This window comes from Panthera tigris, chromosome B1 (assembly GCF_018350195.1).
Source record: "Panthera tigris isolate Pti1 chromosome B1, P.tigris_Pti1_mat1.1, whole genome shotgun sequence".
NCBI classification, from domain to species: domain Eukaryota; kingdom Metazoa; phylum Chordata; class Mammalia; order Carnivora; family Felidae; genus Panthera; species Panthera tigris.
In genome coordinates this window covers 25,816,082-25,960,260 of record NC_056663.1, presented here as the reverse complement: position 1 = coordinate 25,960,260, position 144,179 = coordinate 25,816,082, and the positions used below count along the sequence as shown (strand labels likewise).

The 144,179-nt window shown below is 45.0% G+C and overlaps 1 protein-coding gene, 2 long non-coding RNA genes and 1 pseudogene across 5 annotated transcripts; all 4 read left to right on the top strand.

Annotated features, from left to right (window-relative positions):
* The first annotated feature begins 21,551 nt into the window (after positions 1 to 21,551).
* On the top strand, positions 21,552 to 26,243 carry LOC122237854. Its single transcript, XR_006216547.1, has 2 exons — positions 21,552 to 21,864; positions 25,960 to 26,243. It is a non-coding gene; the product is annotated as an uncharacterized LOC122237854 (long non-coding RNA).
* A 20,383-nt stretch (positions 26,244 to 46,626) lies between these two features.
* LOC102960391 lies at positions 46,627 to 47,439 on the top strand (annotated as a pseudogene).
* A 7,963-nt stretch (positions 47,440 to 55,402) lies between these two features.
* Positions 55,403 to 77,088, top strand: LOC122237855. The gene is made up of 3 exons (XR_006216548.1): positions 55,403 to 55,540; positions 61,210 to 61,377; positions 76,492 to 77,088. It is a non-coding gene; the product is annotated as an uncharacterized LOC122237855 (long non-coding RNA).
* A 2,857-nt stretch (positions 77,089 to 79,945) lies between these two features.
* PRAG1 (PEAK1 related, kinase-activating pseudokinase 1) lies at positions 79,946 to 131,747 on the top strand. 3 transcript variants are annotated; one of them, XM_042983103.1, is made up of 7 exons: positions 79,946 to 80,103; positions 84,938 to 85,422; positions 87,413 to 87,565; positions 87,677 to 89,232; positions 110,255 to 110,412; positions 122,104 to 122,855; positions 130,220 to 131,746. In XM_042983103.1, the coding sequence occupies exons 2-7, from the start codon at positions 85,093 to 85,095 to the stop codon at positions 131,360 to 131,362; spliced, it is 4,092 nt and encodes a 1,363-aa protein (XP_042839037.1). In that variant the 5' UTR covers positions 79,946 to 80,103; positions 84,938 to 85,092; the 3' UTR covers positions 131,363 to 131,746. The 3 variants fall into 3 exon arrangements, with proteins under 3 accessions (XP_042839037.1, XP_042839036.1, XP_042839038.1); XM_042983102.1 differs by having other exon boundaries at positions 87,413 to 89,232; positions 130,220 to 131,747; XM_042983104.1 differs by lacking the exon at positions 87,413 to 87,565.
* The last annotated feature ends 12,432 nt before the right edge of the window (positions 131,748 to 144,179 follow it).

Genomic DNA, 144,179 nt, shown 5'->3' with positions numbered 1-144,179 from the left:
GGATTCCATTTCACTTTTTATAAAAGTGAAAAAGAGATTAGTGGTTACCACAGATCGAACAGGTGATAGGGTAGGAGGAAAGTGGGTCTGGCCATGAGGGAGCCTTATGATGATGGAAATGTTCTGTATCTTGACTATATCAACATCAATATCTGGGCTGTGACATAATACTGCAGTTTGCAAGATGTTACCACTGCAGGAAACTGAGCAAAGGATGTATGGATTTCTCCATATTATTTATTACAACTCCCCATGAATCTGTAAATTAGTCCAAAATAACAAGTTTAATTTAAAAAATGAGTTATAGGGACACATGGGGGCTCAGTCAGTTAAGCGTCCAACTTCAGCTCAGGTCATGATCTCACGGTTCATGGGTTCAAGCCCTGTGTTGGGCTCTGTGCTGACAGCTCAGAGCCTGGAGCCTGTTTCAGATTCTGTGTCTCCTTCTCTCTCTGCTCCTCCATCTCCCCCCGCCCCCAACTCTCTGTCTCTCTCTCACCTGTCTATCTCTCAAAAATAAACATAAAAAATAATAAATAAAATAAAAAATGAGTTGTAAATGTATTTAAAATAACAACATGCAGAATGGAAGTATAGGACCTGATGGCTAGAAGGGACTTTAGTTTTCTTCCAATCCAAAGTACCCTACACCAGACAAAATTCATTAAATCAGTTTGGTTTAAATTAATAGTTTCCCTTATATATATGTTAGGACATGCGATTATATGAAGAAACTTTATTCAGCGGCTGTTTAGTCTGAATTTATTAATGACATGCAAAATATAATCCAGAGTATCTTGTCCTTAAGGAAATGGGTTAAAATAATCCTCTATGGCTATGAAGGAACTGTCAGCGTGAGGTCCAGCTGTATTAAACAAAGAAGTGCTCTGGCCCCTTCTTTCGTGAAGCCTTCTTATATTTCATGAGAAATTTACCTAGAAAAGAATCCTAGTTTACTTCTTTGAGAATGTGGACATAGATCCTTCTAGTTTCTATCACAAGGACTGATACATGGTAGGTCTTTAATAAATGTCTGTTGATTTGGCATGGACATTTCTTGCTTTACTTACTAGGCTTACCTATTGCCTTTTCAAGTGTACATACTTGTGGCAGATCACTGAAGTGAAGAGATTAAGGACAAGATGACCTATCAAAGAAGTATCGGTGACAAAATTCCTCAGTACCCTATTAAGAGGGTAAGAGACACCTTACAACTCCTTCTGGTATTCCTCTGCTGATGGGTGAAAATGTGAAGAAATCCAAAGCGTACCATTACAGTGTTTTATTTTTAAAGGCCTTGGATGCTTACAGATATTTTTCTAACATAATGTGCTAGATTCTGCTACTGGGCATTGTCCTCCTCTGACACAATGGATGGCTCTAATGGCAATGACTGAGCCATCTCATAGAATGTTCTTTGTCTACATTTCTCCTGAATTCTGTTGCCAGCAGAGAAAAATGAGAGGCAATAGAATCGGAGTGCCAGAAGCTGAAAGGGAAATTTAGAGGGCCCGTAATTACCCTCCTCACTCTCTAGGTAGATCATTGACATGTAGGGTTCTCTGGTACCATAACAGTGACAGGATGCAGATTTCCACATTCCAAACCACTGTTTCCCTCACTTACATTTCCCCCCTAAACATATGATGTCTACTCTCAGGAGAATAAAGGCTATACTGTGTTTTCGTCTTTTGCTTGTATGAGAAATATTAAATCCTAAGTCCCTGAAGGGTAAAATGTCTGCTCTTTTTACACATTGTGTATACAATCTAGCTTGGTACTGTGTGTAGGCATGTAATATGCTCAGTTTTTGAATCGATCATTTGGGAAGTTGTCTCTTCTTTCTTAAAGTGAATGCTGCTAACTTTTCTTAAGGCCAAGGGCTTGCGTGGCATTTGCACAGCTCAGAAGGGAGTGGTTCCATGGAGGGAATTCTGTGTCAGGACAGCCAAGCCTTGTCAGACGAGCCCTGGCCTGTGCTCTCGGCAGGCTTGCTTTCTCACAGGCTGCTAACCCAGGGGCCATTTGATCTCTCTGGCACAGTCCTCAAAACCAAGGGGTGGCCCCAAACTGCAGCAGAAAGACACTCTTCTTACTGTTTATTTGTCCTTAACAGATTGATTTAGGGTCCAACCAACTTGCAGTGTTACCAGGAAAAAGCGCACGCGCGCGCGCGCGCACACACACACACACACACACGCTCACATTTTATAAATGTGCTAAGGAAATAACCTGAATCAGATTTCTACTTAGGCATCCAAAGCCAACTGAGAACCTTTCAGGTATTTTGACATCTACTAGTATAATTGCTAATTATCTGCTTTTATTTGAATCCTTTTAATTCCCTCAAAGCTATCGGATCATGCAACTTCTCTGAGAATCTAAAACTTATCGTACAGGTGTGCAGAGTTCGAAAGGAGGTCACCAATCATATGAAAATGAGTGTGTGAATAGCTCCTGAGGCAGAATCTTGTACTGCTTTCCAGGTATCAGGAATGAAAGAATAAGAAACCTTAAGGTTATTCACAGTAATTGGTGTTAGATGCTGAAAGGTTGGCCACGTCCATGGCTCTCAGAGGGCTGAGCTTCTTAATGCCCTCTAACTGGGAGCATAACTTGACAGAGATATGAGGTAGCACAAACTTGAAATGATAGATTTGCTTTTGACTACCATACGGCGATCCTTGTTAGGCAGCGTAGCCAAATAACTGATCTGGAGAAGAGCTTTGCAATCGGGAGCCACCCACTGTTGGCTAGTATCTTCCCCATCACAAAACCCACAGTTTTGCACTATCTCTGAACCCTGGTCAGTGACCCAACTGCTATGTGCACTTCTTCCTGTGGGAAGCAGGTCAAGGAGGAAAAGACAGGTCAGCATTAATCATTCTGTTGCCTCATGAGTAAGCCAGGGTTAGTGGCCTTTTGGACATGAAAAGCAACCTGTCCCATTTTCTAATCTCCAAATCTATATTGCTAAAAAGACAAGGGTCTGAAAAAGAGCTCCAAGCAGGACCATAGTTCAGAGCCCTGAGGCTCAATTCATGATCACAGATGATTGCATAGTACTCCTTCACCTATTCGTCGTCCAAGCTCCTGGACGATGGATGAGCTTGTTTAAAAGGAAAAGATGATGTTGGCAGATTGCTGCCTGGACAGAGTGTCTCACGGAGGCAAGATTGCCCTTCGCCAAGGCTCTGTGACCGTTGAGATGCCTGGAACCTTGGATGATAGCTGGTTTTACAGTTATGTCCTTTGATGTGGTACCTAACTGTTTCTTTGAAAAGTTCACAGTGCATTCCATTTTTTAAGAGGAACACAGCAGAAGGCATGACAAGTCCAAACCCATCCCTTTATTCCCAGAGGTAACATTTAGCTGGTGAGCATTTCTGCAGCCCCTCTGGCTGTTACTCCTTTGACTTCTAAACAGGACTAATCAAGTGAGAACAGAATTGGAGAATAGGTTGGTGCACCCACAGATCTGGGCTTCTATGATAAGTGAGAAAGGAGAAACACTAAGAAGTAGAATTTATGCAAAAGCAGTAATTAATTTTGTTGTGAATTTTTGTGTATTTTGTACTGAACTATAGTTTATTAACAGTATAGCATACAAATCACAAGAATATAAGTGGATCTTGACAAATGCACATGCTGGTGTCACAATCATTCAGTCAATCATTATTTTTAAGTGCTCAGGTTTCTAAAAGCACATTAACAGGCCAATCTAGTTTCTCCATTATTTTCAAGTAAACCTGTAACATTTTTTTTTGTCTTTTAAAGGCCAGATCAGATCTTGGGAAGTTGATAAATAGAGAAGGGATAACAGTCTGCTTCTTCCTAGACTGAAGTGTCTTATGTGTTTGATCTAGGTCTGAACACACTCTTCAGAAAGAAACAGATCTCAGGGTAAACCAAATTTTCTTTAACTTTTGGCATTATGGAAATCTTGATGCAACTCATTTAAAAAAATACTCTTTCTAAATGTTACAAATTTCACAAGTATTACTATTTTTTTATTATTTTTTTTTTTAATTTACATCCAAGTTAGTTAGCATATAGTGCAATAATGATTTCAGGAGTAGAATCCAGTGATTCACCCCATATGTACAACACCCAGTGCTCACCCCAACAAGTATCTTCCTTAATGCCCCTTGCCCATCACAAGCATTATTTTTGATGTATAATTTTCATTCAACAGGGTACTAAATTTTATCAAAATCCTAAAACATTGGACTTATTCGAGGTACTTACTAAAAACGTAGTTCCCACTCCACTCCAGTTATATTGGATCTCTGAGAATCTGCATTACACCAAATGGCTCTGAAGCTGGGAGACCTGGAAATACTTTGAGAAACCCAAACTTATCGGGACCCAGGGAACAGCCCTAATGAATATCCAGTAGTGCCTACAACCATGCTAAATTACTCTTTTTTTTTTTCCCCCTTTTTAATTCTATGAGCACCCCTTTTGGTGAGCAGGCTCTGAAGTCCACAGAGATAAGCTTGCAATCTGGCAGCACAGCTGCATGGTTAACTGTGGAGCCAAATGTAACAGGTTCAAAGCTGGACTTTGCCACTTCCGAGCTATGTTACTTGCCCTCTCCGTGACTTGGTTTTTCATCTGTTAAAATGGCATTTTTGAATTTCGCCAATAAATTTTTCTAAAGGTTATCAGGATTGGGGAGGGGCAGGGACAGTGCCCACCTCATACTGTGGTGTGGATTAAACAAGTTAATACAGGCCCCAAGCTTATTTGTAACCCCCAAATCCACACCTGTGGCATTGCCACGGCCACTCTTGGACACATGCAGTGTTCAAGAATGTGAGTCATGTGACGTGCACAATCTCAGCTGAGACTAAACAGGACAGCCACTCTGCCTTCTTGTTTCAGCTCTCAGACTGTAAACAAGTATCACTTTTGAAGTCTATTTACAGTGCCACGTTTTTGCATTTTTGTGCTTTTCATTGGTGATTCTGCTGTTTAAAATGCCCCCCAAGCATAGCTCTAAAGCACTGTGTAGGGGGCGCCTGGGTGGCTCAGTCGGTTAAACGTCCGACTTCAGCTCAGGTCACGATCTCGCGGTCCGTGAGTTCAAGCCCCGCGTCGGGCTCTGAGCTGATGGCTCAGAGCCTGGAGCTTGCTTCCGATTCTGTGTCTCCCTCTCTCTCTGCCCCCCCCCCCCCGTTCATGCTGTGTCTCTCTCTGCCTCAAAAATAAATAAACGTTAAAAATTTAAAAAAAAATAAAGCACTGTGTAGTGTTTGTAAGCACAGACGGCTTTGATGGGCCATGCGGGGAAAATAAGTGCATTAGAGGAGCTTTATTCAGGCATAAGTTACAGTGCTGTTGGCTGGGAGTTCAATGTTGATGGGTCAACAATACCAAGGTGTCTTTAAACAGAAAACACACATAAAGCAAGTTATGTACTGACTGGACGATGCAAACGCTGTGACCGCAGGCTCTCAGAAACCTACCCCCAAATCTCCTCCAGGAGCAGCGGTTCCATATTCCCTAATTCAGTGTTTGCTGCGACTCTCTAGAAAATCACTACCACAAATAATGAGAGCTTGCTGCATACTAAGTAAAGAGCCTACAGTGCTGCCAGGCCCACAGTTACTGCTACAGATGTGTTTGTGAAATTAAGAAATCCTGACTGAGTTTAGGGAGTCCAGATCCCATCTTTAGGGAGGCTGTACAAGAGACCCAGGAGGAAGCAGAAGCAGGAGATCAGGTGTCTCCACAAGTCCTTCTAAGAAAAACCAGGGATCCAGGTAAGGGGAATCACAATGGGCCTCCACAAGTCCTTCTAAGGAAAGCCAGGGATCCAGGTAAGGGGAATCACAATGGGCCAAGGCAGACTGGGTGGATGGGATTCCCTCAGGTTTAAGGCCCTTTACAAGCACTGGGGCTACTTGAAGCGGCAATCAAAAGTGCTGGTGGGAAGGCAGTGTGGTTCAGTGGTCCAGTGCCTGAGGGTCAGAATCACCAGGAGGGATTTAGAAACAAACATCTGCTGAGGCTAATTTCCCCAGCCTCACCTCACAAGTTCTGATTCACAGTCTCTGCAGGTAGGTCCAGACATGTGTCACCTTGAGCAGCTCCCCAACACCAGTCCAAAAACAGCACTGGGAGCCACTCAGGTGAGAGAAAGATCTCTTCCTTTCGAATAGGACAAGCTTGTGTTTGAATCCAGCCACATGGCCTTGGGCGGGTGAATGAAATCCGTGAGCCTGGGTTTCAAGAGAAACCTTGAAGCATCATTGCTGAGGAACACCAGAGAATGTATGTAAATATCTAGATCTGATGTCTGGAATGTTGTGAAGTATCTAATGCATGGTAGGCTGACCTTCCTTCTCGTTAGTTCATCCCCAACTGCTGTTCCCCTGTCTCACTTTATGTATGAAAGGGATGCTGCCCTAGGAAGCACAGGGTTATTTTCCAGCAGGGTGGAGAATTTGTGGCACCCCTCCCTGTGGCGGGGCTCACACATCTGGCTTAGAACAAATGAATATGAAGGCACCTGGGCAGGACTCGGCCCAGGCTCGCTTTCCTTGTAGTTTTTGCAACTCAGGGAAGGCTGCAGCCTACATTGTTGGTGAGAATGGGAACCACAAAGAAAGCATTCCTTCCTTGGGCCTCATGTCAGCCTTCCTTAGGAACTTGATCTGGAGCCCCGGAGGCTTTGCAGATGTCACTGGTGAATTGAGTAAATGCAGATGGGCCAGGTGGGTAGCGTGGGCAATGAGCACAGGTGGCCACCGGCCTTAGCTGCATCTGGCCCTGGCTGAAGCTTCCCCAGAGTCCTCAGCAGGCCCTCCAAGCCCCATCTGTTTGCCACTGTCAGGCCCCTGAGGCCCTGAGCAATAGCTCTGTACTGCAGGACGAACTGTCCTTAGTGAGAAGGCCCATGCAGCCTTCTTCACTTCCTCCCCGTCTGCCCCTAACATCTTGTCCAAGCCTGTCTCCCTTCCTGTTCTCTCCACCCTCTGCCCCAACTCCTACCCAATCTCCAAAGCTAAATTTCTTCAGGCCACTCCCAGCCTTTGTCATTCATGGTTTCCCTGGATCTTGGCTAAGGGCTCTGCAAGTAGAAAACCTCCTCGCTGGTGGCAAAGCCATAACCGCCAATAAAAGCAATTTCCCTGTGACTCTTTGGCAGGGTGAGAGGAACCCCACATGGTTTCCCTTCATTCCCCTTGACTGGGTTTTGTTCCAGCCAGTGTCCAGGGCTTGTTGAAGTTCAGTCCTGTCCATCAGAAGGCAGGACTTATATGAGCACTCATCAAAGCACGGTCAGTGGAGTGGAATTTTCCTAGGCTTTTAAGTATGTTCTGTTGACATCTTCCACCCTGACTGAAAAATGAGGACAGCTATACAGGGCAGTGGAGAGTTGAAAATTTACAAACACATACATTATATTACCTGACATTTCTTCGCTGCCATGTGTCAGGCCTGGTGTGAATGAAATAACTCATTTAATAGTTTCAATACCCAAGGAGTTAGGAACTCTTAGCATCAGGTACTATCTTGATTTTACTGATAAGGATATTGACACATAGAAAGATTAAGTAATTTGGGGCAAGAGCACAAAGCTTGGAAGCAGCAATGTTAGCATTAGAAACAGCAGAATGTCCCCAGAGTCCGCTCTTGTGGCCTCTTCACTAAGCTGGGCTCTAAAACAGCATTTTTCAACCTAAGAAACCATTGTTTGAATCTTAGGGTTCCTGGATACCCTGGGGACTGTCAGGGGGTGGGAGGTACCAAATTTGGGGGGTACCTAGTTACCCAGTCTGCACCCCTCTCCACAGCCCATTTCCCCAGCATCTGCTGCAGCCCCAAACCTTGTGCTTTTCTCTGTTATATCCCGTGGATTCTCATGTGAGTCTTAGTTGGAAAGGGGAGCCTAAGGGAAGTATGTAACTCATCAGACAGTTCCGTTGGTCCAGGACAGTTTGGTTGGTGTTCACTCCAGCAATTAGCAGGAAAGCTTGTATTTGGTGGTTGCCCAACAACTGTTTGTTGAATGAGCAAATGATGCCGCCACCCTGCCTTCCCTTCCTCCCCAGCGATGAGGAGATGAGCACAGGAAGGGGAAGAGTGGGACGGAGTGGCAGAATGCAGCAAGCACGGCCCTGGGAGTGACGCTTCTTGACTGTGGCACACGTCCAGGGAACTCAGCAGGCCTCGAGGGTCTCGGCTGTAGACTCTGGGTGTTGGGACTAAAAACCTCGAGTTCTAGTACAAACCTTACATTTCTGTGAGTCAACAGCCAGGACGCCAGAACCGGGAGCCAGCTAAGCATCAAAGGTGTCAATCACATCTCTTATCTCTAACAAGGGAATCCTCCTCCCTCCAGTGAGTGCACAGGGCTGCTGTTCAATGTTATCTCTGGGAGCTCCCTTAGGGGAAAATTAACATGAAACCTCCCAAGGAAAGAAACAGACATGTATAGACAGTTACTTTTAAGTATAACTAGGTCAAGGATAGTAAGTGGGAGTGAGACCATGAAGAAGGTTCTGTCTACAGGGACAAGGTGGAAAAAGGAATTACACAGGCTGGAAAGTGATGCACACTTACAGGAAGGCCCCACTGCCATTTGGTCAGAGGCAGAAACAAATGCAGAGACAATGCCAATCAAGTGACATCCCTCAGACTCGTGCACACACATCAAAAGTCAAATATATTAACACTCGCCTGCAGGAGTGAAAAGTAGCCCTTGTCAGAGGCATTAAGACAATTTTAAAAATCATTCCTTTTACAACAGATTCAAAATGGGATTCTTTCTACTTTACTTTTAGGTGAGGCACCCATATTCATTTCCTGGGGCTACGGTAACAAATGAGCCCAACCTGGGTGGCTTAAAACAACTGAAATACCTTCTCTCACAGATCTGGATGCAGTAAGTGACAAGCAGTATCATGGGGCTGAAATCAAGGCATCCGGAGGGCTGAGCTCCCTGAGAAGGTTCTAGAAGGTTTGGACACCAATCCAAATGGGAGGGCGGGAGGGTTCTTGCCTCCTCTGGCTTCTGGTGGCTGCTGGCATTCCTTGGCTTGTGACCACCGCTCTCTCTTAACTCTATCTTCCTGCTTATGTTACCTCCTCATCTTCTACGTGTCAAATCTCCTTCTGACTTCCTCATAAAGACACTTATGATTGCATTAAGAGCTCACCTGGACAATCTGAGATAACCTCAAGATTCTTAGTTTACCATGTCTTTTGGCATCTAAGGTAATAGTCACCCAATATCTTTGGGGGATGTTTTTCAGCAACGAAAGGCCAAGAATGAATTGCTAGGTGCCAGGCCAATGCAGGACTCAAAAACCATCCAGATGAGGGCGTGGGGGACGGGGGTAGGGGGTCAAACACCCAACACCATCACCCACCTTGAATCACCCACCTAGATAAACAGAGGTGGATGCTGAACAGCGCCAACAGGATGCTGCTCATTTTCCCCGACCCCCGAGGAGGAAGACAGAGAAATTTCCCCTTCTCTAGGCCGTGGAAAGTGCTGCCAAGAACACAGTGGAGCACGGTGAGAGTTTTAGCTTGACTGTACCCGCCTTGAGTGTGCACCTGCACTGGGCTGTGCAGGAGGCGCCAGGGGACAGAGCACAGGGACTAAAGTCAGTGCTGCTCATGGCCGCATCGGGCTTTGGAAGACCCGGCCCCACATGGCTTCCAGGAGGGGCACCGGGATCCAGCAGAGGGACCCACATGCAGAAGCCCCAAGACTGAGGAGGGAATTATCATAAGGAGCTTGCTGGAGAATGGCACAACCCGAAAGTGCCCCAGAGAGGAGCACAACTGGTCAACTGTCAGAGCCCACGTCCAATCCACTATGATTACATCTGTGCCCCTCCAGAAAGACCTCTGGCTCCTTCTCACACATCCCTTGGCCCAGCTCCAGCCTCAGAGAAACCAAAAGCAGTTCAATGAGGCAGTAATAGGAGGGAAAATCCTATTGTTGGACTTTGAACCCAAGGCAGGCACAAAATGGGAGAAGGAAAGCTTTAACTTTGACGTTTTCTGTTTGGATGTCTATGCTGGCCTGGTTATTTTAATTATTGAAATGCTTAATTTTCAAAGTGAGACTCATTTGGGGACTTAGAGAACCTAGAGGGCTCTTTATTACCAGCAGCGATGAAGTCATTGGACCTGCCCAAGACTTTCCCCAGCAGCAGGGAACAAACCAGCCCACAGAATTAGTAAATGGATTCAAACACACCAGGGTGAAAATAAAGTGGTTTTCTGCATGCACCTCATTAAGGCTAGCTAGCCCATTCACTGTGATGTCTGGATTTCTTTTTATCCTTTAGTCTCTTTTTATTATTTAGAGCAAAGAGTTGGATTTCGCCCATGTTCCTAAGCCTCAAGGGAAGGCCACAAAGGGCACATGTGCCAACTAGAGCTGCCCAGGTCTTTCTGTTTTCGAAAATGAACTGCACAAATCACCTTCACAATGTATGTCCTTAAGCTGTGAATTGCAAGGATTTCTGGGTCAGTGGGGAGTGCCTGCATTTCTACAATTAGCTGAACCAGTAACCTCACTAACTTGAAGAGCTACAGTTCACTTGGCTTCCAAAGGCCATCCTCATGGGCTCATTTCAGTGTCGATACAGCATTGGTATCCAGCCTGGGAAGAAAGTTCACTGTTTTACTCATTCTTCCAGTGCCTGGGAATCCCCATCCCTTTTATCACCCTTTGTGACTACCACAAATGTGGTCATCTCTGCATTTATCTGCTCCTAATGTTAAGTGGCCTTAACAGTTGCAGCAGATAAAGAAGGGCCAGGATGGGATAAAAGCGTTTTAGACCAGGCTTCCCTCTTCTATTTCTCTTCTTTGTAGACTCAGGCAGTGAACTTGAAATCTGAATCAGGGTGATAAATGGAATCATGGTTTCCCATAATCTCTGGTGGACCAGAGAGCATCATCCTTCCTAGTTACAGATGGTGTCCTCAATACAGGCCAGAACACAATACGGAAACATGCAAAAGGCACCAGGTTAGGAGTCAGGAAGCCTGTGATGTGCTCCCAGCCCAGGAATTTATTGTTTGCATACCATTCTTCATCTGTGCGATGGGCATTCGACGGCCTCATGACCTGTCCAACCAGGCTGAGAAAAGCCAATGAATCAAGGACTGGGAAAGTGCCAATACCCAATTTCAGCAGCATGAAAATAGCCAATTGTCTGTCCTCCTAACAGAGGTGGTGATGAAGAGCTCAGACTCCTCCGTGAGGATGATGATTGATCACTTATTTAACTCCACTCCTATTTGTTTCCCCGGGAAGAACAAGGGGACAGCATTAAATCACTAGGACAAATAGACTGGACAGAAGATCCTATAACAAATCCACACATATGGGAATGGATATGTGCATGTGTGTGTTATATTCTTAAAGAGGAGAAGCACAAATGATAACTCACTGGGCATATTCTAGCAGATGCATGCTAAGTCAACAGCAAGGGAAGCTGGAAAACAATTCAGTTTGCATCCAGAACCGTGAGAAGCCTCAGGAATTGGCAGCACAGTTACCTTCAGAAGTGAGGATGAATGAGGGGCCAAAAAGGGAGCAGTTGGTTAAAAGTCTATTTACAAAGCAGTGAGGTGCACAGTCCTCCTGTCAACCCTGTACAGGTTTCCCACCCCTCCCCCTGGAGATTGGAGGCTGATTCTCTAGGGAAGACAAAACAGAATCTACAGATCAGTGATCTCCAGGCCAGCTGAGGGCAAGAGTACTTGGTTGAAAACAGGGGGATTAACTGAAATATCCTCACCCTTCTTCCCTACTTTGAAAGTGCTGGAATCCAGGCTAACACTCTTCAGAGAGAAGACTGGAAGATCCTTCTCTGGGGAATGTGAGCATCCTGAGAGAAAAGATCCAAAGACACTGACCTTGGAGTTTCCTGCGGAAATGCACAGTGGAGCCAGCTAGATGCCCCCATGTGCATGTTTCAGGTTTCTTTAACACCTAGGAGCAGACAGCCAAGGGCCACAGGACATCTGAGGCAAGTCTCAGATATGAAAAGCCGATTCCAGAAAAGATAAATAGAAAAAAGCAACTTGGAGTAAACAGATACTATGCAAAGATATGAGAATTACTCCCCGTCCTTGTCAAAAACAAACAACAAAGAAATTTATCTTTATCATTCCCAGAGAGATAACAACAGATATTATAACTCAGAAACAAGCATGGAGTTGTTTAAAAAAGGAAAGCATAACCATGTAGCGAACGTACTACACAGCTCAGCCGGAAACAGTATTTACATAATCCACGTAATGCAATCTGCTGTGATATAATCAAAAGAATGGTGCAGTTATATATAAATGAGCAGTGATGGGTGGTAAAATCTATGCCATCGTCTTCCATGTGGGAAGATCAGAGCTAATGCTTAAAACTGCAAAAAGCAAAAGTACCATTATAAACAATACTGGTGAGAGACATACACATATATATGAAAAGAAAAAGTAAAACCACTGAAAATGATAGCCTTGAGAAGAGGAAATTGGACAGCTGGGGGGGGGGGGGTGGCACTAGAGGACTGATAGAATGGTATTTTGGCTAATGAGCTCTGAGAATTCTTTGATTCTTGAAACCATGTGTGTTTCATATGAAACCCAAATCGTGAAAGAGCTTAGGCTCTGGAATCAAGCTGTCTGATTAGTAGCTGGTTCTCATCTTTGGCTCCCTATAGGTCATTGGGAAGTCTATGTAACCTTTGAGTGCCTGAGCTATCTCCTCACCTGTCCAGCTGGGATCATGGAATTTTTGGAGGATGTAATGGGATAATGCTTATAAGGCATGGAGTATGGACCCTGGCACATAGTATGTGCTCAGTAAATGCTGCCTAGTGTTTTTATCATTGTTTTCCTACCCTCAGGGATCTGACTGATTTGGTCTGGGGCACAGCCTAGATACAGGGGTTTGAAAAGCTACCCAGGTGATTCTAACACATGAAGGAAAACCAGCAGTCTACAGCCTAGAGGAAGTGATAGGGAATATAACTACTGCTAAAAAAAACAAAAACAAAAAAATGATTCTTGCATGTTTCATTGTCTGTCATCCCACTTGAGTCCTACAGCATCCAGACGATAAAGATATGGAATGTTAGCACCCCAGTGATTTTCATTTTTCAAAAGAGTAAAAGTTGATGGAAATGTTGACTATACACAGAAGTTTTCTAAGTCGAACCCCACTTGCTCACTGAATTAGATTTGACTTCAAACATAAGTTTTCATAGGAAAATGCTGACCCTAAGACGATACTAAGACTCAGGCTTCAGAATGCAGCAAAAACTTTAAGAGCACACAATGCAAGCATAAAAATATTATGAAAAATATTAGCAAGCTCAAAGTTTTTTTTTTAATATTTTTTTTAACGTTTATTTATGAGACACAGAGAGACAGAGCACGAATGGGGGAGGGTCAGAGAGAGGGAGACACAGAATCCGAAACAGGCTCCAGGCTCTGAGCTGTCAGCACAGAGCCCGACGCGGGGCTCGAACTCACGGACCGCGAGATCGTGACCCGAGCCGAAGTCAGCCGCCCAACCGACTGAGCCACTCAGGCACCCCAGCAAGCTCTAAGTTTTTGGGAGGTTCAACTACTGGCATCTTCAGAACACTTACGTCGAACCAACATCAAAAGCTTGGGAAAAAAGTCAATTTATTTCATCTTTAGAGATTTACAGTTCCGCCTCAAATTTCCAACACAACACAAAGTAGCTTAAGCAGAAGAGGGAGTTTGTAGGCTTGGGTAGCTGGGAGGACCCAAAGGGTGGTCAGCAGAATGAAAGGATGGGCAGAGGGAACCAGCACTTTAGGGGCAGCACTTTAGGGGCCAGCATCGGAAGTCACGGTGCTCCTCACATTCCAGGGCTCCCTGGATGTGCAGGATACAGCAATGAAAACAACCATACAAAACTAAGAGATTTAAACAGCATGCAAAAATAAAAAGATGTCCACCTCCGAGGATAAACATTTGTTCAAGAGCAGTGAGGAGGCCAGTGAGATTCAAAGATGAGGGGGACAGCAGGTTATAGGGTAAACTATTGTGAGACTTTGGCTTTACTCTAAGTGACATGAGGTTCCTTTGAAGGATTCAGAGGAGTGACAGAATATAATTAATGCTTCAAAACTCTGTGCAAGCAAACAACCAAATGACCCCTTTGTTGTATGCAAAAGTGAATGTGGATGAGCAAAACAGGAGCAGGAGGCTAAGAGGCTAGCAGGTAGGAGGTTACTACTTTTCAGGGGAGACACTATGCTGGTTGGACTTAAGGTTGTCATAGCAGAAATGATGAGATGTCATCATGTCACCAGGATCTGGTTCTTTTTCAAAGGTGGGGGTTAAAGGACTCACCATAGATTTCACTGGGCTGCAAGGACAGCGAGACATGGTTGATTTCATGCTACCAGGACTCTCTCCCTCCCCATGAATCCTCATGAATGCATCGATCCATCTTTCATCTCTGTCTGTCCTCGGCTTCATTCTAATTCTCTACACGGCAGGCAATGACATGGTGTCCAAGAGCCCGAAATTCATACCCTCCCAGCTAGCAACCACAGGAGCATCTGTATACATCAGACCTCAATAAGGTCCTATTTGGGTCATGGGCCTAACCCTTGGATCAATCACTGTTGTCAGGAAGATGCATTCAATGATTGTCCAGACCTAGAATACACACTCACCCCCATGAGTGCTTACCCCCAGGGCCATGTTTCTGGAATTGGAAAGTCAGGAAAAGCTCTCCAGGCATGCAAACGGTCTAACCCATGTCCCCCACCCCAGTGAAAACCAACTTGTTTCCCCTTTGAGATTTCTCTTCTTCCCCAGACGCTGAAGTCTCTCCCTTTCCCCGAAACTCAGAACAGCTTTCCACATGGGGCACTCACCTCAAAAGGGATATTGTTCTTTCATTATCTAACGGTAAGAAATCAAATTAAAAGTCCCAGTAATTTTAAATCTGGCCTCAGGATCCAGCTTAGTCTGTCACTCAAAAGCAGGTGGAATAGGGAGGGGAAGAGAGAGAATTTCGAATTGACAGAAAGATCCTCCAGCCCCCATGAGCCTAACTGTTGAAAGAGTCTCTCAAATACTTTCACAAAAAGATGCCCAGAGAAGCATTTCTAGTCAGTTCTCTGAGAGTCTTGACATGTTTTAGAGCAAGATATGCCTGCATTTTTCACCTTACCTAGGCTTTACCTTAACTCTTTGTCAACTAAGAATTCTTGGCTACAAACCAGCTCTACCCCTAACATTTGTGAGTTTTGGAAAACCTCTGCTGAAGAACTGAGGAAATAGTCCATAGTCTGAAAATAAGCAAATGATGTGGCCATTCGGGATCTTGAAGGGTGTGTTTTCAAAATGGCAGGGGGCCCCGTGTGCTGTGGCACGGGCTGCCAGCCCACATTAACATTCAGGGACTGCTGCGATGAGTCCGATCGTCAATCCCACTGAGGCTGCCATCTTTACCCTTCCTTCTGGAACACCTGCTCCCACAGTCACTGAGAAAGACTGATCTCTGTTGACAGTTTCCCCTACCCCAAACACCCCCGGGCTGTTTATGGTAAATAGCGCACACTAGTGAGGTTTTATTGATCTCTCTTTCCCAGACACCCCACCATCTCCTCCCACCCCACTCTGATTTTTGTTCGTCTGCCACCTGGAAGCAGCAAATGCTGCTCCTCTTGCTTTTCTGCATACCAGAGGCAACGATAATATTTACAGTGGCGGCGAAAGGCCCTTCCTGCTGTCTTCACAGCTCTGGAGCTCAACTGTGGTGAGACCCAGGGAGAGCCGAATGCAGAGAAAGGGCTCCTTCCCTCTGCTTGCCTAGAGAGGTGTTCACTTCCGGCCTAAACTCCAGATGTGACTCTGTATAGAAGCCCCTCCCTTGACCATCTGGGGCAATGGTAACCAGGGACTTCCCAGAAGTTTCCAAAAATGAAAGGGCCCCTCTAGGTGCTCAAGAAAAAGTTACATTTCCTTTTGGAAGAGAGTTACAGAAGAGAGGAACACACCTGGTTGAATTTGATGAGTTGCCTTCAAACAGATTTCATGTGCCCCAGAGGAAACAAAGACAACCATTAAGGTATAGGAATAAAATAATACTAATTAATTAATCAATGTAATTTTGTATATATTTTTACTTTTTAAATCTTTTTTAAGTTTATTTATTTATTTTGAAAGAGAGAGCGAGCAAGAGCAAGCTGGGAGTGGCAGACAGAGAGAAAGAGAATCCCAAGCAGGCTCCACACTGCCAGCATGGAGCCCAATGCAGGGCTCAAACTCACCAATTGTGAGATCATGACCTGAGCCAAAATCTAGAATTAGGTGCTTAATCGACTGAGCCACCCAGGTACCCCTGTATATATTTTTAAACAAATATACTAGTATAGAAGTATAATTACGTCATTTAAAAATGAACATGTAATTTGAGGCTACATGCTCAAATTGTTACTGCTTTGGGTAAATGTTTAAAATAGTTTGAAAACCATTGAACTAGGAGATACTCATTTTCTTTTCTGACATTGAAATTCTATGGTTCTGTGATTTTATGTCTTAGAACAAAGTCTGCCATGACAGACCTGACAAGCGGAGGTGAAACAGACAACTGGCCTCCCAGTGGCAGCCAGATTCTAGTAGAATTTCTGCCACCTGGGCCTTTTTGCTCCCTCCCCACTCCTCACCTCTAACACCACAGAAGGAGGTGAGGGAGGTTACAGGCACAGGGTAGAGGATGGGCCTCCTTGCTGCCCACCCAGGGCTCCCTTCCTTCTGGGGGTACAGCTGCACCAAGTATTGAGAACAGGTTGCACCTGACAAAAAAAAATGATGGCTTCTGTCTTTCAACACGTGCCGCATAGGTGGTACCATTTTATTCTAGTTCCGTTTAGGTTTTTGGCTGCACACTGGCCACATCACCCCTAGCTTCAAACCAGAAGGGCCTGTCTATTGATCTTCTGCCCCAACTCTGACCACATGGTAGTTTCTCATTTGGGGATTAAGATATGATTTTTCTCAACCTTCCACATATCGTTACTCCTTTCCCATTCAACTTTTCTCATTTGCTTTTCTATCATTTTCCTTCTTTCTATTACTTAATTTCACTTTCCTCTTCTTTCCGAGGATCTGTGGCCTGCTCATGGCCAGCTCCCTTTAGGCAGTACAAACATCATTCCATTTGGTAACCATTTTTTGGTCTTATTTATTTATTTATTTTGAGACTGAGAGAGAACAAGTGGAAGAGGGGCGGGGGGAGGGGGGAGAGAGAATCCCAAGCAGGCTCTGCACTGTCAATCAGAACCCGATGCGGGGCTCAAACTCATGAACCGTGAGATCATGACCTGAGCCCAAATCAAGAGTCTGACACTTAACCGACTGAGCCTCCCAGGTACCCCACATTTGATAATCATTTTGTAAAGATCATGTATGGAGTCTGAACCTTCTCTTCAGTTGTACCACATCCCTTAAGCACATCTAACCCCTCCTCCAAACACTTCCTGTCTGGAAAACTATGATTTATTTAAAAAAAAAAAAAAACACAGCTTAGATGTCATCTCTTCCAGAAGCCTTCTCTGGTTCCTTATACACCATCCACACAAGCTAATCAATCCCTTCCTTGCACTTTCTACAAATACTTTATTTTTTATTAACATATAACTGATATATAACATTGTTTTAGTTCCAGGTGTAGAGATGAGATTTCATATTTGTATGTATTGCACAATGATCACCATAATACATTTAGTTGACATCCATCACCATACAAAGTCAGAAAATTTTCCTTCTGATGAGCCCTTTTGAGAGCTACTCTCTTAGCAACTTTCAAACACACAATACATATTATTAACTGTAGTCACCATGCTGTACATTACATCCCCAGGACTTGTTTCACAACTGGAAGCCTGTGCCTTTTGACCCCTTCTGCACACTCTTCATTCACAGCACCAATGACCCTTGGTTGCACCAGTATATTTACATGTCCATCTCACTTGCTGGTTTGTAAACTCATCCAAGGCCAAGGCTGAAACGCTACCCACAGCTCCTAGCACAGTGCCTGGTGCAAATCAGATTCCTAATAAATGCAGTGAAGGAAGGAAGGAAGAATATCTGAAGTCAACTACTCTTGGCCTCCCCATTAACCCCCTAGAATGTGGCCAACTGCAAAAGTAACAATAACAAAGCTAATATTTATTGTATGCTTTCATTTGCTTTCAGTGAGAAACCAATTAAATATGTAAGTGGTGGAGTGGAGACTCCCAGACCAATTATACACTCTGTTAACTAAGAAGCAAACTCCTTTTTCCTACATACCTTGAAAAAGCATGTTCCAGACTAAATGACAGTATCCTACTTGTTTGGTTCTAATGGCCACGTTATTTCTTGGGTTCTTTTCTATCTTTTAATCACAGTGTATACACGATTATTCCTGGACTTCATGGATTTAAATTTTGCACCAGGAACAGTGACATCTCTTGTTCCTGGAAATTTACTGGAAACTTTTCAGTTCTCAAAAGGCTGAATCTAGCTGAAACACAACTTTATTTATTAAAAAAAATTTTTTTTAACATTTATTTATTTTTGAGAGAAAGAGAGAGACAGAGCGTGAGCTGGGGAGGGGCAGAGAGAGAGAGGGAGACACAGAATCCAAACCAGGCTCCAGGTTCTGAGCTGTCAGCACAGAGCCCAATGCAGGGCTTAAACCCATGAACCACAAGATCATGACCTGACCCAAAGTTGGACGCTTAACTGACTGAGCCACCCAGGTGCCCCTGAACCACAACTTTATATGAGTACGGTTTTCTTCTTTTTCTTCTCCAACAGGGAATATTATTTTTTTATAAAAGGTGCAGCAAATTGAAAAAAGCAAACAAATGCAATTTACTAATTTTGATGACTAACTTCTCCATCGGATTCCTCATCCACAGCCAGGACAAATCACGTATTTTTTTCATGTATCTTTTACATTTGGTGCTCGTTTACATTCTGTATGTCTCTCCCTCCCTCCTTCTCTGTCTCACACACAACATACACATACACACACACACATACCTGAAGCCCTGTAGCTTTATTTCCTAGGCCATGAAAACTTTTGCACATGTGAGTGCTCCCTTCTCTCTTAGCCTTACAACCAAGTCAGCCCTTACTACCCAAAGCTCACTACTGGCAGCTGCTCAGAGACCAACAGAACCCGAAACAGTAATGCACCCCTGAGGGGCTCTGCCCAAGCGTGCCTGTCCCCAGTTTCCACTCCCAGACTGACACGCCCATCCCAGCAATGTGCTATGAAGAAAAATTCTCTCACAAGGCATGGCAATCCCACGCTGTCCTCTAACTTCAAAAAATACATTTTCCCTCTCTGGTCGATGCTACAATCACGGTCTCAGGAAACTGATCATTGAACTGATATTTGATCTGAGTGCTAAGATTGTCAGCTACCTGAAAACCGTGATCCTGGGTGACTCAGAGCCTCTTTGGATCATCGTGAAACTGACCAAAATTACATTTCCCCCTCTTTTTCGTTCTCTCTCTGATCTGCCCACTCTCCTATTCTCTCTGCTTCTATATAAGGTCATTGTGAGGACAGACATGATAATGTTTGTGAATTGCCCTGAATTCCTACAAAGGAGGTTTATAAACTCAAAACACTATTGCTTTTCAAGATGTTATTTTTAGTGTTCTGCAAACACTGTTAACATATCTTTAGAGATAAAAGGAGTCCTGTGGAGGGATGGTGGTGTTGGTCACACAGCAATGTGAACGTACTTAGTCCACTGCACTGTTCACAGAGGTTTCGATGGTAAATTTTATGTTATGGGCATTTCCCTACAATTCAAAAAATTAATATGCAAACAAAGAGTCCACAACAAAAACAAAAAACCTTTATATTATCTGACTGTTTAGAAAGCAGGTTTCCTGGCATCCAGCCCCTAGGCACCCCCTGTTTTGCCTATTTGCATCTCCTTGCCCTCTGATCTGTTGTCAAAACCTCACCGAGGCTGAGAGAGGGCTAAAGCTGGAAAGGCTGCAGATGGGTGGCCCTCCTCACCCCTCCCTCCCACATTACGGATGAGGAATGAGGCTCATCTGAGCGAAACCGTCAACTACAATTTAAGGTTCCTAATTTCGGGTCCAAATTTGTTTTTCTGGAAGCAAGTGGGACATCACTCTGTGTATCATCGGTAGCAACACCCCTACTACTAGTAACGATCACGGTACAAATCTGCAACCTCCTTCATCACACCAATCTTGCTGGCCTTGGGAAGGGTGACAGGGAGCTGCGCCCAGCATGCTGAGACACCCTGCCATCACACTGGCCTCCTCCACCAGCACACCCCCAAGGCTGCTGCTCTAGGGGTGACAGGCCCAAGGGGCCACACGCTGGGGTGAGTCTGATTTCTGGCCACCTGTCCCTTGGGTTTTAGGTGACCAGCTTTTAATCCAGTACCATTGCAGATAACTGAACACCAGATCTCACCAGAAAATGGACATTTTACACCTGCATTATAAAGTCATCAAGGGGCTTTAGGAGAGGCTGACTTAACCTTAGATACCTTGGCTGAGTTGGGCCACAGTAACTGAACCTGCACCTTTGGAAAGAGCTCTCTCTGGAAACAGGTCTGCTGCACACAGAGTGTGATCACCAGGCAGGGCCCATCCTGGGAGAGGAAACACGGCTGCACTAGTAGCAGAGAGACTTTTAGAAGAGTGGGAAGGGTCCTTAGCGACCCAGTCCGACCCCCTCAGTTCATAGATAAGGATCTGAGGACTGAGGCAGGTAGGGTGCACTCAGCGACCTGTCCAAGGCTGCTGGCCAGTCAGCTCTGTCCGGGAGTCGAAGGCGAGCATTTTTACCAGCTGGGATCCAGCGCTCTTCCCGCCACACTATTCCACCTGTGGTGAGGGAGGCAGAAAGGTGTGCACAGGCTTTGGAGCCAGGCCATCCACACATCCCTCCCCTCTCTCCCTCAACTGTAAGGTTTGGCCAAGTCACCCTCCTTGTGCCTCAGTCTCTGCTATAAAATGGGCACACTCATTCCCATCTTTAAAGATGGACACGAGGGTTAAATCAAACGATGTGAGTGAAGTGCCACCAGTTTCTGGCACAGTACGTGCCCCACAATGGTAGTAGCTAGTATTTATTCCCGTACAACTGCCCGCCATCCATGGGGGATATGTCCCAACACCCCCAGCGGATGGCTGAAACCAGGGATAATACCAAACCCTCTATATACTCTTTTTCACATACACACATACCTATGATAAAGCTTCATTTATAAACTAGACACAGTAAGAGAAGAGCAACAATAACTAATCGTAAAATTGTACAAATTATTGCACTGCACTCACCCTCCTTCTTGCGAGGCCTCCCGAGGATGACACGCCCACGTGAGGAGAAGAAGCGAGGAGAACGACTTCGGCGTCGTAACATTAGGTGGGCGGCTCCCGACGTTATGACGTTATGGCGTTACGGCGTTATGACGTTATGACGCTGACGCTGACGCTGACGCTGACGCTGCAGCGTCAGAAGGAGGAGAATTTGCCTCTGGCCGGCGGTGGCCGTTGGGTAACGGAGACCTGGAAAGCGAAACCGCCGACTGGGAAGGGGGAACTACTGCCCTTGGGCCACCACGGCTTTCTGAGCGTAATGGGCGTCCTCCAGGGCAGGATTCCAAATGCACCGTGGGTCCTGCTTGTTGGACTGGGGCACGTCCAGAGCCAAGAGCGAGGGCTCCAATTTGGAATGGAGGAGCGCATGGAAGGAAGGCTGCCCCGGCCAGCTGGGGTGCCAGCAGGTCAGAGGGACTCTAGGCAGCTGGCTGACATGTCCAGGATACCATGTTCCTGACACCTAATGGTAATTAGACTCCATATATCTAATGGTAATTAGATGACTTCCACAAAATTCAACGAGGGCGGCAAAGAATAAAGCCCTTACGCTTCCAGGTTGGAAAAAGAGAGGCTGCTCCCCATGAGTAGCCTTGAGGGAGCAGGCAGATTAGTGTGGGAGGTGCCCTCCAAGTACATGTAGAGGAGGGTCCACGGGGCTTTATTTCTTGGCTCTGGGGGGACACACAAAGAATGCTAATGGCTTAGCTGTCTCAGGACATAATAACACAGGATCCACCCAGGCCAGTGGTCCTCGAAGTATGGTTCTCCAACCAGCAGTACCTGGGAGCTTGTTAGATGCAGACTCTTCGGGCCCCATCTTGAACCTACTGAATCAGAAAACTCTGAGGATGGGCTCCAGCAAACTATTTACCAAACCCTCCAGGTGATTCTTAGACATCTATAATTTGAGCACCACCGACCTAAGCCATTTCTCCTGATTTCCTGGTTGATCGCCCAGTGGCTATCAATCTTGGCTGCACAGAAGCCGCCCGGTGCCGAGTCTACAACTCACGGCAGTTAAATCAGAATCTCTGGGATCGGACCCAGGCACCAGCTTTTTTAAGACTCCTCAGGTAATTTCAATGTGCAGCCAAGCTTGAGACCCACTGATTTGGAGCAACAATTTGAATGAAGCAGTTAAGTCATTCATACCATTTGTGTGAATGCAATAGTGCCTGAGTATCAATTCAGAATGCGAGGGGGGGGGGGGGGGCACCACCATTTCTGTTGCTCAGTTTTCCTGTTTGTTTTTCCCACTACTACTTCCTCAACTGTCCACTGCAGGTTCTGGATCCCCAAGAGAAGTTCCGAATACATTTGTTCCTCCTACCCATTCACCCACCTCGACTACTGTTGAATTAACGTTATTGAATTCACTGGCTAGTGTTAAGATCCAAGAGGAAGCTCTATCCGTTCTCTTGGAATCCACCAGTGAATTTCCAAATTAAAGGCAATTATTTTTTAGTTTCCATCATATATGTGTCTCTTATGTGTCAGGTTTCGTCTGTAGTGTTCTTGTTAGGTTTATGTATTTTATTCAGCTCTCGGTTCAGATAAGCACCAAAGTAGGCTCATAAAATCCTAGCTGGTTTAGGTTTTGTTTGGCCTTATGAAACATGCAAGTGTTTCACCTGGTAGAAGACTTAACAGTGGAGACAGTAGGTGGGCCTTGCCAGTCTCCTCTGCCGGGGCAGGGTGGGAAGGGGTGCGGTGGTGGACAGGAAAAGAGAATCTGTTGATTCCCCCAGTACTCTGTAGACTGGATTACAAGAAAGGTGGTAAATAGCCACGGGACCAACACTTTCAGGTTCTAATAAAAATACTATGTTTAGGGGCGCCTGGGTGGTTCAGTCGGTTAAGCGGCCGACTTCGGCTCGGGTCACGATCTCACAGTCCATGAGTTCGAGCCCCGCATCGGGCTCTGTGCTGACCACTCAGAGCCTGGAGCCTGTTTCAGATTCTGTGTCTCCCTCTCTCTCTGACCCTCCCCTGTTCATGCTCTGTCTCTCTCTGTCTCAAAAAAAATAAAAATAAACGTTAAAAAAAAAAATTAAAAAAAATACTATGTTTAAAGATGGGGCCAATAGGATAGTATATCTAAGATGTCATCATAAAGGCTAGCCTTCTGGTTTTAGATTCAGACCAATTACTTGGAAGTTTTAGCCATCTTCCAAGTAGCTCAACATAGAAATGTTTACAGTTTGTGGAGTTAACAATTTTTAGTCTGCCGATACAAATCACATGTTCCTTCTCAGAAGATTTCCTAGGGTAGCAACTTTCACAATGTCTCTAGGAGTTCTGAAGCTCCCTAAATTCTATTTAGGGAGAAATGGAGTAAATGTACTTGTACATGTTTCTCTGCACACATCAGAATAAACCATCACCCTGATCTCTCTGCAACTTTCCTGTATTAGCACTGAAAGTCCCATGTCCACTTTCCATTCTGAGCAAACTGGGATAACTGGTCACCCCACATATGCCCAGAGATGCTTGTTGAACATCTGCATTCTTTATAAATCTTCCCCTCTGTTTGACTCATGCACTGCTTTATCTCAAACCATTATCACTTGGTGCTTAGACCACACACACACACACACACACACACACACACGCTAAACACCCCCAGTTTCCTCCTCGCAATGCTATTGCAAATACATTCTTTTATTTTGCTTGAATTCTACTTCATGTTTTCCCCACTGCCATCACCACCCTATCTCTCCACAGGATGATTCCAAAAACATCTTGTTCTTTTTAATCAGACTGCCAGAACAAATGTAGAGAAGAAAGGAGAGTGATTCCCGTTGTTTCAGAGCTGAAACTAGATGAAAGACTACATCATAAAAGTTAGAGTGCTGTTTTGTTCAATGAGATAAATCTTTATTGCTTATCCCTAAAGTGCCAGATACCGTGCTACACTGCACTCACAGTAAGACGAGTCCCCAATAGCAAACTAATAAATGAGACAAATGTGTCCCCTTCACTCAATAAGACTCACTGGCATCCTACATTTCCTCGTTCCTTGATTTTCCACTGGAGTGGGCACACACAGCTTAGGTTTTTGCCGTCCCTTATCTCGGGCTGCTAGCAGCAATTGACTGAATCCATTGCCAATTTGTTCTTTCTAATCTCAGTGCTGCTCCAGAATTATTATAATAAATTCAATTAATTTCTCATAGCGATTCCAAAATCTGTCCACACGGAAGCTCCTTCCCCCATCCATCATGCAGCACGGGGCTTTGTCGTCTGTCTACGTGGGATCAACGCTGTTTGGTGGGGTTCCAGCTAACATTCGCTTTCCTACATTAAGATTTCCCGTGCTCATCGTGACCATTTTCTCTCACCCTGTTGCCTTAAATAAGAAAATATATTTTCTCCCCTCTGAGGCTCCTTCCTTCATCCTCTATCATGTCTTTAACTTGCTTCTTCAATCATTTCCCATCTGATGTGTTTTTGTCCTGCCCTTTGACTACTCTTCAGTGTGCAAATGTGCTTATATCACAATTACTCTTAAGAAAACGTTTTTTAAGTTTATTTATTTTGAAAGAGACAGAGGCAGCATAGGCACAGGGGAAGAGAGACAAGAAAAGAGAGAGAATCCCAAGCAGGCTCCATGTTGCCAATGCAGAGCCTGACGTGGGGCTTGAACTCATCAAACCATGAGACCATGACCTGAACCGAAACCAAGAGTCAGACATTTAATCAACTGAGACACCCAAGTGCCCCAAGAAGTTTTTTTTTTTAAAGAGGTGATCTGATTCCCACTGACACTATGGAATTTGCATACCTTTCCCTCTTTCCACCATCCTCTGCCCTTGTCTTTCTCATCTACTGCTCCCATTAATTTCTCAACCTCGTGCAGCCTGGGACTGGCTCCTGCTAAACCAAACTTTTCTCCCAGGGCATACCAATAAACAACCTGTAAAATGTGGTGCCTCTTCTAGGCTCTCACCCAGCCCAGCCCCTTGGCATCATTTGAGAGTATTGTTAGTTTCGGCCTCTCTCACGTTCCGTATCCTGACTCTTCTTGTTCTTCTCTCTTTTCCATAATTCCTGCCTCCTCCCAGTCTTACTCTTGATCTCATCCAGTTCCATGGGCTGCTGCTCCAGCTCTATTCTCTTGACCCCCACATATAACCCCCCCAACTCTCCTCCACATTTTCTATCCATATTTCCAAACACCTAAAAGACTGCTCCACATGGAAAAATTCCAAGATCCTCAGACTCAGTATGCTAAAAATCAAGTTCATTACCATCATGTCTAAAACCTGTCTCCCTGGGTTTTCTGTCTCACTTCCTGCATCCACTCCACTAGAGACTCGTATGTTATTCTTGACCTTTTCAATTCCTAATTGCTAGGCATTTGGCAAATAACATTATGTTACTTTTATTTTTGGAACTTTTTGTTGCAAATGGCAGAATCTGAACTCAGGTTCAATAAGAAAACGGAATGTTCTGGCTTGTGGAACCAGACCACAGAAAGGGTAGTTTCACGTGAATGGTACCAGATTTCTTTCCTTACCTCTGATCTCAGCTTTTGTTTGTGTTTTTCTCATTCTTCCAGGTTTCTTCATGTGAAGGGGGCCATGGTCAGCAGCATCTCTGAAGGCACACCCTGTTAACAAGAATGGGAAGAGACCGTTTATATGTGCCAGGCACCATCCTGGGCACTTCAAAGCCCGCAAGTCGAGAAGAAAGAGAAAAAAACATTCTCCACTGCAAATTTAGAGAATCCACAGACAGAGTCTACAGTGGGCCGATGTAAGTCATGTCCCCACCACTAGAGCAATTGCTGGGTCAAGAACCAGTGGAGCAACCGCCAGATGTGGACATCTGACTACACACTGGTGAGCTTGGGTATTTCAAGTCGGAAGAGTCCAATGAACCACAGCAGGTCGAAAACATGCAGGGCTAGATTTGGGGGTAAGAAACTGAAATGTAAAAACTCGACAGTGCTCATTAAGGTCCGCAGGACTTCACATTATCTTACAAAAATTAAGGGGCCAACAAGGAACGGTATCTGAATAGATGTTCCATCCACCAAGGGAAAACAAAAAACAAAAAAACCCATGCAGAAGAGAACCAAAATGTTCCTCAGAACACAGTTTTTGGAATATACTAAAATCCAAATAAATGTGTCCCCAAAGCCCCAAATTTTATGCCAATAGTTCCTAGCTCCTACAAGTATAGAATACCTTTTGAAATTAAAAAAAGTTTTAAACTTCTACATAATAGTGATTATAATGATAAATCGCACAGTGATGATGAGACGGGATGGCATGCCTTTGTACAACATCACGTATTCAGCCTACAGGCAGGTTTCATCTCTTGGACTGAGCCTGAGGGCCCATGGAGGCCTGTGGTCATAAGCTTTGGAAGCAGGTATTGAAATTGATATTACTGATAAAAATCTCAATAATGCCCCCATGTGATGTCTGTTTCTAAACAATCTAACTTTCCGGTGTCCCTTTTTTTTTAATGTTTATTTCTTTTTGAGAGAGAAAGAACGCGAGTGGGGGGAAGGGCAGAAAGAGAGGGAGACACAGAATCTGAAGCAGGTTCCAGGCTCTGAGCTGTCCATACAGAGCCCGACGTGAGGCTCAAACCCATGGACCGTGAGATCATGATCATGATCATGAGCCGAAGTCAGGTGCTTAACCAACTGAGCCACCCAGACACCCCTCCAGTGTCCCTTTTTAATAAGGTAAATAGTTGCCAATTTCACCTGTAGGTAACTGCACAAGTTAACTTGATGCTGGTTGTTGTCTGGGCCTCCATGATACCGCACATTTGGGCTGCCATTTCTTGTCGTGGTTGGTATTCCCTCTATTTTTCATCTGTTTCTGCCTCTATAGTTCCTCTGATTATTGACTTCTCATTCACCAGATTTGTAAACATAAGGAAGCCTAAAAGGGGCACACATGAATATGAATTCCATGGTATGTATTAATTAAGCCTTCCGCTGTAATATTTTGGGGAGGTCTTTCTCCCAAGAGTGAATGTTGCCACCCGACAGGTGTGTGATGAGATGCTATTTTCATCTTCCATCGTCTAAGGTTCAGGATGTACCTGGAAACATCCTAGGGGGTAGGGGTGCCCCACATCGCTGTTGTGAGAAGCATTCCTCCACGCCCAGCTCAGTGGGACTTAAGAATGGATGAAAACAAACGTTCAAGAATGTTTGGTTTCCATGTTAAGCTATGTCATCCGTTATCTTCCTTTTGCCTTTAAATGTGACCCAAAGACCTTCCAACAAAATGGAATGCAGCCTTGTATGAAATCAACTTAATCTCTTATTTGTGATTTATCACAGAATACTTGTCCTGAGTATTATGAGGCTGTAACGCTATTCTATTTATTTTGTAGACATTTTTTTAAAGGAAAGGAAAAGCCACTTGAAGTTTGATGTTAAAAAGAGAAAGCTATACAGTGTGTCCTACATTTGAAATTCCACACGCTGTCAATAATCTGGATTTTCCCTGTAAAGAGAGACATACATCCTTTTCCTGATTTCTCCATTTCAGTGTTCGCTTTTACTATATGCCCAGTTCCCCTCGTTCAGTTAAATGTGTGTGAAGTCTGAAGCTTTCTAAGAAATGCCCTGCCCCAGCCGGGATCAAAGGGAATGCTTCTGGAATGGGATATCAGTAGCACGGCTCCCCTGGTTCACTTTTTCTCACTCCACATTTTTTATTGTCAGCAGTGAATACCTTTCAGAAACAAAGCCACCTGCTATCAAATACAAGGATTGCTGAGTCTTTGTGTGTATGTGCGTGCGCGTTGGGCTGGGGGACACTCAGTGTGTGTGTTGCCGGGTGGGAGTTATTTACATATCTGACTCTCTTCAGGCTATTGCAAACTGTTCCACAAGCTGGCATTAACCTCCCAGGAGGGCGTGAAGCTCCAAATGGCCAGGTCAGGGAGTGACCACTCGGTCACCTCTCCATAGGAAGGGTCAGAAGTCATGCCATGAAGGCTCTCGTGCTGAGAGGCATCTAGCTTAGCAGAGTGAGCATTGACCTGTGTGGCGGGAGGTCAGGAGATCCTTGCCTTTCTTAACTGTAAAAATAGGGCCACATGACAGTATCTTTGGGAGCCTCAGTTTTCTTATCTGTAAAGTGAAAAGTCTGGACTAAATCAGGGGTTGCCTGCCATTTGGCTGCATGGCAGACTCACTTGATTTTCTTTTTCTAACAGTGATGCAGAGGCCTTACCCCAGGCCAGTTAAATTAAACCTCTGGGGGTGGAACCCAGACATGGGTATTTTTTTCTCAAAGTTCCCAGGTGAGTCTTCGCGCAGCCAGGGTGCAGAACTGCTGGGTAAGGGAGCTCCAAGGTCTCTCTAGTGCTAGCACCTCTGGGGCCTGCTGCTGTCACCTCAGGGCCCCCTAGTCAGCTAAGTGTCCTCAGCTATACGTCCTGCCCAGCCCACCCTTCCAAGTGCATAGCTTGGTAGGGCCACAGCTCCAACAGGATCTGCAGAAGCAGTCAATGTAATTAACCAGAATACCCAACCTGAAGAATGAGGAGTTTGACAGAGGGGAGGGCAGGATCTATTGTTAAAAGGGAATCATCATGGCTCCTAGGAAAACTGCAGACCAGCTGCAAAGCCCACTCTCGTTTCTCTTGGAACCCGGCACGGCAAGCTCATTTGCCTCTTCATAACCAGCTCTGACTTCTCTTGTGCAGCGCAGCGCTGTGCTGCAGAGATAAACTAATTTAATCAAGGACGGGAGCTGCATTTTGATCTTGCAATCATGTCACATAATTCCCTTTCCCAGGGCAGCGCCACACCTCTCTCTGCCCGGTTCTCTTATCTCTCAGATCCCTTTTCCCCTCTTATTCCTTCTTAATCTATCCATCCCCACATCCCCTCATCCACAGATCTGCCCCACTGCCATGTGCCCCCCACACCCAAGACACGATTTTCCTTTGTAAGGTCCCATTTTTCCCACTTCTTCCCGCTCCTTTATTTCCAGCCAGTATTGCTGGGCCACCGATGGCTGTGAGGATGTGAAAATCTGAGACACAGGCATGAATAATGAATTGGGAGAGCCAGACTGAAGTCAGTCGGAACTGAGAACAGCATTTCAGAAATGCAGCCAAGTGACTTAGCAAGAAGTGCTATCACATTACTGCAAACCCCAAAAGCTTCAGACACACTGTTAATTATGAGAATGCAGTTCTGAGTAAGAATCTACAATTGTCCAAAAGCAGGCTAAATCTTCATACTCTGTTTGGGGCTAAAGCTGGGAGTTCTCGAAGGTGCGGAGATGCTTACTCAACTCTACTGTGCTGGCTAGCCAGTGCAATGACCATCTAGTGGCCAGCTTGCTCATTCCAAGAATGGCACTGTCACACCAGACAGGATGCAGCTGGACAGGGAGAGGGGATGGAATTTTTTTTTAATTTATTTGTTTATTTTGGGGGCGGGGGGAGAGAGAATCCTAAGCAGGTTCTGTGCACTGTCAGTGTAGAGCCTGACACAGGGCTCGATCTCACAAACAGTGAGATCGTGCCCTGAGCTGAAGTCAAGAGTCTGACACTTAACCAACTGAGTCACTCAGGTGCCCCTAGAGGGGATGGAATTGAAACTCCACATAGCAGCCAGGCCAGGAATCAGGGAAGTGGGAGAATAAAGATCTTGAGGTTGCCAGAGGGGAGACCGGCTGGAGATTGGGAAACCCAGGAGATCTGTCTGTTGTTCTTCTCAGCCATTATAAGCCAACCTAAGGCCCAGTCCTCCGCTCAGGTGTGCCTGGTCCTATTTAGTCGGAATAGGGATTCCCATTTAGTCAGAAACCTCCTTTTACAAGCAATACTTGGTAGATGGGTCTGTGATGCCCGAGGTCCAACCTGGGGACTTGCCAGAGCTGGCTAGTAAGCAAGAGGCCTGCAGGACCATCCTAAGTGGCTTTCTTGCTGTCCCTTACATCCCCTCCCATCTGTCCCCCAAATGTAGCCAGACATGTTGTTGTAAAATATAAACCTGGCTATCCCACTCTGTTGCCAGAAACTGTCAGTAGCCTGTCAGCTCCAGAACAGAGGCTAAATTCCTAATCATAGCATTCAGGGCGTCTGTGACTTGGCCCAAGCTTCCGTCTCTAACCCCACTTTCCAACCAGTGACTTGACCTGACAGACCAGAGATGCTGGATGCTTTCTCCGTGTACTCTCCGCTGTTCCTCTCCTGCATGCCTTTGTCCAGGCTGTGTCCTCTGCAGAAATTTCTCTCCGCCCATCTCTGTCTGCTGTACGAACACGCTTAGGAGCCCACTTTTCTTCCAGAGCCCTGGAATCGGACAAACTCTCCTCCCCTCACGTTCCCATCGTGCCTACTGCCCACTTGACATTGAGGGATCTCTTTGTGAGACTAGAATGGACCCTCTGGGGGCAGGAACCTTGTCCTGTTCACCCAGGAATGTTCCTAACATCCAAGACAACGCCTGGAATACAGTAGACATTGATTGATATTTGTCTGGAGAATGCCAGCTGGAAAAGAGTTGGAATGTAGGATAACCGTGCTCCAATCTGACAGGCATGGATATTCCCTAGTTTCTGCTTAGAATAGAGGTGCAGAGGTCTGAGCAATACTCTTCTTTCTCACCCCTCGTGATGGAGAGAGTTCCCCAGCACGTGCTTCCAATTCCCTCCCTCCCCATCCTCATGTGCTACCACTGTGATCTCATGGTGTCAGCGGCTCCCAAGTTCCCAGGCTCTTCTCATCTTTGTGGGGCCTTAACAGGCAGTGGAGACATGCCCGGGTGACTCATCTGTTGCCAGTGGTGAGTTAAATCTTCCAAGCCAAAGCTTACTTCATTTTCCCGATGTCTGAGTCACGGAAGAAACAGGTAGAGCAGGTATGAATCTCTGTCTGCAAATCTGAATGTGCAAAAAAAAAAAAGTATCTTGATTTTTTTATAATTCAATTGAGTTTCTATTTCAAGTCTCATTTTTTTTTTCTGAGGGTGGCAGTCAGTTTTTCTTCCTCTCCCTTTTCCCTAACACGGCATCTAAGCACCGAGGGTTTATGTGGTGCCTGAGTGAAGGCGTACCCGGTCCTCATCCTCAGTTTCATCTATTCATTCTGCTTCCTGCTGGGAAAGCCTGTCCCATCTAACATTACTGCCCACCCACATGGATCCTGAGGCGGCCTCGTTGGCATCTCCTGTGCTGCTCTTCGGGCCGTGACAGAGCCCGGGGAACTCTGTAGGCTGACCGAGGCCACATCTGCCAAGTCAGTGTGAGGGTTGGTCGGTTGGTTTTTGTTTTCGTTTGGTTGGTTTTCGGTTCCAGCATCTCTAACATTTGACATGGGAACCAGGGCTCGTGGCCTCCTTCCTCAGAGACCTACCAGTATCTACGCTTTCCTAACTCCCTCGGTCCAACTCAGTCTCATCCCAGACTGTGACACCTTCTCCTAGCCAGTGTGTATGTAGGGGAGAAGGGAGGGATACCTCCCTGCTACTCCTCTCATTTACCTCTGTCCTGATTTACTTCTGTCCTGTTTCCATTTCCTCACGGTCAATTCTTTTGAAACTCATAGACCACAGAGACTTTTTTCCTCTCTGATCTTTCCTGTCACATTCCTTCCCTATGTCAGTGATCACCTGCTACAGTCTAGTTACTGAATGGAGAGAAGGGGTAAGATCTAAGAGGGAACTGGTGGGAGAAGTATTAAGAATGTTAGCGGGGACGTGGCGCCTGGGTGGCTCATCGGTTAAACATCCAACTTCAGCTCAGGTCATGATCTCACGGTTCGTGTGTTCGAGCCCCACATTGGGCTCTCTGCTGTCAGCGTAGAACCCACTTCGGGTCCTCGGTCCCCCGCTCTGCCCCTCCCCCACTCATGCTTGCTCTCTCTCTCATAAATAAACATTAAAAAAAAAAAGAATGTTAGCAAACATGAATGTGGCATTTACAACGAATCAGGCACTGTTCTAAGTACTTTCCAGACATTACCTCATTAAGTCACGGCAGCCCTATGAGGCGGATACTGTTGTCATTCCCATTTTATAGATGAGGAAACCGAGGTGAAGTGGCAACGGATCATAGGAGCTGAGACTTGAACCCAGGCAGTTTGGCTCCACTGTCGGTGTAGAGCCAAACTCGCACACATCAGTGCCCTGCCACACATCTTATTCTTAGCCTAGAGCTGTCTTCCTTGAAGATGTGTAGGGAAAAGAAAAGTTTTAAATATTATGATGGAGCCTTCTCTCTCTATTCAAAGTGCTTTTGCTGGGATTTAACAAATTTTGATTTTCACGAGACATCTATCAGTCATCCGAGTGGATGTCAAAAAGGGAAAAAAGCCTAAAAGTCTTTAAAAATAGAATCTCCCAATACCACTGCCTTCATGTGCCTGGAAGCATTTCATCATGCCCTTCAGCCGTGGGGTGAGAGTTAAGAGGGCTCGACCTCTGAAAACGTGTGCCAGTTCCTTATATTGCACTCTGTATGCCCCTGACCATTCTATCTAAGATGAAAATATGAAAAGATACCCAAGGAAAAGCACTTGTGGGCTTCTAATTCCTCTGGAACAAACATTTGTAACATTTTTGAGGATCACAGACCTATTTGCGAGTAAGAAATATCTCCCCACGAAAACCAAGTGCATAGAGCCAAATGCATATATAATTTATCAGAAAACCACAGGGAAATCACTGAGGCCCATACTGTGTGTGAATCTTACTGGAAGGGAAGTTCTATACCTTCAACACCTAGCAGAGAATAAACTAATAGAGTTAGGCCCATCCTGCTCCCATTCCAGTCCCCCCGCCCCCACATCCATAATGTCTCCCTGTGGTACCATAAGAGACAGAAAATCTTCCCCTTCCTTTTTTTTTGTTTAAAAAAAATTTTTAATGTTCATTTACTATTAAGAAACAGAGAGAGACAGAGCATGGGCAGGGGAGGGGTAGAGAGAGAGGGAGACACAGAATCTGAAACAGGCTCCAGGCTCTGAGCTGTCAGCACAGATCCTGACGCAGGGCTGGAACCCATGGACCGTGAGGTCATGACCTGAGCCGAAGTCAGACACTGAACCAACTGAGCCAGCCAGGGGCCTCTCTTCCCCTCCCTTCAGTGCACCCCAGATTCTCTGCAAATGCTTGGTGCTAACGAGGACTTTGTCCTTCTGCATTGTGCGCCTGTGCGTTTGCCTCTGAAGGAAAAGCACTGGCTGTTGGCAGGAACTGATTAGAAGTGGCCACTCTGATTTTTGGACAATTTGGAGGCCACACATACAACTCTACATGCCCCACGGGGGCCAGTTAGTGAAGGACCAAGCCTCTCGGTCTCTTCACAACCCATAGAGGACTCTTTCCCAGCCCATTACTTCAGGGTAGCCAGTCCCCCAACTGGTCTTTCCCTTTTCAGGAGGGAATTCAACACATCAAGTTTTAAAATACCTTCTCAAAGAAAACCATTAATGGGTTTTCCAGTACCTCAAGAGTATCATGGAAGTGCAGTTAACTCAGCGTCTCAATTCTCTAATCAAGCAACAGAAAGAGTGTTTGAGTCAAGGCCAAACATTATTCTTTCATGGAAGGAAACACGTAGATGGTTCAGGATTAACTCTGTGAGCAGCACAGGGCCCTCTGCAAGAAATAATTGTACCCTACATGTGCAAACACTTACATGATTATCATTTGTGCTTCATTGGCCTCATGCCACCAGGGTGACTATTAAAAATAAGGAGGGCAAGTATGGGGCACCTGGGTGGCTCAGTTGGTTAAGTGTCCGACTTCGTGTCAGGTCATGATCTCGCAGTTCATGAGTTTGAGTTCCACATCGGGCTCTGTGCTGACAGCTCAGAGCCTGGAGCCTGCTTTGGATTTTGTGTTTCCCTCTCTCTCTCTGCCCCTCCCCCACTCATGGTCAGTCTCTCTCTCTCTCTCTCTCTCTCTCTCTCTCTCTCTCTCTTTCTCTCTCTCAGAAATAAATATTAAATAAAAAAAGAATTAAAAAAAAGAATAAGGAGGGCAAACAAAGCAGACAGCTAAAAGATATTGGGACATGAAAATAGTATTTTCTTCAATTCTCATTTCCCATTGCCTTTCCTCTAGTGTTGGGGTGGCATGATGTATCCTTTTCATTCCTTCCTATCAGCCTTCTCTATTTCTTTGATTATTTTTTTCTTATGACCTATTCTTGCTATCAAGTTTTAATATCTGAACTGTGTTTGTCGATGCACATACCATGAAAAAGGCCATTTTTGTTTCTCTGAGCCTTTGTGATACCTACCCATCAGGAACTATTCTAGACATGTTCCTTGTTATAAGTATGTTTATGATTATATAAATTTCATGCAAGGAAAACTGTACTAATACATTCCATATATTATAATATACAACGAAAATGAATTACGAAAGGATGAGATGAAATAATTATAAAAGAGCAATAACATTTTATTCTCTCTCCTAACAGATTGCCCATTGCCCTTTGGGAAATGCATACATAGTGTATCAAAGCAATTAAACAGAACAAAATCCTCCAGAAGGTTTTAGGTTGGATGGCACTGCCTCAAATTGTAACTTGTAATACTCCCGTAACACCCTCTATTCATATAAGTGAATTCGTAAGAGACTCTGTTGTAAATAGAATGTGTGTGTCCTCCCAAATTCATATGTTCAAACCCTAACCCCCAGTGTGGATGTATTTGTAGACGGGGTCTCTAAGGAAGAAATTAATGTTAAATTAAGGTAGTGCTCTGATCCAACTCTGGATTAGATAGGTTTTGTGTCCTTATTAGAAGAAACACAAGAGAGATCACTCCCTCCCTCTCTCCCTCTGTGTGTGTGTTTGTGCTCATGCTAAGGAAAGACCATATGAGCACAAGCAAGATGGTAGCCATCTGTAAGCCAGAAGAGAGTACTCACCAGAAACCAACCCTATCAGACCTTGATCTTGGACTTTCAGCCTCCAGAACTGTGAGAAAATAAGTTTCTGTTTAAGCCACCCAGTCTGTGGTATTCTGTTATGGCAGCCCAAGCTGACTAAGACACTCTCAGAAAGCATACCAGATTGTTCCTGTGCCCTGAAGCCTATAAACGCGCACACACACACACAGACACACACACACACACACACTCACACGTATATAGTCATTCAACATAAAGCTAATAGTTTCTTCAAAGCTGGTCATAAAATTAGTATTAGGTAACAAACTTCAGGAGTGTCAGAAATATGGTGGTATGGGAAACTCACACAACATCCCCCTAACTTGGGCAAGTGGAGAAATGCAGAGCCAGTGCAATCCTGGTGCTGTAGTCTCAGTGTAGACCCTCCCTTTTCCATCAGATATGCACCAGCTTCCCCAGTGCACTGTGTTGCGACCGCCCCCATTATCATGGTTTTAGTATGTGCTTCAGACAGGCAAGAATTGAAGTGTCTGTGGGAATTAATTAAAAACTGAAGCTTCTTGAGAATTTTATGGACTGCTGTTTCTTGACATAATTTTGAATTATGTAGACGGTATAATCTACTTTTCCACTGAAAACAGCAAAGATAGATGTTATTTTTGTTTATTTTTTTAAAGATGAACCTCTTGCTAAATGCACTCATGAGCAAGTTAGAAAGGAAAAATCAATTGAGGGTAAAAGTTAATTAAAAGGAGAAATACATATAGGTAACCAAACACGGAGTCTGGTGTTTGCTCTGGGGTAAGGTATGAAACTCTGATGACTTTGAATTCCTCTTTTTAACAACTATGTAATGTGTAAGAACTGAGACAAATCCTTGGGCCAACTGAAGACAAAGGTCTGAAAGGAAAACACATAAGCCATGTAGAGACATAAGATAAATAAGAAGCCACAGAAAGGCCTACTAAAAAGTACTTGTTTCCCTCAGCCTTGAAGCTAGGTTGAAAGAGAAAATCTTTCTCCTGAGAATTCATAACTATAATCCAGTTTTTCATGGGAATTTTCAGCCCAAATTCACAGTATTTCAAATCTAGAATTGATTTTAAAGTAGCCCTTGGTTGAGAGTGCCTTATTGGTAGTAGGTAGAATTAAATGTGTACTGTTTTTGAAGGAACTTACCTTCAACCAAAGCCTCAAAAATTACTATGGGTAAAATTCCAGGGAACATAAGTCCATATCACAGCAAACACATAAATGAAAGGCATCAGGAATGATGGATTATAAAATCAATCAAGAGGATTCAAAAGGCTCCAAAAGAATGTCTAAAAACAAAAATAGAGCAATTGAAAGTCAGAGCCTGATATTCAGGTTACACAGCATAGACACAGTTTAAGACTAATTGTGAAATGGAAAATAATGTAGCAGAAATTACTCAGAATGCAGCATAGAAAGAAATGAGGTGAAAAAATTAAAGAGTGATTAAGAACCTTATAATATAGAATGAGTTGTAGAATTACAAAATCAGTCAAAATTTTGGAGGGACATAATAAAGAGAATAGAGAGAAGACAATATTCAAATTGAAAATGGCTCATTATTTTCTGCTGTTGAAAGATTTCAATACTCGAACTAAAAAGATGAGCACATGTATATACACAATGGAATGTTACCCAGGCATTAAAAAAGAATGAGATCCTGCCATTTGCAACAACATGGATGGACTTAGAGGGTATTATGCTAAGTGAAATAAGTCAGCCAGAGAAAGACAAATACCATATGATCTCACTCATATGTGGGATTTAAGAAACAAAACAAACAAACAAAGGGAAAAAAGAGAAACAAACAAACAAAAACCAGGTTCCTAAATACAGAGAACAAACTAGTCATTGTCAGAGGTGATGTGGGTGGCTGGGGGGGGGGGGGTGAAAAAAGACATCAAGAGTACACTTACCTTGGTGAGTAATGTATAGAATTGTTGAATCATTATATTGTACACCTGAAACTAATATAACACTGTATGTAAATTATACTTCAATTAAAAAAGAAAATTTTAAAAAGAAAGAAATTTTCGAAGAAAATTAAGTTTTTAAAAATCTACAACTATACATATGATAATCAAACTGCAGGAGGGGAGTGATGAGACAATCTTGGAGCAGCCAGAAACAAAAGATCATCTGCAAAGAAGTGTCACCCAGCAACGACTCTGTCACCTGATTTCTTAACAGCAACAATGAAAATCCGAAGACGGTGGAATATTTTCAGTATGCTGAGAAAAAGTTAACTCAAAAACCAAAATTTTATATCCACTATTTATGAGTCAAAAATGAGGATGAAATAAAGATATTTTGAGACAAAGAAAAACTAATAGGGTTTCCAAGAAACAGACCCTTGCTACAAGAACTTATGAATAAGCATTTTGTATAGAAAGAAACTAATCCTAGACAAAAGGCTTAAGATGAAAGAAAAAAACGCTAAGAAATTAGTAAAATTGTGGGTATACATAAACATGTAAGGTGGAAAACAATGATTATAATATAGTCTTTCAGAGTTAAAAAAAAACAAACTAAAATACGGTAATGGTGTAGAAGTAAGGAGGAGATTATTGGAGTTGAAGTGTTTACAGAGCAAATAGTTTGTGTGGATGGTAAAGATGCTGACTGATTTTAAACTTTAAGTCTACATTCATATTAAAAATTTGCAAGGTAACCGTTAAAGGAGAATAATGCATATATTCAACAATTCTACTTTTAGGAATTGACAGGAATAGCAACAAATTGGAAACATAACTGGCTATCAGTAGAGAATTGGTTAAAATAATCATGGGTAGTAAAATACTATGAATAGAATTCAGATAATTGAATGCTATGTAGCCTTTTAAAAAATGCAATTGCGGGGCGCCTGGGTGGCTCAGTTGGTTAAGCGTCCGACTTCAGCTCAGGTCACGATCTCGCGGTCCGTGAGTTCGAGCCCCGCGTCAGGCTCTGGGCTGATGGCTCAGAGCCTGGAGCCTGTTTCCGATTCTGTGTCTCCCTCTCTCTCTGCCCCTCCCCCATTCATGCTCTGTCTCTCTCTGTCTCAAAAATAAATAAACGTTAAAAAAAAAAAATGCAATTGCTATGGGGTGCCTGGGTGGCTCAGTCAGTTAAACGTCCAACTTCAGCTCAGGTCTTGATCTCATGGTCAGTGAGGGTGAGTTCGAGCCCCGCATAGGGCTCTGTGCTGACAGCTCAGAGCCTGGAGCCTGCTTCAGTGTCTCTGTCTCTCTCTCTCAAAAATAAATAAGAATTAATTTTTTTTAAATAATAAAAAATGCAGTTGCTATGTATCTATTTCTTTGGAATAATCTCTAAGGTAAAAACAGAAATAGTGTGTATCATGTATACTGTATAGGGTTTTTTTTTTAAAGAAGGGACAAAAATATGTGCATACATTGTGCTTGTATTTTCATAGGATATCTCTGTAAGATACATAGGAAATTCACAACAGTAATTGCCTCTGGGTTAGCTTTTAAGTTTTCTAGTGCATATTCAAAAGGAAGATTTCTCTTAAAAACTTATAAAAGCAATAGAAAAACCATACACAGAACCCTCATACACACGTACACACACACACTCATACCCAAGTACAGCAAGGAACCCGTGGCAAAATACACTGTCTTTAAACAGCAAAGGAGTAAAACATCTAAAAAAGCACTCAGACTTTCTCTTTTCTCATATATAATTATAGATTTCTAATCCTTACATTTGTTGGGATGCCTGGAAGGCTCAGTCAGTTAAGCATCTGACTTCAGCTCAGGGCATGATCTCATGGTACATGGGTTCAAGCCCCGCATCAGGCACTGTGCTGACAGCTCAGAGTCTGAAGTCTGCTTTGAATTCTGTGAGTGTGTCTCTCTCTCTGCCCCTTTTCTGCTTTCTCTCTCTCAAAAAAATAAATAAACATTAAAAAAAAATGAAACTTTGGGGCACCTGGGTGGCTCAGTAGGTTAGCCATCGACTTCAGCTCAGGCCATGATCTTGCAGTCCGTGGGTTCGAGCCCTGCATCGGGCTCTGTGCTGACATCTCCGAGTCTGGAGCCTGCTTCAGATTCCTCCCTCTCCCTTTGCCCCTTTCCCACTCACACTCTCTCACTCTCTGTGTCTCTCTCTCTCTCAAAAATAAATAAACATTAAAAAAAATTAGGTCTTTCATTTGCTACAGAGTATAGTATGAGCATTTACTCTTTCACTCTTTCTTACATCCTGTTTGTATACTTTTTGAAGGCCTGACTCAAGTATATTATTTCCTTTGTAGTTCTTGAAATATTTTTAGTATAAGCTTTATATATAGTAGTTTAATAAATAAATATGTGAGGTACTGTGTATCATATTTTATGGATTTGAAGTATTTGTGCTACCAAACTGATCTGAATCATGTTAATGAGTTTTTATAACATATGAAACTCAATGGGATGTTATATGAATTTTGAATGGCTTTAAAATTTGAAAGTCCACTTGTTTCTTTCATTGTCTAGATTGCTTGCTCAATTTGACACAATAGGAAAGACTTACTTCAGGCATTTAGGAAAGCAAACACCACACTACAAAATTGTTTTATAAGCAGCCATATTAACGTGTTCTTATGTCTTCATTCTGTGTGACCTAAAAGCCAGCATGTGGAATGCATTCCGTGATCATGTTTGTATATATCACATTCTTAAACTTTGTCTCAAATGAGGAACTCTTGGGCTGAAGGCCAGATTTGAGGACTGGAGGGGGCTGGGTATGGTGCTGGCTGTGCCACGGAGGGGAAACCATTAATCCCAGACACCAAAGCCAGCACTCGTGGGGGTCTTCAGGAACTCCCGAGTTGTACAAATCAGTTGCAGCTGGAGGTACAGAACCGTGTCCTTGCAGTACATGAGATGAGTGGCTTTCTGTGTCCTGAAGTTATCTGGACAAAATCACTTTCTTAGGCATTCATTCGAATTTAAAAAAAATTTTTTTTCATGCTTATTTATTTTTGAGAGAGAGAGAGCGTGAGCAGGGGAGGGTCAGACAGAGAGAGACACACAGAATCCGAAGCAGGCTCCAGGCTCCGAGCTGGCGGCACAAAGCCCGATGTGGGACTCGAACCCACAAACCATGAGATCATGACCTGGGTCGAAGTTGGACACTTAACTGACTGAGCCACCCAGGTGTCCCTATGCATTCATTTGCATTTTAAACAGAAAGACATCATCAGTGAAGACAAGCATGAGAAGGCCCCTTTCAGATATTTATGCTGGAGTGATTGTTTCTCACGTGTTTCAGGGTTTTGGTTTTGGTTTTGGTCATAGAAGTGTTTCTTCAAATGAAAGCATAGGGGCGATTCCAGTGTGTAAAATGGGTGAGTTGGAAATGGGGGATAGGGACAGCCCAGGACCCTAATTTCCAACTCCTAGATCTAGGGGCTCCTAGCCAGCAGTGTTCCTCAAGCTTTATTTAGTGTGTGAGAGAATCATCTGGCAGTGGATAAAACATGGGCTGGTCAGAACATCTGGGTACGTCTGAGAGTCTAAATCTCAACAAGCACCCCAGGGAATGGAGAGGCTGTTCCCCGCCACGCCTCACAGTCATGTGGCCACAGTCATATGGCCATGCTCACCAGAGCCCAGGGTGAAAACTACCCTGCAAGGGGATCCAAAGTGAGCCTCACTCTTTGATTTACTCATCAAGGGATAACAAGCACAAGATTCTTGATCACTTTGGTTGATTTTCCCACGATTTCCTAAGCCCCACAAACCTGAAGCGGCATCTAGATTTTATCAAGCTGGTAGAAAGAATTCCAAGAATTTGTTGATTTTAAAGCAGCAACAGTGATAGATGCAGAGGCTAAAATTCCATCTCATGGCCTTTCCCAAATTATCTCAATGGAAGGCAGGAGAGCAACTTCTAGATCGTGCAGAACTGGTAAGGACAGCAGCTGAAGCCCCCAAAATAGCTGAATCTTGTTCCGAGCCCAACCAAGGAATTCCTCCCCAACATTTGACTTCAATGGATTGTCTTGAATGCACAGCTGTCTGGGCGATGTGACACTGCCACTCGGTGCTGAAACAAAGGGTCTTAGACTCTAGAAACTGTGGTCATTGGAGACCCTGCACTAGACCGGCTACTTTCTTGTCTAAGACATTGGACACTGGCAAAATCTGTATATCCAGGAAAGGGGAGTTGTACAGGGCAGGAAACACATTTCTGTTTCCCTTTTGGAGGTGGTAATGCATCACACTTGGTGCCCACGCTGCCTCTCAGATTAGACAGTAGAGAAATTACAGGGCAGGAGCCAGCATATGTGTCTTTATCTAGATTCTCTCACAGCATTTTCTTTACAGTGCTTGATAATACCAGGTGATTCTGTCTGGGCAGGAAAAAGCCTGGGGGTGCTAGCTAAGATGTGTGAGATCCATTTTCCTTGAGAAGAAATCAAGAGCTCACTTAGATATGTTGACAGAAGTTGCAGGATCTCAGTTTTACAAACATAACACCTGCGACTAGGTTCGGCCCAAAACACCAACAAAAAACAACTAAACTGTGGGAAATTACCATCGGTATTTCTCTAGGACCTGAAATTTCCTGAGAACCTGAAAACCCATTTAACAAGATACTGTATAATTTGCTCTTTTTTCATAAGGATTGTTTATTCTGCAAAGTGCTTCAATTATTGGAGGAAACATCTAGATAAGAAAGATGATTATCAGGGTGCCTGAGTGGCTCAGTTAGTTAAGCGTCTGACTCTCGGTTTTGGCTCAGGTCGTGATCTCACAGTTCGTGAGTTCGAGCCCCGTGTTGGGCTCTGTGCTGAAAGTTGTGGAGCTTGCTGGGGATTCACTCTCCCTCTCTTTCTGTCCCTCCCTGGCTTGTTCTCTCTCTCTCAAGAAATAAATAAATAAACATAACAAGAATTTTTTTAAAGGCAAGGTGTAGTGCCTACGTGGCTCAGTCAGTTAAGCATCCATCTTGGACTCAGGTCATGATCTCGCAGTTCGTGAGTTTGAGCCCCAAGTCATGCTGTGCACTGGCAGCTCAGAGCCTGGAGCCTGCTTCGGATTCTGTGTCTCCCTCTCTCTCTGCTCCTCCTCAGCTCGCACTCTGTCTCTCTCTCCCTTTCTCTCGTTCTCAAAAATAAGCATGAAAAGAAAAGATGATTATCAAGTACTGTAATATTACAATGAGCATTAACCTTCAGAATAGTTACTCTAGAAGACCATACCTATATTTTAATGAAGCTGCCATTTCTCAAAATATTTCGGGACTCCTATTTTGTGAATTGCCCTTAAATCAGGTTAGGAGCCACACAAGAAAAAAACAGTCTTATTACAAGAATATTTCTTAACCTTTTAAAAGTACACATTTTTTGAAATGTGTAAAAAAAAAAGATCACCAGCTATTCTCTATCCTACAGCCCATATCACTGATCATATCACCCAAGAAAGTTTAAATTTAAAGTTTATTTTTTGTTGCTTATTTGGTGAAATCAAGATTTTCTTTTCCTGTTTCCCATCCGTTAATGCATTTTCAAAATACATCACCAACACGCCATCCCCAGAATTTTTATTTCCCACTGAGAATCACTGCATTATATTTTAGTAAAAACTTATTTCTAACCAAAAAAGCAGCTTAATACTCAGTTTGATTATTCCTTTTACTCAACAGCCTGCCTCTGAATGAGGCCTTTTTCAAAACTCAAATCCATTTTGAATAGGGAGAGTTTGCCACCCTAAAATAAGAGATGTCACAGACTTTGAGGGCAATTTCAGATGGATTTGTAGAGACTTTTCATGTTGATACTCAGACAAAGACAATACCTGTTTGTGTGCTCAAAACCTAATAGTTTAAGAAGTTAATCTTAACAGTCATTATATACTGATTACAGTTTTTGTAAAGAATTTTTTAAATTTTACTTATTTATTTTGAGAGAGAGAGAGAGTGCAAGTGGGGGAAGGGGCAGAGAGAGAGAGAGGTAGACACAAAGAGTCCCAAGCAGGCTCGGAACCGTGAGATCATGACCTGAACCAAAGTCAGACACTTAACCAACTGAGCCACCTGGGTGCCCCTACTAATTACAGTTTTTAAACATAGGGATTGTTTTATAATACAAGTCATTATAGATTAGAAGCTATGATGTACAGCCAGTCTGATCACCAGTTAAACATACAGTGTATTGATTGCAGACCTCAAAAACCAGGCACTGAAACATTCATATAGGTATAACATAAATCCATAACCACGAACTAAATATTACTATAGAAAGAAATGGTTTGTGTGTGTGTGTTTTGAGAGGTAGAGGAAGAGGAAAAAGATATATTCAAACTTACTTCAAAGACACTTTGGAAGCTGACCACTTCCAAATAAACAATGAGAAGAATTTGATCAAAGAGAGAAGTTTGCAAACTACCTTTGCCATTAATGCAGCTTGGATATTTGCTTTTATTTACTAAAAATCTGTGTCCTGTCAGAGTCATGTTTAAAATATTTGCGGTTTGAACAGGCATGGGTAATGATGGGATATAACTTTTTAGTGAAAGGAAAATCATAGATGTGATATTGGCTTAAGGAAGAAAAAAACTACCACATCCGTCTCAGCCTAAGGAAACCGGATGCTGGTGGTGGTTGTGGGAGTGGCATTTTTGTTAGTGGGAGTGATCCCCCAACTATTTCTCAAACCTTTCTCCCAACCTGTTCCTCTGAAGCACACAATGTGATTTCCTGAAGCTTCCTGTCATTTCATAAGCAAAAACACGGTTAATGAGTTACTTATGTTTTGAAAGAAGAGAAGAAAATAAGCCAAAGTGAGAGACCATGTATCTTATGAGAAATAATACTGTTAGTCCATAGGGAACCTGGGACCCGGTCTTCATTTCCAGATATAGTGCTCCAGCCATATAAATGCAATGTGACATTCAGTGGTGTATCTAGGCTCATTTTTCCTCTGGTAAAGGTTACAAAACTGTTCATTTTGAGGTGCTACTGTGGGTTTCTCGTGAAACACATTTTTTGTCAGTACTGGAATTAATATGAATGTTCCAGAAATTAAACAGGTAAAACAGAAGACAACACTGTATTTGGTTCAGATCCCAGCTCTCCCACTCTCATGTTGTAGAAGTTGAACAAGTTAGCCTCTCTGAGCCTCTATAAACCATTTTTACTCAACACTTATGGCCCCAAATGTGGGGTTTCCACATTAAGCAGTTCTCCAACTTTCCAGACACCAAGTGGGTGTCCTACAATTTAACTCAATTATGACACTAGCTACCCAGAGATTAAGGGTTCAGTCCCACAGACCTGTCCCCTACTTTAGATGGAAGTACAAGTTGTGGCAGCCTCCCATACTTCTAACCGATTGACTAGCTACAAAATTGAAGATTTCCATACCCCTCTTCTTGGGTTCTGTAATTTGCTAGAATGGCTCATGGAACTCAGGAAGGCACATTACTTACCATTACTGGCTTATAAAGAATACAACTCAGGAACAGGCACGTTGAAGAGATGCACAAGCCAAGGTATATGGGAAGGGGCCTGGAGCTTCCATGCCCTTTCCAGGTGCACCACCCTCCCAGCACCTTGATGTGCTCACCAACCAGGAGGCTCTCTGACCACCCTCTCCCCCAACATAGTTTCAGGATCTTTATGGAAGTTTCATTAAATAGGCATGATTGATTAAAGCATGGCCCCTGGTGATTACCTCAATCTCCAGCTTCTCCCCTACTCCCCTCCCCTGAAATCAGAGAGTGGGGGTGAAAGTTCTAACCCTGTGATCATGTCTTGGTCTTTCTGGTGACCAGCCCCCATCCTGGAACTATCTAGGGGTCCCCAACCACCATCATCTCGTTAGCATACAAAACACATTCTTATCACTCCAGGATCCCAACAGCTTAAAACTCTTATGTCGGGAGTCAGGGACTAAGACCAAATACTGTAACAAAAGATGCCTTTATCACCCCTGTCGCTCAGGAAATTACAAGTGTTTTAGGGCACAGTGCCAGGAACTGAGGACAAATACCAAATATGTATGTCTTATTATATCACAGCCTCTGTTTTTCTGCCTGGGAATAGGATTATGATTAATACACCACATAGTAGATAAGAGGATTCAATCTGGCACTTGTTAGCAAGCACCTGCGACTGACAGAGTTCTCCTTTGGTGGCAATTACCTTATTTTTCCCTGTTCAACAAAGACACAGTAGCCACTCCCTTTGTGCCAATCTCTGAGCTGGCCACTCGGAGTGATACCAAAAAGGGAGCAGACAGGTTGCAGTCTGACAAACACCGCAACAGAGCTGTGTGGGCCCCTTAAGGGGATAATTCTTCACCACAGTAGAAACTTAGTTTGTAGAGTGGCTGGGCATTTATTGTTTAAGTGTGTCAAGTAGCAGAGTGTCTCAAATGTCAATGATTAGCTTACTTCCACTCAGAATTTAGAGACCCACTTCATGTATTTGTTTATAGATCAAGGCCTGTGATACCAAGAATGGAAATTGAACACAGTTCTCCTGTGCTAACCCTTTGAGGCTAGTTGGAGCTAACGTCTGCCTAGTCTTTTAAAATGAGCTGTTTTATATACCTCAGCGAACAAATAAAATAAGAAAGAAACTTCTACCAGAACACTGGCAGAAAAGCATTATTCAAATGAAGTCAAATATTTTTAAAGCGCTTTATGAACGGTACGATACTCTACAAATGTTTGGCAAGCTTCCACCTACACATTTTATTACCTTTGTTATTTTAGCGTGAGTTATAATCGAAGGTTTTAAGATTGTAAGAACATAAGTCCTCCACCTGCACTGAGGATGTTTGAGAGGGAACAGTGAATGTGTGTGCACGTGAACACACATACACTAAGGGTTGAGAAGAGAAAGGGGTCGTGAGGCTTCCACAGACTGTTGTTATCTTAAAATATTTAAAATACTGTTCTATTTTGAAATGCTAGGGTTTTTTTTTTTTCCAATTAAGTATGGAAGCTGCTTCCGATGAGCAATAGCATACCTTTCATGGTAGAAATTTTATGGAAAAGTGTTAGGAAGCTGATGAAAACTAAGTGTAGCCTCTGTGTTCCTGGCATTCCAAACTATGACCTTGAACTGAAACAAGTTACTGTCTTCATGCACGGGCCCCTCCCCCAGGTTTAGTTACTGGAATATGGTCCCCTCCTCCCCAGCACCCACATACATCCTCATCCCATGCCTCCCAGCCAGTGTGAGGTGTCTCAAGGTGCAAAACGTATGTTCTCAGGGACAAGTCTGGTTTTGCTCATTTCTTATTTCTTGGCCTGTGGCCTTTACTGCTGCTGCCCTGGGTCTGGCACTGGTCTCAAGGCAGCCAGTTAGCCTGCTGCCTGTCTGTCTGTCCCCAGAGCCATGGAGGGAGCTACTGTGATCCAGAAGGCCAAGTTGGCAGAGCAGGCCAGGGCCATGACAACATGGCAGCCTTCATGAAGAGTGCCATGGAAAAGGGGAGGAGCTATCCTGTGAAGACTGAAACCGGCTCTCAGTGGCCTGCAAGGACGTGGTGGGTGATCAGAGTGCTGCCCAGAGGGATCTGCTCAGTGCTGAGCAGAAAAGCGATGAAGCGGGCTAACGAGAAGGGCCGGGAGGTGCAAGTGTCCTGGGAGAAGGTGGAGACCGAGCTCCAGGAGGTGTGTGACATCGTGGAGGACCTGCTGGACACCACCTCATCAAGGACACTGGTGACGCTGAAAGCAGGCTCTTCCACCCAAAAATGAAGGCTGACTGCCCCACTATCTGGCAGAGGTGGCCACCAGTGACAACTAAAAACATCTCTGCTCTGTGGGCCTCCCGGGAGGCCATAGACATCAGCAAGGAGATACTGCACACCAACCCTATCCACCCGAGCCTGGCCCTGAACTGTTCTGTCTTCCTCTATGAGATCTCCAACAGCCCAGAGGAGACGGTCTCACTGGCCAAGAGCACCTTGGATGAGGCCGTGGTTGACCTACACATCCTCACCAAGGACTCCTACAAAGACAGCACCTTCATCATGCAGTGGCTGCAAGACAAGCTGACGCTGGGGGCGGCCGACGACATCAGGGAAGTGGGGGTGAGGCTCTTGAGGAGCCCCACGTTGAGCTGCCCCTGCTCCCTCCCACAGACGGGACCCGGATGGGGTGGGAGACCCCCACCTGTGAACCACTTCACTGCTCACCTCCTTGACTCTCTCCTGCCCCTATTGCTTCCGGATCTTAGGAATTGAGGAGTGTCCCACCCCTGTGGCTGAGAACTGGACTATGTGTGTGGGAGAGGCTGGAGATGAGTGTGTGTGTGTGTGTGTCCAAGAATGAGAATGTGAGGGAAAGCATGCCTGTTGCATGTGACCATGTTTCCCCCCAATAAAGTTCCCCTGTGACCAAAAAAAAAAAAAAAAAAAAAAAAATACAGCTCTTCTAGGCCAACCATCTCTGTCTGTAGGCTACAGGAAGATGGTTCTCCTTAATTCCCTCTAGTACATCTATACATGGTATCTAGTTCACTGGAGGTCAGGCTTTTAGTAAGGCTTAACAGAGGACTTGGTCACAAGCTAAGTGGAACTCACAACAGCTTGTAGAATTTTACACTATTGGCATTTTAGGCTCAGACCCCACCTCCACACCCTGGCTTGGGTGCCATACACCTCCCCATACCTCAGAACCCAGGCCCAGCTCAGTTCCCAGAAAAAAAGAACAACCTCACCTTGCCAGTCTCAAACCCACCCTTTTCCTGTCCCAGGAAGAGTGACCATTGTTTCTCCTTTTTGGGGGAACACCCACCCCTTCTTCCAGAGCACGGCAAGGCAATCACCGGAGCCATGGGCACTCTCCCAGGGGCCAGCACAGGTCACCTTAAATAACAGCTCATCCAGGCGACAACACAGGCTAGGCTGCAGGGACCCCAGGCCCGGCCACTCCTTTTCTTATTCCTTCCAGCCCCAAATGAACAGAGGTTCAGGTAAGCTTGTTTTTCCTGATGAAGCTGGTTCTTGCTCCTAATTTTTTAAAAGCAAATGTTTAGACAACAAAGTTAACATACCTCCAATGAACAAAAGTAATATTCTGGAAAGTTTTGGGGGACACCATTTTCTATCTTTTTATAATAGATATATCTATTCCCCATTGAATATCTGGTCACCATTGCCAAGCACCTAATAGCATCCACCTGAAGCATCAGTCCCTGGATTCCTTCTCTAGATTCCAGTGTCCCTTTGACAAGGGGCGGTCATTTGTTTTATAACTAACATGTTGAAAGGTCCTACTGAACAGTCCTCCCACCACAGGGGAGACTCCACCCCAAAGAGAGCTTCCATTCCTCAAAGTGACCGTTTTGCACATCAAAAGATAGAGCCCAGTGTCTTAGTAAGTGTTAAGATTTTCGTCTTTTCAACTTTTTTACTCAATCATACAACTCTAGAGCATTCTCCTACAAAGTCCTCGACGTTTTGTGGCAGTGTTAGAAATAAGCATCCCCCACTGGGGACAAACTTAGACAACCATGGGGTAGACGGTCATCCAAAGAGTCAGGCAAGATTAAGTCGGAAAGAGTTACAAAGCATTAATGCCCTTAAGGAAGCGAATCCATTTGTGAATTTGCTAATGCCAGCAAGTCCTCTTTCCCATCACCACCCCCAAAGATAAGAGCAACAACCAACCATTGCCTTTTCATCCTTTATGGGCATAATTTTACACATGCAACTTCATTAGCTGTTTGGATAATGCGGTGGGTGCAAAAAATAAAGCCCATAAAACAACAATATAGTAGATCCCTTGAAAGTGTAGAGCAACTTAATTGTTGTTTTCAGCAAACCCAGAATGACAAAGGGGATTATAATTTAAGTTGTACTGATGGCATATGTGTTAGACAAAAGCTAGTAGTTGACTTTGGTGGTTATTATCCTCCCCTGCAGTTTAAATTACTTTCTCTCTAGGAGCAAAAGAGCAGTAAGAAAAAAAAAAACAAAAAACAAAAACAATTCTCACCTTATGTAAATGCAGTTCTCCAAATAGACTCGTTTTGCAGACTCTGGAACCGCTGAGGGAGATGTGGTTACACCAATCTAAAGAATCCTAGAATTTTAGAGATGTGGCCATAAATAGTCACAATGCAATTTCCTTGGTTCGTGCTTCCTAAGCTGACACGCATATGCCTCGGTTATGCAGGGAGACACCAGGGATGCCCCAAGGGAACTCCAAGATAAAGAGTGACAGTTGTAAGTCCTAACACAAGGGAGGCACTGGGAAAATACTTGTTGGATTAATAAATCTCTGTGGTTTATCAGTTTTGCTGGTTGTTAAGTAATTTAAAACATTATTTTAATATTAAAATAAATCTGTACCAAGCATGAACATGAATGTAGGCAGATTTTAAAAAATCATCTGGGCAGTGAGGGATCCCAGGGATGGGATGCAGAAAGTAAATGTGTGACAAATTCACTGAGGGTATGTGTGCTGGGGGTGGGGCGGGGACGATGGGGGGTGGCACTGACCTTAGTAACTTTGGAAATGAGTGGCATCTGTAAGACCAAACACAAAGGAATCTGTACGTAAGCTTTGTGCTTTAGTTGATAAAGTTGTTTTCCATAGGAGTGCAGATAACCAAGAGTTACTGCTAAACATAGTGGAAATGAACAAGTAAGTGAATGGATAACCAATGATGGGAATCAGCTTTCGCACTGTCGGAAGGAGAATTGACAGATAAGCAAAGGGAGAAGGCTAGAATGATCCCTGTGTTAGTGGATTCACATTCACATTCACATGGAAACACTGTATGAACTTATGTTTAGCTGAATATAGGTATAGATGTATCTGGATGTACTTCTGGTACATATGTATGTGCAAATATTTATAGACATGTGTACAGATAGGAGTTAGAACATGCACATATATTTCCTTGCTCTGTCAGCTGAGAGGACCTAGAAGCCAGCGCATCTAGAACTCAAATCTTGGTTTCTTATAGCATTCTCCAATAAAAGGAACCAGGACTCCTTGGAGAAATGGCTGATTCTAGGACCATGGCAGGAAACACACAAGATGAACCTGGAGTATTTTATAGTGCCAGAAAGTTCAAAAAAAAACCCAAAAAACAAAAAACAAAAAAAATTCTGGAGAAAAAAGAAACCCCCAAACAAAACCCCACAATGATAGGGGTATGTCAAAGGGACACAGGAACCAACTGAAAGAACTCCTAATTGAAGCCAAAATTAGAACCATTTGAGCAACAAAATAAAGTAGAATTGGATTATAATCTAAAGTAAAAAAAAACCCAACATATCCATAAGTTTATGCTACTATAAATAAATGATTGAATAAATGAATTGGAAAAAAGAGACAAATCTCAATAATTCCAAATAATTTCTTTTTTTCTTTTTTTTATTCAAAAACACTTTTTTAATGTTTATTTTTGAGAGAGAGAGAGTCAGAGCATGAGCAGGGGAGGGGCAGAGAGAGAGGGAGACAGAATCTGAAGCAGGCTCCAGGCTCTGAGCTATCAGCGCAGAGTCTGATGCGGGGCTTGAACCCATGAACCATGAGATTGTGACCTGAGCTGGGGTTGGACGCTTAACCCGCTGACCCACCCAGGCGCCCCCAAATAATTTCTGTACTCTGCCTTCACGGAGGTGGAGCTTGAGTGTCCACTTCTCAAATATGGGTTGTGCTTAAGTGACTTCCTTCCAGAGGGTATAGTATGGAAAAGAGTGGAGAAGTGTAACTTTGCGGTGGGGAAAACTGATAAACAGCACCTCAGCCTGGAGAGCAAGGTCAACAGCAACAATGATAAATCATATTGATTAGTATGTTCTCTGGATATGATGTGATGGGAGGTGCCCTTTATCTGTGGTCTTCCTACCAGAAACCCATAACCCCAGTCTAACCATGAGGAAAACATCAGACAGACCCCAACTGAGGCAAGTTCTATTAAATATCTGACCACCAGTCCTCAAAATGATCAAAGGAAGGTCTGAGGAACTGTTAAAGTCAACAAGAGCCTAAGAAAATTTGACAACTAAATATCACAGGGTATCCTAGACAGAATCCCGGAACAGAAATGGATATTAGGTAAAAATTAAGGAAATCTGAGTAAACTACATTATTATTAGTTAGCGATAATGTATCCATATTGGTTCATTAATTATAACAGATGAACTTGCTAATGTAATGCTAATAATAAGGGAAATTGGGTACAGGGTGTATGGGAACTCTCTGTACTACTGTTACAAGTTTTCTCATCTAAAACTGTTCTCAAATAAAAAAAAATATATTAAAAAAAAAGTCTAAATAGGTCATGGGGTAAAAAGCCAAGTATGAGGAATCTTTAAAGAAATAGGTTGAAGTCAGGCAGAGTAAAGACTATGCCAGAACATCAGGTCCTTTCCTTTGAATCTTTGCCTCCGTTAGGGGTACCATGGTAGCAAGGTTTATGGTGTATAGAACACTACCTTAAACTTTGGACTTTACCTAAGATAACTCCAAGGAAACCCCAAGGATTTACAACTTCTTGTTTAAGGAGTAGAACAAAGACGAAGACTGGGAGTCCTCTAATGATTAACCAACATATGTACATTATCCATGTTAAAAAAGAAAAGAAAAAACTCCATTGACAAAGAATTCAATCAACCACTCATCAGTAAGACTTACTACAATAGTTTGTTTTCATAATATATAAGTATAATACATAAGGCTGATTTCTTTTTTTTTTTAATTTATTTTTTAAATTTATATCCAAGTTAGTTAGCAGATAGTGCAACAATGATTTCAGGAGCAGATTCCTTAATGCCCCTTACCCATCCCCTTTTCCCCCTTAGCCCATCCCCCCTCCCACAACCCCTCTAGTAACTCCCTGTTTGTTCCCCATATTTAGGAGTCCCTTATGTTTTGTCCCCCTCCTTGTTTTTATATTATTTTTGCTTCCCTTCCCTTATGTTCCTCTGTTCTGGGTCTTAAAGTCTTCATATGAGTGAAGTCATATGATATTTCTCTTTCTCTGACTAATTTTGCTTAGCATAATACCCTCCAGTTCCATCCACATAGTTGCAAATGGCAAAATTTCATTCTTTTTGATTGCTGAGTAATGCTACATTGTATATATACACCACATCTTCTTTATCCATTCATCCATCAATGGACATTTGGGCTCTTTCCATACTTTGGCTATTGTTGATAGTGCTGCTATAAACATTGGGGTACATGCGCCCCTTTGAAACAGCATACCTGTATCCCTTGGATAAATACCTAGTAATGCAATTGCTGGGTCATAGGGAAGTTCTATTTTTAATATTTTTAGGAACCTCCATACTGTTTTCCAGAGTGGCTGTACCAGTTTGGATTCCCACTAGCAGTGCAAAAGAGATCCTCTTTCTCTGCATCCTCGCCAACATCTGTTGTTGCCTGAGTTGTTCATGTTAGCCATTCTGACCAGTGTGAGGTGGTATCTCATTGTGGTTTTGATTTGTATTTCCCTGATGATGAGTGATATTGAGCATCTTTTCGTGTGTCAGTTGGCCATCTGGATGTCTTCTTTGGAAAAGTGTCTGTTCATGTCTTTTGCCCATTTCTTCACTGGATTGTTTATTTTTTGGGTGTTGAGTCTGATAAGTTCTTTATAGATTTTGGATACTAACCCTTTATCTGATATGTAGTTTGCAAATATCTTCTTCCATTCCATCAGTTGCCTTTTAGTTTTGCTGACTGTTTCCTTTGCTGTGCAGAAGCTTTTTATTTTGATGAGGTCCCAATAGTTCATTTTTGCTTTTGTTTCCCTTAAGGCTGTTTTCTTTGTTCACTTTTAAAACCCTTTGGAAGTTTGTAGTGACTAATATTTATGCAAATAATCCACTTGGCCTCCTGCAAGCAATCTCTCTCTTTTTGCCTGTTAACTCTTCACAAAGCTCCTACCCTGGGTAATTCTTGAGATTGAAAAATCTCATCAGTTTAGTTTATATTTAGTACTTGAAAACCTTTTAAAAGGTATTGTGTTTATTTTTCATTACAAAAGGCCCATAGTACTTGTTAAGTTATAATTTGTGTTTAAATTTATTTTTTTAATGTTTATTTTTGAGAGAGAGAGAGGTACATCATGAGCAGGGTGGGAGCATAGAGAGAGGGAGACACAGAATCCAAAGCAGGCTCCAGGCACAGAGCCCAAATCTGGGCTTGAGCTCACACACTGCAAGATCATGACCCAAACCAAAGTTAGATGCTTAACTGACTGAGCCACCCGGGCACCCCTATAACTTGTGTTTTAATTCTGAGTAAATCATACTTGGTTCTTAATAAAATGGCTCCTCAAACTAAATACATGTTTTACTTTGACCAATACCTTTTTAAACATTATATGTGAACTTTTGCGTCTCTCTTCTTCACTCCCTCCCTGCCTCCATCCCTTCATCCCTCCCTTCTTTCCTTCTTCCTCCCTCCCTTCCTCCCTTCGTTCCTTCCTCCAAAATGCTTATTGAGCATCTTGTCTGGCCAGGATTTGGGAAAACATTTTAAATAATATATGGTTGGCATCAGGGAGCTCACAGTCTGGTAGGAGAAGCAGACAATGGGAAGATAATTAACCCTCATTGTATGAACATTAGGTTTGAGGTGTTCAAAGGATGCTTATGATGGCCACGCAGGACAGAAGGCTGTTACTCAGAGGGCGGGCAAAGTCCTCATGGTGTGATCCCCTCTCTCACCCAACACTTGCCTCTAGCTTTCAGGGGATTACTTCCTTTGCGCTGAGGTACATCTGCTATCTGATCATTTCAATCAATTGACTAATGCATCAGATGTAATAGAATCAGCTAAGACTTCTTTCTTATCTTGTCCCAGCTTTTCTTTGTAATACCTCCTAGAAGTAAAACACAAGGTATTTGTGATAAATCCTGGAAGGAACAGTGAAATTCTTTGTGGCCTCTGGCCCTCTCCACATTAAATATATAAAACAGAAGGTGTTTAGAAAAGTGATCAAATTTAACTGCTTAGTGTATTATTTAGCCAAATATTTGAGTGGGAAGCCAGATTTCTTCAAGAGTTTACTTAAAATGTTTGTGAAAATTTTTTTTTAATATTTCTTTAAAACTTTCTTCTCTGATAACATTGTGGTCTTCCTAAGCTGTAAGTGATTAGAAATGCCTGGTTTTTACATCAACTCAAAGTGATAAATAGCTATCAAGCCATAATCTGATAGTGCTGGTCTCATGACGGACTTGGAAAAACAATGTCCCCATTGTAATACGGCAAGGGGCAAAATGGGAGCCTGTCAGAAAGGGTCTTAGTGTCATGCTTTTGCTCCAAAATGTGCTGAATATCATGGACTCATGTCACAACTGTGTAAGGCAGTGCCCATGTCACTACACAAAACTGTATTATGTAGACCTGATGAGGGCTACCAGCAAATCTTAACACTAACATGTGAGCTCTGAAATTATTAATCTTCCAAACATCAAACTTAGCAGCAAACTTTCTAAAGTTTTTATTCAGGAAGTGTGTTATTAAAATTTGTATTTCTTATTTAATGCAGGAAAAAGACATTTCTAAGTGTGTGCACATTAGAGGGAAAAATTATATACATGGAAATTATACATGCCCCACTGGGCGCTGTCTCGTGTGAAATCAGATCCCGCAGAAACTGTGCTAACATGAATTTTAATCGAAGATGTTTATGAAACCACCAGACATCTGAACTCTCTTTTCTGGAGCCAAAGATTTCTGGAAAGAAGCTGTTACTTATACTTAGTATCATACCTTGAATAAATCGTGGGTGTGAGCGTGCGTGCAGTTTTGATTTGTCAACAATAGTTTCGCTAAATAAGGAAAGTCCTAAGGGCAGTTCTTTGATTAAATGCACCACTGGTAGATCTTACGTCTCATCTAGTCCAGATAAAGGGAATTCCGGGGCGCCTGGGTGGCTCAGTCCGTTAAGCGTTTGACTCTTGGGTTGGAGCCCCGCATCAGGCTCTGAACTATTGCGTGGACTCACATGCTCTTTATCAATCTCCTTCTTAAAAATTAATAAACTTTTTAAAAAATGGGGCGGGGGAGGGGATTCCGTGGTGATAGCTACAACCGGCACCACCCAGGGCGAGCCTACCCTGCAAGGCACTTGGAGGAAAAAAGCTGCCCATGTGTTTTCTACCACAAAGCACTGTTTCCGGAAGGCACAGACAGAGAAGTTAGAGCTTAACTGAGGTCAGAGGTCAGAAGGCATTTTGTCAATTTCAAAGATGGCTTCCTCGATCTTCCCCTGGTAGCGTCCACACTGTGGCAGCAGGCAGTGGGGTGAAGCAGGAGCTCGCTCAAAGGTAAGGGTCTCCAAAACAAATGAGGTGGTGCATCCTTCGGTCCAGACTCTTCCCTGCCCTTCCATGTGGTTTCGCTTTCTTGGGAACAGCTATTACTCATCCTATGAGATCCTGATCGGATACCATCTCTGCTGGGAAATATCCCTTGTGCTGTAATAGCTAGCTCTTCCCATCCCCCTCCCCCATGTTCCTATGACGTCTTACAGCAGGCACCACCCTTGGGCACCCCCCCCCCCCACCTTCTTTATGGTGTCATTACTCTAGCAGTACGTGACTAACCTCATCACTGCCTGGACATTTGTCCAGGAAACAAATCTACAGAGCACGTGAAAACAGTGATAATGAGGGGTGATGGGAAATTGTTGGAGAGGAGAAGGAGGTGCAATACTGAATGCAACCTGCTGTGAGATCATCAGTGTGGATTCCACACAAAAGGAAAAAGCCAAAGCAAATATAGTCTTAGATTGGAACAGAAGAGTCATAGAATGAAGACAGGGCTAACTCTGGTCTCTTGGAAGCAATGGAAGAATGGCAAACCACAAAAACCTCTCAACTGGTGTGCCTGAAAGGTGTGTGTATACAGTGTGTGGATGTGTATCTATGCATACAGCATAAACACTGTTATGTAAACAAGGGTACCAGCCACACTAGACGTGTTTCTTGTGCTTTGGAGAGTAATTTTCTTGGCATGCCATGACTTGCGCTAATTCAAAAGAGATAATCCCAGAAGAATCACTGACTTCGTAGTTCCCAAACCCAGATAATGTTCCAAGTTTTTTTTTTTTATGACAGTTTACCACTTTATTAAGAGAATCTTAATAGTCAAGTAGCTACCATAAGAACATTTTGCAGAGTTTCAGCTTGTCTTTGTTTAAAACCGGATTGCCCTTTTCCTGAGTAATTCGGTTAAACTGTCTCAAGTTTTAAAGTAATTATTTGTGTCCTCCTCTTAAAGGTGGTTGGGCCATATGACTAATTCCCAAACTAGTAAAAAATGAGATCCTTGAGAAGTCTGTTACTCATGATACTGGCATTCATAATAGATCCAGAAGGATACTAGTCCAGAAGGACTGATGTATAACTCTTTGGGTTTTAAAATGTCTGTTCTGCATTTTTTTAGGGAGCAATAATATATAGCAGGTAAATGATTTTGTTCTGGATCAGACTTGGACTTGAATTTTTGCGCTACCCCTAACTACCCGTGTATGTTACTTTAGCTTCTAAGCTTTTATTTCCTTATCAATAATACAAGTTAACAATGGTACTTATTTCATTGGTTGTTGCTAGGATGAAATAAAATAATACGTGTCAAGCACAGAGCACCACTGCTCAATAGTGTTATCTAGTTCATGCCTTTACATTGTCCTACAAAAGGCCACAATCACCAGCAAGAAAGCCAAACACTGCCTAGCCTGCCTGCCTGTGAACTATGAGTGGAGTTGCACTCCACAGGGTGATCCCAACGATTGTAAAGTTCAGCTCTCTAGAATTTCTACTCCCTGACGGTCTCTTTCAGGGTCTCACGAGGTTCAAGAGATAGATTCAATAGCACCTTGGCTACTTAATAATAATCACTTTTAAAAATAAAAATTCAGGTAACTTCCTTTAAGCAGATCCTTTAAGAGGAAAGGAAACTGAGACCATCTTACATGTTTTTAAACCAATTTAATTTTGTCATTCCCACGTGCTTGCTTACATTTTAGTTCTCCTCCTGATAACAAGCTCCCTTGTCTTTGATTTTCCAGTGATCGGCACATTGCTGGCATGCACCAAGCCCTTACTAAAAATTTTTTTGAAGAAATATTGACAGCTGGATGGAATGAGCTGAGGAACCAATATAAGATAAACATATATGCCCATGACTCTCAGGGTATTTTCTTGGGACCATGATTTCCCACCCTTCTATCCAGACCCTTCCAGGGATAAGACTATTCCCAAGGCAGAGAATCATTTTCTCTAGTTTCTTTTCATTGAGGAATTAAAGCCGATGTAGATCTCATTCGGTACACTCAGTTGAGCGAGGACTATAACTAGATTCTTCTATCACCCAACTGAAATTTTGTTTCATGCCCCATTGTGGTGTCTAGGGCACTATGGAGTCTGGGATTCATCTAGTCCTTGGACATTGCCCATCTGGGCCGGCATCCCGGAGAGGCCCTCGTCATCAGGCACACCGGTGTCCTCACTGGTACCTGAAAAGTTCCTTCCAATGCAACGCTCCTTCTGCTCTGTCCCAGAATTGGCTGTGTCCTCAGTCTTCCACTGTTTTCCCTTCCTTGAGGCAGTAGACAGAAATGTCCTAGGTGATTTATGAAGGAAGGACAAGGCAGGTACATAGAAATGTGTAAACGCACCAACAAAACTACTTGATATTTCAAAATTACTCTGCCACATAGATCGTTCAAATTAAGATGAATTGGACAAGGGAAGCACATACCCGTGTGCAAATAGCCTGCCTGGCTCCCAGGTACAGGATTGTCACCGAAGGGGAGGAGACATTGGTAAATAGACTGGGCTTGTATAAGAAGCAAACAAAACAGCAAAGTGATGCATTTAGAGCTATCCAAAAATAGAAATAGCTGCTTCAGTAGCCGTTGGGTTCCTGGACAGAAAATATTTAGCTGAGGCTCAGTGCTCGTTTAAGCGGATGCTAGGGAAGAGATTAATGGCTTGAGAGAGGGTTGGAATAAATTGTCTAATATTTTCCCAACTGTGGAAGTTTTGTGATTCTTTAGGAGTTTTTGTGCATGTGTGCACATGTGTGTGTGTGTATGGGCATGTGTGTCTTGCTTTCAGTTTGATGTTGTGGTGACAAGTCCCCCAAGGTCTGTGCTATTGCCTTATTGTGTGACCTCAGGTGACATTCTTCACCTCTCTGCCTGTTTCTTTACCTATAAAATTGGGATAATAATGTTCACTGTGTGTTTGTTTGGTGGATTGAATTTAGGTAAAACTCTGCATTGTAAGTACTTGATAACAAGTAGATAAATCTTGATAGAAAGGCTTACCTAGATATAACTGTTCCGTCATCCCAAAACTTGTGAACACTGCCATATTCAAGGCTTCTAGAAACAGTACATTTCTTTGCAAACCTGGGCCAATTTTTAAAGAAGTGCCACTCGGACTCAGATATTAATTATAATGATGATTGCAGCTGGGTTCCTAGAGCCCTTGTGCCTTCACATTTCCACAAGGGGAGTAGACTTGCCTCCCAGATGAGGAAACTGAACCCAGCTGATGATTGACAGAGCCTTCATTTGAGGTCAGATAATTGGCTCCAGAGCCTCTGTCATCAACCACTGCACTCAATCTGCCACTGACTTGTGGCGTGTGTTAGTCAAGGTTCTCCAGAGAAACAGAACCAACAGGATGTGTGTGTGTGTGTGTGTGTGTGTGTGTGTGTGTGTGTGTGTGTGTGGAAAGAGAAGGGGTTGGGAGAGAGAGAGATTTTAAGGAATTGGCCCCTGTAATTGTGGAAGTATGATAAATCGAAAATCTGCATGGCAGGCTGGAGACTCAGGGGCAAAGTTGCAGTTCAAATCCAGAGGCAGTTGTCTGGCAGAATTTCTTCTTGTTCCTGAGGTCAAGACTGTGTTCTATTCAGGCCTCAACTGACTGGACGGGGCCCACCGGCATTATGGAAGTAATACACTCTACTCACAGTCCACAAATTTAAATGTTAATCTCATTCAAAAAATATTTTCAGCAGAAACATCCCGAATAATGTTTGACCAAATATCTGGGTAACCCATGGCCCAGCCAAGTTGACACATGAAATTAACCACCACATTGTGGTTCTCCACAAAAATTCTTTCTACTTCCTCCCTAGTTTCCCCTGTCCTGGCAGTCAGGTTGATTCTGGCAAGCGGGTTGATTCTGAAAACAACTTTTGAGATTCTAAGATAAAAACTGCTGTATTAAGACCTAAGTTTTCTACTTCCTTCTTCTCCACTCCCTAACCCCTTTTTCTCTCCTCCCCCCCCCCTTTCTGGGAAAAGAAGGAGGTTAGAGAGAGAGGGAAGTTTCAACAGGGATAGTTTTGCAACATGATACCACAATACCACGGCATGTTGTAACACTATGATGCCTGAGGCGAATGTATCTAAAACACAAATTCCATTTTAAGTGCATTCGCTATATGATAAATCAGCATTTAACACATCTTGGCAATTTGATGTCTTTATAGGTACTGCTCTTCTTCCTTCTCAGGTATGAAATTTTCAATATGTAACAGTTTGAAGAATTAAAGTTGAGCCCCTAGTTTCCTATGGAGGAACTTGACAATCCGTTCACATACAATTATTGACATCATGGCCTTATTGAAAAAGGGACTGCTGGACCTTGGGCAGCTATAATGGCCACCTTCTCAGTCCCTTTGGCCAGCAGTACATTTGCCTGTTCAGATAGGGATAAGAGGTAGTGCTCTGCTCTCCAAGTGGAAAGTCACAGGCCTTGAATGGCAAGTACAGAAAGAAGACTGCCTGTTGAAACATCTGTGACAAGTTCCCATGGCCAGCCTGCCCTGGTTATGATCATATTTTGGAACAAATGCTTCAGCTGAAAAGGCAAAAGATAATTTCTTTTTTAAAAATTTTTCTTTTAATGTTTAATTTTTGAGAGGGATAGAGAGAGACAGAGCATGAGCAGCAGAGGGGCAGAAAGAGAGGGAGACACAGAATCCGAGGCAGACTCCAGGCTCCAGCTGTCAGGACAGAGCCTGCCGTGGGGTAGAACTCACAAACCATGAGATCATGCATGACCTGAGCCGAAGTTAGCTGCTTAACCAACTGAGCCACCCAGGCACCCTAAAAGATAATTTCTTAGTATCAAATCAAACCAAAAGTATAGTTGCTAATTGTTACATGAGTAAGTTATGGTAAGTTACTAAAAAACAATATTGACCTAACTTGCAAAAAAAAAAAAAAAAAATCCTTTTGAAATCAATTTCCATTCAAAATCACCAAAATGCACAAACTAATCAAATATCCATCTCCTGGTGGATGGGTAAACAAATTTTCGAATATCCATGTCATGGAATACTACTTAGAAGTAAAAAAAAAAAAAAAAAAAAAAGAACAAATTGCTACTACATGGAGCTACACGGATATATCTCAAAAGCCTTACACTAAGTGAAAGAAGCCGGACACAAAATACTATGTGGTGTATGATTCTCCTAATATGATATTCCAGAGAAGGCAAAACTAGAGGGACAGATGAGCGATTGCCAGGGGCTAGAGATGGCAGGAAGGGGTTGACTCCAAAGGGGTATGAAGAAACTTTCTGGGGTGATGAAAGTATTCTGTATCCTGATTGTGGTGGTGGTCACAAGACTGCAGGTGTTTGCCAAGATTCGTAGATCTGCAATACCTAAAAAGGGTGAATTTACTATATAGAAATTACGCCTCACTAAATGTGACTTCCGAGAAAGAGGTGTATGATCGTGCAAGTGTCCGGAGGGAGAGAAAGACCACGATTCCTGGAAAATGAAGAAGGGCAATTCTGAAAGCCTTACTGACCCTGCATGCTCTCCCAGACCTCAGGTGAGCAGAAAGGAGAAGGAAGGGAAGCAGCAGAGGGCAAGCCCTGTCCTCCACCCAATTCTCAATACTTCTGCCGAGTTTGCCAGTGCCTGGGTTTATTTATCAAACCTTCTCCCTATCTATTTGAAGGTTGAAAACATCAAGTCAGTGTTAACCTTGCTGCACGAAGATGCTGCAGGCATGGTCCCCCAGGAAGAGGAGCCTCATTCTCATTCTGGCTTCAGAAGGGCACTAAAAGCACGTCATCCGAGTGAGTTTGGTTGCCCTCTTTCTATGCCTGGACTGCAACTCAAGAAGGTAGAGTGGAGAGGCAAATAATAAATTAAATAAAATGAATGAATGAATGAATGAATGAATGAATGAATAAAATAAATAAGGCATGTTTCTCATTTGCCTTGAAAAGCTACAAAAGTCAGGGGCGCTGCTCCTAAGTTAGCAAAGGAGCTTCGGGGACAGCGATGTGTCACTTTAAGTGCCAGCCCAAGTTACAATTGGATTACAAGGCAGGCACTGTTAGCAGAAACAGTATGGTTAAATCCCAGTTACTGTAAGAAGGTGAAGGGAAGTGAAATAAGAGGTTTGACCGGTGGGAAGGGGGCGTCGAAAGAAATATAAGAGCATCTAGGTCTTTCCGATGGAAGGGAACACCTCAAATTGCATCACCGGTAGCTCGAGCTACTGAATTACCTCCGGAATATAATTTAAACATTTCCTTTCCCGGTGCCAAGCATGCCCCTCATTGGCTCGGAGTTTTGCATCTGCTTTTTTCTCTGCAAAATGGGGTCTTCCCACAGGGGAATGTGTCTAAGTCATTCGTGCAGCTCTGACCTACTGTTGCCTTCATCGTGAGTGTAGTCTGTACTTTGCTTTGAGGTCCTGGGAACAATACCATTCATCATGATCACCAAGCTGTTTATCACCCCAGTCTGTACTTTGTGTAAGTGGTGAATTACTGCCTTTTCTAAGCGGTGTGCTCTTTTCTTCCTCCAAATGAGACCATCTACCTGAGTGAATGGGACAGTGAGCATGTGAGCACTGTGTGAGGCACTGAGAGGGAGGTAGGGAGAGGATTCCTTTTACAGAGGAATGCATTACAGCCAGTAAGAGTGCTACTGTTACCAGATAAACCTAACTTCCAAGGCACAATCTGCTTGTCCTGTCTCTCTCTCCTCTGCTGTTTCCCTATAACTTAGCTCTACACTAATGTCTTCTGACCCTCACCAGCAACCTTCTGAGTAGAGAGCTATAAGGTGAAAAAGAATATGTTCTTCATAATGTCTGGAACTTAACTTTCTATGTTCATGCTATGCTAGGTGCTTTCTACGTGTTCTTTCATTTACTATTAATTACATCCCACGAGGAAGGTACTATCAGCACTCCCATTTGTCAAACAAGGATACAGAGACCTAGAGAAATGAATGAACTTGCTGAAGGGCACTCTAGAGACCAGGGGTGATAGTCAACCTCACACCAGTGCCAAAGCGGGAGTTCTTGTCTGCTAAGCAAATACTGCTGTATCCTTCTAAAGCCAAGCCATTCTTTTCGGAAGTAAGGGGCATCTCTAAACGTTGCCTTCTGTCTTCCCAGAGTATGCAGGATATATGGCTGGCGCTGGCCTAGATTCAGAGACAAGCTCCACAACTTGATGGGTGTGTGAACTTGTGTAAGCATCTTGCTTTCCCCAACTCTGTCCACTGTAAAATTGGAATACTGATGCTTCTCTGATGGAATTAATTTAGAGAATAAATGTGATAGTATGTATAAAAATAGCAAATGGCACTTTTTCTCCAAAGAACAATCCCCCCAAAAGTTTAATTATTTGCCACTCCTATCTGTTGTAAGTTGACATGAAAAGAAGGCTGGACACATTTAAAGCAACCGATCGGTGTTTTTCAAACTTTTAGAGGTTTTCAAATACCTTAAATCTGGTTAATGTATCGAGTGGTATACTGGGAAGGAGGGAAGAAAGTCAGTATTGCCTTCTGCATAACCACCATGTTCTCAAGAAAAACTACTCCAAGGAAGATATCAAGACCGATATTGGGCAAACCTTCCCATGCACCACCCCCACCTTCTAAGTCCTGCCCTTGCATGAAATCTTGATTTATCTTCATATCAGAAGCTGGAATCTTATTTGTTTACAGTGACTACATCCCATGAAAAGACATAAGTTAATTGAAAATTGTAATAACACTCAAAGGATCTCAGAGTTAGAGTAATTTGTATACAGCATTAGGAAGCGCCTACTTTTTTTTTTTTTAATTTTTTTTTTCAACGTTTTTTATTTATTTTTGGGACAGAGAGAGACAGAGCATGAACGGGAGAGGGGCAGAGAGAGAGGGAGACACAGAATCGGAAACAGGCTCCAGGCTCCGAGCCATCAGCCCAGAGCCTGACGCGGGGCTCGAACTCACGGACCGCGAGATGGTGACCTGGCTGAAGTCGGACGCTTAACCGACTGCGCCACCCAGGCGCCCCAGGAAGCGCCTACTTTTTAGCCCCATGCAATGCAGGAAGCTCTTCCATAAAATCTTTTTTTTAAAAAAAAACATTTATTTATTTTTGAGACAGAGAGAGACAGAGCATGAACGAGGGAGGCTCAGAGAGAGAGGGAGACACTGACTCCGAAGCAGGCTCCAGGCTCCGAGCAGTCAGCACAGAGCCCGACGCAGGGCTCAAACTCACGGGCCGTGAGATCACGACCTGGGCCGAAGTCGGACGCCCAACCGACTGAGCCACCCAGGCGCCCCTCTTCCATAAAATCTTGGTTAATTATCTGAACTCAAGTCCATACATTTTACCAGTGTTGGGAGCTTGCTGTCCGCATCCATAAACTTACTGAGCCTCCTTATAATTTACCCTCACGAGTCCTAGCTTTCGTCTACACAAAGGCCTACTTCCATATTACCCTCTATCACATATAGGTGGAATTTAATCCTGCTGCTCCCCCCTTTCCATGAAACCTTCTTTTCTGGGTGATACAGCTTCCAGGCTCTTACTGTTTCTCATCAGCAGTGTCCAGACTCTTTGGCTCTGCTAGGCCTTAGCTCTGCCCAGTAGCCCATCACCCAACACTGCAATGGTGCTAAGATTGTACCGACTTTTTTTAGCAACCCATCACTTTGCTGTCGGCTTAGCACTGAGCTTGTAATGTTAGAGACTGTGTAAGGGACAGATGAGGCCCCTGGCTCAGAAAAGTGGTGATGTGAACCAGGTGTGTGTGGTGGGCTTGCCCAGGGCAGAGAACCTGGGCTGTTATCAGCACCCTGAACATCGGCCATGGTGTCTGTGGCAGGACAAGCCTATGAGACTGATACAGTATATAAAATCCAGAAGGCCAGTGGATTAACTTAGAACGAGTAATAATTGTTTCAGGACCCAGAAATGACTTGGATTCAACACAATTTATTTTTCCTTCTTTCACACAAAGATATCATGGAATTCTTAGATGTCTCCAGGAAATCTGTCCACTGCACAGTATTCATCTACCAGCATGCTAATCCACTGAATCCCTTTTCTCCTTCTTTATATTAAAATCACAAGCTTCTGCTGTTCTCTCAGGCATCCTGTGTGCATAGACAGCAACAGAACGATCCAGGTAGAGAATAAACTCAAGAGGACAGACTTAGACTGATTATATTCTTGGCAAAGATTGGCAGGGAAACCATCAAAGACTCTAAAACACATATGGCTCCTCTTACATGGAAAGCTCACTCCTACAGGTTAAGAGGGATGTAAAATGAGTGTAAATCGGGGTTTCTGACCTTTGGGCTGACTGACAAGGCAAGAGCAAGAAAGAAAACTGTAAAATGGGGAAGAACAATGAAACAAGGTGTGGAAGTAATGAAGGGGGACCAATATAAATGATATAGGAGGTCACAGGTGGAGAACAAGAAGAACGAGGTGTGGGGGCAGTGACCTCAAAATGAACTTTGCAAGATGAATAGAATTTAGATGGAGGCAGCGGGGTGAGTAAAGAGCTTTATAGGTGGAACTGATTAAAATAAAAAATATGGAAGGAAAAACTCATCCGTAGGGTGAATGCATCTGTCAACTGAGGACAGATTTAAGGAGGCATGTCTACAGTGCACTGGTCTATGGAAGCTTAGGGAAAGACCCAGAGAGATTTGAGGAAATCAGAGTGGTGAGAGAGTATGAACTGCTTCCCCAGAGCCCAAAGAGGAAGTCGAATTATCCTTTGAAGGTAGAAAAATGACAGAATTTGGAAGAAGTAAATTAAGTATTACTTTGCAAGGTAGTTGGAAACCTTACGGAACTATATAGACTTTATATAACCTCATAGTTTATACACACTTGATAGGTTGTTAAGAGAAATGAGGGAAGTGTCTGTATGGTGATCTAGTATTAGCATCCCAAAGGGCAACAATATCTTTTCTTTTCTTAAGTAAATGAGATCACTCTCCCATGATAGGACCCAATGTAGCCAGTCTTGAGTTATATCTTAGACTGGGGATCTCATGACACGCAGATGACATACATTTCTGAACACAAACGTTTTCTAATGGCCTCATCCCCCAAATAGGGTCATTTCCTGCTTAAAAAAGGATCTGGTTTTCTTTGAAATAGTTTGTATGCTAACAGGAACTGCCCTTATTTTCTTTCTCTATGGTCTTGGAAAGCCACTGCACTTTCTGGTCTGTACATTCCTAGATATGCCTCTTGAAAAGTCTTAAATAATGGAATTTGGGGCCAGTGTTGAGAAGATCTTTCTGTTTTACTATAACATTGGATAAAAATAAGTCTACTATTAACATGCTGTTTTCATAGATGTTTATTTTTGTATGTGTATCAATCACCTCAGAGTATCTCAATTCTGGTCACTTTCTATTCCGTAAAGAGCCCAGGAGCTATTTCTACATAATACTAATAACAAGTTCCAAAGTCAGTCCTGAGTCTTTATTCCACAAAAAAAAGGAGATTCTGCTTTTTTATTTTTTTTAAGCTCATTTAATATGGGCCTCAGCAGGCGCCTAAGTGGCTCAGTCAGTAAAGAGTCCGACTTCGGCTCAGGTCATGATCTTGCAGTCTGTGAGTTCGAGCCCCGCATCGGGCTCTGTGCTGACAGCTCAGATCCTGGAGCCTGCTTTGGATTCTGTGTCTCCCTCTCTCTCTGCCCCTCACCCACTTGTGCTCTGTGTGTGTGTGTCTCTCTCAAAAATAGACATTAAAAAAAATGACAACTCCAAGAACAAGAGTCACACGCTCTACCAACTGAGCCACCAGGCACCCCAGATTCTAATTTTTTAAACATTTTTTTTTTATTAAATTAAGGTTTTTTGGTGAGCGGGAGAGATGCGCCTCTTAGCAACATTTTAGTTTTAAAATATTGAAATTCTATGAGAACGACAGCGCACGATTTTTATCATGCTCCCTTTCTTCTAATAGAGAAACAGAAATAAACACCTTGGAGACTTTGATATTATGTTTAAATGACAAGACATTTAGATTTCTTACAAAAATGTAAAGAGAAAAACAGTGTGTCTGGCAGCCGGTGGGGGGGGGGGGGGGGGCGGGGCAGCCGAAGCAGACATGGGCACGAAGAACAGTGTCTTCAGTCACTGTGGTTTAGGGAATAAGGAAATGCCAAAGGAGAAGCATATTTGGCTCACACTTGGAGAAACCAAAGGAAGGTTTGTTGCAAGTGGGGCGCCTGAGCGGTTCAGTCGGCTAAGCGTCCGACCCTCGATTTTGGCTCAGGTCATGATCTATAGTTTGTGACACCAAGCCCCTCCTCATCACATTATCAGCGAGGAGTCTGCTGGGGATTCTGTCTCTCCCTTTCCCTCTGCCCACCCCCCCCCTCTCAAAATAAATAAACAAACATTTAAAAAAATAGGTTTGGTGCCAGTAACAAAAGGACAAGGAATGCCTAGACTGAGATGTTAATGTCAACTTGGTGATTTAACTTGCTGTCTACCCTGAGGGCAAAGTAAACTTTCTTTGCACTGTCTTTGATTTCTTAACCTATAGGCTTAAAACAATAGCGTGGAAAGAGGTTAAGGGAACGAAGCTTAGCAAAGACCTCCAGCTTGGCTGCTTTCAGAGCTGCGAGGATATTGGAGCTAATGACTCAGAACGGTTTGGAACTCTCTGTGGGGTTCATGCCTCCACAGTTTGCCCTGCATTTGGCACAGATAATAACCAAGCATTGGCTGAAATAACCATTATGATAATATGGTGGAGAAGTCCCATGTCTTTCTAGTGTTTGCCCTTACGGTGAAATGGAGACAAAACCTTCGACTGGTGAACGCTCTGATGTGAATTTTAATGCATCTATAAATAATTAAATTGGACAAATTCCAAAGTTGAAAAGTCATAAATAGAATTTAAGATTTTTTCCCCTTCTTTTCTTTTCTCTTTTCTTTCTCTTTTTCTTTCTGTCTCTCTTTCCTCTCCTTGCTTACCTTACTTTACACTTCTTCTCTTTCTCCTTCTTCTCCTTCCTCTTCTTCTTCCTCTCTCTCCTCCTCCTCCTCCTTGTCCTTCTTCTCCTTCATCTTCTTCTTCTGTTATGCTGTTAAGGAAACACTATAGGGATCTTTCATAACATTGAACTTTATTAAAGAAACTTAGGAGTTATTTTCTCAAATCTTCCATTTGTGCTGTAGTCAAAAGACCTGGGGTAAAAAGGCCTGGATTGTAGTCTAAGTTCCACCACCTACTAGGGGTATATCCTGGGTGAATACATAATCTTTTGAACCCCAGTTTTCTCATCTGTAAACTAGAACTCCTAGCCAGGAACAGAATTCAGCTCTGCTGACTCGCAGCTCAGTGCTTCGTGGCTTTACCCCAGGATCCTATTGGTGCCTTCCTATTTGCCTCCATTATCCTCACCCAGGTGTCTTTCCTGAAAACCCCTTAATCTCCCTCCTTTGCATTGTCTGCATCCCCTGTGACGCCAGAGAGTAACAACTCAGATGCCAGAAAAAGCGCTGGAATTTAGTTCTTCCAAATTCACACCAATAAATATCCTGATCCTGCAAGAGCATGAAATGAAACACAACAGAACAGATACCCTTTCCCACATCCCGCTTCCGTGTCATGCTTCACTCTCCAAGTGGTCACCCGCCATCCTTGCAACCTCAGCCACAATATGAGTCATCAGGAAGACCTCGTTAACTCTCTGGGAAGTGGAGTCCCCTGCTCTGTGACCTAATAAAGTATTGCCCTTCAGAACACCTGTCACAATTTGCCATCAAGAACGCATGGTCCCTAGGGGCGCCTCGGTGGCTCAGTCAGTTAAGCATCCAACTCTTGATTTCTGCTCAGGTCATGAGCTTGCAGTTTCATGAGTCCGAGCCCCACGTCTGGCTCTGCATTGACAGTGTAGAGCCTGCCTGGGATTCTTTCTCTCTTCCTCTGTCTCTGCCCCTCCCCTGCTCATACTGTCTCTGTCTTTCTCAAAATAAATAAATAAAACTTAAAAAAAAAAAAGAATGCATGGTCCCTATACCTGAAACTAATAAATACTGTATGTTAATTATACTTCAATAAAAAAAAAATTTAGGGGCGCCTGGGTGATTCAGTCGGTTAAGCATCCGACTTCGGCTCAGGTCATGATCTCACAGTTTATGGGTTCAAGCCCTATGTTGGGCTCTGTGCTGACAGCTCAGAGCCTGGAGCCTATGCTTCAGATTCTGTGTCTCCTTCTCTCTCTGCCCCTCCCACGCTCGTGCTCTCTCTCTCTCTCTCTCTCTGTTGAAAGTAAATAAACAAAATTTTTTAAAGAAGGGTATATAATATTAAAAAAATGCATGGTTCTGTTTGGCTGTGTCATTGCCTCCCAGCCACTCCCACTATCCTGCCCAGTTCAGAAAGTCAGGAAGCATATCTGTTTAGCTCATCACTGTATCACTAGGCCTTGCTTAGAGCCTGGCACAGGGTGTGTCCTCAATAAAAATGTGCTGAATGAGTGAATGAATAGATTTAACTTTCTGATGAATGCTCTAACAACATCCATCCTTTATTGAGTGTAATGTATTCCAGGTACTATAGACTAATGGTTTGGGTCACCCCAAAGTTTATATATTGAAACCTCCCCCCAAGGTGATGGTATTAGGAGGTGGGATCTTTGGAAGCTGATTAGGTCCTAAGAGTGGAACACTCCTGAATGGGATGAGTGTCTTTATAAAATAGACCCCAGAGAGCTCCTTCACCCCTTCCACCATATGAAGACACAGCAAAAAGACAGTCTTCTGTGAACCAGGAAGTGGGCTCTCACCAGACACTGAGTCTGCTGGTGCCTTGATCATAGACTTCCCAGCCTCCAGAACTGTGAGAAATAAATGTCTGTTGTTTATGGCACTCTGTTATAATAGCCCAAACGTAGTAAGACCGAAGACATCAGGTTCTGAACTAGGCATTTTACATAACTTAGCTTGCTTAATTTTTAAAGCAACCGCTTGAGAAAGGTATCACTAACTGTATTTTACAGACAAGGAAATTGAGGCCAGTGAAAGCGCTAAGTAGGAACATCCAATCCTGCTTCCAGAATCATGGTGGCAATGATGACTTTCCAAAGGTGGCAATGATGATACTCCATTTAATTCCTTTCAAGTCTGGCTAAAACCAAATTTAAATGGCTGACCTTCTTGGGCAAGTTAGTATCTCAATAGGGAGAGTTAGATATCAGATAGATAGATCTATGGATCATATCTATCTGTCTGTCTAATCACACAATTGGTTTTTATCAAGGAAGGCTTTATTAATTATAGGAAATATCAGTAGATATGAAACATAACCATCTGGTATAGAGCTGGGCTAAGCTGGTTGACTCTGGAAGGTATGGGGATTTTGTCCCTTTGCTCCTTCACCCCCACCACACTCAGAACAGCCCCTTGGAAATCAGGAACTGTCCCCTTCTGGCTTTCTTAAGATACTGATGCCAATCTGTCAAGTACAGGTGTTGCTTTATTGCAGCCCAAAAGATGTGGATGTCTTCATTATCTCCCCTGTCATACAATAACATTGTAATGCCTGTTCTTTAATTGAATTACAAACAAAGCAACACTATGCCCTGATTTGAAAAGTCACATTTATTTTCATTCTGGACACTAGCTCTGTGGGATCATGCAAGTGAATGCTGCTGTCATCCCCACTCGGACTCAGTCAGCTGAGTTGGAAGAGATTTTGTGTTTGTGGTTTTCTTTCTTTCTTTCTTGTCTTTCTCTCTCTCTCTCTCTCTTTTTTTTTTTTTAAGAAAAGAGATTAGTGAATACATGTCTGTTTGAAAGCAAATTCCTTTTTGAGGAAAACACCAGCACAGTGCCCTGGTGATGAGCCCTTTCTCCTCATCTTGTGAGCCTTGACCTACTGATGAGAATATTAGATAATAAAAGGTTTCTTTAGAGAAGAATCAGGGATAAAACTCTACAATTCCCTCATCTCACAAATGCACATTTTTTCTTTTTCCTTTTATGCTCTTGTGTTACATCTTTTTGGAAGCTGTTTTCTCATTCAAACAACCCCTACTGGGCAAGCAAGTCTAGAAGAGCTGCAGGTGTCCCCTGGCCACTGCTTAAAAAGCCTACTTGTTAATCAGCCCCATCACGTGTCTTTTGACCCCTTTCCTGCCCTGCTCTCTCCATGGCTCTCTCTGCCAGCCACCACTGCCACTTCTAAAAGGGGAAAAAACTGAACAGTCAAAAGAGCTATTATCCTAAAGCCTCCTTAACAAGGCCTGGGGCTTTCCAGTAAATTAGTTGGAGGTTTTCTCCCCTCCCCCTTTCTAGACACGGGATGGTCAGTGGTCCCCTTCCCCCATTCATTGGTCACTGCAAAGCTTGGTGACTCTGCTACCTTCTGTGACCACAGGACATTCTACCAAGCATCCTTCTGGGAGCCTCTCAGCCACCATTTCTAGATGTCAGAAACCAGTTACGGCTGTAAATCCACAAGCAGGTTACCCTGACTCCACAAAGTACAGCAAGGGCGATATTGTGGGCAATGCTGTCTGGGAGTTTAAACAGGGCATCCGAAAAATAAATAAGCCACTCCCTGCCCCCCACCCCCAGTCTTCTATACTTGATTATTGACTGTTCTGACTATGCAAGTCTTCCCCACATGAAAATGCTAATTCTACGACATTATGACTTGGGGAGAAGTAATTTGCTAATAAGAGCCAGTGTTTGTAGGACGCCCTGGGGTTGGATAGTTAAGTTATAGATAATCCACATCAATTACATATCGCAGGCCTGAAATTGAAGGAAGGGGGCACGTATCTACAGGTCCTAGATGAGAAGGTTTATTTGCTCCCCCTTGTCATCCCGTCCCACCCCACCCAGCACAGAAATCACGCACCATCTGTCCTGTCACTCAATTCATGCTCTCAGAAACATGAAAGGAGGAAGTGGGTAAAAGTATTTTTGGTCTCACAACACGGTAGAACATGGAGAGAAATAAGATGTCCTCAGAGTTACATCTTATACAGTTGTGCTGTATCCAAATGGGATTTTACTCCTAGAAAGGGCCAATGCTGGTTATTAGTAAAATGCTTTAAGAGTCCAAAAAATTGGCTTTCAATCCTCTTAGGGTATGTTTCCTATGAGAACCATAAAAAAAAGGGGGGGAAGAGAAAAGACCACTTTAAGGGGAATAGGCAAAGGAAACATTTTGTTTTTCAACATGCTTATAAAACTTTACAGCAGGTGGCAAATGACGCGTCCTTTTTAGATAAATAGAAGCCTTTTTTTTTTTTCCTTCCATTGAACATTCCTCAGGCAAATTTGATTCAGAGCACTGGCTTACCTTTGCAAGTGACAGCCCCTAAGATACGATCCGTGTAATGACATTCACATGGCTGGGTTTGGAGAATGATTACTGGGTCCCAGAGGTAATGTCACAAAAACAACGCAGAGGTCAGGACATTCACAAGCCTACTGACCTAGTAAAAGGCAAACCCGAAGCTGCCTTGGGCGAGGCAAGGGGAGAAGGATGTCCAACGGTGAGATGGTTGAACAGGAAAGCATGTGATGTTTTCTCATCCATGATTTATCAGGCAGCAATAGGCCTGGAGTTTCTGTGACTTCATAGAATTATGAATCGATCTCTTTCCTACAGGAGTTTAAAAACTGATGGTCTTCTGAATGACTAAGGCTCAGTGACTTAAAGATAACATGAGATGTTTCAGACCTGTTTCATCTTTCAGAAACAGGCAGTTTGCTTACAGAGACATAGGCGTTTCTCTCAATCTCTCTCTCAATTGTATAAAATATACACAACATAAAAGGTGCCATTTTAACTTTTTTTAAAATGTGCAGTTCCCTGGCACTAAGCACATTCACATTATGAATCCATCACACCATCCATTTCCAGAACTTTTTCATCTTCCCAAAGGGAAACTGCACCCTCTAAACAATACTTCCCCACTCGCACCACTCCCCTCCTCAGCAACCACCATTCTGCTTGCTGTCTCTATGGATTTGACTACTCTAGGGACCTCAGCTAAAGTGGAATCCAGCAATTTTCCTTTTGTGACTGGCTTATTCCACTTGGCATAAAGTCCTGAAGGTTCATCCGTGGTGTAGCAGGTGTTAGACTTGCCATCACTTTTAAGGCTCATTGATACTCCGTTCTTTCTCTTTTCATGAACAGCTTCATTGAGGTATAGTTTACATACCATAAAGTTCAACCATTTTAAGCATGTAATTCAACAATTTTTACTCAGTGTTTCAAGTTGTGCAATCATGATTTACAGTTTAGTTTCAGAACACTTCCGTCATTGGAGTAAGATCCCCCCATACCCATTGACAGTGATCCCTCGCTCCCATACCCCATTCCCACCCCCCACCCCAGGCAGCTGCTAGTCTACTTTCTGTCTCTATCAAGTTATTTCTTCTGGATATTTCATATAAATGGAATCACACAGTAAGTAATGTTTTGTCTGGCTTCTTTCAGTTAGCATAACCTTTCTGAGCTCCATCCGTGTTGCCACATGTATCAGCATTTAATCTTTTTATTACTGAATAGTATTTCAGCATATGGACAGACTGCATATTTATTCATTCACCAGTTGATGGACATCTGGGTTGTTTCTACTCTTTAGCTGTTATGCAGTGTGAACATTTGTGCACCAGTTTTCGTGTGTACCTAGTTCTACTTCGAGGTAGATATCTAAGAGTGGAATTCCTGGGCCACGTGACAAATTTATGGTTAACTTTGTAGGAAACCGTTAACCTGTTTTCCATAGTAGCTGTATCATTAGGAGGTTTTAACTAAGCAGGTCTTTCAAATGGGCTTGTTTTTTTCTTTGTGACCCTTCCTAATGTAGAATATTCTGCTTCTTTCTAACCCTGGCTCCAGCTCAGTCAGAAAGAGAAGCAGTGGGAGTTATGAATTAATTCCTCAAATAGTTCTCATTTTCACATCCTTAACTCACAATCCACATTAAAACCAAACAACCTAGGGGCGCCTGGGTGGCTCAGTTGGTTAAGCGTCCGACTTCGGCTCAGGTCATGATCTCGCAGTCTGTGGGTTCGAGCCCCACGTCGGGCTCTGTGCTGACAGCTCAGATCCTGGAGCCTGTTTCGGATTCTGTGTCTCCCTCTTTCTCTGACCCTTCCTGTTCATGTTCTCTCTCTCTCTGTCTCAAAAATAAATAAAAGTTAAAAAAAATTTTTTTTAAACCAAACAACCTTGAAAGCTCAGAACAGTATTTTGAAATGTCTTAGGAGACCTTGGGCAAGTCATGTTAGTCATTTAGGACCTCCGTGCCTCCATTTATCCTTGAAGGATTAGACATGGATTATCTCTCCTGTCCATTAATGACATCTCTGGAAGTGTATGTGGACCCAGAACACCCCCCTGATGGGCTTTGAGGTACATCTTCATTCACACTCCCTGGGTGCAGAGGTAACGAGTTTCTTAACCATGCAAACGCCAGCTCGGGTAAGGAACCAGGACTTTCTCCTAACCATAGAACCTGAAACCGGAGAAAGAGGGAGCCATCAATGAAAGAATGACCATTCTCTTCACAGGGCAGGTTGAACGAAAGGACACTGACCTTAATACAGAGAACTGTCTGGCATTACATATGTAGGGGGCATTAATTACCATGTCTCCTGTGTGTCATGCTCTCTGGAGCTGATTTTTGAAAAATCTTTCTCTTCCGTCTGGAAGCAGTAGTGCCTATCGTTCGTTCAGGGGAACGTTTTCATTTTGGTAACCGTATTATTTTCCTCAGGCTGTTGTAACAAAGTACCAAAAACCTGGAGGCTTAAAACAACGCAAGTTTATTGCCTAGAGGCTAGAAGTCTGAGATCAAGGTGGAGGCAAGAGCCAGTCTCTCTCTGACGGCTCTGGGGAAAAACCTTCCCTTGTCTCTTTTAGCTTCTGTTGTATGCTGCCGGTTCTTGGCCTCCCTCAGCTTCCAGATTCATCAACGTGGTCACATGGTCTCTTCTCCCATTGTGTTTTCACACTATATTCCTTTTTTGGGAGCCTGTCTCTTTCCTCCTTTTTGTAAGGACATCGGTTACTTTGGGTTGGGAACCACCCTAATGACCTCACTTTGACTTGGTTACCTCTTTACGGACCCTACTTCCAAATAAGGTCACATTCTGAGAAACTGGGGTTAGGACTTCAATACATCTTTTTTGGGGGTGTGGGGGAACACAGTTCAATCTGTAAGTGACATTTTGAAAAACTGAGGCTTGCAATAAGGTATCCGTCAATGGATGCACATCTAACTGTATTTATGTTAAAAAAGGCAAACAATAAAGTGTTTTCCTACTTCAACACCTGACATCTGAGCTCTGTGGCACTTGGGCACAAAGGAAGATCATAACAATCTTGCACCCTTGGCTCCCAGTCCCATGTGGTTTGAGATTCTGACATCCTGCAGTTATTTAAATAATAGCTTTCAATTTGGGGGGGGGGGATCTATTCAGTGCTTGAAATATGATACTGTAAATTATTTAGAATCTTTTATCCTGTGAAGAGTTGCCTAGGACATTAGTCGGGGGAGAATGGGATGTTGGAAAAGATTTTTTGAAAAAGCTGGGACACAAGGATGTGATGCCATAATCACAGGACAGGGGTTAACTGGTAAGATTACTTGGATTTCCGCACTTCAGAGAAGAAAGAGGTTAAGCTGGGATGGCAACCCAAAGAGCTAATTGTAAGTCAGGGAGAACCAAGGGGTGGAATGGGGTTGTGTATGCTTGCTAAACCAACCTTTGACTGGCTTGCTGAGAACATCATTTTCCAGCAGGATGGAGAGAACTCAGATGAGCTCCTCACAGCAAATTTCCAGAAGACCTTTTCCTTGCCTCCTTACCTTCCCAGTCTCCTCCGTGGTGGTTTTGGGACCCCAGATGCCACCGAGGCAGGCCCAGCACGTGCCCATGGTTCCCAGGGATTCCACCCTACCTCATCTGCGGCCACCTTCTTCCCCCCAGTCCAATGCCCTTTTCCCTACTCACAGCCCTCTCAAGCCCACCTTTCCCATCTCATTTTCCTCACACCCGATTTTCTCCTTCCATGGGGTCCACTGGAAACTCCTGCTGTTGTGAACAGAGTGACTAAGAGTTTAAGCTGGTCTCAGACACTCTCCAGCTCACACAATTTCCCGCAACCTGAATTCCTTTCATGTCATCTCCCTGGCTGTTCTCTCCAGGAGACATCTCTTCACACTGCCCTGGGTTTAAGAAAGTCTCTAAGAGAGGGTCCTTACTCCTTTTCTCCACAGCCTCTTCTAGATTACTGTGTTTGCCCACCCTTCACCTTTTCTTTTCTTTTTCTTTTTTTTTTCTTTTTAACATTTATTCATTTTTTGAGAGACAGAGAGAGACAGAGCACGACCAGGGGGAGGGGCAGAGAGAGAGGGAGACACAGATTCCGAAGCAGGCGCCAGGCTCCGAGCTGTCAGCACAGAGCCCGACGCGGGGCTTGAACTCACCAACTGAGAGATCGTGACCTGAGCCAAAGTCAGACGCTTAACCGACCGAGCCAGCCAGGCGCCCCAGCCCTTCACCTTTTCAGATCATCTCTTCATATTCCTCCAACCTCCTTCAATTCTCCTATGGCTCCAAACACCACAGCTGGCAGGATACCTTCTTTCCCTGGATGGCTGCCACACGTGCCAGGGTCAAGAGACCGCAAACTCAATGTCCTGACTTCCCTAGCTGTCCTAGCGCTACCATTGGTCTACCAGTCTCTGGAGGCTACAGTTCTGCTGCTTATCTTTGATTCCTTCCTCTCCCTTATAGCAACTCCTACCTGGGAGTTTCTGTGAGGTTTACACAAGAGAAGGCATGTAAACCATTTAGCACCCAGCGCCTGACATAGAATGAGTACTCCACAGTGTAGGCTATTATTATCAGTTAATATCTTATTATTCACAGTGACTCAATAAGTAACCAGCTCCTGTATCTCCCTCTTCATGTCTTTCAGAACTGTCCACCCCACATCCCTGCTTTCCATTCTCACTGCTGCCTCCCGTATCCAGGCCCCTTACCTCCCATCTGGACCAGAGGTGGAAACTCCAAGCCAGTCTCCTCGTCTCCAGCCTCTAGTCCCACTTCCTAATTTATCTGGGATAGAAGATCCAGGTAGAGCTAATGAAAAGCTAACTTGGATGATATCATCCGGTTCCTCAGAAAAGTCAATGCTCTCCTCCCGGCTGGCTTGCAGGCCAAGCCTTCCTGCCGGCCCCACCCTGCGTTTCCAGCCTTGTCTCCCATAACCGTAACCGTGCTCCAGCCAGACTGGATAGGAGATCTCTGCAAAGTCTCCCGCCTCTCCCATGACCATCCCTTTGTGGATACCATTCTCTTAGTCTGGGAAGTCCCCACTGGCCACACATGGAAATCCTGCTCATCCTCCTAAGCCCCCTTCTTCCCTGAAGCCACTTTTTTTGTTTCTGTCTTTTCCTTCTTTGAGCCCCCACTGCCCCTGCATTATCTCCCTCTCATAGACCTTGTATTTTCCTCATAGGACCTCATCCGGTGCTAAGTAGAGGGCACTCAATAAATGTTTGTTGAAAACCTTTCTGAACACCTTTGTCCCATTAAGGGGAGGGACACCTCTCTGTTGTGTGGGGCCTATTCTCTGGCAGGGGAGAGATCAGGCACAGGATTACTTTGGTCCAATCTTCACACTGTCTCACCCCTTAAATTCCCCAGCTAGCATCTTCTCAGTATAATTTGATGGTGTGCACTTCCTCATTCTGCCTTTTTCCTTCTCTAATTCCAAGCGACTTTCGCTTACCTACCCCAAAGCACTACCTGTCCCCGCCTTTGTCATTTCCCCAAATTTAACCGCTCTCTTGTACAGAACGGTGCTCCTGGACTAAAACCTTGAAGGGAATTGCTCTTCTTCAAGGTCTGATGTGTCTCAGGGCACACAAGCAAGCCCTGCAGTTAAAAATGTCATGAAATGGACTGATAAGTAGCCAGAAGCAGAATGCTGTGTATACACAAATGGCCCTGCATTGCAGGATGCAGTTTGGAAGTTCGAGCAAGAATTGTTTATTAAAATGCATGAGCTTACCGCAGCTTTACCGAGGAGATAACATACTTAACAGTCACTGGTAGAGCACTGCATCAGAGAATAGGAATTTTATGTGGATCTAAGTGAGTCTTTTGAAGTATTTTTTGATTCTTTTCATTAGGCAGGATGAAGCCATCTTTAAGGCCGTGTCGCTGGCATTAAAAGATGCACATTATATGTCAGCAACTACAGTGTAATGCATTCATTTTGTGTGAGCACAGCGAAAACACTTTGGAACACAGTTTATTTTGCAGAAAGACTGAATTAACCCTTCAACTGCTGTCCCATGCCACAGAACCGCCAATCCCGTCTCACGTCGTTGCGTTTGCTTATCATTATGTTCTTCCGCCTGTTTATGTACTAAAGATAAATTAAGTAAACAGAAGAAAATAAAGTGGGAAAGCAAGTGGCTTCTATGTGCACTCAAGCCTGTGAGGTGGGTGTCCCCACCCAGGCCTTACAGAGGAAGAAGGGAAATATCTAGCCTGAATCATGGGATCCAGAAGCTTCTCAAACCCCAGGGGTGTGCCATCTCCCTCTGTAACTGAATTGCTTGGACGGCCTTGTGCTATTTTTGTATTTCTCCAGTGTAGACCACTTTGTACCTGTCTGCTTATCAACACCCCGCCCACATCTTGGTCAAGAGAGGCCTGGACCCTTCCGTTTTGTTGACTGCTGCTGGAGGCTAACCAGAGTTTTCCTTCCCTGTCTGTTCCAGTGGTTTCCCCTCACTTTGGGAAGAAAGAAAAATAGGGCTGGACTACCTGTACTTGGGGACAAGGAGGTAGCATGGCAGCATGGATTCGTCCATCAGCAGGGCCAGACAGCCTTTGCTTCGGCTCCCAGCATTACCACTTTTCAGCAAATGGGCCCCAGGCAAGTTATGTGGTACTTCGTGGGTCGGTTTTCTTCTCTATGAAATAGCAGTGATGTCCCCGTCCTGGGGTGGCATGGCGCAGGGTAGGTACTTAACCAGTGTTGGTTCCATCCCACTACACCTTCCCGCAAATGCTATTCACACTCAGGAGAAATACAGACATTTGAGCATGAGGAAGCGTTCCCTATATCCCTCTACCTTTCTCCTTTCCTCACCCCCGAGCCAAGCCTCACAAAGGTGTCTTCTCCCTCCCTCCTTTCTGCCAACCTCCTCACCCTCTCAGGGCTATATCTCAAGAAAGCCCAGGAATCTCCAGGGGAACCAGTCTTCCTCCTCTCAGCCGGTGGAGGCTCACAGGCTCATCCCTGTGGGCTGAGGGCAGAGGACCCAACTGGAGTTACAATACATTATTACCTCTCTGGAGAGCAGGAGGGGCAGAGAGAGGAGCCCACAGGTGTTTTTCCCGGGTCTTCTCCCTATTCCATTTCACCACATTGCCCCCACCCAGGCATTCTCAAGGTGGTGACCCGGGCGCTAACGTCTTGAGGAACCACCCAGGTCAAGGTGCAGAGCCTGTCAGAGGCAGGTGGGGGAAGGGACTGACTAGGTGTGGGCTGTGTGGTACTCTTTGTTAAAAGATATTTATTTAGCCGGAGGACTATCTCGAACTCGGTCTATCTCAGTGAGTGAGTCACTTACTGGAAACTGTAAACACAGGTGTAATATTGGCCTGCGTAAGACCTGGATGTCCGAGGGAGGTGGAAGACCAGCTCTGTCCAGTCCAACCGTTCATTCTATATCCAGAACACCGAAGTTCCTAGAGGTTAAGCCATTGGCCTGAGTGAGGCTCAGTCCAGGGACTGAGGGGATCTGGAATCCGAGGTCGGGATTCCCTGCCCGGCTCCCTCGCGCCCCACCCTCCTCCCGCCCGCTACAGCGATGGACAATCCCGGTGCCCACGCAGCTTTCGGGACCGGTGTGGGATCCCGACCTCATTATTCCCCTCCTGACCCCTGGCTTTCTCGTCTCCCCCACGCCGGCTCTCGTGCCTTCCCCGCCCCCCGACTCTCGCAGAGCCGGCTGGATGAAGGGATGCCGGACACCTATGATACCTCTACAGACATTGTAGTAAGAGCCAGGCTGCCGGCACCGAGAGTCGCCGTGGCAGAGGCGCGCACCGCGGTCTCCGGGGAGGGGGCAAGCCGGGGCCCCGCTCGCGGGTCGGACGGCGCCCAGTCCCGGGCCAGGGGCGGGGCCTCGCGGCCGGGAGCGGGCGGGTGGGTGGGCGCGGGTGGGAGGGGCGGGGCGGGGAGAGTTTGGAAGACTCGGGGCTGAGAGCCTCAGCCCGCCGGCGGGGAGCCGGAGGCGCGCGGGCCCGGGTAGGGGGTGGGGGCGCGGGGAGGCGGCGGGGACTGCGGAGGTGCGGCGGGAGCCTGGGCGGGCGGCGTAACCGGAGGCGGAGGGGGCGGAGCCGCGCTCGCAGCTGCCACCCGGCCTCCGGGCCCAGGCAGAGGACACCCGCCCGCGGCCGGGCACGCACTGCGCGCGCTCACTCTCCAAACAATGCTCCGAGGCGCCCGGCCGGGCGGCTGGCTTCTCGGCGACCGACGGCGAGACCGGGGGAGCGCGGCCCCGAGGTGAGCCCGCGACGCTTTCTCCAAATCCGGCCCCTTTTTGTCTGGCAAACGTGGCCGTAGAGGGGAGCTCCGCGGGAGCGCTGCGGTCGCCGAGAGGGCGATCCCCTGTCGGCGTACCCCGGGGTGACAGGCGGCCGCTCGGGGAGGGTGGAACGTCCGGACCGCGTGCGCCCGGGCTTGTGCTCCAGGTGCAGGCACGGAGCCCGGAGCACACGGGAGCCGGAGGGCTGTTTTCGATTCATTCGAGCATCGCGCTTTTTAAAACGGGGAAACTTTCCTTCGAGTTCGGGGAGGGGACACCGACTGTTGTGCTGGTCTTGCTGGTCTTGCTGTTCTGTCTGGGGCAGGGGACCCGAGCGCTTTGCGAGTTGCTAGTGGGGACACTTCATTTCCGCGGCAGCCGTATTGTCAAAGGAGCAGAGGGAGAGGCCGTTCAGGGATCCCGGGGGTGATGGTTTGGGGCCGCAGGGTAGCGGCCGCTGGCGCTGCCCCGGGTTAGATGCCAGCCTCCGAGTCTCCGGAGGGAAGGAGATGATGCCTCTCTCCCGAGCCTTCTGAAAGAGGGCGTACCGTGGGCACGTTCTTAACCTTTGCGTGTGCTGCTCGTGTTCCCAGCCGGACACGGACACACACACACACACACACACGCACACGCAAGCACACCAGGAGAAAATAGAACCTCTCCACCTCTCCGCTTTCAGGTCCTGTAAATGGGAATGGAGGCAGGGCCCGCTGTGTTTATTTTTCTCAGGTAAAGCTCAGCCAGCAAGGACATGGCTTTGCAGAACTGGATAAGAAAGCCCAAAGGTCTCGGGGCCAGGAATTTTGCAATGCCATCAGTGCAGAGTCAGGTTCCACGGACCTTACTGATCACTGGCCTGATCCGTGGTAGCAACCTTTTCCCGTTTTGAGAGGGACATTTGACAGGAAGCCCTGGGGAATTGTGCGGTGACTTTGCCATGGTGTTGTCCTGTGGAATTCGGCCATCCTCCGTACTGGTTTCGACTGTAGTAGGTCTAACCCATGAAAATCACATTCCTACTGCTGAGATGAGATTGCGTACATAGCATTGGAGACGGAAAAAATAAAATGAAAAGTTGGGCGAATATCACGACTTACCCTCTGAGGGGTGGGGGAAGGAGGTGTGTTAAGATTGTCACTTTGTTCTTTCTGCCTGGGCAACCCTTGCCAGTGGAGTATTGAAAACCAGACACTTTCCGTACCTACTTTTCTTTTCCAGTGTTGCATTAATTTAACGGTATGTATACATTTATCAGGTGAGTGTTTTTTGGAATTCTGTCACTTCGGGGTGAGGCATGAACAGCCTTTGATGCAAGCGTGAAGCGGTATTTGGAGCCAAAAGGTTTAATTTTACAGATCTGGCCGTCATTCTTCAGATTCTTTTGGAAATGGGATGGGAGTGTGTCTGACAACTTCAGTCTTGCAAATTGCAGCCACAAATCTAGTGCAGAAGTTTGCAGAGGCAAAGATGTTTTATCACGACTTGGATCAGAAAGAATGCTGGGATCTTTTTCTAATCTTGCCCTGCTACCTCCCACTGAACTGGGGGAATTTGCATAATTCTGGGGGCCGCCTCCCTTCGGAGGTAAGGAACGTGGGCAGGAAGGTACCATTCCCAGGCTGTGGAGAGTTGGCACTGGGAGGCGAAGCGACGTTCCTGGTTTGTGAGCGCCACTTGAGTTTTTCACCATCTTTCACAGAAAACAAATAGGGGATAATTCCAGGCATGGAGCTCCCCAGACAGAACTGGGAAAGCATCTTTTCTGGCTTGACAGGATGGTAAATTCTGTTTGCTGTGACTGAGAAACCAGTTTTAACAGGATGCAGTGAGTCAGTGATGGTGGAAGGCTAGCACTTCATTCTGTTTTCTTCTTCAAAGACTGCCCCTAAAAACCTTTGCATCTCTGAGCAGTCGTGTCGGTGAGAGTTGTGCCCACATCAGAGAATTTCAGAGCTGGGCCTGGGAGCGAAGAGAGGGTGCATAGGCTGTGGCCAGGGTTCTGAGGGAAGCTTCCCACTCATCAGTAATCCAGAGCCTACCCGAAGTCCCAGGGCGGTGGTGGGCCATCGGCGACAAGGAGTGGGGACCTCTGGCACCAAGCAGACATGACAAGTTTGTGCTCCCAGTTGCCTGTTGGGGAGGAAATGAAATGTGACCTCCCCGGACTGCCTCTTTGTGAATCTGTGGTAGCCCCGAGGAAGTGGTTGGATACCCACCTCCACAGTTAGCTCAGCCTTATAAGGAGCTGCAGGAACGCAGAAGGGACCACAGAGAACTGGTCTTTAAGCTTTCTTCCCTACTGTCATCAGGGTGTGTGGGGGGGGGGGGGGGGGCGGGGCTCGGGAGCCTCTGACTGCAGTAAACGGGAGACTGTTTTTCTCTGTGGCCAGGAAGCCTGTCGGCTCCCTAAGAAAGGACCAGCTCCTCACCTTGGGGCAGGGATCTGGAGACTTGCTCTCCGAACACCACTGTGCTTCCTCCCCTTTTTCCTCCTTGCAAGATTTAGCAGCTGAGCCTAAAGCTCTCGGTGGCTCAAAATTATGGGAGGGAGAAAAATCCTTGCTATCCTCCTCTGCTTGTTGAAGCTTAGTGACCTCTTCTGGGGAACTTGGTGAGGAATGAACCTGCTACTGGGGTGTATTTAGGGGAGGAGAAGAACCTAACCACAATCATCTTAAAGAGAGGGATGCATAGGACCCACCAACAGTTGCTGAAAGACAAATACTTGTGTATTTCAGAGTGTTCATTTAGCTTAGTGAGGCAGTGGCTTTGCGGGGAACTTTGGAGGGAAAGGAGGTGAATTTAGTGCCAGTGCTTGCTGAATAAACACCCCTGTCTGTGAGTGCGTGTGGGACAACAGAAAGAGAGCACTTTCCAAAAGGATTCAGGAGTGGGCTCCTGGCTCAGTCTACCTGGTTAGTCCTGTTGGTAGTTTAAGTTTGTTTGTTTGTTTGTTTATTTATTTATTTATTTATTTATTTTTGAGAGAGAGAGAGAGCATGCGAGAGAGCGCACAAGCAGGGAAGAGGCAGAGGGAGAGGGAGACAGAATCTGAAGCCGGCTCTAGGCTCTGAGCCATCAGCCCAGAGCCTGACGCAGGGCTCAGACTCACAAAGCATGAGATCATGACCTGAGGCGAAATCAAGAGTCGGATGCTTAATCAACTGAGCCACCCAGGTGCCCCTAAAGCTTTTTTTATTAAAAAGAATTTTTTTGTTGTTTTTAATGTTTATTTATTTTTGAGTAAGAGAGACAGAGGGTGAGCAGGGGAGGGGCAGAGAGAGAGGGAGACACAGAATCCGAAGCAGGCTCCAGGCTCTGAACTGTCAGCACAGAGCCCGACGCAGGGCTTGAACCCACAAACCACGGGATCATGACCTGAGCCGAAGTCAGACACCTAACTGACTGAGCCACTCAGGCACCCCTGTCCTGGTAGTTTAGAAGGTATCAGCCTCAAAGCAAGTTCTCACTGGAGGACAGTGGAGAGCAAACCCTAGGGCAAAACTCCCTATTGGATGAGAATCTGTTCACCTTTGATTTATGAGGATTATTTTCTCATGAACACCCTCCTTATGAGGAGCTCAGTTCATTTAAGTGAGCAGAGAAGAGCAATGAGCAGCAAACAGATAATGGTCAGCAACTCTGTCTGATGAAGGACATGATGAGGTGAGGGGTTGCCCACACAGTTGGCCTCGCTTTCTGAAACCACCAAACCCCCTATGTCTATGGATGAGTCTTAGTTTATGCCATTGCCATTGTTTTTTCCATCTGTGAGGTTTTTTTTACTTATTTATTTAAGTAATCTCTACACCCAATGTGGGGCTTGAACTCACAACCCTGAGATCAGGAGTCGAATGCTCTTCCGGCTGAGCCAGCCAGGCTCCCCTCTATCCGTAAATGGGGATAACAGCTACCTGCGGGGTGTTATTCAAGCTAATTGGTTAATATCTGCAAACTTCTGAGCTCATCTTGAATGGGCGAATTTGCTAGGTGCTAGGGGCAAACTCTCTGTGCTCAGTTTGACTGTCAGAGACACCTCTCTCAACAAGCTGACTGCCTTACCTCCAGGGCTATCATAGGCAAAAATAACTGTGATAATCTCTTCCCTCTGTTCTGTTCTATCAGCCACCCTTAGACCACAGGGCTGTGGTGGTCAGGCATTTCTTTTTCTGTTTTCCCTCCTTGACCTGCAGCCCCTGCTCTGTTGACCTCACTGAGCACTGGGTTGAATAACTTATATTTAGTAAGGAGAGGAGGGCAGATTCCCCAGATGCCAGACCTCCTGACACAGTTCCCCCGAGGGGCAGGCCGGCACCACACCTCTCCCCTTTCTCCTGCATTTAGTCTCCACCTGCCCAGAAGTACCATTAGAGCACTGGTCTCTGGGCGCAGGCCTGCCTGCCTGCTCAGTCCTTGGTTACAGATTGTGGCCTGTCCTCCGGAAGCCACTGTTTTTACTTGCAGAATTACTTTGTAGTTCTTGTCCCAAGCTCTAGACACCCCAGCAGCAGGGAATGCATGGAAGACAGGGCAGTTCCTCATCTAAAACCCTATGTGATTTCTTCCTGCCACAGTCCCCACACCTCAGCGCTCGGGACTTCAGGGGACTGAAATGTCCACTATGCTCTGTACTCCTGTATCAGAGTTGCATTTAGTTTTTACAGCTTCCGATAAGGCCGCACCACCGCAGAGTGACTACGAGCCTTAGGACAAATAGGTGAGGGTCTCAGAAGAAATGGAATGCTAATCTTGACCTTTTCCTTTCCCTTTTTCCTCTTCCCTCCCCTTCCTACTCCCCATTCAAATAATTAGACTCTAGGGTAATGCAGCCATCCTCTGGCCGCGTGGATCTCTGATCAGGCAGATCCCTGCCATTCCCGGGAGCCGCTCCGTGCCCCGCGTCTGCCTCCCATAAGACCACGCCAGAGAGCTGGGCACAAGATGAGCCAGCACACTGTCTGCTCAAGATGCACCAGACCGTCCGACTGAGCCCCGCGAGCCCAAAAATGTCTGCGTGCAGTGACTTTGTGGAGCACATCTGGAAGCCCGGGTCCTGCAAGAACTGCTTCTGCCTGAGGAGTGACCACCAGCTGGCACCCGGCCATCCCCAGCCGCGAGCAGGCAGCCTGCCCCCTCCACCTCGCCTGCCCCCCAGGGCGGAGACCTGCCGCCAGGAAGATGACGCTGTGAACAGCTCCCCCTACTCCAAGCCCACCATCGCCGTGAAGCCCACCATGATGAGCTCAGACGCCTCTGACGTGTGGACAGAGGCGAACCTGAGCGCCGAAGTCTCGCAGGTGAGGCTGACGAACCCGTGTGGTATTTTTACAGGGGCCACTCTTGTTGTAACGCTTGGTGACTGGCTGGCAGCCAGGGAGGGCTGTTGGAGCAAGACTTCTGCAGGACAGGATGGCTTCCCCGTCAGCTCACCCCATGACTGCCCCGTCCTGGCTGCTGCCCTCCTTTCCAGCTGTCCCTTTAGGCCAAGAATCGTCAATCCAGTCCCTCAAGTTTAAATGCAGACTGGGTTAATTATTTATCTGGGGACACACCAAAATGAAGCTTTTTTTTTTTTTAAGTTAAAAAATGTTTTAATTGATAATTAAAAATATATACGCAAGTAGCGGTAATTGTATAACAAACGCCCTGCATCCCACTGTCCTTCACCATGAGTGTCAACAGACCAACTCATGACCCGGTCTGGTCTTGCTTCCTCTCCACCCCCACCTCCACCCTGCCTTCCCTGTGATTTTGAAGCAAATCCCAGATATCACATCATTTCCGTACATGTCTTAAAAGATAAAGTCTTCTTAAAAAATAGAACTGCAATACCAAGATCGCCCTTAAAATATTAGCAGTAGTTCTTTCATATCCAGTTCCCAGCCGGCGTTCAAATTTCCAGCTTTGAACGTTGGATTTTAGCAACTTTGACCTGGGATAACTAAAGACGGTCACATCCTTAGAGATTAGACTGTTCTGCTCATCCCACAGGTCACCCTTACAAAGGTGTAGTTATTTAGAGGCCGTGCAGAGCCCGCTGCCTCTAGACGTGTCTAAGATGCTGTCAGTCAGTCTAGGACATTCTCAAACTGCTTGGGACTTGTTTGACCTTTCTGTCTAGTCTAGTTTTCCTAAACCATCATGGTGGGTGGATCAGGAAAGGTGCGCGAGCCTATGTAAAATCAGAGATCAGTTTTATATCGGAGATGGCTTAACTGAAGAGAGGCACTTCCTGTGGTTGCACGTAGCTCCATGTCCCTGCTCTATTTGTCGTAAGCCAGTCACACCCACTCGCCAGGCTACGTTCACTACCTTCAGCCTTCACAGACGTAAGCCAAGGACTCTTTCAGTTCAGAATCATCTTGGAAAGGAAGCAAATGCAAGCCCTACTTTGAGGCTGCTTCTAAAAGTTTGGGGGCAGGGGGAGACTTTTTTTTTTTTAAGTTTATTTTTATTTATTTTTTTGAGAAACAGGTAGAAAGCAAGCAGGGGAGGGGCAGAGAGAGAAGGAGACAGGATCCCAAGCAGGCTCCACACTGTCAGCACAGAGTCCGATGTGGGGCTTGAACTCACGAACGTGAGATCATGACCTGAGCCTTAACAGACCGAGCCACCCAGGCACCCCAGGGCAGGGGGAGACTTTAGAAGGGAAGGACGAGGGGACCGTGACTTCAGGGATGGGAACGAGCAGTCCACATCTCTGTCTCCTAGTTCAACTAGTCAGGCCACTTACGTAGGCTTGGGCCGAGGTCACTGGCAGAGCCCAGAGAGCAGCGAGGGGGCTGGGACCCAGCTCAGAAACCACCCCTCACTCTCTTGCCCCACCGCCCAGCCAAGGTATTTTAAAAAGCCTTAAGACTTCGGTTTCTTCGGGAATGTACTGTGGCATGGTTATCAAAAAACTAACAAACACGGAGCGAAAATTAAACTCAAAACTCTCTTTTCAAAGCTCTTAGGAGAACTTACCTCATCAGGCAATTTTGAGGGAGAAGGCAGAATATTCCTTTTCAGGGTTTTTCCTTCCCCTACCTCACAGACTTAAGCCAAAAGAATGACAGCCCCCAGGGAGGGAAGCACGGCTGGGTGTCTGGGAAGGCCAGTGGCTTCGTGGGTGTGACAAGGAGGAGAGGCTGTGGGGCGATCAGAGGGGGAGGCGTGCTGGAGAGCTTCCTCGCTGCAGCACAGAAGACCGTTCACAATGTCATGGCACTTCCCTCTCACTTTTTCTCTCTTCCTTTTTTCTCTGACAAGGTCTAATGTAAGTCTTTTAACCTTGGGGCTGTGTAGGTCATCTGGAGACGAGCCCCCGGCAAGCTCCCCCTCCCGAAGCAGGACGACGTGCCGATAGTTTACCTGGGCAGCTTCCGTGGTGTCCAGAAGCCTGCCGGGCCCTCCGTCTCCGCAGATGGCCACTCTCGCTGCCCCCCTGCATATGCCATGGTTGGTCTGCACAGCCTCGAGGCCCGGGGGGAGCGGAGCACTGCCTTCCACCCAGTGAGTTTCCCCAATGAGAAGGGGGGGCGAGAAGATAAACCCATGTTTCCCTACCAGGAGCTGACCTCCACTCAGGAGAGCTTCCGCCAGAAAGTGGCTGCCTTTGCCGGGATGACATCTGGCTGTCACAAGGGTGCCGGGCCCTGCCCCTCTCCACAGCCGCTGCGGGAGTCCCTGGCCTCGGAGGATGACAGCGATCAAAGGTGCTCGCCTTCAGGGGACAGCGAGGGGGGGGAATACTGCTCCATCCTGGATTGTTGCCCCGGGAGCCCCACGGCCACGGCCACCTCACAGGCTGTGAGTTCTCGGTGCAGGCCTGGCGGAGGGGACCGCCCAGCAGTGTGCTGGGGGCAGGCAGTGTGTGCGGGGTCCACTGAGGAGCAGAAACGGGTTGTGAGCTTCCCGAGGGAGTGCTGCAGCCAGGGCCCCGTGGAGAACCCTCCCCGCCTGGGTCCCAAGAAGCTGTCCCTGCCCTCAGAGGCGACAGGTTCTTCAGACGGCCTCTCCTGTGGGAGTCCCAGCAGCGGGGCCAGCAGCCCCTTCGCCCCCCATCTTGAGAGTGATTACTGCTCCCTCATGAAGGAACCTGTGCCAGGGAAGCAGCAGGACGCTGGCTCGAACAGGTGCCTTGGACTGACTGGGGAGCCCCAGCCTCCAGCCCACCCCAGGGAGGCTGTACAGCCTGAACCCATCTATGCTGAGAGCACCAAGAGGAAGAAGGCGGTTCCAGCGCCTTCTAAGCCACAGGCCACAGCGGAACACGCAGCAGCAGCTGCTCGGGGCCAGGGCCAGGTACGGACAGCTAATGCCTGGGCTCCGAAAGCGCCATCTGGCTGGGGCCGGGACAGGGAAGGCCCAGATAAGGTTCCCCAGGTGGCAGCCACCATCACGGTCATGGCAGCCCATCCAGAAGAGGACCGCCGGACGATCTACCTGAGCAGCCCCGACTCTGCAGTGGGGGTGCAGTGGCCACGCGGGCCCCTGAGCCAGGACTCAGAGGCAGGTGAAGAGGAGACTTCAGCTGGCCAGGGGCTGAGCTCCAGAGAAAGCCACCGCTCCGACGCGAGTGAGAACACACCCAAGGGGAAGCCTGCCATTCCCCCCAAGCTGTCCAAGAGTAGCCCCGGTGGGTCCCCAGTGTCGCCATCTGCCTCCCCACTCTCTGACCTCAGCGAGGGGAGCGCTGGGGGTGGTCTTGGACCCCAGGCTTTATCCGGGGGCCCCACTGACTCTGCGTCCTCCTGCCGGGCCAATGGCGTCGCCACCAATGACTCTGTCTGGTGCCACCCACCTGCCGCCACTGCCTCAGCCTTGGACCAGCGGCGGCCCCGGTACCAGACTGGGGCCTGGAGTCGTCAGTGCCGGATAGAGGAAGAGGAGGAGGTGGAGCAGGAGTTGTTGAGTCAAAGCTGGGGACGAGAGATGGAAAACGGCGCCACAGACCCCTCAAACTCCTCTGCCTGGCACCGTCTCCGCCCCACAGACGGCTCCTCTGGGCAGAGCAGCAAAGTCGGGACCGGGATGAGCAAATCGGCCTCTTTTGCCTTTGAGTTCCCCAAGGACAGAAGTGGGATTGAAGTGTTCTCACCTCCTCCACCGCCTCCAAAATCGAGGTGAGTATGATTGTCTGTGTGTAAGTCAGGCTCGTTCCAGAGGACTGGGGGAGGGCTCTTCTAGAAACCTGTGCTGTTGCCCCCCTACCAAAAGCCCTCGGGCCCAAGCTCTGGGTCTGGCACTCTGGGCACCAAGTATCTGCCCAAAGGCCTTGTGCCTTTATGTAAATTTCTAACTTGATGTTTGTGCTCAGCAAAAAGACCTATAGGCTGTACCCTGCCTGGGACTGGCTATTTGAAATCAATCTTTGCAAGAAGCACCGCTAAGCTGTCCTTCTTTTCTGATGCTTGTAGTTTTATAAGCTGGTACTCTTTTCCTCCCCATCTCTCTGGAGTGTCTTTAGCAGACTTTTCTAGGGAAAACCCTGAGATTCTCCGTTTATTTAAACATGCAGAAGAATGCCAAAGGAGGCTATGCTGCAGAATTTGGAGAGGCAAAGAGATGGGGAGGCCCATGGGCAATGCCAAATGTGTGCTCCAGAAACAGGCCTTGGGGCCAAGAGCCAAATAGTAGGAGGCTCTGCGCGCGGTTGGTAACCTTTAGATGTGGGCTTTTATGAGGGGAAAAAAGTAGTTTCATTTTAGCGTGCTGAAACTCACAGCTTTGTCCACCGCTTTGCTGCTATCTCCTGCCAGTTTAAAGTACCTTTCAAAGGCCTAAGGTAAATAAATGCCTTTTTAAAGGTATTGAGTTGTGCATGGAATTTAAATTCTGGAAGAAAAAAAAAATGTCCTTCTTCGAGCAAAACTGATTCCTATCAGGGAAAGGAGAAGCCTGCTGTTTTTTAAAAAATGACAGCTTTTCCAAACAGACTTTCTCTAGCGGTGTCATTTCCAGTGATTCTGTTTCAGCTTATGTGCCTCCGGGTTGATGTCAGAAGCAGGGAAACTGACCACAGAGAGATGCAGCTGTGAATACTTGACTTTGAACATCAAGGAGTCTCAGGCTATGATGCTCTCTAACATGGGCTTTTTCAATGACCACTACTTTGTTCTGGTATTGCGCTGGCCACCTGCCAGTGGTATAGACATCCTCAGGTGATTGCAGACTCTCTTTGGCTATAGTTTTAACTTCCTGAGTGAATAAGGGATCCAGCAGCTAAGAATAGCTCCCGTTTATATGGTACTTACTATGGACCAGGCCTGGATGTAAGGGAATTAGACATATTAACTCATTTGATCCTCAGAACAGCCCTAGGAGATAGGAATTACCATCCCCAATTTACAGATGACAAAACAGAGATAGAAGGAGCTGAAGTCACCTGCCAAGATTACACAGCTGTACCTGCTCCTAAATACATAGGGTGCTTTAGCAGGTGTAGGAAGTGAACAAGACATCTGTCTGCCTCCGGTCTGGGTTGGTTAGTGAGAAGCATGGGCTTTGAACTTGATCAGAAAATCAAGTTTATAATGCATCTGTCTTATCTATGGGCTGAGTGATCTTGAGCAAGCCACTTGCCATGACTGAGCCTCCCTAAAATTGGATAGTAATAACAATACTTTTATAACACCCTGTTGCTGAAAGACTCAAATGAGATGAACAGAATCCAGTAGAGGGTATAGTTATGTAGGCAAAAGCCACCTGGAGCTCTTGACTGTGGCAGGGACACCCACACCCTATAGGAAACTTCTGGCCCAATCCCAGGCACCCACCTGAACACCCCCTCATTCCTCAGAGAAGAAAGTAAACCTTTCTCATGTTAGAATTAAGGGCTTGGAGGCATCCAGTCACCATAGCAACATAACTCAGGGTTTGCATTAGCATCTGGGTTGAGATCTGAGGTTTTTGGCCCAGTTTATAGGATAAAACCATTGGATTATACATAGCTCAAACCAGGTGGGAATCTCAGAGGTCCTGGGTTCCAGCTCTTAAAAACAAAAAACAAACAAAAAAAGTTGTTAGTTTAAGGGCTTTTAGGAAAAAAAAGTCTGGGAAATAAATTTGGCTTAAGGGAGCCCAGAAAAAAGAGCATCTGGTACTATTTAAAATAAAACAAACTCGTATATATTTTCATTTGGAGAAGATTTTTTAATCATTACTGACATGTCTTGAGTCATCACGTCTCCCTCATGAGGAGATAAGAGGACAGGCTTGGGACCATAAGCTGATTTTTAATTCTGGAACTCAGTACTTCCAAATCCTTCTGAGGAGGGTGCCAGAAACCCCCAGTCTTCAAATCTAGCAGGTCAGGGTGATGGCAAATTGGACCATTAATGAGAATACAGCCCACAGTTGATGCAGGACCAATACCAGTAGCACAGTGGTAACTATGTTAGGCTGATGTCAATTTCCAAGATGGAAGATGTTAGAAGGTCTTTGACCTTCAAGGTTAACTTAATTTCTTTCCATGGGCCATTTGCTAATAGGTCCTATTTCTAAGAATCAGCCTCACTTTCAAGTAAAGAGAACGAATCTCATGAGGTGTATTAAGTACACTCGACCCTCTAGAGAAAGGGGTTGTTTCATGCAGGACAGTGTTACTTTTCACTTACGTTTACTTAGTTCCTTCTGCTTTCTTGGACTATTCTGGAAGAACACAATCATTTTCTGGTTTGCCTGTGGTCCTATTTTACAAAATTGTGGCTTGGGGGGGTGGGGGGGGAAGATGTTGAGAATGACCTGACTTTCCTGTGGTCTTATTTTGGATGTTTGGCCGTAGCTTATCTGTCTGTCTGAGATATTGTCCTCCGTAAACTCCCATTAGGGTTCTGGAGAAAACTCTTGCTGTAATGTCATGTAGAACTTATTTCCCACAGGTTTGTCTCCTAACCAGAAGTACCTGTCAATCTTCACCTTTGAACTCTGCCCTAAACTGGGGCACTAAATCATTCCAGAGAGTCAGTGAGGTCTGTCAGTCTAAGTAGGTGAGCCCAGATGTGCAGGTGGTTGCCTTGGCAACAGCAGGTACCCACGGACCCAGACTGTACCTCAACTACTGGGAGGAAAACTAGGTGCACTTCAACACCTCTAAAGGGCTCCCGCCATAGGACATGGGCATTGAGAACCTTTGTCCTACATGACATTACAGCTATTCTCATTAAACTTCTTAGTTTAAATGTCATGTTCAAGACTTAAGGCAGTTTAATGAGAATAGCAGTGCCTGGGAGAAATAATTAAGATGCAGAAGAATCAAATTTATTTCTGCCTTTTATTTCTTCGCAGTTGCAAACCTGGTTTTAAATGACATATGGCTTTTGAGTGACAAGGTCAGTTGAGGGAGGATCATCTGATTAGGGCAGACGGGAATTTCACGGAGAAACCCCAAATTAGGATGAGAGGCCTGAACTGAGAGGAGGAGTTGGAGCACAGCAAGGGAATAAGAACTCAGACAAGGTTTATATGGTTTTAGTGTCCAAAGGTCTGGCCCTAGGTGAGACTAATTGAAAGTAAAACATTTCTCCGAAAAAGTGAGAGAAGTTTACTTTTGAAGTTATCACTCATGCTGATTGTAATTTTAACCCGCTACTTAACTGCATTCTCCCCCTCCTCTGGGGGGGCGGGGTGGGTTCCGGAGAGCAGAGACGGAGTCTGTCCTCGGGCCTTTGTTCACGCGTGACTCCCCCCTCTCCCTCCCACATTCTTCTCAGCAGACAGGTGATGACGGGGTCATGGATGGAGCACTTTTCTGTCCACAGAAGTGGCCACTTGGCTAACCAGAGGGAGCAAAATGACTTCATTGTGTGGTCTCTTGGTAACATGGACTCTCAGTATATGAGTACCATGGCCGGGATTGGTATTTATCTCCAGACTCCATCTACAATCTGCGTAAAGCTCCAGATGCTTTATTCCTGCAATACTTTCTGCTATAGTGGATTACGGTGGGATGGCAACTATTTACTAGGAAATCCCATAGTCCTGATGGCTTTTCTGTGTGGCATTTTGAAAATCACAGTTTGTATTAGAAAACACTGTATGGGCCTTGAGAATCTTCTCTGTGTTTAGCCTTTTTGACAAAGCTGAGATAAGTCGGCTGGAGGTCAACGTGGACCAGGAAAGAATGAATACTGGGGATACTTCAGGGAGAGAAACTGCCTGCACATATACTCACCAATTTTGGCAAACAGAACAAAACACATCCACAATGCAAGGTTAAGGTTAGATTCTGCTCCCGACCAGGGGCAAATTAATAGTCGGCTTCTTCCCGTGAGTTTGTGGACAGAACCTAAAATCACTGGATATCTAATGACGCTGTCGGGACCGGGGACCATTAACATTGATTCCTAGATTTCTCTTCTGTAATTTAAAAAAATTACTGAGTTGAGCAGTAGTCTATATCAAATATTTTGGAGGTTTTCTCCAGTTTTAAGCATACATTCATGGCTAAGGCTAGGGATTCGTGGTTCTTTAATTCATCAGATATCTGCTAACCGCCTACTTCCTATTATGTTCTAAGGTGCTAAAAGTCAGTCACTGGGGTTCTGCTCTTTAAGGCCCCTAAGGGTTGAGTTGGTATACATCGAATCAGTAGGTGTGTAACATGACCACCAAGGGTTCTCCCTCTTCTTTGGTTTCCTTTGATGAGACTGGTCATCCTAGCAACTGGATTCTCAGCACATTCTCATTCTGTTGAGTAACACAGAGGTAAGCTCAGCTTGGCGTCCAAGAGGAATGAAAGAATAGTCCTTTCTTTAAGTGTCTTTTGACTCGATCCAAGACCAAGCTTAGTACAGGTATACAGACAACCACTTATTTTTGAAAAGTCAGGGTTGGGGAAGATGCTCCTTGAAGGTCATGAGCATGCTTAGCCATCAGTAATAACACAATATCCTGTGTGGTGCCTGGCACATAATAGATGCTCAAGAAATACTGGTTAAATTGGAGGCAGAGACCGTGCCCTGTTTATTTCAGTTTCTCCAAAAGCACTGTGCTTGAGAAAGAAACAAGTAGCTTTAAACACTTGTATCAGTATCTTTCTGAAACCCAGGTTTCTGGATTGCCCCAGTACTCTGTTCATGCCTCTGTTTTGGTAATTAACACAGTATTGTCTTGCACTGCATTACATTGGATCCATATTTGTATCTCCTCAAGAAATTGTAAACTCCTAGGAGTGCAAGCACCATGTTTCATACATTTTTCTTTGACTTTCCCATAGGCTACCTTGTAGCACAGTGCCTGGGACATAGTAGGTATTCAATAAAGGATTATCGAATTGGGGGAAAAAAGCCAGAGCGAACTACAGATCTTAGCCTGATTTTTCACTGGACAGCCCACTAGAATTCTGTGCCTAGCCTTGCTCAGTAGAACATTGTAATCTTGAGTAAAAGAAGCTGAAGTTAATAATTATTAATGCTTCAAGGTGGGCAAACACCATATAGGCACAATGCATCCTTTCATGGATTAATTTCCCTCTAATGATTATACATTTCAGTTTTGCAATTGGACTCATACTCTGCTGCCCTTTTTTTTTTTTTTTTTTTTTAAAGCTGAGCAGGTGTGTGGAACCAGCCCTCTCCTCTTTCCACAAAAATGTTCCTTTCAGGTAGTAATCACCTAAGGACTTTTTTCCCCAGCAGTGAGTCTCAAGAAATTCTAAGTGTGGCTTCACTTCTCTTGGGAATATATTTTTTATGCTTTCTGAGGTGGGTTGGAAAACACAAGTGTGGGGCATATGATCGAGCCCCCTTTGTCCATCAAGTGATCAGAGGGACTTTTTTGTAAATTTGCCTGCCTACTTTTTGGGTGTAGAACTCACCAGTTGGTGAGAAATGATCACGATTTGTGGTGCGAGTAATTTGTTGTTATTTTGAGGTCGTTGGTCTGCTCACGAAAGGACTTCCTTTTATCAGGGTTGGTAAACCAACTGCAAAGAATACTCAGTGGCCCTTTCTGCAGCTGATAACTTTCAGAGTTTAAGATCAGGCTTCATCCTCTGTACTAGAATTGCTCATTCTTGCTTTATATTGACTTTGGGACACATCCCTAAAGATGCTGGCTGTTAAGGTGCTCATGCTGTTTCCATACAACTTTGTAAAGCTGCCTGCTTTGTGTAGCTGTTGTCTAATGCCTTGGATGGCTTATTCTCTGTGCTTCTCGAACAGGCTGACTCACAGACACAGCTGTTCTCCATGGGGGCAGGGGGCAGAAGGGGAACTTCCAGATTCTAGAGTGCTTTGAAAACTCCTTCCCTTTTTACTCATCTTACTCTCCAGTATCCATCACTGTCAGATGATCCGCTGACTTCCTTGTTTGCTGTTTTTCAGCCACTTCATGCCCATTTATGCATCTGCTATAAAAACTTATCTGAAGTCTACAACCTAGGAGGTTAATTGGCATTGTTACCATGTATGTTCCTGGGTTGCAGAAAGCCCTTCAGAATGGGTCTTGCTCTTCAGGGAGCTCCAAATGGCAGTCAAAATGAATACAGCTACCTTGGATAAATGCAAGAACAGTTGGGATAAATTGACATATCAGTAAGTAAAAGGACCTTGAAGATCTGGAAAAAAGGGAGGAAGTCTTTGGAATTTTAAAACGAGTCACAGTGGGGATGCACTTAAAGATAATTCTTATTAATATGTGCAGATCAAAAGGAAGGTTTTACGAAGGAATGTTTTTGAACCATGAGGGCCATTAGGTTGCATCCTCCACACCAGTTCCAATCAATTGGAGTAGCAGCCTGGGAGCTCCACGTGGAAAACAGGGTGACCTGTGGGAAGGCTCCCCTTGATCAGTTAGTACTGTCTGCAGGTGATGCCAGTGGGGGTGTAGATGCCTGTGCTGGATATTTATCAATCCAGGTTTGGAATCTAAGATTTAGAATCTAAAATCTATAATGTAAAATCATTGGTGGTCAATAACTACTCCCTACACTAATTTAAGAGTTCCATACCTGGGAGAGGATCTGTGTTCTGTACAACCCAAGCTGTCCTAAGCAGACGTTGGTAGACGGTGGTTGTCTCTTTGATTACAGCCTCAAAGTTCACACTGTTAGTGTCAAAATGTTTTGTAGTCTCTGGATGAGCGGTTATGAATATTCCATGAACGTTAACCTTTTTGGAGATCTGTATTTGAGTAAATAAGAGTTAGCGTTATGTCTTTTACCCATTAAATAATGTGTGTTCACTTAGCCTTACCCTCTTTTGTTTGTAGCAATGGTTTTCTTTTCTATGCCCTCAACAGGTGAGTGAGGGAGTAGGGGCAGGAAGTATGTCAAATCTTTTAGAGGGATAGTTTGAAAATGAAAATTTAGTGCTATAATATAAATTTAAATTTGGGAGATAAACAACAAAACCATCGTTTTCATACACATAGAACGTATAATTTTCTGAGTCTTCTTGGCTGGTGATGAGTTAGATTATCTGTTTCATAGAGATGTTCAATGTGGGGACAGAGCATGTCTCTTGAGGAGGAAGTACAAGAAAACAAGAGAACTGGGATAAGAATATTCACTGATCTGTTACGTTTACTTGGTGACCTCCCATCAAATCTCTCAAAGTGTCTTTTGTATATTCACGTCCTCTCCAAAACCTGAAACAGAAATCGCCTCTACCGGTGAATCCTAAATCCAGCTCCTTGACCCTACTTCTTTTCTACTTTCAGTTCTGGTCCAAATTTCTTATAAAAGCAGAGAAACGTAATGAAAGAGACTCCTCACTGTTCAGAGTCTGAAGTTTTCTTGGTCTTGACAGTCATTTAGTCACTAAATATTGAGGACTTGGTATAGGTGGACCTAGTATGAATTATTGAGTCAAATTAAGTATACATTCTGCCCCTGCAATCTTCATTCCTCAGTGTTAGGCCTCAGAGAAACGCATAGGTCAATAAGGGAACGTATATGATGAAGGTCATTACAACATCCTTCACAGTGGCAGGTGGTTGGTACAAGCCCACATATTCCTTTCTAGGAAAACAGAAGAGTAAAATGTCATGATTGTGAAATGAAATACTTAACAGCAGTCAGAAGCTGTGGGCTGGATGTATAATCAGAAACATGGATGAACCTTGAACTAGTATCGAGTGAAATAACAGAGAGGCAGAACAAGATCTGTAACACAATGTAATGAATATAAATTGAAAACATGTAAAGTAACCCCATATCTTTTAAAAACATAAATCCAAGGGTATATATCCAAGGAAACCCAGTGAGTACCTGTGAGTGGGAAATTGGGAAAGTGGAGAATTAGTGTAGAGATGGGGATGAAGGGAAAAACTAAAATAACACAGATCAATGTGAAGGTGTTTCATTAATCGAAGCATACGATGATCTCACCTCTCTACACTTGAAGTAAACAGGAACATAAGAAAGACTGAGTCATGAGAGAGAGAGAGAGAGAGAGAGAGGACTTATTTGCCAGAGATAAGGATGGCAACAAAGAATATAAAGAAAAATGAATGTTTGGAAGAGCTTGTCATAGCTGCTTTGGAGAATGGGAGGTCAAGTGCAAGGATTCCCAGGAAGCCCCCAGAGCTAGCTGAAGGCAGGGAACGTGAATCAATTGTGGCCCCAGGCTGCACGGTTATGCGCTTTCCTGGAGAAGCACTGGCCAACCAACCGTTGCAGGAGTGAAGATGGCAGATGATTGTCATTACCTAGTGTGATGTCCTGATTTGTAATAAGAAATAAATCTTTGGTCTCCGTTCCTGTTTCTAGTACAGAGCTCCTAAAACTCGCCCGACTCCGCGAGTTTCCTAGGAGCCATAAAGGTGTGTTTTATTATGTTAATGAGGTGACTTTTGGACCCACCTAAGGATGGGGGCTGGTTGCCAGGAAATCAGCCAGGTGATTACAGGGTTAGAACTTTCAGTCCCGCCCCCTAGCCCCTGGGGAGGCGTGAGGGGCTGGAGGTTGACTCTGTCTTCTGTGGCCAGTGATTTGATCCACCGTGCCAATGTAACGAGGCTTCCATTAGACCCCGAAAGGATGGCGTTTGGAGAGTTACAAGGTTGGTGAACCTGTGGAGATGTGGGCAGAGCGGTGCACCGGCAGAGGTCACGGAGGCTCCGTGCCCGTTCTCGATACCTTATCCTATGCGTCTCTTCTGTCTGGCTGCTCCCGGGTTACCTTCTGTTAGTGAAATGTTCCTCTGAGTTCTGTGAGCTGCTCTAGCAAATGAATCGGACCCTCGGAAGAGATTGTTGGAACCTCCGATCTACAGCCTGTTGGTCAGGAGCACAGGTGGCGTCATGAACCTGTGATTTTCCTGGGCGGTGTAGCGGGGCTGAGCCCTTAACCTGCAGAATCTGATGCTGTCTCCGGGTTAGCTCGTGTCAGAATTGAGTTGAATGGTAGGACACCCACCTGGTGAGAATCAGTGGGGTAGGGAAACCCTATCACCATGGTGGAATTGAGTGACCACAATCCTTACTTAGGTTGGGGAGGTGCCAGCCAGGACGGAGGCCAGGGTGATGGAGCTGTTGAGAAGCAGCTAACGGGGCTGAAGAAGTGACCTGGGAGTGGGAAAGGAACCTCATCCTTTTTGGGCAACAGACTGGGCCAGAGTGGGGCGTGGAGAAGCAGATCATGTAGGGGCTTTGTTGCAAATAGTCTGACTCTCCCAAGCCAGCAGGGTAGGACCAAAGTCTAATTTAAATACACACAGAGGTCTTAAGCCAATAGTTGGGCTCAGAAACTGGGTCGACCAAGTGGATCTGGAGCATTTGCTGAGTCAAGAGAAAGAGGAAAAGAGAATTCTGAAAGCGTGGTTGCCAAAACCAGTCATCTACAAACAGGAAGATTCTGGTCAGGCACAGATCATATTGGTGGCTGGATTCCAACAGGAATAGGTCAGGAGTAGAACAGTAATTCCCAAGTGGGTGAGTAAGAATTCGCTACCACTATGGTTTACTCAACCACCAGAGTCCGCCAGTGGGGGCGGAGAGGGGCTGTGAACAGGGAAGGAATCCTGGGAGGTTCTGTTTTGCAGGTGGGAGGCAGGCTAATGTAACAAAAGAGGTTCTTGCATTGCTAAATTTGTGTATAATGGAGCTCAGCAACCTGGTCAGATGTGGGCTTTTTCAGCCCCTGAGCCTGGGGCTACACTACAAATTACCAAGGTCGTGAATACGAACATTCAAACTGAGGTCTGGTTGATAGAAAGAGAAGTTCTTCCTACTTATTTTAGAATAATGCATGCCTTCGGAGCCTCATCCCGATGGAACCACGACGAAAGTAGAGGTAACGAGAGTGACATCCGCCACCCATCGCTGTTTTCCTCATCTCTCCAGTTAGAACCCCCCAGTTTACTGGAGACGGCGGAGTCTCCCTGTGTGTCTGTCTCCCCATCCCATCCATTCATCTTTCTGTATAAGTAACACCCTCTGTGTATCTGGTGCTGTTTTTACCACTTAGTAAGTATTAACTCATTGACACTTCCTAACAGCCCCATGAGATAAGTATTATTGTTACCCCCTTTAGGATGGATGGGATAGATGAGAGGCTGAAGCACAGAGAGATCAGGTGCCCTTTCCAAGGCACCCAGCCCGGAAGCAGTGGAGCCGGGATCCAAACCCGGCAGCAGAGCCCGTGTGTTCACGGTCTTAACCACCACATCGGAGGCCTTCCTAGGTGCCTCTGAAACCCATCGGGAAAGTTATGCAAATGCCTGCGTGGCTGCTCTTCCCAATGGCTCCTGAGGGTCCTCCCACGCTGCGCTGGCCTGTAGGTGGGGCGGGTAGCGGGCGGTGCCCCTCTGTGGATTGCAGCTGCTTGGTGGTCCACTCATTACTCATCTTTTCATCTCTTCCTTTCTGCCCCTGTGTGAACGGATGGAAGACCGTCCTCCTTGACTTTCCAGGCCGGGACGTGAGGCCTCTGTTCTTAGATGATCATATTGGAGATGAAAGTGTAGCGCACTGGTGACGGGGTCTCTCCTAGTCTGCCCCTTAGCGGCTCCTCGTCTGCCCTTAGCCTCAGCTTCCCACGCCAGGTACCTCCAAACCTCTGCCTTCTTCACTCCCTCACCTGGCAGCCCAGAGCTTCTCTAGGAAAGTACACAAAAATTACCCCGCAGACGGGGGCTGCAGATTAAGGAAATTTTTTTTTTCCTGAGACCTGAAAGGTCATCTTTTAAAAATATTTGTATCTCTCAGTGCCAAAGTATGTCTGCATATAGTCAGGACAAATGCCTGCAAATTTCCGTTTGACCAATTTAAGCATTTTTATCCTTCCCTAAAACCAACTACTGACCTAAATGTGTGTGTTCCTGTGTGTGTGTGTATATGTCCCTATCTTTAAAAATAAATATGGCTTTATTCCTATTTTTAAATGGTTTTCCACTGAACCAAAGGGTGTTTCAGCTTGTGGACTGTGGAAGTCACCAGTGCATTAACTGTAGATGCAAATGAACAGGCCTGCACCATGGGGAACATTGAGGTCACCTGACTGAAAATGAAACTGATTTCCTATTTTTATACACGCTAATAAATCTGTGGGGAAACGTGCCCCCAGAGGAGACTGGACTTATTAGCCCTTGCAGGTGGCTCATAGATACTTGGAAAATAACCCCCTTCACAGCTTCATCAAAGAGAACCAACGATAAAAACAATACAAACTTTCTGGCATAGTTATCTGCCTTTCTCATCCCATCTCTTGGAGAAAAAAATTTTTTTAACCACAAGATTTGTGAAAATTCAGGATATTTGGGGACTGTTGTATTTTGTAAATATGAGAAAGTTTCAGCTGTCGAATCCAGCTTTATGGAGGGGTGCTCGCACAGTGTTCCTGCCTTTTGCAAGTTTTGCTGGACAAGTGTCATTCTTTTGTAAAAGGAAACTTTTTTCCTCCCAGATGCTACCGAGTTACTGAAACAGAGGCAGATAAACTTAATCAAGAACTATTTAATAATTCCTCTGGGTTCCAGTATATTCTGACTATGATACAACTCCTCAAACAGTTTATAATTTGGGTGTGGTAACAAGCCCATTTCACATGAAACAATTAGAATAATCTAACCAGGATTATAACCTAATGCCCAGTGATGTGAATCAGATTCAGTTGGGTGTGAGGTCCAGCAGAAGCAGAAGAGCCAGAAAAGACTGCAGTGGTTTGGGAGGGATTTGTAGGTAAGTGATACTGATGCTGGGTCTTGAGGAATGTAAAGCTTTGAAAGGGAGAGTCAGTGGTTTCCCCAGAGCCAGGGTGGGGAGGGGACAGTTAATGTAGAGTGCTTTGGGGACAATGGGAGACTAGCCCAATCAGAGCAAAGGATTTAGGAGGGAAAGTAGTAGTATATTAATCAAAATGGTAATTTTTTTTTCAAACAAGGAGTCCAGTCAGATGTTCTAATATATAAACAGTGTGTGTGTATGTATGTGTGTGTGGGGGGGGAGGAATATTTGAAATTGAGATTGGCAAAGAATATCTGGGGTGTGTGTTTCAGTTACCACAGAGGACCCGAGATCTAATGGGGTGTCCCGGGTTACGAATACTTACAAGAGCTCTGTGTAGGGCTCATCAGGGTCAGCCATCATTATGGGAGCAGTATTTTAGAAAGATTTTGAGTCAGGATGCTCAACCCCAAGGCTGCAGATCTATTCTGAAGGTTTGGTTTGAACCCCCTACATACTGTCTTAGAGGAGCTTGGTAAATATTTATCTCCCGGTTGTAGGTTTGTTGAAGCAGGGATGGCATCACCTCTACTCACTGTTGTATCTCTAACACCTAACACAGTGCTCACCATGAGTAGGCAGTCAAAATTTATTTCTGGAAAACCTTGGGAATGGTATTCAGGATAGACAGGACAGGGGGCACACTGTGGATGATACAGGCATAAGAGAAGTAAAATAAGGTGCTCTTATTTACTGAGCAAACCCAGTGTTTCAGCTTGAATCATTCAATGATTTTGACCTTAGGATGTGGCTAAATAGTAGAGAATAAGTGGGGTGAAGCTTGCCGTGTTTCAGAGTGCATTTGAATTGCCTCAAACTTGGAGCCCAACAAGACAATTGGAGATTGAAAGCTTCAGGTCAGAGGCAGCGCCGTCCCCACTTTCCTGTGCTTTAGCAGGAAGTGCATTTTATAGAAAAGTCAGAGAGGAACTGAGGGGAAAGGAGAGCTCTGAGCGGCGAATTCACAGCAGGCTGACGAGGCGATCTGCCACCCGCTGCCGAAGCTGGCCCTCCTCCTCAGGGCTGCTCCATGGGACCCCGCAGTCACTGGCCCAGCCTGTCCCAGGGCTCTGGGAGGCCATGCCGATGAGGACGGCAGCACAGGCCAGAGTCTAGGATGGTAAGAGGTTCTCATTCTTTTATCTGGGCATGACTTGACTTATTTGCATCTAAAACTCGTCTGTTTTCACTTCTTCTTGGCAATTTAAAAAAAAATGTGTATCGAATCTTCTACCCTGTTCGTGCTTTCAGAGCTAGCTCACGGGTCTTCCCCGAGTCATCACCAGACTTGGCAGTGAATGTGACCCATCCGAGGACTTGGTGCTTGTGGACCAGGGTCTGGAGACCCGGTCTAAAACTGCACGCTGGTGTTACTTGGGTTTTCCCAGCTTCTGCCCCAGAGGCAGAGAACTCTTCCCCCAAATGCAGGTGAACTGAACACAAGTGAGGGCAGTGACAGCGAGCCTTTGCCGCAGTCACACTTTGAACTGTGCTGTCCTATGAGGAGCCTAGCGGCCATGCAGAGTTGGGGACGCAGTCTCTACTACGTTGTAAAGGGCCCGGCATCCGTTAAGGATTTCGGACGTCCTAAAAGCTCGGGGGTATTTTTAGATGAGACTGGTTCCTATGAATGAGGAAGTCTGGCAGATGGCTCTTCCGCCCGGATGATTTTTTTTTCCAGCTTTCTACCAATACGGTACGGAGAAAACCCTGGCAGGGCTGGATTCTCTGAGGACAATGGGGGGAAAAGCCATTCTAAAAACACCGGGCAGCAGCTGCAGGGCTCATTCTCTAAGGACACTGTGCCACCGGCCGTGTATTTCATCCGACTCTCCTGTGACTGTGTCTAATCAACGGGAGGCAGGAAAGGAAGTCTGAGCAAGAACAAATCGTTTATCACACTGCGCGAGCAAAGACATCTGTGCGGACCGCGCTCGCCCTGCAGCTGATAAGAATGTTATTTACCACCCAGAGAGGAAAGACTGGAGTGTGTGGTTTCGGCCCGTTGAAGCCACTTCCTTAAATCACATGACATCAGATTTCATCTTATAGGTGGTTTGCACCCGTTTTCTGAAAGACAAACTATCATTAACGAGGGGAAAGTGCCTTTAAAAACAATCAGTAGAGTCTTGTGCGTTGTTGACTGTGGTCATTTGGCCTTATGTCTGATAGAGCAATCCAGTAGGGCTCAGAATAGTCACCTTCAGAATATTAAGCCTTTTCCAGGGATCCTTGAGAAATCTGTTGCATACATAGGACACACAGAAACAACTCGATTGCCAGTCTCCGCTTTGATGGCAAGCCTCCCTTTCATTTTGAAATCTGATGTAGTTTTGCTTATTCCCTCACTGAAGTGGCAATTCTTTTAAGAAGGCAGGTGACACAGGCTTCCAGGATGTTTTGATGCAATTCATAGAAATGAGTCATCAGTCCCAAGATTTCGCTAGTAAGAGAAAGGGTTACCCCTTTCCTTCCCCATTTACACCAGAGCATTTCAAATGCCTGCTGAGTTTTTGTGACCTGGAGGGAGCCTGTACTTCTTAAGCCTTTTTAGTAGAGAAACAGTAGTAATATTCCCAGAAGCCATTCCCAGAAACCTGAAAATTCCACTTGTGCTTAGATATTTAGATTTACCGAGGTCTACTTTTGGAAGCTCCCCACTTCTCTACACACACACACACACACACGCACACACACGCACACACACGCACACACATGCACACACGCACGCACGCACATGCAACACACACGTGCACACTGCAGAAGGTTTACCCTGCAACCAAAGAATAATCTTATTTCGTCTGCCTTCACTTGGTGAGTTCAAGACTGTGACTTCCCCCTCACTGTGACTAGATTTGGAAGTACTAATTTCTGAAGTCTCAGAAGAATGGTTCAGTCTGAGAAGTAACTTTTTCCACCCGTAAGGCTATTCTGGGGTACAACTAACCTTCACTGAATCTGCCTGTCCCGCTGTGGGGCCTGCTGGGTCATCCTTCCTGTTCCTTGCCTTTTCAGACAGTCAGCAGCAGGTGAACAAGAAAGCTGACCTGGGCTCATGCAGGTCCTAGGGACTTCCTTTCCTCCTAGAAATGCTCGTTTTCAATTTATCGAATATTTCAAGCACACAGTGAAGTTCAAACAATAACTTTCCTATGTGTCCTCCAAAGATTTTTCAAGCATTATTAACATTTTGCCATTTTAGAAAAATAAAACATCACAGGCACAGCGGAAGATCACTTTGTATCCAGTTTTTGTTTCAGTCTCCCGTTGTTACCCAGAGTGTTCACTTTCTTGAACTTGAGGAGTATTACTCTACATTTTACTCTCTATATATGATTAAAAAAAATTATAGCATCATTACGTACTTTTAAAATGTATTTAAATGGCATCACGTTGTACCCGAGGTCTTTTGCAAGCTACTTTTTTTTGTTGTTTTTTGCAGAAATTTCTTTCATTGAAGCATAATTGACATACAATATTACATTAGTTTTAGGTTTATAAACATAGCGATTCAACAATTACGTACATTATGAAACGTTCACCATGTGTAGTTACCGTCTGTCACCGTACAAAGTTATTACAATATGATCAACCATATTCCCTATGCTGTACTTTTCATCCCTGTGACGTATTTATTTTATAACTGGAAGTTTGAACCTCTTGATCCCCTTCACCTCTTTCAGCCGTCCACCCCCCACCCCCTCACCACTTCCTTCCCTTCTGGCAATCACTTTTTTTGTTCTCTGCATTTATGAGTCTATTTCTTTTGTTTGTTTGTTTACTTTGCTTTTTAGATCCCACATATAAGTGGACTCATATGGTATTTGTCTTTCTCTAGTTTCACTTAGCATAATACCCCCCTAGGTACATCCATGTTGTTACAGAAGGCAAGTTATCATTCTTTTTTATGACAGAGTAATATTCTATGGTGTGTATATGCACCTGTTCCTTATTCCTTTATCTGCTCATCTATCAGTGGACACTTGGATTGCTTCCATATGTTGGCTATTGTAAATATGCTGCAGTAAACATAGGGGTGCTTGTATCTTTTCAAATTAGTATTCTTTTTTTAGGTAAATACCCAGAAATTGCTGGGTCATATGGTTTTCCTATTTTTAATTTTTTGAGGAACCTCCATACTGGTTTCCACAGTGGCTACACCAGTTAGCATTCCTACCAACAGTGCAAGATGGTTCCTTTCTCTACACAGCCTTGCCGACAGTTATTTCTTGTCTTTTTGATGCTAGCCATTCTGACTGGTGTCAGATGACCATCTCATTGTGGTTTTGCTTTGCAGCAAGCTACTTTTAACATTAACATTTAAGGATCACTTCAATATCAGTACCTCAAAATCAAGTTCATTTATTTTTGAATGCTTTCTCATCTTTCATTTTAGGACTATACCACAATGTATCCATTCCTTTATTGATGGACACTGGACTGTTTTATGATTCTGTTCTTGCTGTTAGTAACATCGAGGATAACCTTGTCCGTGTGTGAGCTTCTCTAGATCAGCAATGTACAGTACAGTAGCCAACAGCTTAAAAAGCAGCTAGTCTAAATTGCACTGTGCTGTAAGTGTAAAATACACACCAGATTTTGAAGACTTAGACTGAAAAAAAAAGAAGTAAAATATCTCATTAATGATTTTTATCCCCATTACATATTAAGATGACAATATTTTTTATATATCTTCTTAAATAAATATATCGTTAAAATAATTTCACCTATAATTTGGCTACTGAAAAGTTTAAAATTATATATATGACTTGTGTTGTAATTTTATTGGACAAGACTGGTCTAGATCAGGAGTTAGGCATCTACCATCCACAGTGTGGTCATCTGTGTCTGTGAATAAAGTTTTATTGGAAAGCATGCCCATTTACTTACACGAAGTCTATGACTGCCTTCCTGCTTCAACAGCAGAGTTGAGTAGTTGTAACAGAGATCGTATGATCCATAAGCCTAAAATATCTACCATCTGGCCCTTTAAGGAAATGTTTGTTGACTCCTTTTCTGGAGCAACGGTTTTTAGCCTTTATCATGCTCCAACAAGCGCACACCTGAAACAAAAGTTTCACAAAACATTCCAAAAATCCTTACTATAACATGTTCATATTTTCTGGTCATATAGCATATTTCGTTAAAATAAACTGCTGGTAAGGTGCCGTGACTCACTAAATTGACTTAGCCATTCATTCACTACTAGTGATTTAAATAACATTGTTCAAAGATATATATCCAAAGTGTGTATGTGTGTGTGTGTGTGTATGTGTGTACACACCAATCTACAGTCCCACACAGTGCGAGAAAGTTCTCATTTTCCCACATCCTTGACAAAACCTGATATTGCCAGACTGATCTGATAGATGTGAAATGGAATCTCATTTTATGTATTTATAATCTTATTACAGTTGATCATCTTTTCATATGTCAATTGATCTTTCATATTTTTTCTTTTGTGAATTACCTGTTCATACCCATTGCCCTTTTTTTAATAACATCATTTGTCTGTTGATTTTTTTTTAACATTCTGAATACCAATACTTTATTAGTTATATAGATTGCAAATGTGTGTACATTTGGGTACAAATGGGTACCAGTCCCAGGTTTGGCTTTTTTCCTTTTATGGTGTCTTTATTTTATCAGAGAGGATTTTTACGTTTTAATGTTTATTTTTATTTAATTATTTCTCTTGAGAGAGGGGGAGAGGGGCCGAGAGAGGGAGAGAGAATCGCAAGCAGCCTCCATGCTCAGCACAAAGCCCTATCTGGGGCTTGATCCCACAACTATGAGATTATGACCTGAGCCAAAATCAAGATTTGGATGCTTACCCTACTGAGCCACCCAGGCTCCCCAGGAGCTGTACGTTTTTTTTTTAATCTTTAAAAAAAAAATTTTTTTTTAATGTTTATTTATTTTTGAGAGAGACAGAGAGAGAGCGCGTGAGAGGCAGAGGGGCAGAGAGAGAAGGAGACACAGAATCTGAAGCAGGCTCCAGGCTCCGAGCTGTCACCACAGAGCCTGACGCGGGGCTTGAACTCACAAGTGCAAGATCTTGACCTGAGCCGAAGTCAGCGGCTTAACCAACTGAGCCACCCAGGAGCCCCAGGAGCTTTACATTTTAAAGAATCAAGTTGATCTATCTTTTCCTTTATGGTTTCTACTTTTTAAAAATTTTCATTTAACAGATCCTTCCTATCCCAAGGTCATAAACTTTTTCTTCTAACAGATTTTAAATCTTGGGTTTTGGCCTGTTACAAATAGCTAGTGTATAAGTACCATGAACTGACATGTTTGTTCTTCAATCACTGATACAACACTACATTTGCACACAGCAAGTTCCTGTACATGGATCTGCTTCTTGGATCTCTGTCCTCAAAACATGATTGCAAGTTTATCAGAAACACATATGTACTGACCCACTTAGAGTGCAACCAGGTCTAGATGGTTTTACAGGCAAGTTTCAGTAATCTTTCAAGGAGCACACAATCCCTATCTTCTATAAACTATGCAAGGTGATTGAGAAAAAGAAACAGTTACCCAATTCATTTTATGATTCTAAGCTAAACTTTATACTTTTGTACTAGTTAAGAACAGTATAGGAAAGAAAAATTATGAGCTAACCTCACATTTGAATGTAAGTGTAAAAATCCTAAGTGAAATATTTGTAAAAAGAATCCAGCAATGTGTACTAAAATAAGTTTATACAAAGTGTGCAAGCGTGGGTTCATTTAAGAAGAGCTGTTAATGTAAATCATCACATTAACAGAATAAAGGAGGGAAACAGTATGCCTTTTTTATACATGTAGAAAAAGCATTTGCTAAAATCTGATAACTGTAAATGATTTAGAATATAAAACTTTAGATAACTTGGAAGAGAAATACACTTCCTTAACCTCATAAAGAGCATCTTCCAGAACCTACAGCAAATGTACTTTGTTGAAGTGTCCCTTGCACTGTTCTGGTATTGAGTTCCCTCTTTGATCTGGCACCCCAACATTTTTCTTCCTCTCGGTGCTTTGCTATAAATAACTGTGTGTGTGTGTGTGTGTGTGTGTGTACTCACACATTTATGTATTTTTTAGTTTTATCTCTTTATATACATTTCATTCAGTGTTTTTCTAAGTTTGTAGAATGGGGAGCTTTGCCAGCTCAGCAGCTCTGGTGCTGGAATTTCTCCCTTGGCAATTCTCTGGGCCTGAGAACCGAGGGACTCCAGAGGCCATTTTGGAGGGGAGCAGGGTAGTTGTGTTGCCGCCTACTTGACTCCACTCTTAGACCGAGGAGTTGTCATTACTCACAACTTTGTATCTAGGCATCATCTGCAAAAGTCATTATTGAGATTTGATGAGAATAGAAATAATTTACAAAACTTTTCTATGATTTTATTTTGCCAGAGGGTAAAATAAAGATAATCTACTGGCACAGCACTTCCTAAAGATCTGATATTTCCCAGATCCCTACAGTGACATTAAAATGTAAGCAATATTATTAGTTGCAACCTTTGCCATCACTGTCACAACTACACTTGACAGGGGCGCCTGGGTGGCTCAGATGGTTAAGCGTCTGACTTCGGCCCAGGTCATGAGCTCGTGGTTTGTGGGTTTGAGCCCCGCGTCAGGCTCTGTGCTGACAGCTCGGAGCCTGGGGCCTGCTTCCGATTCTGGGTCTCCCTCTCTCTCTTCTCCTCCCCAGCTCATGCTCTGTTTCTCTGTCTCTCTGTATCTCAAAAATAAACACTAAAAAAAACCACAAAAGCAAAACAACTACACTTGACAGCTTTAAAAAGGTTTTTACTGTGGCTCTAAGAATTGGAGGTGTAGAGAAGGACATGTTCCTGGCGAGTATTTTCATGGTGGCTAACAGACTTTCTCTAAACTTTCTGGTAATAAGCAAGGGATCCCAGTGACTGTGAAGACTAATTCAGGGCCTGGCGATGTTGAGCACAAAGAACAATCGATAAATTCTTGACTGTAAGGTCATGTGCATGAAATAAGGCGGTTCTGATGCCAAATCAATACTGCATTGTATATTTCCTGCAGCAGATATCGAGATATAGATCTGCCGGAGTGGGAACAGGAATGTCATCAGGAAATACCAGTTCAGACAAATCTGGGTTACCACCTACAGGGAAAGAGCCGGATTGATTGTGGCCTGCCTCGCTTTGTGACGAAAATGTCAGGTCAGAGTGAATATTCATGTAGTCCTTGGAAAAGGGGGAAGGAGAAATCAATAAGGTACACCACTCTATCTGATAATGGCAGTGTTTTCTCCGAGGCAAGTAATTTTTTTCTTGGACTTGGTGTTCCTGTCCCTGATTTGTTGGTCACGGTGTCTTTAGAGATGCAACAAAAGATTTCGTAGAAAGCCTAAGGGCAGATTCTGCACTTCAGGAAGAAAGGTTATGTTAACATGTTTCTGAGGATCGCACTAGAGGTCTGGTTACATTGATATAAAGTTTTCCTTGATTCCAAGGAACAAACTAGACCCTTTGAAGCTATGTCAGGAGAGCACCAGGCAGAAAGAAATCCCACGTCGTTAATCCCAATTTTCAATTCGCTTATCCTGTGATTTTGCACAAACTATCCAATCTCAGTATATCTCCAGACATTGATTTGTGTGATCGTGTTCGGTTTTTTTTCTCTGTAGAGATGTTATACACCGTACAGTAGGTGACATAAATGTTTTGGTAGACGGGGTCAAGAATACGATGGCAGTTCCTTCCTCCCAAATCATGATTTTGGCATTTGTCTCAATTTCATAGACTCACTCCTCCTAACTACACTGGAGAAATCTCCTACCATTCATGTGCATAAAGTTCCAAAAGGGTCCGTGTTCTCCCTTCCCAGAATCATTTTTTCAAATCTTGCTGGTATTATCAGGCTTCAGGAGCATAGTAGGCTCATGATCCATCGGCCTGGTTTTTGAATGGAAACCAAACTAATTGCTTTTACTGTGTGTTCTTGCCTCTTCCAGGCATCTTTTAAAGATGAACAAGAGTAGCTCTGATTTGGAAAAAGTGAGCCAGGGCTCCGCAGAGAGCCTCAGCCCTCCCTGCAGAAGCGTCCACGTCGGCTTCACCACGGGTTCCACTGACAGCCTGGCCTCGGACTCCAGGACCTGCAGCGATGGAGGTAACAGACTCGACCTTGCTGGGGAGGCTTAGATTCTCCCAAGTCTGGAAGGCTAGCCCTCAGCTTGCTGCCAGGATTTGGAATGGCTGAACTAGACCCACTGTCTTGGTCCTGTTTTCCCCACGAGGTGGACTCCACCAAGGAGCAGTGGGCATTAATTCTCTCTTGAATACAGGACAAGGTGCCTCGTCCCGTGCTGCCCTTTCTACTTACATACATTGCGTCCCTGTGGAACGAGGCGGAGGAAGCTCAAGGTGAAAGCATATTGAAAGACTCCTGATTCCTTGGGTGATAAGCCATTTATATATAGGTCTGCTCTCCATTTCTGTCCTCGGGATTGCTTCTCAGGGGATTAGGTACATGCCAACCACAAGTTTTCACCCTCTGTGCTTCTCTCTCTCTCTGTCCTTTCTCCCCCTCCTGCAGCTCGTTTGCCCTCTTACGTGCATGATTGCACACACACATGCACACGCTTACTTGGACACAGCAGGTGCTTGCATAAATGTTTGTTGTATTAAAGCACGGAGGCTTCATTAGTCTACTGTCCATCCCACTCCCTGGATAAAGCTCTCAGGCGTAGTAATGTGGGTATGTCCCGATTGGGCATATTCCTCAGAAGGAAGTCTTGTGTTTCTGTAGTTGGGACAGGTAATAGTAAAACCTCCATTATTTCGACATTGTGTGTGTGTGTGTGTGTGTGTGTGTGTGTGTGTGTGTGTGTGTCTCTCCTCTGCTGCATTTCTCTTAAACTCCCTTTAGCGTGTGATGTTTCGACATGTGCTAACACGACGGCCTTTCTCGCTCCTGTGGACACATTTCTTCCCAGTAGGCAATTTTGGAGTCGAGGTTTCCGTCATGAATTCACGATCACTAACAATTTTCCGTCTGAGAGATGAGTACTGCTAACACTGAAGCATGTGTCATAAGTCAGCCTGTGGTGTGTTCTTATGAGAAACTTTTGAAAGCTCAGACTTAAAAACAGGAAATATCTTAATCTCGATTAGGTGGGACATAGCAAAAGAGGCTTTCCTTTTTCTGCAGATTTTCCTGGGATTTCATCTTTTCCCTTTTCCCATCCCATTGTGCAAAAATGCTACGAGCTGGATTATTCCACAGAGGGCTGGGCGGGGCACGTGAACCATTGGACCCTGTGCCCTGACGTGCTTTCTGGGGGACGATGGGTGATTCTGAGGGAGCAGTGTATGTTGGAGCCCCCCGCTGGCCACCAGCCAGCTCGCCTTGATGTGAACTCTCCCGAACTACCTGGGTACGTGGCTTCTCAGAACCAGCAAATCATGACTCTTGCTCTCAGGACTCTGAAGGTCTAGCTAGGGAGACAAGACTAAAACACATGACACATGGGTGGCTTGTCTAAGCTAGGAGATTGGGCTTCCCAGAACATGAATGCTATCAAGGCTTCCAGAAGAGAAAGGAGTCAGTGAGGGTTGAGGAAGCGTTCAGGGAAGTTGCTTGGAGAAGATGGCACTTGAGCTCATGTCTCAAGTGCGATTAGAACTGACGAGGGAGAGGGAGGAAAGAGCTTTGTAGGTTAAGGAAGAAGTGTGAAATACGGAGCCATTGGGGATTAGGAATACAGTGGCGACACCTAACTCGGGCATTTTCTAATCCAAATGAATGTATTTTCATGGTTCTTCTTTTATCATGAACCAGTTCTGCAATGGAAATGCACTTCAAAACTTGGATTCCTAGATCAACGAAAAGTATATACCTTGTTACCAGACTCTGGGTCCTTAGAGTGAACCATTTCTATTTGCTGCTCCTGTGGATGGCTCTGTACCCCAGACCATGCTTTGCAGCTGGCAAGAGACCAACACCTTCTCTCTCTATTCTTTCTCTCTCTCTCTTCTTTCTGTGTCTCTCTGTCTCTCTGGTCATGAAATGTAAGAAGCTCTCAGTCTGCTTCTCCTCGTTAACCAAGGCAGCTTGCTGTAGATCTGTTCCTGGACAGTCATCTTTCAGTCCCATGAATTCTTACTCACTTTTACCTTATAAAACTAATATTGAAATATTTACCCATCTCGCCTTTTGTGACTAATATTGCAGCTGAAAGAGGGGAGCTGAATAAGAGAGGCAGAGTTCATTCAAGCTGAAGTTCCTGGAGACCAGAATGTAGTGTCTACTTCTCTAATATTATATATGAAGTCAAAAGATATCTTTAGACTATTTGGTTTGTCAGGAAGAATTCGCTAATGAAAAAGATGCATTCCGCAGGCTATTTATATCTGCAGTAAAGTGAGTTGAGGACAAAGTCATTCCAGAGCGTATCCTAACAGTTTATGTAAATTTCTCAGAAGCTTATCAGAGTTAGTGGTTAAAGTTAGTTTTCGACTATTTGGGTTTTGTGGCAAATAATAATAATAGATTTTATAAGAAGAGCAAACATAGCTGGAATCTATAACTTTGTTGCATTTTGGAAACCAGTTTGTCTAAATTGTATATTTTTATATCAAGATTCATTTTACCTCTTTATGCTTCTGAGGCATCTCATACTCCTCAAAGCACATCTGTTATCCCATTTGTCCATATGGGCAATTCAGTTGAACAGTGAGTCAACTCAGTGGCAGGAAAAATCCATCTAAGCAGTTGTTTGGTTTATGCTCAGTTTGGGAGGGACAAACTGCATGTGTCAGGACAGATCCATGGATGTTGCCAAGAGGTCATCTGTAGTGAATAGATGGGAGGCAAAATGCTCAGCTAGACAGTCATCACAAATGGTCATCAGAAAGTGAAAGAAAGAAAGAAAGAAAGAAAGAAAGAAAGAAAGAAAGAAAGAAAGAAAGAAAGGAAAGAAAGAAAAAGAAAGAAAGAAAGAAAGAAAGAAAGAAAGAAAGAAAGAAAGAAAGAAAAAGATGAAGGAAGAGAGAGAAAGAAAGTCATTGGAAGACTCTTGGGCTTTAAATGATTCCTGTTAATTTTTTTTAATGTTTATTTAGTTTTGAGAGAGACAGACAGAGCACAAATGGGGGGGGGGGGCGAGGGGCAGAGAGAGAGGGAGACACAGAATCTGAAGCAGGCTCCAGGCTCCGAGCTGTCAGCACAGAGCTCAACGCAGGGCTCGAACCCCTGAACCGTGAGATCATGACCTGAGCTGAAGTCGGACGCTTAACCAACTGAGCCACCCAGGTGCCCCCAAATGCTTCCTTTTAAATAGACAAACCCAATGGCACATTAAGATTATTTAACTTTTTGATTTAGGATAACATTAAAATTCGGTTGCACAGTTTAACAGGCATCATGGAGGCCAGGTCCCTACAGTACGGGAGATTAGAGAGTGCACTCTTGGATTGAAACTGTTGGCACAAGCAATAGATAAGAGGTCTACAGCGAATATAGGTGTAAATTCACATGAAGATATGTGCCAGGTCAGTGTTGGTATTTTTATAACTGGCAAACCAGAGATACAGCCAAGTTAACGAAATACAGGAAAGCCTTGGATTGTGGGTAACTTGTTCTGTGAGTGTTCTGCAAGACGAGCAAACATTTCGAAAAATTTTTAACTTGATAGACAAATGATGTCTTGCAATACAAGTAGTACGGGATGCCGAACGTCACATGATCACAAGGGAGCCAGTGGTTCTTGAGATCCGCTTTGATATACGAGTGCTTTGGATTGTAAGCACGTTTTCCGAACAAATTACGCTTGCAAACCAAGGTTTTACTATAATCTTGACAGTAGTCAGCTTGTTTTTCTTAGTAATGATGCCAAGAGGATTTTTTAAATATACCCATTAATCGCATCCTTGATTTGGTAGATATTTGTCAAATCCAAGGCTTGTGCTGCTGGGCACAGCTTTAGATGTTGAACATACCTCAGTCACCAAACCTGCCCAGTTCTTTCTGTCACATTCCAGTGGGGAGAGATGGACAATGAGGAAGATAAAGGGCTACAGTAGCTGGCGTGTCAGATGGCAGGAAGTGCTGTGGGGAAAAATCAAGCCGGGGAGGTGGGCGGGGAGGGGAGGGCGGATCTGTCAGGAGGAGAGGCAGTAAGTCCACAAAGATCAGACATCAGTCAGAAGGAGTGACAGCCTGACCTTCACTGAGCATTTGCTCTCCTACTCAGGCTGTTACCTGAGTCTCTGTAAGAAAAAAAAAGCAGCCCTGAAAAGGCATCTAAAACTCCCCAGCTGAAAATAGTGTCTTCTGGCTATTATTGTTTCTGGCTGCCAGAACACTGGATCCTAAACTGGTGGGTTTGGTCTAATATATTACATTTGGTGTTTTGCCCTCACACGGTTAGGCCCTCCTCATCCCCCACGCCCCTGGAGACAGACTGAGTCCCGGGTTCTGTTCAGGGAGATTTATTAGTAAAGGACGAAGAAGCTATCCCAAAGGAAAAGATCCTCCGTTTTTAAGATTGTCTGTGGCCTGAGCCCATACAATATCACGAAAGTGAAGCTTTGTTTTAGTTTAAACTATTTCTTGTAAACGGAATTAAAAAAAATTTTTTTTTAGTGCTTATTTATTTATTTTGAGAGAAAGCTAGAGAGTCAGTAGAGGAGGGGCTGAGAGAGAGGGAGCGAGAGGGAGAGAGAGAACCCCAAGCAGGCTCTGCGATGTCAGCTCAGAGCCAGACATGGGGCTTGATCCCGTGAATCATGAGATCATGACCTGAGCCAAAATTAAGAGTCAGACTCTTAACCGACTGAGCCACCCAGGTGCCCCACACTGAATTTTAAAATATATATTATTATGTCACTAAAGTCAGTATGTGTCTATGATAAAAATTCACACGCCAGGGAAAGATATGACAGGCAAAGTCGAAGTCATCAGACACCTCCTGTCCCAGCTCCCACCTTTGACATGCTTTGAGCATATTTTTCTATGTCCTCTCAGAAATTTTTATCCGTATTTTTAAAATATCATAAACTTCAATTTGACACATTGTTATACTTAATGTATCTTGAAGTCTTTCCAATCAGAACCTCTAAATTTACCTCTTTTTTTTTTTTAATGCTGTATATTTTGTCCTTGTGTGAATTCATTAAACCCCTCTCTTAACAGTGCATATTTAGGTGATTTTCATTACCAGTCTCCAATAAGATCCTGTGACATACTTTGAGATAATTTGGTGAACATATCTGAAAGATAAATTCTTAGAAGAAGGGGCATCTGGGTGGCTCAGTTGGTGAAGGGTCAGACTCTTGATTTCAGCTCAGGTCCTGATCTCAGGGTCATGGGATCGATCGAGTCCCACACTGGATTCGGTGCTGAGTGTGGAGTCTCCTTGGGATTCTCTCTCTCCCCGTCTTTATGCCCCTCCCCCACTTGCACATGCATGCACACGCGCACTCTCACACACAAAATAAATAAATAAGCTTTAAAAAAAAAAAAGAAGTGGAACTGATAAGTCAAAACCTATATGCATTTTAAATAGATGTTCCCAAATTATCCCGTAAAATGTCAATTTACGCTTCCATCAACAGCATGTGAAAGTGGTTTGAACTAACTTCTAATTTTACTGTTAATTTGGAAGACAACCCCAAATGATTGTGTTCTCACAGGAGACCGCAAGGCAGGGTTCTGGAGCCACGCTTGGGCTGTTGGCACAGAACGTTTTCCATGGGCCCATTTTCCAAGCTGAGAGACAGTGCTTCTCCTGTTTTACATGTAAATCGCATTCACATCTTGATTATTGTTTCTCAGGACGATCAAGTGTTCCGGAGAGGCTCCTCACCAATGCCACGTTTTCCTTCCAGTTGTGGAATGTTGAGAATCTGTTTCCATTTTCAGGCCACGTTTACCTTCTTGAGAGAGCCAGGGTTCCTTCTGAAGGAATACTTCGCTGCCTTTTTTTTTTTTTTTTAACAATTAATGTTGAGCCTGTCTGATTGTGTGATCAAACAAGAGTTTGCACAGTTTTTCTTTGGAGGAAAAAGCTACATGTGAGGCTAGAACATCCCCTCCGCCACCCACCTCATGTCTCCTGGGGTGAGAAGAGGGGATTTGGCAGAAACCTGAAAGGGTGCCACTTCCTGGGCACCAGTGGCAAGGTGTCCACATAGATGGCTTTCTTTGAACAAGGCCACGGGCTGTAGGAGAGGTTTTTTCCATCTGTTTTGTTCCCTATGCCTTGCAGTTAGTAGGTGCTCAGGAAATATTGACTGACTGAATGGATAACTCTGTATAGCCATTTCCAGCCAATAATCTATATCCTCATTTAAAAAAAAAAAAGATCCATAGAACACTCCATGTTTTTCAAACAAAAGAAAATTCCATTTGCTGTACCTTACCCGCGGTGGGAGAAGAGCCAGACCCAAAAGCTAAGAATTTGGAGCTCGGTGGGGTATTCCCCTCGCCGTGACTCTGCCCTCTGCGCCACATTTGCTCTGGCCGGCTGCTGTCAGAAGGCAGAGCTGTGCACTAAGGGAGCCAAACAGCCTCATTCACACAGCTCAAAACTGGACTGACCACTTCCTCCATAAGCTTACCTCTCATTTTGGCCCTGGAGAACAGTGAAAGTGCCTATTAAAAGCCAGCAAAAAGAGAGGACTCTATAATAAAGAAAACGTCACAGTGCTACATTTGAACTTCTGGCCTGCGTTTCTGCCTGGACTGTTTATCCTGACCATTGAAATCCTGATTTCTTCTCTGCTTTCTAAATATAATGGCAGCAAACTAGTATACTTTCTCCTCGGTCTTTTTAAGATCCCACCCAGTGTACCATATGCGATGTGTAGTTTCCCCACCAGAAACGCTTTCTCTTCTCTGAAACACACACTGAAGAGAGACAGAGGTGTTCTGCTCTATGATGGGCTCCGGGCTTTATATGCATAATTGGCAATTGGAAGAAAAACTTAGGAACTGGGGTTTGGAGCTCTCTGGCCCTATTAGCACAAAAAGTCATTTAAAAACCTACCAATGATGTAACTACGATGGAGGCAAACTTCCCAGAAAAGTATTTTCCATTCTCACCCTTTTTGACACTCTTAATTGTAAGCCAGAATTTGGAAACAGGGTGATCTAACACCAGCATAAAACCAGGATATATTTGAATTCTTCTCACTGCTGTTGAATCTAAGTCCTGAGAATATGGGCTGTTGGCCAGAGTTTTTCAGCATTTTCTTTAGGTACATTTTTCTGAACCAGTGGTTTGCCTGTGGATTTTGCAACTATTTTAGGTGTCAAGACATATTTTTTCCCTCTTCTTTCTCGCTCTTCTTCTAAATGCAGAGTGTAGTGGTCAAATACAGTTGACCCTGGGAAAAACAGAGGGGTTGGGTCACCAGCCCCCTCCGCACAGTCAACAATCCACGGCTTTAGTAGCTTCTATTAGAAACGTAACTGATGGGGCGCCTGGGTGGCTCAGTCGGTTAAGCGTCCGACTTCGGCTCAGGTGGTGATCTCGCGGTCCATGAGTTTGAGCCCCGCGTTGGGCTCTGTGCTGACAGCTCAGAACCTGGAGCCTGTTTCAGATTCTGTGTCTCCCTCTCTCTGACCCTCCCCCATTCGTGCTCTGTCTCTCTCTGTCTCAAAAATAAATAAAGGTTAAAAAAAAAAGTTAAAGAAACGTAACTGCTAATAGTTGACCAGAAGCCTGATAACATAGGCTGATTTTGTACTCTGTATTATATACTGCGTTCTTACCACAAGGTGAGCTAGAGAAAAGAAAATCATAAGGAAGAGAAAATACACTTACAGTACTGTATTTACCAGAAAAAAACCCAAAACACAAAAACCACCTATAAGCGGACCTACACATTCTGAGCCCATGTTCAAGGGTCAACTGTAGCGAGAATCTAGCTGCTGTGTTACCTCCAGCCATGTTTCGGAGGAAGTGCTCCATGGAAGAGTAAAGAAAATGGTAGAATCAGAGTGGGGCTTTAGGGGTGCCCTCTGGTCCCATAGAAAGGAGGTACCTCTTGTCCCATGGTGGAGAAATCAGTTTCATTGACAAGGGCCACATGTTGACCCCTTTCAGAGTAGCCCTAAGAATATGACGGGCTGAGCTGTTATGTGATCCTGAGGTGCCCAGAGGCTATCAGAGTGAAGTATGGTCTCCTCACCAGCTGTGGTTCCGAATTGAAAGAAACATTTTAAGAAACTAAGTTAAAAAGGACGCCTCAGGTCGGAAGGAGGTGTGCCCGTTACAGAACTAGGCATTTTTTTTTTTTTTTTACCTCAGAATCACAATATGTGTACATAAGGCCCAATTATATGCGTAAAGTGCACATTTGAGGTGAACCTCACTTCCCTGGGTGAGGTTTGGGTAACTGTAGCCCTTCCTGCTGGGGACGGGTGGGGTGGGGGAGCCCTCTCAGGCCCTGCTGTCCTCTAATTAGGACGGGCTTTGTGCAGTGATTGTTGGGTGACCAAACACACAGCAGCTAAGAAATAAAGGAGAAGGAACCACACTCCACCTAATACCCGGAACTCCTTGCCAGATTTACCTATAGATCTGATCAAAGCCACTGACTAACGCAGTTCCCACAGGAAAGTAAGAGAACATCCATTGGATAAAGGAGAAAATCACTTCCTTCCAACTGCCTGAACACACACACAAGTTATTTTTGGTGTGAGAGCAGAACCTCCTGATTCCCTCTGGTGATCTAGGGAATAAGAAGTATTACAGATTTTTTTTTTTTTTTTTAATTCCTGCTACCCTTATAGGTTGGAAAGTTAACCAGGGGCAGCTGAGGGAGCTAGAGCGAGAGAAGCAGGAGAGCTATCTGCCTAGAGATATTTTTATTTGAGGGGCAGCTTTGAGTCAAAATGCCTGCTGGAAGAAGTTGAAAATGGAGAGAGTAGCTGAAATTGTAGACTATTCATGCTGGAAGGCACCTTCACTGTGGTGCGATCTGGTCAATTTTTAAATGAGGAAACTCAGCCCAGTGAGGGCAACAGCTAGTTAGGGGTTCATCCCGCTGTCTACCCCCAGGTCACAGGTAGAGGCAGAAAAGGACATGTTGCAGGCGTCATGGAGAGCCATACGGGGAAGGCAAACCAATAAGAATGGGGAAGTAAGTGCAAGGCTTAAAGAGGCAACTAGCCAAAAAACTGATTTGTCAGAAACTACCTGGGGACTGGGGACTGGAAGGAGTCCTCACTGTAGGCAGGCTGTCCCTGTCACTGGAGGCACTGATTAAAGCACTGACCAGAATGGTGCCTGGGTGGCTCAGTCAGCTGAGTGTCCAACTCTTGTTTCGGCTCAGCTCATGATCTCACGTTTTATGAGTTCAAGCCCTGCATCGGGCTCTGTGCTGACAGGAGCCTTCTCTCTCTCTCTCTCTGCCCCTCCCCTGCGTGTTCTCTCTCTCTCTCTCTCTCTCATGCAATAAATAAATAAAGTTAGAAATAGAAGGAGCATTGACCAGAGACTCTGATCACACTCCCCTGCCTCCCCTCGTCTTCCATCTTCTGCCTGTTGATAACAAATGGAGAATCAGATTGATGGTCACAGACTTCTGCCGTCCAAAATGCAGAAAGGTCGGGAAATGGACCTGTTTCCACTCAGTCACCCTCTTGCTCATCCCCTGGGTACTTGGTGGCTGAGGCTTAGTGTCCTTTGAGAGCCCCGTATACAAGGGGTCTTATTCCTCCGTTTTGCAGTCCCGCAGCTGGTCACCGGTGCTCCCCTTTCTCTCAGCCTCTGCTAAAGGGAGGATGGAGACGAAGTGACTGTGCAGCCCTAGCCTTCATCCGCCTCCACTGCTGACTGCACCCTTGGGAGCAGAAAAGCCTCTTGGGGAGAGTGGGGAGGAACCCATAGACCCCAGGGATCCAGAACCTGCTGCGATCAGGGTCTCCCGTCCTCCGGCTGGCTGGCTCTCACCGGTCCCCTTTCAGACCGTGAGGGGAAAATACACGGGTGTGTAAAGTTGCCTGGCCTGACTGTGCCGCTGCTGCTTGGTTTATAATCAGTCTGGCCTGGAAGGGTATAAATCCCTCATTCAGCCTTGCTGGCAGGTGCCCCGCCCGTCATTAGCAATGCAGGGGTGAGGTGGGAGGGAAAACTTAACTGCGCTCTTGGAAAACCACTGGGAAGCAAGAGAGCTTGCCTCCTGCAGATGTGGGAGCGTGAGCAGCATTGTGCTTTCTCCCGGGTCCCGTGAGAGTGATAGCGGAGCCAGGGGAGGAAGGTGTCGGTGTGGGGGACACCGCCTTGCCGTGTACTAGACGGGAGGCCCCTGCGGTCACTCACGGACACTGCTCTGGTCAGTGAGGCTGGGCCTGGATGTCAGTGGGCAAGGTGAGCCTGATGACGTGGCCTGTCACCTTGCGAGAGGGAGCCTCCTCCCTAGGGGATACCCCAAAGTAAGGAGACCCCGTGTTGATCTGTGGGGCCTGGTGCCCGTGTTTGTTCCTTGGGGGTCCATTCTAGAAGTCCGCACTTTGGTTGGAGAAAGCAGAGGGCAACTCTGTGTGGGCAAAGAAAATCGTTAACTATTCAGGAGCCGCGCCAGAAAGATCGTGTGCATCAACACAAAACTAACACTTTGCTTCCCTTTGGGGCCTTTTGCTCTTTGCCTGGGACCTATGTGTTTGTTGTAGCTCTTGCGTTCCAGTCATGCTGCTGAGGTGGGGAGAGGCACAGAGGGACACTGCATGCCCTGCTCTTAGGATGACATGGCTCGATGAACTCAGTGAGCAGCAGGTGTCTTTAGTGCCTAGGTCCTTGAACGTCAGACCCGTAGTTTTCTCACATTTTAACCCTTGGGATACTAGGATGCATTTTAGGACCTGTGAAGACAGTTAATGCTCCTGTTATTTCCCTAGAAGCTTTTATCAAAATAGTGGGGACATCCTCCAGTCAGTTCTCAGAATGAAAGAAATGAGTTCTGTTTCAGTTTGCTGTTTTCTGTCCCCAGTTGCCATGCCTTCTTCCCTGAATATTTTTACCCAAACTCTTGTTTCATTGGTTTGAAACCTCCATTTCATACGTTGATACAAAGAGTGAAGTCCAGTCATTGCCCTGTCTAGACTGGCCCTCAGCTCACTGTCTATGACATTTCTGAATGTCCCCATGTTCTGTGCAGTTTGGGGTGGGGGGCTGAGGCCATCCCCGTCCCTCACCCCCGTCAGGTTCAGCATTCACGTGCCCCACTCTGGGAACTGGCGTCTAGGAAAGACTTGCTTTCCCTTAAGATCTGTTTCTTCATTTATAAAATCACATACCAGCCCCCCAAGGCAACCAGGGTGTTTTTATTGTTTTTATTGTGGGTCAATTGTACGCTCTATAAACCTGACTTTTAAAAAATCCATTCAAAATACGTGTTCAAGTTTGTTGTTGCAGGCATTGTTTGCAAAATATTGGAAACAAGCTAAGTGTCCATCAGGAGGGGACTGGTTAAATAAATCCTGATACTTGCACATGATGGTATATGATGGGATTGCTATTAAAAAGAATTAGATAGATCTGCACATCTGATGTAAAATATCTCCTTTGTGTAAACGTGTGCGTGTGCATTTGTCTGGGTTGTTTGGCAAATCTTCAGAAGGATCCCTGGAAATTGCCAGCGTGGCTTCCTCTGATGAGGGGGACTGGGTGCTAAGGTAGGAGGCTGACTTCAAAGGCGCCGGATACCTTTTTTGCATTTTGAATTGTGTTCATTGTGCATATGTTATCTCTTAGAAATAAATAACAAGTAAAATCAATTTCTGTGACCGCAGGGCCCTGGAACTGAGTGGCATAGGCCTCTTAGCCTGATTGTTGCTGTTTCTCAATTTCAGGCCCTTCCTCTGAGCCAGCGCACTCCCCCACCAGCAGCGGGAAGAAACTCTTTGCTCCTGTTCCATTTCCTTCGGGCTCCACTGAGGATGTGTCCCCCAGCGGCCCCCTGCAGCCCCCGCCTCTCCCCCAGAAGAAGTTAGTGAGCCGAGCGGCCTCTTCGCCTGATGGCTTCTTCTGGACCCAAGGCTCCCCCAAGCCAAGAACAGCAAGTCCCAAGCTGAACCTCAGCCACTCAGAAACCAACGTCTGTGCCCACGAAGAGTCCCACTTCAGCTACTCCTCGAGCCCCGGGAGCCGCCACCATCATATCTTCTCCTCTTCTGAGCCCCTGGAGAAAACTTTCAAAGGCAACGGCCACTGGGTGCCGGCACCAGGGCTGGCGGGCGGCCAGAGCGGCTTCGGGAGCCCCAGCCTCCAGTGCAAAGGGGTCCCCTCGGCCTCCCAGCTGAGCGTGTCCAGCCAGGCCTCCACCGGCAGCACCCAGCTGCAGCTCCACAGCCTCCTGGGCAGCATCAGCAGCAAGGAGGGCACCTATGCCAAGTTGGGGGGCCTCTATGCCCAGTCCCTGGTGCGCCTCGCAGCCAAGTGTGAGGACCTCTTCATGGGCGGCCAGAAAAAGGAGCTGCACTTCAACGAGAATAACTGGTCACTCTTCAAACTGACCTGTAACAGGCCCTGTTGTGACTCGGGGGACGCCATCTATTATTGCGCCACCTGCTCCGAGGACCCTGGCAGCACCTACGCGGTGAAAGTAGGTACCGCCCCGCCCCCTTGCTGTGAAAGTAGGTATCGCCCCGCCTCCTACTGTGAACGTAGGTATTGCCCCGCCCCCTGCTGTGAAAGTAGGAACCGCCCCGCCCCCTGCTGTGAAGGTAGGTATTGCCCCGTCTCCTGCTGTGAACGCAGGTGTCGCCCCACCCCCTGCTCCTATTCTGCAGTGCAACCAGCTGGTCCTGGTTGTGGCAGGACAGCCTTTGGAGCAAGTCCTTTCACCTGTCCCGGCTTCAGGCGCAGGCTTGATGCCTGCGTTTACTGTGAGCACCCGTGCTCACCGATTTCACCCTCAGCCTGGCCCGGGACATAAGGTTCCTTATGGAGCTTATGATCCAGTCAGAGGGACGGACAATGAAGATACTGTTCTTCAAATGCTAGATAGCTGGAGAGGGAGGTGGACCTAGGCGTGATCTTGAACACAGAGTAACCGCATCGATGAAGCATTCAGTATGCAACAAGACTCTCGGGTGCATTAACTACATGACCTCACATCCTCACAGGGCAGATAGGTTTTACAGATGGGGAATCTGAGGCGCAAAACGATTTAGCTGCCCACAGCTGGCGGTGGCGGGTGGCTGCGATGGATCAGAACGCTGCTTTGGCTTGCCTGCTACACCTCTACTACCATCCTGTCCCTTAAGGGAAATGGAGTTCAGAGAAGTGAAGTGACTAGTTCAAGTAACACGGCTCTTTAATTTTTGCCACCAGCTCAGGGCCGTTGCTACCATCCCCCACCGCTCTCTCAAGGTGCAGCTCCCTGCAAGCTGGTCGAGCCGTCTGCACCCACATTCTGTTCCTTCCACGTGGCCTTTTTTCTCATCTTTTGGTGTCCCCTGAATACCTGGCGGTCCTGTAGCTCTTCTATAAATGCAAGCTTTTGCGGGTAGTGAGGAGGGGAACAATGAGGTTTTTTTTGTTTGTTTGTTGTTGTTGTTGTTGTTGTTTTGCCATCACCTGTCCCAAGATCTTTTATTTCCAGTCAGAAAAAAATGCAAATACTGATCTAACATGAAATGGCCTGGGGAGGCAGGGTGGTTTCCTGCTTACCAGTGGAGTTTTTAAAAATATTATGATAATTAGGGATGCCTGGGTGACTCAGTCGGTTAAGCATCGAACTTCAGCTCAGGTCATGATCTCATGGTTTGTGAGTTCGGGCCCCGCATCGGGCTCTGCGCTGACGGCTCAGAGCCTGGAGCCTGCTTCGGGTTCTGTGTCTCCCTCTCTCTCTCTCTGCCCCTCCCCCACTCACACTCTGTCTCTCAAAAATAAATAAAAATTTTAAAAAAAGTTTTTAATATTATGACTATTAACCAAGGAAAATTGCAATGAATTTTGTACTTTGAGATTTTTCTTTTAAGAACTTGGTGATAGCACCATAAAAAATAGATTAGTATGGGGTGCCTGGGTGGCTCTGTCGGTTAAGCGTCTGACTTCGGCTCAGGTCACGATCTCGCGGTCCGTGAGTTCGAGCCCCGTGTCGGGCTCTGTGCTGACAGCTCAGAGCCTGGAGCCTGTTTCCGATTCTGTGTCTCCCTCTCTCTCTGACCCTCCCCCGTTCATGCTCTCTCTCTCTCTGTCTCAAAAAATTAATAAAACGTTAAAAAAAAAGTTTAAAAAAAATAGATTAGTAACCCCTGATTTATAGGTTCAGGGGGCCATATATAATTATTTGCTGCCTTACGATGAAAAAACTGGGGGTGAAGAGGCCAGTACGGCTATAAGAATACAATCAATTATCCAGAATCAAGGTCCCAAAAGACTAGGGGGGGGATTGTGGCTAAGATGGCAAGCACCAGATGGAAGAAAACACAAACATGCTGAACACAAACATGCTGAACTGAGAGTCTGTCGATTTCTTGAACTTCACTGTCTCTTTCTATCAAAACCCATCTTAGTAAGTGAACCTGCTCTGCCACTCCCCAAGCACAGTGAAAAACAAAAAAGAAACAATCCCAGTGTTCCCCTTCCTGTTCGGATGGTGCTGTATCCATCCAGTAGAGGGAAAGTGAGTGCACTCTCCAGTGAGCTGAACTTGAGAAGCCAGGCTTCTGGTCGTCTTTGTTGGCCCAGATCCAGGGTGTGGACCCAACCAATGAAAGGAATGGAAATGTGAGCTCCTCGAAGCCTGAGGGCTGGAGGTGTCTTACAGGAGGTTCTTTGCTTTTGCTAGCCCCAGGGAACCTGAGGAGGTAATCAGTGAGCCAGCCTTCCCTTGCCCTCCCTGAGGTCAAGGGCATCAGCCACTGTCACCTGGCTCCTGGGGCTGGAACTGGGTTCATTCAGTGCCTCTCCATTTTGAGGAAGGAAGGACCTGGTGGAAGCAGCTTGCTCCCTCCTGCCTTGGGGTGGAAAGTGATGTCATCCTGCTCTGGGAACTAAGGAGCTAGGTGGCCACTGATCAGAACCTCGGGGTAAAGGGTTCTGGTTTTCACATATATTTTTTAGTTTATTTATTTATTTTGAGAGAGAGAGAGTAACAGAGCACACATGAGAGAGAGCAGGGGAGGGGCAGAGGGAGAGAAAGTTCTCTGCTGTCAGCGCAGAGCCCAATGCGGGGATCGAACTCTCAAACCGTGAGACCATGACCTGAGCCCAAACCAAGAGTGGATACCTAACTGACTGAGCCACCCAGGCGCCCGTGGTTTTTATATTTTTAAGTGATTGTCATGTGCCGCTTGGATCTAGGACCTCCTGGAACAATGAAGAATTAGCCACATTCTCTGAAGAACAATGCAGAAAATCTGGCTTTCCTGGAGGAGGTTAAAAACAAGCATTGTTCCTCATTTCATTAGAAATGTAAGCTATAAGGAAGTGGGGACACAAGGCCCCAGCCCTCTAAGGAAGAGAGTCCCGGGTGTCCTATTTGACTCTGCCGGAGACATGGCAGCCCAAGGACCATCTCTGTAACATATGAAAAGGAAATCTGGAGAAGAGCATCCAGTGTTCAGAATCTGGGGAACAACAATACCGATTCGCAAGTGTGCCTGGCCCGGGTAATTGTGGGGCGGGGGCTCTCGGAACATCGTTTCCCACGTGCAGCTGTTGTACTTCATTAGCGCTGCAGTCTAGACGGAATACAGTCATCTGTAATCTGAGGGACAGAGCGGTCTCCCCGCCCACGCCACCACTCCGGCGCTGAGCTCATGTCATCTGTGCCTGGTAAGCGCGAGCCTTGCTCGCGAGTCCCCATTAACAAAAGCAGGCTCGCACCTGCTCGCACTAAATGCCAGGCCCTCCGTTTATGGGCTCAGCGCCCTGCAGCAGCCAGGAGATTAAAGCCAGCTCTTGTAGCCCTGCTCCGTGACTATGTGGTGGGGGGGAAAAATCATCAGCTGTGTGTGAGTTTTAGAAGCTGCTTTATTCCTCGGTCAACTAGGACTCCAGTTCGGTAATTAGGGACTTGTGTTAAGTCAGCTGGGCCTTCTTTATTTAAAGGACGTGACTTAGCCCAGATTTTTAACCACGAACGAGGCTGTGGCTCCAAAGTTGAAAGTGAGACTTGGCCCAGCAAAACGTTTGAAATTTGAGCTGAACCAAAGGTTTGTGTGGTCTTGCACCAGATCCCAAGCTCAGACTCCCGGAAAATGAAATGGAGGGGGTGAGGGTGGAGAAGCCTCCCTGTCCTCCCCCCTTCCTCTACCCGCACCCACCATCCCACACTGTGAAACGACCGCAGGGGGCACCCCCACCTTTGCGCTGTACTGACTCTCAGATCGGGGGCAGGGGGGTCCTGACAGAGGACTAGCTCGCTGAATTTAAAATGCATCCAGCCCTGTCCCCATTTATTCTGCTCCTTCATTTACATCTCTGTGCAAACTGTCAGTGGTATTTGCTGGGCCTAGGCCTTTGACACCCTTGAGAAAAGGAATCCTTGGAAACCCTTCCCAGGCCCTGGACAGCTGCAGCCCCCAGGTTTGTACAGTAACTGGCAAGCCAGCTCTGGATTGCCTCACCACATGGCTACAGCCAGACCAGCAGAGCGGTCACCATAGCAACCTTCTCCGGCTCACTGTGGGCCAGTCACTGTGTTGAGAGCCACACCTGTGTTGTGTCCCTGGCTGCTCACAGTGGCCCTGGGAGAAAGGACCTATCGCTGCCCGGACTGCAGAGGAGAAAATAGACTGAGATAAATAAGGTGGATCCTCGCTATTTGTGGATTCCGTATTTTTGAATTCACTTGTTAAAATTCGTTTGTAACCCCAAATCATAATTTGTGGCCCTTTTGTGGTCCCTAGAAATGCACAGAGTAGGGGGAAACTTGGGTCACCAGACATGCGAATTCCCAGCCAAGGTAGAACAAGGCAAGGCTCTGGCTTCTTGTTTCGGTTCTCCCCTGTCAACAGGTGTCCTTTTTGTGGTCTCTTCGTTGTCTCGTTCTTCACATTTTTGTGCCTTGTGTTGATGATTTCATGGTTGGAAATGACCAAGCTGAGCGCTGAAGTCCTGCCTAGTGGTCGTGAGCACAAGAAGGCTGTCATGTGCCTTTGGGGGAGTGTTAGGTGAGCTTCGTTTAGGCGTGAGTTCCAGTGCCATCTGCAGGAGTTCTGTGTTCATGAATCCACAGTATCTACTAATAAGGCGTCTTTAAACAGAAACACACACAAAGCAAGGTTAGGTGTTGGCCGGTTGGTAAAAAATGGTACGAACAGACGCTTGCAAGAACTTCGCCCTATATGTCCCCTAGGAGCAGTGGTTCAGTATTCGCTCATTCCGTGTTTGTGGCTACTTAACAGAACTACTGCAAAATAACAAGAATCGATTGTAACTTGCCAGGGTTTGCCGAGTTGGAGTTCGTATCTAAGCCAGGGTCTTTTTCACTTCCAAGCCCATACTTTTGACTCCTGGAGACTTCTCCCTTGTACAATCTTGGGCAAATAATTTAACCCCTCGAAGCCTCTGTTTCAACTCTTCTGTAGAAGCGTCTACCTCATCCTGTCTCATCGGGTTGTCTGAGATTTAATGAGACACTGTGTGAAAAATGCTTAGTAGGCAGTGTCTCACGTACAAGAGTTTGGTAGGTGTGTGTTGTGGTGGAGAAGCTCTCACGGGGAAGGGAGTGACCCCGACCTCAGCAATGCGTGGCCCACATAGCCACAGAGGGCACAGCAGACAGTGCCATAAACAGTGGCTGGCATCTATACACGAGACTACATTTTGAAGGCTACACATTCCCTTTCGTTTAATAGTGTTTCAGAAGACTGCCATGTAAAAACCAAATACAGTTGGGTGGGCTACAGTGGGGAGTCCACAACAATGCCCTTTAGATGCGTGTTCCAGAATCATTTTTGTTAGTGTATTAGGAAGCAATGTCTGGGGGAAAATGCACTTGCGTTTTACTTCTGTTTTACCTCTGTAATAGATTACTAATGTGTTGCCTCCCTTCACCTCCTAATTATCATTTTAAAAGTTTCCTCAGAGGCTGGACTCTCTTATTTCAGGTTTCAGGCTGAGAAGAAGGTTTGTATAGCTGCAATCTAAATAAATGCCTGTGAAAAGATGCTTGCAGCAGAACTCCTGAAAACGTCACCTGTTAGCAATGTGGCGCTTTGTAAACGCTGCTGTAATCAATCACTCGTGTGTGGCACCGCGGCAGCCTGAAGGGTTATTTTGGATTGCTCGTGGGATGATATGTTCTAGGCAGATGCAAGGTGCCTTTCTTTGCAGGATTACACAACGATCCTCACCTTCCTATAACGCATGGCTGAGGATGCACTGTATCCTTTTGAGAGGGGAGACCACAGACCATCTTCTGTCCCTTTCCTTGTAATTACGGGGAAAATGAGGCCTGACAGAGGACCATTACAAGTCTGGCTTGAGCAGCTGCGTGGCAGCCAGAAGAGGATTACCACGGCTAAAGATCCTCGGTGGCTGGTGCTGTCTTAATACAAGATGTTGAAGAGGCCGGAGAGCGATGGTCGTGGGGATTCCCCAGAGGAGCTCCAACTCACCTGCTTGTTTATTCCTACAATAATAGGGTGTTCAGAGGGTGCCGTGGGTTGGCATCCCTCACCCTGGAGAGCCCTCTGTTTTCTCTCTGACTCATCCTCGGAAAGAGGTGTGTGGCTTCCATGTAGCAGCTCCAATAAAACGTCTGGCTCGCCAAGCCGTGCCAGCAACCAACATTGCACCTTTACCTGGATCTGGAAACTAGGGCAGTCTCAGGGAGTTTGGCCACAGCCTAGAAGGACCCGCTTCTGTCCCTGAGATTCCCCAAGAAGGGAGCAAAGCGCCCCAGTGGCCAAACACGTCCGTGGTCGGGTGGCCGCTGTAGGGCTCAAGGAATGCGAATTAAGGTTGACTGCCTGTGTAAACGCTTGTCTGGTTTCCTGAGAATTTCTCTAGCACACACTAGGGGCAGACAGATGTGTTCCTACTGATAGGGTGCCACGTTGTCCTGTGGGAACCCCACTCCTGCTGGATCATGTCGTCATGTTACGTTTAACTCTTAAAGAAATTGCCAAACTGTGTTCCAAAGTGATGGCACCATTTTATACGCCAGCAGCAATGTAGGAGGGCTCCCATTTCTCTGCATCCTCATGGACACTTGTTACTGTCTGTCATTCTTGTTATAGACATTCGAGTGGGCATCAAGCGATACCTCACTGTGGCTTTGATTTGCATCTCCCCAGTGACTACTTTTTTTAAAAAAAAAAATATTTAGTTTTGAGAGAGAGAAAACACAAGCAGGGGAGGGGCAGAGAATGGGGGGGTACAGAGGATCTGAGGCGGGCTCTGTGCTGACAGCAGCGAACCCGACTCGGGGCTCGAACTCACAAACTGATGGATCATGACCAGAGCCGAAGTCGGACACTCAACCGAATGAGCCACCCAGGCGCCCCTCCCCAGTGACTATTGTGCTGGTGGCCATTTACGTATTTCTTTGGTAAAATTCCTATTAATATAGTTTGTCCACTTTTGATTGGGTAGTTTATCATTCTCTTATTGCATTAAGAGTTTTTTGTTAAATTTTACTTAAAAATTATTCATCAGATAGGTGTTTTGTAAATATTTTCTCCAGCCTATGACTTGTCTTTTCCTTTTCTTAATGGTATCTTAGGAATTTTGATAATTACCGACTTTTTTTCCCCCTTATGGACCATGCTTTTGGTGTGGCATCTGGGAAATCTTTGCCCAGCCCAAGTCTCAAACAGTCTGTCCTGGGTTTTCTTCTAAAACGTATATTTGGGGCTCTTACACCTAAGTGTGATCCACGTTGAGGCAATTTGTGTGTCCGGTGTAAGGGTTTACTTCTTTTTGCAAGCGGCTATCTGAAATGTCCCAACACCGTTTGTTGAGGATGATGGATTCCACCGTTGACCTGACTTTGCCTTTCGCCCGCAGATCTGCAAGACCCCCGAGCCCAAAGCAGCCCCTTACTGCAGCCCTTCCGTGCCCGTGCACTTCAACATCCAGCAGGACTGCGGCCACTTTGTTGCCTCGGTGCCCTCCAGCATGCTCACCTCTCCTGACGCACCCAAGGACCCTCTGCCTGCACCCCCGTCACACCCGCCTGCCCAGGAGCAGGACTGCGTGGTGGTCATCACCCCCGAGGTGCCCCACCAGACGGCCTCTGACTTTGTGCGGGACTCCGCCTCCAGCCATCAGTCCGAGCCTGAGGTTTACGAGCGACGCGTGTGCTTCCTGCTCCTGCAGCTTTGCAACGGGCTGGAGCATCTGAAGGAGCACGGCATCATCCACCGGGACCTGTGCCTGGAGAACCTGCTGCTGGTGCACTGCTCCCCCCAGGCCTCCCCCGGCGCCTCCCCCGCCGCCCCATCCCCTTCCCCGGCTGGGGCTCCCGCAGCGTGCCCCTCTGCCTCTCTCGCGGCCGCCGCCCCCGCCCCCGCCCCCTCCCCCGCCTGCCAGGGGGTGCCCAGTGAGAAGTACCTGCCGCGGCTCATCATCAGCAACTTCCTGAAGGCCAAGCAGAAGCCAGGCGGCACCACCAACCTGCAGCAGAAGAAGAGCCAGGCCCGGCTGGCCCCCGAGATCGTGTCTGCCTCGCAGTACCGCAAGTTCGATGAGTTCCAGACGGGCATCCTCATTTATGAGCTGCTCCACCAGCCCAACCCGTTCGAGGTGCGGGCGCGGCTGCGGGAACAGGACTACCGGCAGGAGGACCTGCCCCCGCTGCCCGCGCTGTCCCTCTACTCGCCCGGCCTGCAGCAGCTCGCGCACCTGCTGCTGGAGGCCGACCCCATCAAGCGCATCCGCATCGGCGAGGCCAAGCGGGTGCTGCAGTGCCTGCTGTGGGGGCCGCGGCGGGAGCTGGTGGAGCAGCCGGGCACGTCGGAGGAGGTGCTGTGCGGCACGCTGCACAACTGGATCGACATGAAGCGCGCCCTGATGATGATGAAGTTTGCCGAGCGGGCGGCGGACCGCAGGCGCGGGGTGGAGCTGGAGGACTGGCTGTGCTGCCAGTATCTGGCGGCGGCCGAGCCGGGGGCGCTCCTCCAGTCCCTGAGGCTCCTGCAGCTTCTGTGAGCGCGGGCCCCCCAGCCCCGCCCTTCAGCCGCCCGCTCCCCTGCCCGCGCCTCCCACCCATCCCCCCCCACCCCTTGCACCCTGCCTGGCCTTGGGAACATCTGTCTCCCCTGGGAAATGGTACAAACGACTGTCATACTTGGATGTAATATATACATAAAATATCTAAGTAAGAAAGACTGTGGCTGTCATTGCCCACTCCGTCCCCCCGCTCTCCGTCCTCCTCAAGTCCTCCAGGTTTCTTCCTGCAGTCAGTACACTCCTTGCCCCGCGCCCCGGCCTGGGGACAGTTCTGCGGATGCAGTGAAGTCTGGACTCCGACTTCACTACGTCACCATGGGATCACTTTACCCCTTTGTCAAATGGCTGTTAAAAAAAAAAAAAAAAATCCAGCAGACCTTCACTCACTATTTTTTGGTTTTAAAGTTTATTTATTTTGAAAGAGAGAGTATGAGCGGGGGAGGAGCAGAGAGGAAGAGAGAGAGAGAGACAGAGAGAGAGAATCTCAAGCAGGCTCCACTCTGTGAACACAGAGCAGATGTGGGGCTTGAACTCAGGAACTGTGAGACCATGACCTGAGGGGAAACCAAGAGTCGAGGCTTTGCTGACCTAGCCACCCAGGTGCCCCCAACAGACCTTCATTTATTTATTTATTTATTTATTTATTTATTTATTTATTTATTTTTATTTTTTAACGTTTTATTTATTTTTGAGACAGAGACAGAGCATGAACAGGGGAGGGGCAGAGAGAGACGGAGACACAGAATCGGAAGCAGGCTCCAGGCTCCGAGCCATCAGCCCAGAGCCCGACGCGGGGCTCGAACTCCTGGACCGCGAGATTGTGACCTGAGCTGAAGTCGGCCGCTTAACCGACTGAGCCACCCAGGCGCCCCCAGACCTTCATTTAAAAAAAAAAAATGGGGGTTGAGCTCTTTTATCCCCAAGTGTTCACATGTGTTAATATGTTTGGTGGTTAAATTGAATATAAGCCTCTGAGCAGTAGCTCCAAGACCACTTGAGGTGTCGTTGACCTGCTGGTGAGCTAGAGCAGCGGGCCACTAGGCCCCGGGGCCTGTGGGCATCACTTAACCTCCCCACGCAACAGTGTCTTAGAATCCAGACTCGACTCCGAGGCCAGCAGAGGTTCAGAATTCAACCCCACTGCTCCAAATCCATTTCCAGGTGGCTAAAGCTGGCTGCCATTTGTATCCGTCAGAGGCCTGGCTGAAATGGAATCCACCCCAGATGGTTCAGACGAAGAAACTGTAAGAGTCCCACTTAGGGGTGGAAAGGGTCAAGAGAAAACAGGAGGGACAATGAGGCAAAAGCAGGAGCTGAGGTGCGTGAACTAACCATCCACCTTCCATTTCCCACCTGCCATCCCCAGGCTGAGCCCACGGGGGGGGGCGGGGGGGGGGGCTTGGATGATGCAGTTAACGGGTTCAGCCTCCTGGGGCAGGGAATGGGGAAGGGTGGAGGTGGCGGCCGGTGGCCTGCTGTCACCTGTCTCCACTGTGCTAGGGATCGGCAGGAGGAAACAGGGGTGTTCCTGCTCCCAGACCGGCAATCTCCCTGCTGTCCTAAGCTCCTCCCAGTTTCTGTTTGTAAAACTCATTCATTTAACATGTTTGCTGTCACCTGGTATCCAGTGCGGTCGATATTTGTCACCATACCTTTCAAGTGCACAGAATTAGGTAGCACCAGACCTTTCCTCCTCAAACTAGACACACCAAATGTTACTAATTACTCATGCGAAAGGAGACAGCCCCCAAGACCCTTGTATTTCTACCTAAAGCGTGATCTCCCAACTTGTGACCTAACTTCTGTAACCTTGTTAATAGTTCTGGACATCGTAAAACAAATGCAGAGATCTTCATGGATGTTCTAGAAATCTGGGAATGTGCTTCGTGACCAGGACGGGGAAATCTCTCAGGTCCCCTTCTGCATATTAATTTCACTGCTTTTGGACTACAGGTGAACACATCCCCGTCTCCATGCGTCGGCTGTGAAGACAGTGCCTGAGCAGTGCGTTTGTCCTGTTAACTGTGACTTGAGCACCGAGGAAGGGACACAATAAACCAGCTTCCAACTTTGTGCAAGAAAAAGAGTCTTTGAACATGGAAATCATTGTCTTCCCTAGGACCTATCTGTTTTGGGGGGCAACAGCTTGTCAGTTGTTTATTCCTGGGAATTTTCCAGGCACACCCTCCGCCCTCCATTTGCTATCTTTTGCTTTCTTTCTCACTTAAGTAAATAAGCAATGGGGAGGGAGGAAGCAGACATTCTGCCAAGGGAATGCAGTGCCACTTGGAAACACGTCTCTGGAGGCACATTTTAACTCTGTGTATTAGTGACACCTTTTGTATATGCCACCCACTTTCAGGAAAAAAAGATTGAGATTGTAGAAAAGGTTTTAAAACCAAAATGAACCCCAAAGTAAAGGTGAGAAGAAATTACAGCAGTAAATTCCAATGGAGAGGAATGATAAACATGAAACTTCCTTCTCAGCAGTCCAGCAACCTAGAAAAAGTAGAAAACAGTGGGTTGCAGAAATCTTTGTGTGTAATCTTAGGGGATGGCTCAGTTCATCATGAGGAACAAGCCTTTTCCTAGTGCATGGTTCTGAAGGGAATTTGTCAAGGATTTCCTTGTTTAAAAATATTGGATAATGGCCCCAATAGTGGTGTTATTGATTTTTTTTTTTTTAAGACATTTTCCTAGACAGGCCAGTTTCTTACATTCACCATGGGTGAAATCCAATTGGTAACATTCAAACCTATTTTCATCAGGGTGGTTTTACAGGGTATTTGCTACCCATTCATCTCTATGGGTTGTTGGCCTTTTCCGTTAATGGTAAGTGACTACATACCATTCCATAAATGCCCATGACTACATATAGTAGGTTGGGCAAACAGCTTTAGCCTCTCTAAATTCAAGGGCTCAATATAACTAGTTGTTTGTTTGTTTGTTTGTTGCCTCAAAATACATCTGCAATGCACAGCTTTATCTCACAGAAAGCTCAAGCACTAAAAAGATGAAGTCCAGAAACAATAGTTTGGACTGAGGTTCAGAAACAAACCGGGGCTTTTGTAGGATGCCAGGCTCCTAACATTTGTTTATTCAATACTCCTGACATCCGTGGATTCATCTTTTTGCTTGGCTTTAGACCCAATTACTGGTATTTACATCTCCAGATCTTTTTTCTCTCCAGCTCTGAGTCAGGTCGCCCCCGTATACTTTTTGCATTGGTAATCTTGGTTATTAATGGGACCTTTCCCTTTTTCATCCCAAGACGTGGAATCTTTTCTTCTCCTAAACTCTTTCCTGTAGGCGTTATGGAGCCGTACATCTAAATTGTCATATCCTTGCCAGAAGCAAGATAACATACTTCAGGGGATTATTTATTTATCATAACACATGGCTCAGATCTCAAAAGACAGGGCCCTGGGGAGCTGTGGTTACCACTCTGTGTAACACTTCCTGGTTTTCAAGAGCTTGGGGCTGGAGAAAGCTCTTTTGTGATGTATACATGCACACAAACAATTATAAAGATTCTGAAGAGGGAAGACACATGTCACTTTAATGACTTCTCTGAAATCCATTCTTTAAATATATACAGCCAATAAATGAGGCAGGCCTTTCCCACTTTGCTGAATAGCTATAAATCTTTGAAGATCTAAGGATAAGCTTATTAATCTCATTAAAAGTAGGAGATTTGTAACATAAAATCTGCTTGGCATTTAATAGAGGGTGGTGTGAATGGAATGATTCATTAGAAACCAAAATGTAGCCCAACTGATGTCATTGCTAAAAATAGAAGACAAGTATAAAATGTCTGGGGCAAATTCCATGGGGTGAATATCTTAACAAAATACGCTTCTCTTTTCTGATGCTAATTAATGCAGAGTTAAGGGACGGCCAAGGAGACCTTCTCCAGACTTAAAGATGTCCTGGGAGGACTTATGCCCTGGGAGGTTAGTTAGAAGGTAGCCAGAGGGGTTGTAGGGCTCCAAGAAAGGAGTCTAAGTTAGCCCAGAAATGGTATCATTTATTTGGAAAGTATTGGGGCTGAACCAGAATTTCCATGATGAATTATAACCTTACTGAGCCCTGGATAGTCAGTCTTCTCTGATCCACATCTTTCCTCCTTGACTACATCCATTCCTAGAGTGGGGGAAGCAAAGTCAAGTTTACCTTAGGAGTCTTCTGCATGCCAACAAGCTAGCTTAGTATTGAACTATACCAGCGAGAATTTGAACATATACTTTTATCCTGTGTTATAAATGCTGGGTTCGAATCTTTATAGATCTTTTACCAGAAGTGAGTACAGCTATTTCAAAAACAAACAACAACAGAAACAATAAAAACCATGGTCCTGAACACTGGATGTGCTCAGACCATGAAAAGTTTGTGTTCTGTATTAGGACTTCTTAAAGGTTATTCTTCAGACTTCTGACTTACTGCCTCATCGGGGATAATCGGGCATGGAGATAGATTGAGAGAACCAAGCATGGAGACCTAAGGAGGGCAGAGAAGAGAGGAAATGAGAAAGCAAGATTCAGAGACAAACTACCTGCTTTACTACCTGTCTGGAACCAGCCCCAATAACTTCCCACAACCCTAGAAGGGCATTCATGAATCTTAGTCTGCTCAGGCTGCTACAAAAAAAAAAAAAAAATGGCATAGACTGGGTGGCTTGTAAATAATGGAAATTTATTTCTCATAGTTCTGGAAGCTAGGAAGAACGAGGTCAAGGTGCCAATGGATTTGATTCTGATGAGGATCCACTTCCTAGTCATAGATGGCCATGTTCTTGTGTCCTCACATGGTGGAAAGGGCAAAGGAGCTTCTTGGGATCCCTTTATTAAGGGCACTAGTCCAACTGTGTGAGGTTTCCACACTAATGACCTAAGCACCTCCCAAAGACCCCACCACCTAATCCATCACCTTGAGAATTAGACATCAATGTATGAATTTGGGGGGAACAAACATTCAGTCTATGGTATCCCTCTTCCCAGCCCTTTCCTGGAATCATACAGACATTTGTATGTCTATTCTATTCTTAAAGATCTCCAGGGATGTGGAACTTTTATAGAATTCTAGGTGGTATAGAGTTCAATTTCAGAGTTTGTAACAGATTCCTTAACAAGTCAGAAAGACTTTAATAATTGTGCCTTTTGTATATGCCCTTTCTTTACTGACCATTCCCATAACCATGATGATGGAGACAATTTTCCATTTTCCTAAGGGAGTAACCGATTCCCTCTCCCCCTACCCCTCAATGTAACTGGCTTTATTTATTTTGAGTATGCAAAACTTGACATGGCACTGAAAGCTAAAACTATTCAACAAGATCTGTTCAGAGAAGTGTCCTTCCCCCAACCCTGTCCCCGTCTTTCCATTCTCTCTACCAATACACCGTAGTAACCAAGCTCACTAATTTCTTATCTTCTTTGTGGGTTTTTTGCCCAAATGAGCAGATACAAGACTCTTCTCTTTTACATGCGTGTTAGTATATCAGAACTGCCAGAGCACTTTGCTTTTCTCTCTTAGCAGTGTGTCAGCAAAAACTTTTCTAAAGCAAGGAGGCGACTGGACCTCTCCCTTGATCCAGAGAATTAACCCAGTCCATCACCCTCCACCGAGGTGGTGAAAGAGTCATTTGCACTGCTTGGGGAGCATTAATTCACCAAACTTTGAATGATCCCTCTCTGGTATTGCCCCTTGGTTCTTAGGACAACCCATATTATTTTCTCTGGGGACTATGGACTGCTTTTCCTCCTACACAGAAACCGTGAGACTCACCCCCAACCGCAGTCAGCGTCGACAGCAGATGCCCGAGTTAAATGGTGAGATTTGTTCTCAGGTGCTTCCTCCTCTCTGGAGTGACTCTGCTCGTCCTTGCCCTTGGAACCTAACACTTCTTTGATAAACTTCTCATTGATCCCTTGCAGCAAACCCCACCTAGAGACTATGACCAGGTCTTCGAGGAAAACCCTTCCCAGAAAGAGTGTCTAGGGAAGAAAGAGATTGTGCGACTCTCTGTGGCTCAGCTTTTCTGTGGCTCCAGTGTGGTGCTCACCTCTTTCCCTGAGTCCTGAGCGCTGCAATGGAAGCAACGAGGTTCCGCTCATTGAAGTCCTTTGTGGAACTGAGACTTAACTCTTACACAAAAGAGGCCTGATGATGTTGGTCTTAGCAGAGCCCAACATGAGTCATGCGCTGTTTCAAGTACCTGATTAACGATGGATAGAATGAAGGAACTTGCTGGGCATTTTGTCCCATGGACCGGTTTCTTGGGAAGGCAGGGCTTGGGGGAGGGGTGTTGGGGGGGGGGATGGGTAGGAGCTGTGCTCCTGGTGCAGAAGGCACCCAGGGGCGCAGGGCAGGGAGCGCCTTCTTGGCCAGTGCTCGCTGTACCCCTGCTGTTGGGCTTGGCAGCTTCCTCCGGCCACGAATCACACATTTGATAGCTACCCTCCTCCTGCAGACAGCCCTGGCCTGTGTCAGCTGCCTGGCCCTGGCTCATCGCTGGACAGCCCCCTTCATTGCAATTCTGAAAGGCAACGGCCCACTGGAGAAAGCACCGGAACGAAGAAAACCAAGGGCATTGGGGATTGCCGTTCTGGTAGGATAACCATTTCTAAGCAGCGCCCAGCCCCACGAAGGCTCCTGAAAAAGATTTTCACGAGGGTGCACGAGGGTGTCTGGGACCTGCTCTCCTGGAGCAGTCAGTTTGCCAGAGGGCTGGGATTATCACCTTCCAGGGGGCAGGCCCTGTAAAAAAGTCTGGAGTTTCTCCTTTGTGGCACCTCTAAAGTTACCTTGAAGGGAAAGAAAGGAGGTAGGAGAGAGACACTTAATATTCCTGGGGTGATGTTATTAAGAGCACACCACAGGCCCCGAGAATGACCACAGCTTGGCTTTGCTGTGTGTCTGTAAATGGACACCACGATGTTTAGCGGACAGAAACTGGCCACGTGATCCATGTCCTTTGTCTAGTTGGACTCCCATACCCCTGAGCTCTGAGCACCAAGAAAGGAATGCCTTAATGGGAAACTTTCTTTCTTTCTTTCTTTCTTTCTTTCTTTCTTTCTTTCTTTCTTTCTTTCTTTCTTAGTTTCAGGAGTAGAATTTAGTGATTCATCACTTACCTACGACACCCGGGGCTCATCACAGCAAGTTCCCTCCTTGATGTCCATCAGCCATCTAGCCCATCCCCCTGCCTACCTCCCTTCCGGTAACCCTCAGTTTGTTCTCTATAGGTAAGAGTCTGTTTTCTGGCTTGCCTCTTTTTCCCCTGTGTTCACCTGTTTTGTTTCTTAAATTCTACGTATGAGTGAAATCAAATGGTATTTGTCTTTCTCTGACTGACTGATTTCGCTTAGCATAATACTGTGTAGCTCCATCCACGTCATTGCACATGGCAAGATTTCATTCTTTTTTATGGCTGAGTAACAGTCCAGTATATAAATATATAAACCACATCTTTGCTATCCATTCATCAGTTGATGGACACTTGGGCTCTTTCCATAATTTGCCTCTTGTTGATAAAGCTGCTATAAACATTGGGGTGCATGTGCCCCTTTGAATCAGCACTCTCCTGTATCCTTTGGGTAAATACCTAGTAGTGCATTTGCTGGATCATAGGGTAGTTCTATTTTCAGGTTTTTGAGGAACGTCCATACCGTTTTCCAGAGTGGCTGCACTGGTTTGTGTTCCCACCAGCAGCGCAAAAGAAATCCTTTTTCTCTGCATCATTGCCAACATCTGTTGTTGCCTGAGTTGTTCATGTTAGCCATTCTGACAGGGGTAAGGTGATATCTCATGGTGGTTTTGATTTGTATTTCCCTGATGATGAGTGATGTTGAGCATCTTTTTGTGTATCTGTTAGGCATCGGGATGTTTTCTTTGGAAAAATGTCTATTCATGTCTTCCGCCCATTTCTTCACTGGATTATTTGTTTTTTGGGTGTTGAGTTTGATAAGTTCTTTATAGATTTTGGATACTAACCCTTTATCAGATGTGTCATTTGCAAATATCTTCTCCCAGTCTGAAGGTAGCCTTTTAGTTTTGTTGATTGTTTCCTTTGCCGTGCAGAAGCTTTTTATCTTAATGAAATCCCAGTACTTCATTTTTGCTTTTGTTTCCCTTGCCTCGGGAGACATACCTAGAAAGAAGTTGCTATGGCTGATGTCAGAGGTTAGCGCCTGTGTTCTCCTCTAAGATTTTGATGGTTTCCTTTCTCACATTTAGGTCTTTCATCCATTTTGAATTTATTTTTGTGTATGGTATAAGAAAGGTGGTCCAGTTTCATTCTTTTGCAAGTAGTTGTCCAGTGTTTCCAACACCATTTGTTGAAAAGACTTTTTTTTTTTTCCCATTGGAAATATATTCTTTCCTTCTTTGTTGAAGATTAGTTGACCATATAGTTCTGGATTCATTTCTGGATTTTCTATTCTGTTCCATTGATCAGGAAATTGACACATAGGTGTCTGTTTTTCTGCCAGTACCATACTGTCTGGATCACTATAGCTTTGTAATATAACTTGAAGTCCAGAATTGTGATGCCTCCAGCTTTGCTTCCCACCCCTGCCCCCAGATTGCTTTGGCTATTTGGAGCCCTTTGTGGTTCCATACAAATTTTAGAACAGTTTATTCTAGTTCTGTGAAAAATACTGGTGGTATTTTGATAGGGATTGCATTAAATGTGTAGATTGCTTTGGGTAGTATCGACATTCTAACAATATTTGTTCTTCCAATCCATGGACATGGAATGTTTTTCCATTTCTTTGTGTCATCTTTGATTTCTTTCATTAATGTTTTATAGTTTTCAGCATACAGCTCTTTTACCTCTTTGGTTTATTCCTAGCTATCTTATAGTTTTTGGTGCAGTTGTAAATAGGATCAATTGCTTGGTTTCTCTTTCTGCTGCTTCGTTCTTGATTTATAGAAATGCAAGAGATTTCTGTGTGTTGATTTTGTATCCTGTGACTTTATTTGGTGTATCAGTTCTAGCAATTTTTTGGTGGAGTCTTTTGGGTTTTCTATATAGACTATCATGTCATCTGCAAATAGTGAAAGTTTGTCTTTTTTCTTGCTGATTTGGATTCCATTTGTTTCTTCTTATTGTCTGATTGCTGAGGCTAGGACTTCCCATGGTGAGAGTGGACATCCCTGTCTTGTTCCTGACCACAGAGGAAAAGCTCTCAGTATTTCCCTGTTGAAGATTATATTAGCTGTTGGTCTTTTGTATATGGCCTTTACGATGTTGAGTTATGTTCCCTCTATCCCTACTTTGTTTAGGGTTTTTGTCATGAATGGATATTGTACTTTGTTGAATGATTTTTATGCATCTAGAAGATGCATAAAAGAAGATCATATGGTTATTATCCTTTCTCTTATTAATATAGTGTATCATGCTGATTTATTTGTGAATATTGAACCACCCTTGCAGCCCAGGAATAATCCCACTTGATCGTGATGAATGATTATTTTAATGTTGTGTTAGATTCAGTTTGCTAGTACTTTGTTGAGAATTCTTGCATCTATGTTCATCAGGGATATTGGTCTGTAGTTCTTTTTTTTTAGTGGAGTCTTTATCTGGTTTTGGAATCAGGGTAATGCTGGCCTCATAGAATGAGTTTGGAAGTTTTCCTTCCATTTTTATTTTTTGGAACAGTTTGAGAAGAATACATATTAACATTTCTTTAAATGTTTGGTAGAATATGCCTAGGAAGCCATCTGGCTTTTGTTTATTGGAGATTTTTGATTACTGATTCAATTTCTTTGCTGGTTATCAGTCTGTTCAAATTTTCTATTTCTTCCTGTTTTAGTTTTGGTAGCTTATATGTTTCTAGGAAGAAATTTATCCATTTCTTCCAGAATGTCAGATTTGTTGGCATATAATTTTTCATAATATTCTAATTGTTTGTATTTCTGTGGTGTTCACTATTATTTCTCCTCTCTCATTTGTGATTTTATTTATTTGGATCCTTCCTCTTTTCTTTTTGATAAGTCTGGTAAAAGGTTTATCAATTTCATTAATTTTTTCAAAGAACCAGCTCCTGGTTACATTGATCTGTTCTACTGTTTTGTTTTTGTTTTTTTAGTTTCTATATCATTTACTTGTGCTCTAATCTTTAATATTTCCCTTCTTCTGCTGCCTTTAGGCTTCATGTGTTCTTTTTCTAGCTCCTTTAGGTGTAAGGTTAGGCGGCTTATTTGAGATTTTTCTGGCTTCATGAGGTAGACCTGTATTGCTATAAACTTCCCTCTTAGGACTGCTTTTGCTGCATCCCAAAGGTTTTAGATTGCCATATTTTAGTTTTCATTTGTTTCCGTGTATTTTTTTAAATTTCTTCTTTAATTTCCCGGTTGACTCATTCATTCTTTAGTATCATGCATGTTCTCTAGCCACCATTTATTTGTGGTCTTTCCAAATTTTTTCTTGTGGTTGACTTCAAGTTTTATAGCATGTGGTCAGAAAAGATGCATGGTATGATCTCAGTCTTTTTGTACTTGTTGAGGCCTGATTTGTGACCTAGTGTGTGATCTTATGTGCACTTGAAAAAAAAATGTGTACTCTGCTGCTTTAGGAAGGAATGTTTCAAATATATCAGTTAAGTCCATCTGGTCCAACTTGTCATTCAAAGTCATTGTTTCCTTGTTGATTTTCTTCTTAGATGATCTGTCCATTGATGCAAGTGGGTTGCTAAAATCCCCTACTATTATTATTTTATTATTAATGTGTTCTCTTTTGTTTGTTGTTAATTGTTTTATATAGTTGGGTGTCTCAAGTTGGGGGCGTAAATGTTTACAATTGTTAGATCTTGTTGCATTGTTCCCCTTATTGTGATATAGCGCCCTTCTTCATCTCTTGTCACATCTTTGGTTTCAAAGTTAGCTTGTCTGATATAAGTATTGCTACTCTGGATTTCTTTTGACATAATGGGCAACCTTTCATTCATGGACCCCTCGGATTGCACAAACAGAAGTTATTGGTTTGGCATCTAATGAAAACATTAGAAAACTATGAATGGCATAATAATAGTCTTTTTGTTTGCTTGACTTCTCTGTTCCAAAAGACGTAAAGTCCTGTTATTTGAAATATTACTTTACCTTCTTACAATATTTCTCTGATATATGTGGGAATCCAGATAGATGACGTACATTTAAAGAGACAATTGAGGTCTGGAAAGATGAATTAATAAATGAAGTGTTCACCCAGAACTAGTGTCTAGGTTGCATGCCTTCCATTCTCCTCCAAGTACCATGTATCATGTCTGCAGTCCGGTGTCCACTGGGCAGCATCAACATCCTGGCTGTCCATCAGTGTTGAGCCCAAGTCTTACCCTGCCCATGAAAGCCAGTGTCCCTTTCTCCTCTGCATTCACTCACTCCTGGGTCGTTCATGACCCAGTACTCTTGACCCACTACTGATCACTTTTCAGGAGACGGGTAACTGTTGTTGTTGTTGTTTTATTATTAAAATGAGAGTGGCGATGTAGTATATTCTTTCTCACTAAGTAGACTATGAGCTCCTTGAGGGCAGTCACCGTATCTGAAACCACTCTGTTGCACCATTCCCTGTCTCTTTCTGTTGTACATTAGATGCTTAATAATGTGTCAATGACATTTATGATTAGACATGGTTTACACTTGATGACTATGCCCGCTGCTTAGGAAAGATGACGCCTCACAAATCACATGGGGCTTTATGGTTGAAAAAGCACTTTCACACAGCTTACCTCACACCACCTCTCCAGAGTCATACAATGTCCCCAAGCACAGAGCATGACAAAGAGCCTCAGAGAGACTAAAGTGACTCGCCGGAGAGTCCTGATGACTGGCGAGTAATGGGACTCAGGCTGGAACCAGATCATCTGTTTTCAAATTCAGCATTTTTTCCCCCACAACACAGCCACCCCATTGTTTCTGAAGTATGGTGCCCTTGCCTTCACACTGGGACCCCCATGGTCTCCGTCTTTTACACCAAAGCTGCTCTGTTTTTGCTACATCGAGCAGCTTCCACTGCAACAGTGACTGCATAGTTCTCCATTATTAATTTCAAAAGTTAAATGCAAAGGAACATTTTATGGTGTTGTTTTTTTTTTTTTTTTAGGCATGTCATGCAAACACTATCCATCTCTCTGAAATGTGTAGTGTTGAGGTGGGTAGTAATAATGTGCACAAGTTTTATTAGAACCATTTTCAATTGAATCACCCTAGAATGCACTCCCAAAGTATCAGTGCTCCCTGCAGTACCCCCTGAGGGAGCACATTCTCTCTTCGGTCATCCGCTCTTACCCAGGCCATTTGCTCTGCCATATTTCCAGCCACCACCTCACTGAGGCTTCCTGGGCAGAAAAGGAGCAAGAATCTTCAAATTTCCCAACCTGCTGATTTTTCACTCTGTACTGTGAGATTTTTTTTCTTAAGGCTGAGTGTTGGTAAGACACCAAGCTGGGTGGGACATCTCCGGTTTATAATGAGGCTATCCCAGCATTCCCAGCAACTGAACCTCTTCAGTGGGGCTCCGGATAGTAGGGCGCCGTGCTGAACGGCATGGTGAACACAGTGTGATCTTAGCTCTACAGGCAGCACATTTACTAAGTTGCTTGCAGTAGGAACTCGCTCTCCAGGAAGTCCCTATGCATGGGACTCCCTCTACAGGAAGCACATTTGTCTTCAATGCTTTGACAAAACTTAGGATGAAGTTTTATGAGAACCACTTAAATCCATAAGTACACGCAAGTTTACAAATCATTTGAAACGTTTGTCAGCGATTTTAAAGGAATGTTGTGGAACGAAAAAT

Excerpts from the sequence above, each read along its gene's own strand:
- PRAG1 (XM_042983102.1), top strand. The coding sequence starts at position 85,093 with ATGCACCAGACCGTCCGACTGAGCCCCGCGAGCCCAAAAATGTCTGCG. Across the intron at positions 89,233-110,254 it reads CCACCGCCTCCAAAATCGAG|GCATCTTTTAAAGATGAACA; the intron begins GTGAGTATGATT and ends TGCCTCTTCCAG. Across the intron at positions 122,856-130,219 it reads GCAGCACCTACGCGGTGAAA|ATCTGCAAGACCCCCGAGCC; the intron begins GTAGGTACCGCC and ends TTTCGCCCGCAG.